The sequence below is a fragment of the Urtica dioica genome, chromosome 2 (genome assembly GCF_054948205.1).
Source record: "Urtica dioica subsp. dioica isolate 48M chromosome 2, U.dioica_male_clone48M_v1_H2, whole genome shotgun sequence".
Classification (NCBI taxonomy): Eukaryota; Viridiplantae; Streptophyta; class Magnoliopsida; order Rosales; family Urticaceae; genus Urtica; species Urtica dioica.
Genome location: NC_142757.1, coordinates 29,978,871 through 30,084,321, shown reverse-complemented (window position 1 = coordinate 30,084,321; position 105,451 = coordinate 29,978,871). Strand labels below are relative to the sequence as shown.

Genomic DNA, 105,451 nt, shown 5'->3' with positions numbered 1-105,451 from the left:
TGTCTGTATCGAGACAGTCTGACCAATGCCTGTTCTCGCTTCTCGTCGATGAGATCGAGTGAGTCACATAGCGATTAGTCGTTCTCGCTTTCGTTCTGGTGAGCTCGCATCGTCCTTAGCATTTGGACTTCGTGCTTGATTGGTATTACGGACTCGACACCATGAACAAGAGAGAATGAAGTCTCTCCAGTAGGTCGTCACGGGCTTGTTCGATATATCCAGAGTACTCCGGGCAATTCTTTAACCCAACGTCCTTTTTTTATCGTAAGTCTTTTCTTAATAGAGTTAACTATAGTCTTGTTAGCTGCTTCAGCATGTCCGTTCCCTAAATGGTATCTGGGAGTTGACATCCCTAGTTCGACATTGTTGTTGAAACAGAATTGTATGAATTTTTTCAAGATAAACTGCGCCCCGTTGTCCACTACAATTTCTCGTGGTGCACTGTGATGACAGATTATGTTCGGCCAGATAAAAGCCGTGACGTCAGTATCTTTTAATAGAATAAAGGCACCTGCCTCGACCCATTTAGAGAAATGGTATGTCAGGATCAGAAGGAACCACAGTCCGCTGAGGTCCTACAATGTCCATAGACCACTTCATAAACGGGTATGGAACCGTTATAGAAGAGAGTTCTTTAGCAGGCTTCTTAATGTTCTGGGAATGTCGCTGGCACCGATCACACTTCCTCGAATGCACTTTGCAATCCGCGAGCAAGGTGGGCCAGAAGTAGCCTTGTCTTTTTTTTTTTATGGAATTGGAGCGTCCTCCTACGTGACTTCCGTACTCCCCTTCATGTACATTGGCGATGATCCTTTCGGACTCTGCCACTCCGACGCAACGAAGGTAAGGGCCAGCGAAGGTTCTCTTGAACAGGACTCCGTCTATTATACAAAACCTCGTGCTTTTTCAGAATGAGCTTCCGCCTTGCCTGCTTGTCGCTTGGGACTTCGACGGTAGAAATGTAAAAATTGAAGATCTCATCTCTCCAATCCCCCTTTTATATTCATTAATGCGTTCACAGTAATAGCTATAGAAGGTTGTTTTATTGTTTCTACTGGGATTATTCGCTTAAGGTCCGGGTCCGAAGTGGATCCTAAGGCTGCTAGTGCGTCTGCAGAGGTATTTTGACCTCGTGGAATGCGTGTGAGTTCAAAGAGTCAAACTGAGTAGTTAAGCTCTTAACGAGTTTCAAGTATCCATTTGGTCATTTCTTGATTCATATTCGCCGGAGAATTGGTTTGCGACGAGCTGGGAGTCGCAAAACGCGTTGATGCGCTTTGCTCCGACTGCCTTAACCAATTGTAATCCGCCTGTCAATGCTTCGTACTCGGCTTCGTTGTTCTAGGCAGCAAAGTTGAGCCTGAAGGATTGTTCAATTATTTTTCCATGGGGAAAGTCAAGTGAATTCTCACCCCAGCACCTTGTTTAGATGAAGCACCGTCCACTTTTAAATTCCAAATCGCGTCGACCTCCGTCGTGGTGGGATATTCCTTAAGGAGTTTGACCAGGAAGTCTGCTAAGACTTGCGATTTGGCATACATCCTAGTCTGATATTCGATATCATACTCACTAAGTTCGACTGCCCACTTTGTTAGTCTCTCGGACTGGTTAGAGATGTGAAGAAAACTTTGGACTGGTTGGGTCTTCACGACTACTATGGCATGAGATTGGAAGTAGGGTCTCAACTTGTTAGATGCCGAGACCACCGCCAATGCCAACTTCTCCATAGCAGGAACCTTGTTTCGGCGTCTACCAGTGATCTGCTCACGTAGAACACATGTCGTTGTTCTCCGCAATCTTCTCTGACTAAGACTCAGCTTACCGCCATGTGAGACACGACCACGTAGACGTAGAGTTGTATACCCTCCACGGGCTTTGTGAGGATAGGCGGGGTGGCCAGATAATTTTTAAGTTCTTTAATTCTTCATTCTATTCCGACTTCTTGTTCGCCTTAAGAAGTTTGTAGAACGGAAGGCATTTATCTGTCGACCTAGAGATGAAGCGATTGAGTGCGCTATACGACCAATTAGCCTTTGGACCTCGTGTCTATTTTTAGGAGATGGCATGTCTCGTAAGGCGTGTAATTGGTCTGGATTAGCTTCGATTCCTATTTTCGTGACTAAGTAACCGAGAAATTTACCGAACAACACCCCGAACGAGCACTTCGCTGGGTTTAATTTCATTTGATACTCATTGAGTATATTGAAACATTCCTCCATGTGCCCTACGTGGTCATTTAACCTCAGAGATTTCACCAATATATCGTCGATATAAACCTCCATGGTTTTTCCTATCTTTTATGAGAACATCTCGTACACCAGTCTTTGATAGGTTGCTTCGGTGTTTTTCAGACCAAAGGGCATTACCTTGTAACAGTAAGTCCCTCGGTCAGTTATGAATGTGGTCTTTTCTTGGTCATCGGGATGCATTAGGATTTGGTTATATCTTGAAAATGCATCCATGAATGATAGCATTTTATGTCCCGCGGTTGCCTTGACGAGCTGGTCGATGTCAGGCAAATGGAAGTTGTCATTCGGACATTCTTTGTCAAGGTCGGTGAAGTCAATGCAAACTCTCCACTTTCCATTCTTTTTCTTGACGATGACGGTGTTGGCCAACCAATCCGGGTACCGAACTACGCGAATTGAGACTGCACCTAACAGCCTTTCGACTTTGTCGTTTATGACTTTAGCTCGATCATGGCCGAGCTTTCGTCTTTTTTGTTTTACGAGTTTAAAACTAGGATCGACATTCAGTTGGTGAGACGCGATGTCAATACTAATCCCATGCATATCTTCGGTTGTCCATGTGAAAGTTGACTTGTTTATTTTCATAAAACAGATTAACTATCTTTGAAGTTTCCCTTGAGCTCGGCTCCTATCCCGACGCGCTTATCGACATCGGAGCCATCGAGCCAAACTTGAACCATCATCTCGATTCCGAGAGAGTCCTACTCATCGAGGTTTTCGACTTTGTTGGACTCCGCGAAATCAGCTTCATTTATTGGTTCGACGTTCAATAATTGCTATTGTTCGTCCTCCGGTTCTCTCTTTTTCAGCTTGTGACTCGTTAGGCAGCAACTTCTTGCTGCCTTTTCATTTTCTCGGACTTCTCCGATCCCATTCGCAGTAGGAAAACAAATACACTGATGAAGGGATAAAGGTACGGACCTCATCACATGTATCCAAGACCTACCAAGAGGATATTGTAACGAGAAAAGCGGTCTAGGATTGTGAACTTTACGAGCTTATTTATGCTTGAGGTTTTTACCCACAATGGAATTATCCCCATGGACAGGGTGGTCACTCCGTTGAATCCAGTCAGCTTGATCATGCCTCGTTCAATTGCTGACTCGTCGATATTCATCCGCTTAAGGGTATCTCTGAAGATGAGGTTGGCCGAGCTTCCTTGGTCAATAAGGATTCTGGCAACCTCGCAGTTTGATACGTCGAGGGTTGCTACGAGTGTGTCGTCATGCGGTCCCACGACGTCGACCATCTCGCTTTCCGAGAAAGTGATCGGTGTTGGTGATTATTGCACCTTGATAACCATATTAAGTGCGGAAGAGATTAATTACACTAACAAGAGCTAATTAATATTATGATTATCTAACAAGATCTAGATTTACTTATTATTTATTCATGAAAGTAATGTCAAGAAACCAATAAGAGCAAGGTTCAAAGATTCAGTAATACTTACATGATTCAGATCAGCTTCTGAATCTTCGAGCTTTGACTCCTCCATCTTAAGTCTTAAAAGACTATCTTCAAGTTTTAGCTCCTCGACGCTCTGAACTCGTCAGTGATGAAATTATAATCTTCCGAGACGTAATCTTCGAGACGAATAAGAAAGATGAGTGAGCATAATCATTATCTCACTACGATCTACAACGAGGTGTTTAGATCGCACCGTGTTTATGTGTTTAGAATCACGGAGTTCCAAGAGAGAGAGAGAGAGAGAGAGAGAGAGAGAGAGAGAGAGAGAGAGAGAGAGACTCTTGATTGAATTTTCTGAATCACAAAAGTGTGTTTGTTTCCTTCTCATGAACCCCTATTTATAATAGTGGAAAAGATATATTATTGGTAGTTTCCAAAATATATTATTTCCTTTTATTGTGTTCACACTAGCGAATCAAAGCTTGACCCTTGGATCTCATCTCAAGAGTCCTACTTTCTCTTTAGCCATCAGATCAATATCTATGAGATATTATTTCATGTTTAAATAGAGAATATTTATTAATGAGAGAATAAATGAAATAAATTATTTCCTTTTAAATATTATTCTCTCCTAATATTCATGAGAGAGAATAAAGGACAATATCTTATTTCCTTTTAAATATTATTCTCTATAAATATTCATGAGAGAAAATAAAGGATTCTCTATAAATCTTCATGAGAGAAAATAAAGGACAATATCTTATTTCCTTTTAAATATTATTCCCTCTTAATATTCATGAGAGAATAAAAGACAATATCTTATTTCCTTTTAAATATTATTCTGTCCTAATATTCATGAGAGAGTATGAAGCATAATATCTTATTTCCTTTTAAATATTATTTTTTCTAAATATTCATGGGAGAGGATAAAGGACAATATCTTATGTCATTTTAAATATTTTTCTCTCTCCTTTATTCAAACAACTAAAGAGAGAATATTGGTAAGTACCAATAATAGCATGGACGAATTTTTGGTACACGGTCCAATTGCTTAAAACCCAATTAATTATTTATTTACTTGGTCCAAAAATAAACAAATAAGTAATTGATTAATTATTTATTTGATCAAAAAGTAAAAAATTAATACTACCATAAATAATTATTTAATTTTGCAAATACCCATATTTCAGAATTGATGCTGTCAATCACAATTACACTTAGTGAGATTATAATAATGAAAACATTATTATTCGAAAGTTCTTATCCGCATTTATCAGAGCCGAATCGGGGACTATGGACCTAGAATTAGAAGCTTAACAAATCCGATGAAAAGACGAAAAAATCATTTATCTTTTCTATATCGATGTGTCTAATATTGGTCGGACGCAACCTTGAAAGAAAAGATGGAATCCTCATTGGTACTAGAATTGTATTTACTCATCGTGATGATTGTCCAGTGATATAGTTAGTTCGTGATCAAGATCCTCCAGGTTCAACCCGTGTTGAGAAAAACCAATTATTCCGTTATACTTTTCTTGACACATATAAGCCATAAGCATTGTTGCTTCCCGAGCGAAAGATTCTTCCGAACGTAAAAACTTCGGAAGTGCGCGCAAGCTATCGGTTCTGAATCAACTCTTAGATGAGAGAATATTATCTTCTTTTAGGAAGGCTGGATTCAATATCTGTAAATCACTTCCCACTCGAACCATGTTCCGCAATGCTTCCAAGACATAAGCTGTGATTAGCATGGTAGTTGCCCTTTAGTGAATGAGTCAAAGAGTGTGGTAACATAATCCGTTGTCCATGATCACTTCAGGATTTAGATCAAGTTTCACTGTGACCATCATTTGTGATCTCCGTTAGTGTGTCGTAACAATCCTTAAACGACACATCTACAAGCAAGATCTGTCCGGGTCGTATACTTACCACAAGTGTAGAATGCTCATACTAAGTGATCAACCTTCACTTGTGTTCCATATATATGATTTCGGATTCAGCTACCCAGGCATGAACCAATCGTCGAGAATTTTTAGTTCACCGCCCAAGCTCAGATGCCGTGCATGTGCCTCAGTTTGATACGAAGACTACGGGTTGATGATTTTTTTTTATAAATCTTAATATATAAGACATAACGCTTTCGATTCGAATAACTTATAAATGTTAAAACTTTATTTTATTAATATTTCAGCGAGAATTTACAAAAGCATATTCTCATGGGCTTGAATTCCTAACAATTGGAATATCATTTCTTGGGTCGATGTCGCTTTTCCTAGTGTCGACACTTCATTGATAGGTTTTGATGGATTTGACAGAGTCATTGCAGAAAATTGATCCTCCAATGACGCAGTCCACTCGATGCTTGGTCTGGGCTCGAGGAGAGCTCCGCTCCCCGCCTTCATCCAGCCTAGACCGTTTCTGCGAAGGGTTACTTCTCCCTTGGGAGTTGAAAACTTTCTTCTTGGGAGGAGGTCCCAAATCGACGTCGTCCAGTTTGCCGCTTGTATATTTTTCGACCAGAATCTTCTGCATGGTCTCGCAATTGATCGTCGCGTGACCATTTGCTTTATGGAAGTCACGGTACGCATCGGGATCTCGGGTCCATTTCTTTCCCCGGGATCCACCCTCCCTTTGTTCGTGGCTAACTGATAGCGTGAACCCCGGAGGCGTGTTCTGCTTTTTGGTTTGGGCTTGCGTGGTATCTTGGGAATTTTCCTTCTTAGGGTTATCCCCCTTGTTTCCTTGTCGGGTCTAGGTGATAGCCTGGTTCGCTTGGGGCTTCTTAGCAGGAGAGTGCTTTTTTAGCCAGCGAGCTAATTTCTTCCTCTGCCTTAGCGAAGTTAGAAGCTCGGTGGATTGCATCTTTGATGGCCAGGGGACGATTGACGGTCATTTCCAAACGAAATTTGGAATCATGCCAGAATCTGTTCTTCAGCGCGGTCAATGCCAAATTACTATCGATGTTCGGTATTCTGGCTACTACTTCTTTAAAGCGGACCATGAAGTCCTTTAGGTACTCGGAATCCGTCTGCTGGACTTTTCATAGGTCAGCCATGGTGGACTCATCCTCGACAAACATTGAATAATGTTTAAGAAAGGCTGTCGATAACTGCGTGAAGTTATCGATGGAATCAGCCTCCAAACTCGACAACCACTCGAAGGTGGAGCCATAGACACTCTCAACGAACAATTGGAAGTAACCCGCCTCTCGTTCGAAGTTTCTCAGCTGAGCTCACCCCATTGCGATTCTGAAGGACATCATGTAAGCCTTTGGATTCGAAGTTCCATTGTAGCGAGGTAAATGAACTTTCCCCGCATCCCCAATGAAGACTTCGGTGATTTCTGTGTGAACGGAGTTCGCCCTATTTCCTCAACGAGGCGATCTATTTCTTGTGCCAAGCTGGTCGCGCTATGAAATTTCAAGCGGAGTGCTCGAAACTCCGTAGCAATCGACTGCTTGTACCTCTCAAACTCATTCATTTTGGGTTCAGTCTGGAAAACTGAGATCCTCCACAAAACTGAGTCATCGTGGTTTGCTCAAAAGGCCCGGCATTCGTCAGGGGCGGTCCTCCTGGTTGGCAAACTGGGAAATCCGATTGGTTTGTGGCAGCGCTTCCACCCGCGTCACATAGCACGGGCTCGAATGGGGGTCCGCCGAGAGGAGGATGAGGCAAGACATCCGAACCTATCTAGGTGGTGGAAGTGGAAGCGACATTCCTTTAAGAAGATCTTCTCGATCCAAAGATCGGGTAATTGTCCCTCGAAGTAATTTGGATTCCATCGAAATTCAGGCGAGTGCCTGGAGGCAGAGCCGGGTTAGCTTGGGTGGTCGAAACCATATTTTGGACTGATACCTGCTCTGTGATTCTCCCCGTCCCAACTCATAAGCTTGGAAGGGACGGAGGTGGGGTCACAATGTTGTCAATACAGGAGCAGAGGGTTTCATACCTCCGATCCTCCGTACTTCGCATGTTTCCATCATGTCTAGGATCGCTTGAGATTGCACCAAAGCCTCAATCTCAGCAGGAGTGCGATCCTCAAAAGTAGATATATTGCTGATGATTTTTTTATATCAAGTTTAACTCGTTTCCTCTCGAGGTTGGTCTTTTGAGTTTTCCCACAGACGGCGCCAAAATGTTGATGTCGTAATCAGCTCTCAACAATCACGAAATAAATTTTGATAACAAATATATTTATTTATATTATTATAGAAAGGGGTTTCAAAAGACTTCGTAATACACATACAAGTTTTGTTAGAGTCACATTTCAAGTTAAATACACATACAATCTACATATATTCATCGTTCCTCTTTTTCTTTTAGAAAATGGACAAAAATCAAAGCATTATAGTCACACTAAACCTGGTAATTGTTGATGTCGGAATCCGAGCTCTCAACAATCACAAAGAAAATTATGATAAAAAAGTAAAGAATGAACGTAAATCAAAACAGGAAATAAATGCTTTATTGACTTCAAGGCTTTGATTACAGAGCGAGGTCGACCGATTCGAAGTTACAAGAGTTATCAATAGAAATGGAGAATTAATAGTCTAGATCCGTAAAAAGTAACGTGAAAATTCTCTGTTAAGAAGGGAATTTATAGTATGTCAAGGTGCGGAATTGTCGGGGACACGTATGTGACGACTTTGCTCCCTGTCTGACACGTCGCTTGGTTATTTGAATGAGTGCTGGTTGAAGTCGTTTTAGATCCGGTATTGTCGGCGAGATTCGTATGTTGACTGCGACTTCGTCAGGAGTTGGTTAGAAATTTGGAAGGAGCTCGTCGAGGTGAACAAATTTTACTTGGGCCGAATCCAAATATTATTTGGGTCGAAGAATTAAGAGCGGCTTTTTATTGGACCTCTCAAGCCCCAATAAGTGTTTTTTTTCGTAAAAGAATAATTTTAACCCCACAGTAATCGACAGCGGAAGCCACAGAAGGAAGTACTTCCGAATATGTTTTCTGCCTCACGGAAATCATATGTTCTGTGTGACACGAAAGTGGGAAAAAGATTCCCGACAAGGTACAGAGATGGTAGGCCAAAATTGTACCGTTGGGCCGAGTGAGGTTAAACCAGTGAATGTTGGAGAAATTAAATTTTAACCCATTTATTTATTTCTCATATAGATACATCACATTTCTTACCATTTTATTTACAAATCAAACTTTCTTCTATCTCAAACTCTCAAATCCTCTCAAATTCTCTACAAATATTTCTCTACAACAATGTCTTCATATATATATATATATATATATATATATATATATATATATATATATATAGTTAAGTTTATAATTTTTTTAATATATAATTAAGTTTATATCATAATTTTTGTTATGTAGTTTAGTTTATGTTATTTGTATTAATATACATAAATTAATATTACAAAATATAGTTTATAAATACATATAATATTTTACTCATAATATTGTTGTTTTTTTAAAAAAGTTATTAATAAAGATGAAATTCATTTTCATATTAGTAATTCTTTTAAAATTGTAACAATTTAATCCTTTTTATTTATCAATTAAATTTGGTTTTTTAATTTTTTCTGATTAATTAATAAAAAATAACAGGAATCCATATTTTCATTAAGTCTAACAGAAATTCCACTTTCTTTAAGCAATAAAAGGCAATCGCGTAACGGAAGTGATACTTCTAATTACAAATAGAAGATACGTTATTAAAAATCTATAATTGCCGATTACCAAGATGAAGTCACATTGGTCACTAGTCGATACTAATTCTATTAGTTCATAAATAGTAAAATAACAAACCGCAATATACGAAAAAAAAAAAAAACAAAAAACAAAAAACAAAACAAAAAAACAAAACAAAAAACTAGGTATATTTTGTCTATATATTATGTTGAAGTTGAATTGGTTTTTAGTCTTTTTGCTTACATGTATAAGCCAGATCTTTTTAAAGATGTTATAATTTAGCATTCATGTTCTATTTAGGCATCTATACGTATTGAATTTATATATTTAAATTAATCATACATTGAACGTCCTTGTTATTCATTTAATTATATAATAAACTTATATGTATAATAATTATTTGTATACATTGAAAAATATATCTTTGGCAATTTTGAAAATGAGGTTATTATACAACAATTTTAAGTCGTTGAGACCATTATCAGTTCTATTTATTTTCTTTGAATCGTTAATTTAATTATGACAAATAAAAGTCTATATATTTATATTTACTCTCTCCTGAAGAAATTTTCTGGCTTCCTTCCTAGTAGGGATGTGGCGAATTTTTTCTTCAGCACAAGGCCCGGCCCAAAAATCCAAAATTATTTATTTATTTGATCCAATAATAAATAAATAACTTATTAATTGATTAATTACTTGATCCAACGATAAATAAACCATTCTACGATAAATAGTCATTTAATTCCGCAAATACCCATTTTCAAAATTAATACTGTCAATCACAATTACAGCAAGTGAGACTATAACAATGAAACCATTATTATATGAATATTTTTATCCGCTTTTATAGAAGCCGAATCGGGGACTATGGACTTAGTATTTGAAGCTTAACAAACTCGATCAAAAGATGAAACAATCATTTCTCTTTTACGTATCGTTTTGTCTAATCTTGGTCAGTACTCCACCGTGTAAGCCAAGACTGAACTCTCCCATAATACTAGAACTATATTTACTCATCACTGATTTAGTCAATACGTGATCATGATCCTCCAGGTTCAACCCGTATCGAGATAGGTCAATTTGTTCCGTCATACTTTTCTCGTTACATATATACCCTCAGCACAGTTGCTTCTCCAGCGAAAGATTCTTCCGAACATTAGCCAACTTCGGAAGTGCTAGCAATCTATCGGTTCTAGAATCAACCCTTAGGTGAGAGAACATTTACCTTCTTTCAAGAAGGCTGAATTTCGTATATGTAAATCACTCTCTTTTACGATCATGTCCCCTCCCAAAACACCTATTTAGTCAGTGTTTCATTAGCTTTTAATGTGCTGAATCAAAGAACCCGGTAACATGACCTAGAAGTTCATGATTACTTCAGGATTTAGATCAAGCGTCATTGTGACCATCATAAACGACCTCGTCTAGTACGTCGTAACGGTCCTTAAACGACTCATCTATCCAAACCAAAGTCTATCTGGATCGTACACTTACCAAAAGTGTAGAATGCTCCCACTGAGTGATCAACTTTCACTCATGTTCTACATATATGACTATAGATAAGGCTTTCTAGGCACATATTAGTCATCGACCTTGTTTTAGTTCATCGCCTGAACTTGGATGCCCATCATGTGACTAAGTTTGATACAGAGACTACGGATGATAGTTGTTATTGATTATGAATTTTATCAGACCTCAACCCACCAATCATATTATACTAATAAAGTAGCTTCTTATCTTCTTTATAAATCATCAACTTCTAGTGTGAAATATTCCTAACAATCTCCCACTTTGGCTAGAGAGCCATTTAACTCTTAGCCATCGTAGAGATAGTTGTAGAAGTTTGACCCAGGATTGGATTCCCATCATATGCATTCTCAATTTTATCATACTCCACAAATTATGTTGATTTGACTTACATCCCTTGTATTCCACATTCCATACATTCATGCAAGTGTTCTCTGACTTACCTTGCCAGGTCAAGTCAACTTGTTCATAGTAAATCAATTTACTTTAGAACATGTTAACACTTTGCATGTTTCAAACTATACACCAGACTTTATATCTAAAGATATGAAGTCACCCTATTTGTTGGTGTACATCTCTTGGTGCCATTTCAGTTTGCACCTGTGCATGCTAAGGTCTCATCACCACTAACCATGGTGTGATTAAATATGTTTCAATAAGAACTTTATTGACTTTCTTCCATTACTTTGTTATTTATTGTGTATCCTTGTTAGTCAAGGCATATTCAATATACATGACTTTAAGGATTTACAATTAACTAAAATAACTAAGTATCTCACTATTTCCAGAAATTTACAGTTTTCACGACAGTCGTTAGTATACTCGGAAATTTGTCATTGTCAAAAGTCTAATATTTAGACCTTTTAATGACAATGTCTTTTAGCCTCAACATTCAGCTCATACCTTATCAGAATAAGTATGTTTGAGACTTCGTGGAACGAGCTTCTCGTTTCTAAACCTCAAGTTTCAGAATTTGTTTAGCTCGGTCAATTTACTTGTGTCATTATTAGGTCTATCACTCAATGGTAATAACTATCTTAATGACACGTGTATAAGAATAACACTTATCAGTCATTAAAAGAATATCGATCACAACAAAATCCATGAACCATCATGATTAGTTGTTCGTTTTTAAAGATCTACCTTTTGTTGTTTCAAAAAGGTTTAGTAGTTATAACTACTTTGATCCAATGTCAACAAGTCAACGGAACATGCTCCTCAAAGGACAGTTCATCTTATTTTATATAAGATCCCAAATGAACTGGTTCGTGATATCGGAGAGAAGAGCAACATCGTTGCCAATGTCTCTTCTCAGGGGTTCAATCCCGTAGTACCAAACAACTTCTACAAACCTTGAACACATTCATTGTTCAATTTATAGATCTCTCTATTGCTTCAAGCTAATTTCTTGACAAGCTGATCTACTAAAACTGGGTTTTATGACTTAAGACAAGTTAGTTTGATTTTTATTACTAAAGAGCAAATCTTTCATTTAATGAAAGACATCGTTGATGATCACGACAATGATCCATTAATGGATGCTTTCATCTTAATGGCAAGTCAACCATACTTCCATTTATTGTTCGATTTAAGAGCTTATTAGATTCAATTAAGAATCAAATGACGTATTTAATCCTATAAAGGATTAAGCTATGTTTAATTTCCTACAATTGCGGCAAGATTCTAATTAAAGATACTCCCATTTATTAACTGATTATTTATGGAAAGTCAATAATTAATTACACTTCCATTCATATTATTGTCATGATAGTAATACTAATCCATTTTAAAGGATTCCATCATAAATGATGGTGACAGTCCTGTGAAGGACATTGCTATCATTGCATTATTTAATAATTGCGAGATTCTTATAAAGATGCACCCATTTAATGCCTTGAACAATCGTAGCTAGAATCCTTTAAAGGATGCTCCAACTAGTGACTAGGATCCAATCAAGGATGCTCCCACTCAATTGAATCTTGTGACCAGGTTCCATTCAAGGAAGCTCCCACTAAGTTATGGAACCTGAGTGTCTAGGTTCTCTTAAAAGATCCCCCCACTCAGTCAATGTATCATCAACACTAACTATAAAGTTGTGTTACCTTATTATCTCTTAATCACACAAATCATTTATCGATATGAGATAATTATTTAGACACTACCAGAGTTCTAAATAGTTCTTATTATATCGAAACACATTTATTAAAGCAATTTTAATAAAGCAATAAAGGTTAATTAAAATTCTAACAGAGATTATTAACTCGGATAATATATTGTGTGCAACTATATAGTTAATGAACGTAAACACGTGTCCTTCATTTTTTATATTCAAATTTAAGGCTTAAGCATTAATGCATATATCAATATCATAAAATCAGTTTAAGACATTCATATAACGAGTAGAGAAATATTTAATGACACAATATTTGTTCATAAATAATGTAAAAAAACATAAAGAAAGAAAAGATTCATCTTATCTGCAATAGTCTCAAAAGAGTACAGTCCAGAAAACCTCAGGTTATAAGTGACACATCCCATGTTCAAAAATAAATCCAAAAATTAAAGTAATAAAACTAGCGAGAAATTTTTAGATCTTCAATTGGAGCATGAGCTTCTGTATAATTCGGGCTTGAATCCGACATTGTTCAGCAAGCTATCCAACACCAATGTGTTCCTCCAGATCTACTCTGCAGCAAGAAAAGAAGTATGCTCATGAATAATTATCCTAAAAAACAATTATAGGATATCATGAATTTTAAGGTACTATACCATCATTCTTCTTGTTCTTTTCAAGCTTGGCCAAATACAAAAGGCAATGCCTTCTCCGATGCTTTCAGTTTCACAGTGGTGATATTTGCCCACCATTTCACGCTTCTTTCTTTTCCTTTTCTATTTTTCTTGAAGTTTCTCCTTTCCTTGTTAGCGGGACCTTTCCCCTTCGAAGTACTAGGAAGTGCCTTTGATTGCCCATCACCAGAAGTCAAATTCTTCTTGGCTTTCGGCAAAGAACTTTTATCAGCATACAGAGCCGACCCTTTGTTCTTTCCTTCTCGAGTGATAGACTTGAAAGTCTGTAACTCATTCAACAGTTGAGGTAGTCCATACGTCAACTTATTCATAATATAGTTTGACGTGAACTGTATGAAGTCATTCGAAATGGAATTCAAGATAATTCCCACCTGAATGACCTCATCCATCATAGCCCCATGAAGTTCAGCTTCTGTGAAGTAGTTAGTCATCTTTATGACATGATCCTTCACAAGAGTCCCCACAATCATCCTTGTACTAGTGCACTTACGGGTGAGTTCAATGCGGGCTTGCTCGCTCTGCATCCCAAACATTTCCTGCAGCGAGTCAAGGATCTTCACATCAGTCTCCTTTCCTTTCAACTTTGTTCGAAACGCATCTGATATACTCGCCAGCATGTAGGCCATGACTTTGTTGTTAGCCATGTTTCACCTATGATACTCTTCCCTTTGAACTCGGGAAGCAGTAGAATTAGGAAAGACGAGTTTCTCTTCAATGAGGATAAAGCGAATGCTTTCACTCACTAGCACAATATTCAGGTTAGACTTCCATTTCGGGAAGTTTTCACCAGTCAGGACGTCTTTCGACAACAGAGCCATAATAGGGTTCGACATGATTACTTAAACATAAAAGTACATATATATCAACAATATGAAAAGAAACAAGCTATCAATAATATTTAGAAAAATAAAAACATAAACCAAGCACGAGATATAGTACTAAATAAAAGAACCCAGTTTTTTATATTCCGCGGTAATCCACCAATAGCCATAGTCCGTCCCACTATGGTGGCGTAACAGAATGCACCTATTGAAAATGAGAACTATCTCAAATTAGTGAACAATCATGGTTCATGTACACTTCATAACTATGCTCACTAACTACCAATAATTAGGAATCTTTGACCACATGAGCAACCATCGATTGGATTCATGCATGAGTCGACCCAACATTTTGACGGAAAAAGTCTAGCCCAAACGCACTGACTTAGCCAATACATGCTGGATTCAACCCTCCCGCCTATCGTCAGAGACACAACCTTGGTATTGGAATCGGAAAAAGCATGTCCTTAGGAACAGATCACCATGTTTTAAACAAACCCCCGATCAAGGAGGGATCTTTCATCCTCACAGTGTTGTGGCAATGTTGGAGGCCTATGACTCAATTTACTTTCAGTATTTTAATTTTCTCCTAGCATTAATATTAATCTAGGTGATCCACTCGAATTAACTAAATCATATTAAAAACTCGAGTGTTACTAAGCTACCCTTAAAAACAGTTAAGTTTCGATATAGCTTAGTGATTAGGAATTCGTGACATTCTAGTCTTGATTATCCTAATAGTATTCCTTCATGGAAAAGCTTCCAGCGATGAGGGAAGACATCGTCTTTTAATAACCCCCAAGCTTAGCCTCTTATAGGCTTGGTGACAAAGCTCTCCGATCTATTAAACTCATTTATTAAAACTATCCTAATTCAATTAGATAATTTAATTTAATAAATGAAAGCCCATGATAAGTATAACCCACGAAAAACAATTTCTAAGTTATAGCTAACAAGCATGACATAAGCAATTAAATTAACAAGCATGAGCAAGCAAGTATGGTTTGATTCGGTTTGATCATTTCCTATTTGATTCTTTAATAAATACTAACTAGATGAACCTAATCACATTAGTTCATGGATTCATATTGAGCACATTCCTATGTCTCATTTGAAAAATAAATAAATCTAACTTTTTTTTTTTCTTAGTTTTTCCCAAAAATAATTTATTGGATAAGGCCCATTCAAATGTCCTTTAGAAAATAAATCGATATAAAAAAAACTTATTTGCAATGTTTTAAATAAAACTTATTAGGACCCAGCCCATATAATTATTTTTAAATAAAACTTCAAAAAACTAATTTTTCGGTAATTTTTTTTATTTTGTTTTTTTTTTTAATTTCGGTTGGGCCCTGGGCCCACCGGGCTAACGGGTTGTGACCCGGTCGAGTCCTTGAGCCCACTTACCAAGGTAGGGCTCAACAAGTTAGCTCGGACCATGACCCATGATGGCATCATGGACGAGAGGTCATAATGGTATGGGGCGGCCTTTTTTACAAGATTGTCAAAAAATTGCGTCTCGTCGTCAAAGCGTCATAATCCTTCCATCGTGGTGGCTCTCCTTCGGACCATCATGTCTTCTCGTAGTGGGTAAGCGTCTCGCCAAATTCCATGACCATCGGATTACAACAAGTATAATAATGAAAATTACAAAAACCTATACCCTTTGAATTTCGGGTTTAACAAAAAAAATATAGAAAAGCGAGAATAAAAAAATCTACGATCAACCCACGAATCACATTTCACATAATCATATATTGAATTGTATGAATTTCATATCACAATATAAATCCATTCCGAACATATAAAAATTTAATAACTCAAACGAATCAACTAAATAACGCAAATCAATTAGCTTTGATACCACTTGCTGGTGATTATTGCACCTCAAACAACCATTTAAATGCGAAAAATATTAATTACAAAAGATCTAGATTATATGGGAGCAAACGCAATATGTCAAGCAATCGATAAATTTAGTGACAGGTTCAAAAGACTTAGAAGTTTGGGCTCACGAACCGAACCTTCAAGCTTTCACAATCCGTCTTCAGTCTATAAAAGACTCCTCACGATCAGACCTTCGGAATGACTCTGAACTCCCGGATTCTTTCTCGTCGTGTTGATGACACCGTAGTCTTCCAAAACGTAATCTTCGAGGAAGATAAGACTAATGAGTAGGAAACGATTCTTGATCTCACTTAGATTTGGAACGAGGTGTTTTAGATCTTTCTCTCTTATTTCTTAGAATGAAACTAAAGCAATTCCAAGGGGAAAATGAAGGAATAGGATCATCCACACCAAGAGAGGAGTGTTGGCCAATTCTTTCTGTAGCAAAATTAGGTAAAAAACTCATTCTTTTTTTGCTTCTCATGAACCCACTATTTATGGCACTTAAAAGGAGATATTCTAGAATATATTATTTCATTTTATGGTGTTCACACTATTGGATTTAATCTCAGCCCTTGGATCTCATCACATGACTCCTACTTTTTCTCTCATCCATCAAATCAGTATCTAGGATTTTATTTTATATGATAATATAAAATATTTTATTTGTTGAGAGAATATAGGAAAATATTTCTCCTAAGTATAAGGAGAGAATATAGGACAATAGCTAATTTTCTATATTTTCTCTCCTTTATTTTAGGAACAAATAAAGAGAATAAACTGGCCAATATCAAAAAATCGCCCACATCCTGGTAGGGAGGTGGTGAATTTTTTCTTCAGCACAAGACCCGGCCCAAAAATCCAAAATTATTTATTTACTTGATCTAAGAATAAATAAATAACTTATTAATTGATTATTTACTTGATCCAACAATATATAAACCATTCTACGATAAATAGTTATTTAATTCCGTAAATACTCGTTTTTCATAATTAATGTCATCAATCACAATTACAGCAAGTGCGACTATAACAATGAAACCATTATTATATGAATGTTCTTATCTGCCTTGATCAAAACCGAATCAGGACTATGGACCTAGTATTTGAAGCTTAACAAATTCGATCAAAAGACGGAACAGTCCATTTTCTTTTACGTATCATTTTGTCTAATCTTGGTCAGTACTCCACCGTGTAAGCCAAGACTGAACTCTCCCATAATACTAAAATTATATTTAGTCGTTGTAGCGAGTGTCCACTGATTTAGTCAGTACGTAATCATGATCCTCCAGGTTCAATCCATATCGAGATAGGTCAATTTGTTCCGTTATACATTTCTCGTTACATATATCCCTAAGCACAGTTGCTTCCCCAGCGAAAGATTCTTCCGAACGTAAGCCAACTTCGGAAGTGCTAGCAATCTATCGGTTTCGGAATCAACCCTTAGGTGAGAGAACATTTACCTTCTTTCATGAAGGCTGCATTCCGTATCTGTAAATCACTTTCTTCTACGATCATGTCCCGACTTCCCAAAACACCTATTTAGTCAACGTTTCATTAGCCTTTAACGTGGGGAATCAAAGAGCCCGGTAACATGACCTAGAAGTCCATGATTACTTCAGGAGTTAGATGAAACGTCACTGTGACCATCATAAATGACCTCGTCTAGTGCATCGTAACGGTCCTTAAACGAGACATCTAACCAAACCAAAGTATATCCGGGTCGTACACTTACCAAAAGTGTAGAAGGCTCCCACTGAGTGATCAACCTTCACTCATGTTCTGCATATATGACTTTAGATAAAGCTTTCCAAGCGCATATCAGTCATCGACCTTGTTTTAGTTCACTGCCCGAACTCGGATGTCCAACATGCGACTCAGTTTGATACGGAGACTACAAATGATAGTTGTTATTGATTCTGAAATATATCAAGCTTCAACCCACTAATCATATCATACTAATAAAGTAACTTATTATCTTATTTAGTAATCATCATCTTCTAGTGGGCAATATTTCTAATAGAATAAATTTAATGCGACTTCGAAGGATATAAATATAGAACCCCTCAACACTGCAAATGAATATTTTAGTATATGCAAACCTCAAAATCACAAATAATTTTAATAAAAGACTACTTATTTGTAATTCACAAAGAGAATATGGACTACAACTTTGTTACCAAATACATTATATTTAGATTTGGGAGATTGTGAATACATTTGTTAATATTGCACCGCAACGTTTTGGTTATTAATGAGCGATCTAAAAGATATAACCCGGTAAAAAATTATAGTTTCAAAGATATTTGACGATCAACCTATGCAAAATGGTTTCATTGTGGCATGCACAAACTACAACTTTGGATCCAAAATCTCCGAATTCAAAAAAATCCGCATCACGGTAATCGGTAATTACATGAACAATTGAACATAGATATTTTTGTATACCATGTCACTATATAACTTGATTTTTTGTATATTAGTTATGAAAAAAGAAATGCACAAATGTTGTCGAAACGCAAATTGTTGAGGTAAATTTTTTAAACATTTTTTATTAACTAAATACTTATATGTTTCTAAGCTCAAAATGTTACAAGGCTAATGGATGCTGATTTCTTTTACTTGGTTTGTTGATCCTGACCGCCCAGAGGAAGAGTAAGAGAAAAAGAGAAGATAAAAGTCTTTTTGATACATAGGTACATGATATCGACTCTTTTTTATGTGTAAATAGTTGCGTACATATTTGAACTTTTTTTTTTGAAGTTGTATTTGAACTATTTGGATATATGTATGCTAACTCTTTTTTTATGTGTAATTTGTTATAACTAATCATTCTCTTAACTCATTTTTTCCTTTATTTGGCACGTTGCGCCCGGCCAAAAACAAGCGTGCGCGACTGATAGATACTCCGAGCGCGCGAGGCTCTTCACGCGCGCTTTGCCTCTCCCAATAAATCCATATTTTAAGGCTCTTTTCAGCTTCTTTACATCTATAAATAGACCTCTAATCAAAAGGAAAAAAATGTAATTAATTTTAAATAGAAATCACTCGTTTCCAGAGTTCTGAAACTCAGTCGAGGACCCTGCACATACGGTTTCCTCTGATCGAGCACAAATCACCTAAAATATTCTCGAAAAATATCGGTGTCCCTACTTCACTCATAATGTTTAGACTAATGTTGAGCGTCAGGTGTGCATCAGAGGCACCGCCTCTGCGTACTTCTAGCTTATTTTCTTCTTCTACTTATTCTCAAATCTCCACAACGAACGAAGAACGTTTTTGAGCTAGAGGAGCGACACTCGTGACTTTCGAGTTCTGCAAAATAACGCGCAAAAAGCGCCAGCTATAATATGCATCGATTGGAGCGGAGGAATCAAACTTGCCTCTGAATGAGACAGCATGCCCTATCTCAGAGCAAGACCCGCCGGACTTCTGCATCATTGAGCTCGAGGAAAACATTCGTCGACAAAACCTTCTCGGTTCGACGGGGCAGGCTGGGAGTTTCACTCGCTCGGGGGGGCTCCGAGGAAAAACAGAACTACGCTCGCACGAATAAGCCCAAGCGTGATGCAGGCCATTCATGGCATCTTGGGTCCCGAGGCGCAATGCTCTTGTGGTGCAACTATGTGTTCCGATGCTTGACATTGGGAGATCATGTTCTAGCTTAGGTGGGCTATAGTTGGCTATTGGACCGGCACGTTTTGTTTTGTTTGTTTGTTTGTTTTTTTTTTTTTTTTTTTTTGTAGGCTTGGATTTCTTTTCTCCAACCGTTGATCGATTATTATTATTTTTTTTTATTAAACTATGCCTGATAACAATTTTTGTTCGGTGTGTGATTTGGGATAGAAATATATATAAATATTTTTTTTAAATTTTGTTGTTGAATAAAAAATAATATTGTTTGTTAAACTAATATTTCAAGAACTATTTGTTGATGGCTAGTTTGCTACACTATCCAATAATTTTTTTTTTTGATAAAAATGCGAACTAAACAAAGACTCGTACTAGAATGTAATGAAAACCAGTCAAGAAATCATCGAGAAGTTGTTATACCTTTTCTCTCACTTGTCATCTCTCCCAAATTGTGGATCCCTCTAAATCTAATTTCTACATGGGTGACACTCGCTCGAAGTACAATCTCTGGTGAGTGTAATATCGCTTGGCGACATTGGTTAGTGACAGTTAGTCTTGTCTACAACTATTATGAATGACAAACTACGAGAAAAGACTCGTCTGGCGGCTGACTTTGCGGGGTAGGCCAAAGTTCTGGTAAGCACGGATGTGGCCGCCGAGGCCAGCGGTGACTACAACGAGGCCCCACGCGGCGGCGGAAGAGGAGTGGGTGGAGCCGCGGGCGGTCCATGGGACGGCAATGGACACGTCGGAGCATTGGAAATGCTCAAATGAGGTCGTGTTGATGACACATCTCTTGGAGTTCGAGTTGGAGGAATTGTGTCTCTGGCTCTGCTCTTCACGCCTCCACACGTACACCTGAGAGTCCTCGCTCGCCGATATCACGTACTTCCCATCCTCACTAAACGACGCTGCTATTTGGCTGCTTGTGTTCCTAAACCCTGTCAAACGTGTTTAAATTCCATTAGTTACCACCAAAATCCTTCTATTAAAACAACTTTGATTCATTTATTTCAGACTACCTTTGAATTTGTGAACCACGGTTTGGCCATCCAGAATCCGAACCCGGGAATCCGCGGAGGTTACCACTACTTCGTTTGGGTTTGTGGGAGAAAACTGCTCAGTAAATAATTATAGCGATTCATATAGTAATATTATAAGATAGGTTTTATCATTAGCTATTCATAATGTTTATTATTACCTGAAAACCAGTTATCTTTTTTGCTTGAGATTTCTTCTTGTTCCGGAGCTCGATCTGGGCGGTTTGATTCAGTTTGCAATCTACAATATAATGGATTAATTAGATGAATAAACTTGTGAAATTAGTTAACCAATTGTATATACGTGTGATAATAAGTTTAAAGTGTAAGATGAATATACCTTGTGTACTGTAGATGCGAATGTTGCCCTTATGTGACCCAATGAAAGCACCCTATATATACATATCCACATCACATGTTTGTATCATAAATCTATATATGATACATATGTTGGAAAAATTTAACAAATAATTTATTATTAATTAAGTGACTGATTTGTAAAAGTTATTAGAGTGTATGAATTATCGGAGAAGATTATTGGCCTTCGTTTCATAGTGAAGTATAAGATCGATTATTAATTTACCAAGTGAAATTGATAAAAACATAAAAAGTTATGAAAGAAAGGTACAAGTATGGTAAATGTATAAATATACAAAATAGTCCCACATGGGAAAGTATGTATGCAAATTTTTGCAATGCCTATATATATATATATAGTATAGGCTTTAAGTTCGAAAGGCCGGTCCCATTTATTTTTTGTAGACGGTCTTGGTTATAATGCCCATCTTCACCATATGTGCGCGCTCGGTCGAACTAGTTTGTCTAATTAGTGTCTAATTTTTTTTTTTTTTTTGTTTCCTTCGAATATTTGAATATCATTTAGATAATTTAGCATTGGATAGTGGTTTGCTCCTTATAATCATGCATTGTATGGGGCTAGGTTAAATGTTCGAAACAATTTCAAACATTAAGAAGGATATTTCAAATGTCAAGTAACATCAAAGTATTTAGAACAATTTCAAACATTAAGAAGGATATTTCAAATGTCACTAACTTGCAAGTAACATCTGAGTATTTAGTAGTCATCAAGGCAATAAATGTTGAGCTTAAACGTTTATAACCGTGTGTTTGGCCTACCTATATAAGAAAGATTTATATTCTCATTAGAACAATCTCTCTTCCTCTCCAGTTTGTTTCTTCCTTTTCGTTCTAATTCGTCGGAGACGTTGTGGTGACGCTCATCTAGTCGTTACTTGTAAAATCCAACACAAGTGGAAGGGTGATAAAAACTTCATAAAAATCGTCAAAACGAGCTTCGAGATCTCTTTCTTCCATTCCATGATTTCTTCAAATTGATTAAGGTTTATCCGAGTTTATTTTATTTTATATCTTGTAATTATTCTTTCATATTTTAAATTTATCTCCATTCTATTGATTTTCCATTGTGTGTGTATATATATATATATATATATATATATATATATTTTAATTTGGAAATTGTCTATACCGCAAATATTATATATAATATTTTTAAGAATATATACCTGGCCATCAGGGGTGTAAGAAGCGGCGGTGACCATCTCATGAAAATCGGTCCAGTCCACAACTTGCCTGTCTGGTATACTCCAAATCCTGACCTTGCCATCCAGTGATCCGCTGATGAAGTAATCGTCGTCCATTGGGTTAAAGTGTATGCACGTCACTGAATCCAGGCACGCTCATTTAGTATATACGAAATTATATATGATATATACATCATATCATATGTAAGTATACCGTAATCGTTGTGGGAAAACAGCTTAAGACAGCTCTTGGATTCCATGTCCCACAGCCTCACAGTCTTGTCCATTGAAGACGACAGCAGAAGCTGCAAACGACGATGTGTATTATTAACAGTTAGAACTGCGAATATATAAAATGGATCGATCTAGTTCGTTTTGACTGGTGTATTCTATTAACATAAAATAGAACAGACAGGTGGCACATGCCAACAAATAAAATAATGATTGACTAGTAGAGAGAGGGATACACAAAAAGAGAAGGTTATGGTACCTGGGAGGTAGACCAAGAAAGATCAAGGACATCGTGTGAATGACCGGTAAAAGTGCAAACTGGGTGTTGGGAGAGCCCAAAGACGGTGCCTGGGACGTGAACATAGTCTGGAGTGGAAGTGGATTTCTTGATAATATTATTGACTGGGGAGTGGGAGTGGTGATGGTCGACCACGTCATCCTCTGTCACGTGGCACTCCTCGACCTCCCACACGTGCACCGCTCGATCCTCTCCGGCGCTCGCCAGAAATCGCCCGTCCACACTAAACCTGATGGTCCATACGGAGCCGCGATGGGCTTGGATCTCTTGGCACAAGTGCACCGCCGTGAGCTCCTTCTCGCACTTCCCGCTCTGCCGCGCTTTGATCCACTCCGTCGACACCACGCCATGGTCCTGATATTATATTATTCTTTTGTTTACTTTTTGAAATATTGTCGACTATTTTTGTTTTTTGAAGGGTATTCTAACCTTTACTTTGGAGCTTATGTAAAATTACTAATAAAATTATAGCTTATAATTTCTTTTTATATTCGTTAAATAATATATTTCCTTCATAAAAAAAAAATTATGTCAAATTTCCGTTGGAACGGTTGACCTGCTTCAAATATTTGGTCAACAAATTTTTCTAGTTTTTTTTTTCGATATAATAAATTTTTTTCCCTAAAATCAAATATTTATTTTCGACATTAAAATCTTGAACTTTGAAATTTATCACAATTATCTCATTCATCAATAATATTTATTCAACAAGCCCATCAAAGGAAAATATTTATAAAAAATGTCGTTTCCACGTGGTGTATTTTTTTTTTCTTTTCAGAAAAGCATTATGCTATTAATGAGTAAATGGACACTCAAATAATTAACATACATCAAAATTAAAATTAATGGACTAGTAAGCAAACTTAATTGCTACTTTATTTTCCTCGCGAGGACATAGCACCGCGAGCTCAACCATCAACTTATGAATGTTGACCGTCTTTGATTATAGATAATTAAATTATATATTACTAGTTTGTTGTATATACTATTCAGTAATTCTATGGATATGCATAGCCCCGCACTTTACATTTTGCGTACCTGCTGGTAGATGAGACCGCTGACGGAGTGTGCGACGCCTTTAATCCCGCTCTTGATAAGAGCCACGCCCCTTCGCTTGCTCCGCCTGAGGCTCTTGTACAGGATCGAGTTGGCATTGACGGCATAAGATTTCTTTCTGCGGCCGGAGATGGAGGCGGCCCCGGCGCCACTGCCACCCATTTGGTGGCGGCGCATGAGCTCCTTCACGACCGGAGAGTGACCCACACACTTCTCGAACTCCTCCATCGTCAACTGCTTCCCTGTCTGCAGATCGCTCAGGCGGTTCCACGCTCCGTCTTCACCGCACTCCTTCACCACGAACTCGTTCCCCGTGTCCAAGTTCTTTATCAAGAACAGCGAACTCACCGCCGCCTCCGACGACGAGCCCGACTGATCCTTTGCCGTCGCCGCCGAGTCTGAGCATGTCCGTGTGACGCGCTGCTTCGAGCCACGCGGCCCCACCATTTCGACCACTAGCTGGCTCTCTGCGCCGAGGCTGATCTCGATGTCTCCATCCGAGCGCGACCGCCGCACTGGCGCCACCGTCGGCGTCTCCGGGATGACGGCGTCGATGTTATTTGAAGGCTCCGCATCCGTGACTTTGGAGAGGCGGCTCTCCGTGGCCAGCCCCATCCCCTTCATATGATAATAGCCAGATTAAAATGAATAAAATTTACACGACAGAAATACAATCAAGTTTACAGTTTTTTTTGTTGCTATGATTTTTAAGTATAAGAAATTATGACTAGGTAATTTGAAAATGTATTACATAATATTTAAAGAAAAATAATTGGGGGCAGGAACCCCAAACAAGCTATTCGTGGATGAGAGGGAGAGAGAGAGAGAGATACCTGAAGCAGGCGCTTGCGGCGTTCAGAGATGGAGGTGGGGGTGGCGATCCAGACGTCATATAAGTCGGTGGAGGAGAAGCTGTGGGAGGAGGAGACGGCAGAGGCGAAGGAGAGGCGGCAGTCGTCGAAGGCGTCGTCATCATCGGATGAGGATGAGCACGACGCAAAGAAGCGGTCGTGTTCCTCGTCATCCACGTCATCGCCGCTGTTCCATCTGGCGATGGTCATTGTCCGCACGCGCTCCATTAAAATGGCTTGTTGGTTATTTGATAACGCCTATGGCCAAAACAATGATGTTCGTCTTAATTCATTGATATATGATTGTGAGGATGAGAGAGATTTTTGGGGATTTCTTTCTTTCTATATTGCGTTGCATTCTTTATCACCCAGCGAGCGGTTACCCCTCCATCATAGTATTTGGATTTTCAGGGAATTTCTATTACGTACCAAATGTCGTTATTATTATTAGTTTTATTAAATGTTTTTTTTTTCTTCCTTAACACCTCTTCACGTCTGTTGCAATCATAATTCGATGTGCGGTCACGATGTTTGGTCTCCACTCCTAATGGTTATAACGTGCACATTTATAGTTTTCTCTTTGTCCTGTATTATCTTCTTCATATTTAATATTTAATAATACCAAAAATATATGAAAACAAAGCTTATTTCTTAGCTAATAAAGAAATCATATCTAACGCTAGTCATCATGATTAATATCAGTGTCTCAAAAATTCCCTTGCCCCAGACTCTTAACCTTCACGTCCTACTTAGTTTAGTAGTCTAAATTGCTACTTTCTATCAGGCCACGAGCCTCACCTTCTACCTAGGCTTGTCACCATGATTTACACCGTCCTTGATTTTATAGAGCCATCTACATGACACCGACCTCAGATTCTTAGGTCGAGGAACAATTATCCATGTCAAGTTTCTATAGAGCGACTCCATCTCTTCTTATTGTATATCGTGCTTTTTAAATCATAAATGTAATTTTGTGTGAGGATGAAGTTTTATATTAAAAGTTAGTCCCCTAAGTTATCGAGTACGTTGTAATGGATAAACTGGAAAAAAAAAAGTCTTTCAAATCGTGATGCTAGCTCTCTCGTGCTAAACGTCAAATCAAGTCGAATATGTGAGCTCAAGCTACTTTAGCTTGAAGGTGACACGAGTGACATGTTTTTTGAAATTGGAATTATAAATTTGAATCATGGGATGATATTAAGTAACTATTCTAGACAATATTTGTTGGAAAAATCAGTTGGAATCAAACACAAACAACTAATACCAATAGTACGAAAAACCAGTTGGTATGAAACACGAACAATCGCTTTGATACTAATTGTTTGGAAATAAGGGTGTGGTATTGGACACGAACGATCGCTCCGATACCCAATTGATGAGTAAATTACTTCCCTACAGGTTAATTACAGTTCTCATGTATTGAACACGAACAATCGTTTCAATACTTCTTATTGGACAAACAACCACTACTACAAATCACGCTATTTGCGTCGCTCAAAAAGTGATGCAATAGGTCATTTGCGTCACTTTATGGGCGACGCAAAAGCCACTGCCGCAATAGGTCTAGGGCGTCGCTTATAAACAAGTGACGTTCCACGTGACGCCACGTCGGATCTGGCGCCCAAATTGATAAGGGCGTCGCTTGGTAAAAAGTGATGCAATAGGCGTTGCGTCGCTCAATTTTAGCGTGACGCAATATCTATAAAAGCGACGCAATAGGTGTTGCGTCGCTCAATTTATAAGTGACGCAACAGGTATAAAAGCGACGCAATAGGACTCCGCGTCACTCGTTTTTAAAGCGACGCAACATGATTAAATTTTTTTTTTTGCGACGTTTGGTAACCGAGCGACGCAAATAAATATATTTTTTTAATTACGAAAATATACAGATTATCCATTAATTCCTGCAGGTTCAAAACAGCTTCTAAATCATATTTGAGACAGAATAAACAGCAGTATAAATTAACTTAGTATACCACATTCACCAAAAATCATAGTTCACAACTAAAATAGACATAGTCTATAATCTATATAGTATATGGTAAACATTTGTACCATCTAAAGTAGTTTGCAATTATCTCAACATAGTTTCACAATTATACTACTTCTAGAAATCAAATGTGACTAGTCATGCACTAGTAGTTTTAGTCATACCATCGATGACAATCCTATAATATTCTTCTTGAAGCGGGTCTATATCCTTTGAAGTATATTCCGACATGGATAACTGAAATCACAATATAAACACGTTATTAGAAATATAAAATAGGTATAATAAAATTAAAATTCACAAATTAACAACCAATTAATATACTTACAACGTTAATCATGTGAAAATGATTTAGCTCGAAAAAATGCATTTAGCATTAGTAACACATAATATCCACATTCCCAATACGAAGGTTGAAATGGTACCTAAAATAAAATAATTAATACATATATAATTCATAAACATTATATATTGAGATTTTATAACACGTAGAGGGAGCTAGAATGGAATATAATTCATAAACATTATATGGGCGTAGAGGTTAAAAGTTGTCTTAACTTACCTTTGGAGCATGCCACATAACTTCTACTCCGGCTTCATAATCGTTATATGCCCTACAAATATATATGTATATATATATATATATATATATATATATATATATATATATATATTTAAGTTTATAAGTACAAAACTTAAATATGAATTACCGAGAGAATCTACTTATTCTAGAGTATAGAATTTACTTACTTTGACAAAACTTTTTTCAAATCCGGTGACGGGGATGTTTTACCGAGAGAATCTAGATAGTATGAATTACCATCACGATCCATCGCGATAAGTGTCCAATGACGCCTAAAAAATTAAATTCTTAGAGTCAATTACTTATAAGTCCTAAAAAAAAATTAAACATTTGGCAACAAACTTACGTAAAATTCCAAGGCATAAGTAGAACACGCCTATCTCTCAATTGACATAATCGTGACGTAATGTGAGATGCTCGCTCCTCGATGCTACCCTTACGATCGTATGCGACCTCATGCGGACAAACGAAATCATAATTGTACGGTAGATCTTGTTGTAACAAGTGCCTAATATAAAAAAATAGAGTTATTAACAACATAATTTTTTATATATTCGAATTACGCTATTTAAGCATACCTTATATAAAACATAATCGGATAGTCCCCGATATCTTCTCGTTGCATAAAATGTTGGATATCTTCTTTTAACATGTGGAGCGTCGTAGGAATGCCAAAAAGAGATGGTTCTCCTTCTACGGTGTACAAGCAATGATTTGGATAGTTCACCATGATTTCCAATATTTGATCAAACACGTTACGATTTTCACTGTCCTCAAGCGTGTAATTCTCACCGTGATGTGTCCATACTTTGTAACTTTGATCAATGACATTCATAATCAAATGATCATATAGAGTGGGTATGTTAACAAAGCTATAATTCCCACATTTGACACACGGACACGGTATTCTTTCTATGTTTTCGCAAACATTTCGACAATGATTTAAGAAACATTTCACCCCGTTCACATACTGCATCGTATCTCTACGAGCCGACATCCATAATTTATCCATAATAGATCTGTGATGAAAATGAATATATACTTCAATAAAAACGACAATGTAATCGAAAAAAATTCACAAAAGCATTTTAAGGTGTTTTCTCGAACCTAAAATTATCATACCATCATACGATTATCTAAAATCTAAATCTAATTCACAAAACACCGGTTACAAAGAAAGGACATCAAAACAACAAAAGTAATCACAATAATTTATCACAACTACCGGCATAGATCACCACAAACGACTTCCAATTTCATTTTCATATTAAACTATTGTCATACATATTCTACCCCACTTCCAATTTCAACATAAAGTTACCACTAAGCAACAAAACAACAATATTTAAATCAATAGCATCACTCAAAAATCAAAGGATGCTCAAAATCACAACACAACAAAAAAAATATTTTCTACACCCTAGTAGAGAGTCACTCGGCCACCACAAAAAAAAAAAAACCCAAACACACTATCATCACACCACCACCAAAAATAAAAAATCAAAGTTAAATAATATATATGATATAAACGCTCAAATCACAACACAACAACAACAAAAAGTATTTTCTACACCCTATAGCAGTCACTCGGCCACCAGAAAAAAAAAAAAAAACAAAAACCCAAACACACTATCATCACACCACCACAAAAAAAAAATCGCTGTTACATAACATATATGATATAATCACTCAAGGAAATCAAAGGCTTAGAGGGAACCGTTTTACATTAAATTTAAAAAAAAAACTAACCTGAATGAGGGGCTCGGAGTCATGGTCGGAGCAGCGACGCGGTCGAGGAAACACAGTCGGAGTGGAGTCCAGGTCTATACCTTTTCGCGATCGAAACTTAACACTAACCTCGGAGACACGTCCAGGTCCTATACCTTTTCATGATGAGTTAAGGAAAACAATGAGCGACGGAGTGAAAATATGAAAAAGGAAAACAATGAAAAAAGAACACAAACCTCGAGTTGTTGGAGTGAATATGAGCGACGGAAACGAAGAATATGAGCGGCGGTGATGGAAACTATGAATATGGAAATAAATCCCCAAAACAATCAGATTTCTCAATAAAAAAAAACCCTAAAATTAATTTTAAAAGAGACGAAATTACCTTTGAAAGTTGAAGCTTTGGACGAAATGACGAAGACGATCGACTGGAAGCTTCAACGGCCGGTGAGGATGCGGTGGAAGCTTCAATCGCCGTCGTGGGCACGAGAGCGGGTTTTATTTTGCTTCTCTGCAAAAAAAAATCGCTGATGAAGAAGACAGCTTGCACCCACGATATTATTGACCGGTTTTATTTTTTAACTTTGGGCGTCGCTTGGTAATTGAGCGTCGCCGTGCCACATGACAGATTTTCATTCGACAGAGGAGAGCTGAGGCATCACTTTTTTATTAAGCGTTGCCCAATGGGAACCCGCCCAATATTGCGTCGCCAAAGTTATTTTTTTTTAATTGGCCGATTTTAATTTTTTTACTTTGGGCGACGCTTAGTTTAAAAGTGACGGCCCATATTTGTTGCGTTGCTTTTTAATTGAGCGTCGCTGTGCCACGTGTAATATTTTCATTCGTCAGAGGGAGAGCTGGGGTATCACTTTTACATCAAGCATCGCCCAATGCAAACCCGCCATTCCAGCGTCGTTTTTTCACAAACTGACGCCCAATTTATTACACGTGGCTCATTCTGATCACGCCACTTCATGTTTTGACGAGAAAAATGGTATTTGCGTCGCTTAAAAAGTGTAGTGATGCAATAGGGGCGACACAAATAGCCATTTTTCTAGTAGTGAACTCTTAACCCTACAATATGTTCACAAATACGGAATAGATGAATACACGAGCAATAGCTAATCTTTAACGCAAACAATAATTGTTAGGATAATCAAGATTATTCAATAACAACAGATCTAATATCGTGCAAACAATACTAACATAATACCATAAGAGGACTTCAGATTACGTACCTTTTGGCTCAGCTACAGATCCTCCACGCTCCAAGCTTTTTAATCTCCTAGCTTCTTATGTCATGCTTTCACTACTGGTCTTCAGATCTGCTGCTCCTTGCTCCTTTGATCTTTGGATCTTCAAGCTCTCAGATTCCTCGGTTGCTCGTTGAATGAGCAATTTTTGCACTACCCCATGCCCCCTATTTATAGCTTTTAAGCTTACTCATAAGAGAATATGCACTTTCCCGGTTTCCTTTGATCTTATTCTAATTAATATGAGATATTTATTCTATGAATAAAACAAATCAAATATCTTCTAGATACTTTAATATATAGAATATATAGATCATAACTAATATTTATTTACTTCTCACATTAGAATGTATTAGTCAGGTAATTGATTAATATAGAATAGCTCCATGAGATTCTCAATAAATAACATAATTAATTCATTAGAAGGACTAAAGGGTTTGTGTAGTTGTTTGAGTTCTCGTAGCGAATAAAATTATTTTTTTTAAAAGGTTCCAAGCTAATAGGTGTAAATTGATAAAATAGTTAGGCCCGTTTCTACTTGAAACTGATTAATGGGTATTAATGTTGACAAATAGATCGACACTTTGAACTGGCCACGGTTTGATATCGGGCCGAAACCCCTATGATCGTGTGGTGGTCAAATGGTGAAGAAACTCCTAAGCTCAACGCCTTTGCCTCACTGGAAAGAGATTTTCGATTATTCGTTACCTAAAAAAAAGAGAAAAGTGAGCTATAGGGGCGAGGAAGAGTTTCCTCCGACGCGCGCTCCGACGCTCAACATTAGTCCAAGTGCTATGTAAGGTGTCATAGAAGAGAGAGAAGGTGTGAGGTGAGAGAGAGGTATAGTTTTATTAAGTTGAGAGAAACTTAACTCCTAATGACGAGATTAGAAATATTTATAGTGATGTGAAAGTCGTGGTAATTCCATCATTTGGTCGTTGGGACCTCCCACTTGGGGGGACCACGTCATCAGACACTTTTGTGAAGAAATGCATCGTGAGTGGTTTTTTTGAAGGAACACGCCCAATATATTTCTGTGAAGGAATATGTCCCATGACCCTTCTTGAGGATTCCACATCATTAGACACTTTTGTGAATAAACACGTCTTGGGGGATTTTTTTTTGAAGGAACACGTCTTGGGATTTTTTTTTTTTTTTGGTAAAGGAACATGTCCCATGACCCTTTTTAAGGATGCCATGTCATCTGGAACATTTTTGAAGAAACACATCCCGGGAGAGGTTTTTGTGAATGAACACGTCCCATGAGGTTTTTGTGAAGGAACATATCCCATGACCCTTCTCGAGGATGCCACTCCATGCGATACTTTTGTTAAGAAACACGTCCCGGAAGGTTTCTGTGTAGGAACCCATCCCATGAGGTTTTTGTGAGTGAACATGTATTGGGCGGTTTCTATGAAGGAACATGTCCCTTGACCTGTTTGAGGAGGTTATGCCTTATGACCGTTGTTATCGGTCCATCTCGGACCGACGATGACGAGAGCCTCGGTCGGCCGAAGGCTGGCCAAAAACTCGCCCGGCCATTGGCTGGCCCAAACCTCGCCCGACCAATGGCCGACCCACCTTCCATCAGCCGTTGGCTGGTGCAAGCCTTGCCCGGCCAATGGCCGGCCAACCTTCCCTCGGCCATTGACTGGCCCAAGCCTCGTCCGGCCAATGGCCGGCCCAGTCTTCCCTCGGCCATTGGCCGGCCCAAGCCTCACCTAGCCAATGGCCGGCCCACCTTCCCTTGGCCATTGGCCGGCCCAAGCTCACTCGGCCAATGACCGAGCGAAGGCGTCACCCGGTCATCGGCCGACCCAAGCTTCGCTCAGCCATCGGCTGGCCCGAGCTCACTCGGCCATCGGCCGGCCAAGCTCACTCGGCCAAGGAACCTTCAAAACATTCCTTGTTCGCCAACAAATAGAGAGGCCCACCCTCTCTAGTCACTCGTTACACTCACTCTCGGCCTCTAAACACTCTAAACTCCTCTTACCCACCTCACTTATACTAATATTGCGCGTCTGAGAGGTAAACAGGGGCAACCCCTCTGTTTGCCCTTTGTAGCTCCTTGTTTACTCCCCCACTTTGAAGGTACAACGACGAACACACCTGTTGCCGGTCATTTTCGGAAAACCCGAGACGCCAAGAAGGCACGTCGCTCAAAGGGCCGATGGTCAGGCCAGAGGTCCTGAAGAGCGGCAAGTCTTGAAGCCCTCGCCCAAACTCTTGACTCCTTGAGTCGAGCCTAGCCCCTCGAGTTGAGACTTGAGTCGGCTCCCCGAGTTGAGCCTCGCTCCTCGAGTTGAGACTTCATACAGTCTCCTCGAGTCGAGCTTCGCTCCTCGAGTTGAGCCTTGAGTCAGTCTCCTCGAGTCGAGCTTCGCTCCTCGAGTCGAGCCTTGAGTCAGTCTCCTCGAATCGAGCTTCGCTCCTCGAGTCAAGCCACTAGTCACTCTCGTCGAGTTGAGCCTTGCTCCTCGAGTCGAGTCACTCTCGTCAAGTGGAAACCTTCATATTTCACATGGGAAGAATGGTATTCGAAGACCCCTAAAGGCTCGCAAGAGCCCGGCAAGACGAGCCATTCACCGCGCGCACAGCGAGCTGCGCCGGCCAGCCGTGCAGCAAGCAGCGCACCGCGCCAGCAAGGCAGCGCGCCGCGCAAGGCAGGCGCGCGCCGCGCCAAGACGCGCCCACGCCGCGCGCTCCATGCGCCGCGCATCCTACGCCGCGCGTCCTGCGCCGTGCGTTCTGCACCGCGCATCGCGCACCGCGCCCCCTGCGCCGCGCGCCGTGCGCCGCACTTTGTGCGCCGCGCGCTCCGTGCGCCTCCAATTGATGCCGCGCGCATTCCTAGTCCCACATGGATGCCAAAGGACCCTTCTAAGGCCCCCAAACACCTATAAATACCCCTCTCATTGAGGGGAAAGCCATCCCATTCATTCTCAAGGAACTTGAGACTTCTCTCTGCTTCTCTGGATGCCATCCTTGGCCTGAAGCAGATTCTCCTCGATTTCTCGTTCTCAGAGATTCTGAAGCGCTTTCCGGGGACTCCCGGGCGCCGCCTCTCTAGATCGAACGATTAATCTTGAGCCCACGAGTGCTCTAACGGTTTTCGACTGAAAATCGCCTACGCGTCTAGCACCCTAGACGCGTCCACCATTTCTGACAAGAAACCGCCTACGCGTCCGGCATTTCCAACTAGGAATCACCTACGCGTCCGGAATCTCCGCCACAACAAGGAACTCTTGACTTAGAGTCTTCCACGTATCCAAAAGAGAGAAAACACACATTCTCTCTCGCGCCCGCGATCTCCGAGGTTCTGAGACGTCGCCGAGGACTCTTCCGCGCCTCGTCTCCTTCGTTGAGCACGCCTCTCCACCAAGGCTCCGCGCCTCATACTGCGTCACACACGCTTGAACTACGTTCTGACCTGATCCCACGCATGGGTACGTAGGCAGCCGACAACCAAGGCACGGTCACTCCTCCTCCACACCCCCTACCTCTCCCGAGAGGCGGGTTGATCGGAGAAAACCCTAGCTCGAGACTATCGAGTTCACTCTCTTGGCCCGGGTGCGATCACTTGGTCCGGCCTTGGATCGAACCGCCCGAGGTTTTCAATAGTTGTTCATTTTCGTGCGACAACATTTTGGCGCTAGAAGGAGGGGTTCCCGACCTATTCAGCCCGAAATCCCTTCTGTTCATCTTCTTCTTTTCTTCTACAAACTCAACTTTCTCGAACTTGAGAAACGATGAGTATGTTGTCAATGGTGCCCACAAGAAGAGTTATAGTCTTTATTTTGTACATTTGATGTAATAAAGTCTCATGAAGACTCTTGCTTGTAATTGCCTATCTATTCATTAATAAAGTTGAAACGTTCATTCTTTCTTTCTTTGTTTGAAGCTTTATGATAAAACCTTAGTCTTTTAGTCCATAAACAAACTTAACAACTTACGAAGAGACAAATGTAGATTTGCATGAACAAACTCTTCGTAGTTTGCTTAAAACGATATATTCGCAATCTTAGGGTCAAAGGACTATTGACCTCAGTATGATTGTTAGAAGAATCTATGATGTCTGGTTATGAGGCATTGAGAGTTTGGGACTCTATAGTTCTTCTAGGTATCTTCCGAAGATACTGAATTGACCAGTGCACTTCTAGAGACAATATAAGAACAAACCATTTAACCTCTTATGTCTCGAAGTCACTATGTATGAATTGCATCATGCTTACCTTAATCCTGAAATGAGACATGCCATTTCACACCTTAGTATTCTCATTTGAGAAAGTCAAAGTTCGGACTCACTATGTGATTCCGAACAAGGCCTATTGGTGAAGTACTAAGTTGTGAGTCTGTCATGAGTAACTTTGTGAAGTTCTCATAGATATGGAATTCATGTACAAGATTGCTGAAATGCAATGTATGTCACCTCATGCTTTGTTCCTTGGAGTGTGAATAAATGAACTGGCCAGTGTCCAAATTGAGTCCTGACTCTTTTGGATGAAACAATGTGACTTGTTAGCTCCTCGTCAATACATTGTTTCTAACTTATTCACAAGCGACAAAGGAGTTGAGGAAATAACAGCTAGAAGGGTAAAATGGTAATTTAGTAAATCCCGACTAGCTGATGACATTCATGAAGGGTAAACATAGATAATATTCAGTGGATCCGCTCATTACAATTAGGTGAATTCTTGAGTAGAAAATAAATTCATTTGAACCGAGAGATTTTCAGTGTCAGCTCTTTAGTGGAGTCAGTTGGCATTAAGTTAAACTTGGAAAAGGTTTGTGAACTTTTGAGTCCAAGTGTTTAGCTAAAGTTTTGTTCATTTGGGTCCATGAGGTCACTGTCACGAATCACATCGATAGGAATAGTTAAACTGGAAGCTAAGTCAAAACAAGAACGAAAATAGTTGAAAGGGTATTTTTGTCTTTTGAGACAAAGGATGAAATGAATGTCAATAAATTTTTGACAAGGTCATTTTATGACATGTTTCACTCGGCCATGACTTGATCATTGGGCCTTGTGAATTAATTTCATTTCATAAGAATTTTATTGAAAATTCTTATTGGGCCTTTTTCATGTTGTCATGAACAAATGGAAAAGCTTCTAGAAGCCCATTCTAGAAGGACATAGGCGCCCAACATACCCGACCAAGAGAGAATATTTTGTGCATAAATGTATCAAGATACTTGCCAAAAGAAAAAAGAGGAAACAAATTTGCATGAGGATGCTTTAGGGTAATCGGCCAAGAGAGAACAAGGCAAGGCAAGGAACAAAAATGGAAACAAATCCAAGCCTTCTAGAAGGCATCCTTGGCCGAGCATCTCAAGTGGGAAAAGAGGTAATTGGCTCATGAATATGTGATATTCTATAGAAGAGGAAACTACCTTATAGAATGTGAGACCTCTCCTATAAATAGGAGCCCCTTTTTCTCACAATTGATTCATCAAAAGTTTTAGAGATTGAGAGCTTCTCTCTCTAGACTTGGCCGCCCCTTCCTCTCTCTCTCTCTAGTTTATATTTTCGATTTTTCTTGTCTTGGCACCTAGGTCCTCACTCGACCTAGTGTTTAGCTCTGCGACTTCGAGACTCGTTCTTAAGTCGTAGTGTTTAAAAGTGCCCACTCACTGATTCCTTCTTTTCGAGTGATTTAGTGATAGAAACTTTCGTGGTTGCTCGAGGTGCCGAGGAAAGAAAGAGAGACGTGCTGCGAGGGGAGACGAGCATTGCAAACTTTCCACAAGCTTCTTCAAAGTTCAAGCTTCAAGAAAGGTTAGTAAACTTCTAGCTCATATTGGTTTTTAATTACATGTACTTGCACTTGTCTAGGTTAGTAAAAACTGTTTTACTTGTAAAAGAAAATTTTTAAAATTCCGCCGCTTACCGAAGCGTTAATTATTTTCTCAAACCCTAGATCGATTCCAACAAATGGTATCAGAGCTATGGTCAAAGAGATGCATGTACATGTTTTTAAAATTATGAGCTTGAAAATCGTTTTCGAAAGTTTACTAATTTTGTGACAAGTTAGAATTGTAATCTTAGTTTTTTTTTAATTTAATGCTCTTGTCTTTAAATTAAAAAGCATGTTGATTTTCTATGAGTTTGGGATGTTTTTAAAACACATTAGAATCAGTTCTAAAAGTTTTTAATTTTTTATATTGAAAAACGTGTTTTAAAGGTTTGAGAAATTTCGGTAAATTTTGTGACTAGTTACTTTGTCTTTCTAGTTTCTTTTATTTACCGTATTCGCTTTATGCTTGTTGTTATTTCTTTTATTCTATGTTATTACCCTGCTAATAAAACACAAATAAAAGCTTTAAACAACATCTTAAAACGTTCCGTTACACTTGATTCTTTTTCGCACCTAAGTAGGACCAAGCTTTAATTTATTTCTTTTTCGTCGAGCTGGAGTAAACCCGCATTAAAAGTGGCATAAATCTCTGCTCAGAAATCGAAATTTAATGATTCTTAAATCAAATTAAAGCTCTGTCTGTCCTCTGTCCAATGCCACCGGTTTCGGCTGAAAAGGACATCGGAGCCGCCAGATATGACGATTTTACTCCGAGGTGCGCGGCTGTCTGAAACTCTAGTTTTTTTAGAAATCCGGATTTTCAAACCCCACTACCATGAGTTATAGAACTCTAATGAGAAAATTTTCTTGAGCAAAAATGTTTTTCATATGATTATAAACATGATGTGTAAGATTAAAATGTTTTGATTTTTGAAAGTTTAATTGAAATTGAATTTTTACAAAAACTAGTTTGAATTTTGAAAAACCGTTTTCACTTTCAAACTTGAAAAATATTTTGTCATCCAAATCAAATAAATTTTCAAAATGTTTTCAAAACTATATCTATATCACATATGTTCAAAATCTATATGCTCTTGAAAATTTGAGTGGGAGGTCTCCTTGTAGACAAGCCGAAAAATAAAAAGATGTGTAATCTCAAACTTTCAAGTGTTCGAGTGAGTTGAAGTTCACACTTCCCTCACGCACTTTCCCGAAATAGAAAATAGGAAAAGATCGAGTATGTACCTTGTGCCTTTATGCACTAATACTGCTCTGAACATGTCGATCTAGGATTCTCTTCTAGTTGTCCGCTCTGTCGCTCTCTAAGTAGGAAATTTGTTTCCGAACTTATAAGAGTCGATGAACCAACTCCAAAAACTAAGTGGGAGGGTTATATTCGTTGTTTGTAACCCACGATCCCCAACACTAATGAAAGATGCAATAACGTGGGACTAAGAGCCGCTCTTGCGACCCTCACTTAAATGTGAGTACTCCAAGGCGTTATTGCTTCGATCATTGCTCAATGAGCTACGTCCGAGAGTGATGCAATGATGGCAAGGCCTCCCCTTGGGGGATTGTTTTTCAAAGCTAATCTTTTGGACTAAGTGGTTGGTTGCACGCTTAGGCTCAATCCCTAGTATCCTCCCTTGAGGCTCTGCGAAAGGATGTGAGTGATCAAACCAATTTACAAGGTGGCTAGTCAAAATAGATGTATTGACATCTTGGCTTAGCATTAATGATGTGTCATTTACTTATAAATGGAGATTTTTTGCGGCCTTCTCTTGAGGGAGTAAATTATCGTTTGGTTTATAACATCTTTGGATTTTACAAAAGTCTTAATAAAACTTAAATCCTAAACCAAAGACTAATCATAAACTTGTTTCAACTTTTATAGGCAATATGTCTCTCAACCCTCTCTCTACAATTCTTTCCTCGAATAAATTCGAAGGCGACAATTACGTCGACTGGAAACGTAACCTCGACATAGTCCTTACTGTCGACAAGCACAAATGGGTTCTCACCACCCCCTGTCCTCAAACGAATGATGATTCGACGCAAGAGGAGAAAGACGTCCTGGCGGCCTGGCTTCGATCCGATGAGATTGCGAGATGCTATATTTTGGCATCGATGAACAATGTGTTGCAACAACAACATCGCGATTATGAAACTGCCACCGATATGCTCTACAATCTCCATGAGATGTTTGGAGGGCAAGGACATCAAGCTAGGCAACAAGCGGTCCGACAATTCATGAACTGTCATATGAAGGCTGGAACTCCCGTTAGAGATCATATGATGCTGATCATTAGCTATCTCAACGAGATGGAGATTCTTGGATCTGAGATTGATGGGGAGACTAAAATAGATATGATCTTGGAAACTCTCCCCGAAACCTTTGATACCTTCAAGTTGAATTATTCCATGAACAAGCTAGAGTACACTGTTACCGAGCTCATGAAGGAACTTCAAACCGCTGAGGCACTCACTAAGAAAAAGAGGGCTCAAGGAGAAGTACATGCTACTGCCTCCACCTCTGGATCTAAGAAGAGACCTCGCAACGCCGAGAAGAAGAACCAACCTAAGGTTCACACGAAGAAGAAGGCGCCAAAGGCTCCGAAGGTGGACAAGTCTAACGACAAGTGCCACCACTGCAACGAGCCTGGTCACTGGCGTAGGAACTGTCCTGCCTACCTCAAAACCAAAGCAAAAGGTATTGTTCTTGTTACTGAAGCCTGTTTAGTAGCTGATAATGTATCATCGTGGATTATTGACTCCGCTGCTACTAACCATATTTGCTGCTCCTTGACTGGTTTTAGGAAAAGCAAAAGCTTAAAGGATGGCGACTTCTGCTTCAAGTGGGATGATGAGAGCGTGGTGTCTGCGAAGGCTGTGGGATCCGTGACGCTATCTTTTGAAGATCGAACTTTAAATTTGAATAATGTTTATTATGTTCCTTCCTTTGGGAAAAACCTAGTATCTGTTGCTCAACTTTTCGAGCAAGATTATTATTTAAAGTTTATAAAGAATGGAATTCGTATTTCTTTTTCTAATTCTTTCGTCACTGATGCATGTATGAAGAATGGTCTTTTTTACATCTATCCCACTCAACCTTCTCTTTTAGACACCGAAATAGATAACGATCTAATTAGGGAGCCAAAGAGGATCAAACTTTCTGAATCCTCCGATCTAACAAAATCAACATACCTCTGGCACTTAAGACTTGGTCATATCAGTCTAGATAGGATTAAGAGACTTGTGAGGGATGGTCCACTCCAAGCCTCTGGAATAGGTTCACTACCTACTTGTGAATCCTGCATAGAAGGAAAAATGACTAAGCGACCTTTCTCCGATAAGGGTCGAAGAGCCACTGAGTTGCTGGAACTAATACATTCTGATGTATGTGGTCCGCTCAACCAACAGGCACGTGGAGGATACGAATACTTCGTTACCTTCACTGATGATTACTCAAGATATGGGTTTGTCTATTTGCTTAAACACATATCCGAGACCTTTAACGTATTTAAGGTCTTTAGGGCTTTAGTGGAAAAGCAAACTGGCAAAGTGATCAAAACCCTTCGATCTGATCGAGGTGGTGAGTATATGTCTGGAGAGTTCGATGACTTTCTTAAAGAAGAAGGTATCGCTTCTCAGCTTACCGCACCTGGCACACCTCAACAAAACGGAGTGTCAGAGAGAAGAAACCGAACTCTTATGGAGATGGTTAGATCGATGATGAGTTACTCATCACTCCCGCTTTCCTTTTGGGGATATGCCCTCGAAACAGCCGCCTACATTCTGAACCAAGTTCCGTCTAAAACGGTTCCTGGTACTCCTTATGAGAGATGGACTGGCCGTAAAGTGAATCTTGGCCGCATCCGAATTTGGGGTTGCCCTGCACACGTGCTGAGGCAAAAGACTAGCAAGTTGGCTAGTAGGTCAGAATTGTGCCTGTTTGTAGGATATCCGAAGGAAACCAAAGGTTTTACTTTCTATAGTCCCGAGGACGATAAGACTTTCGTTAGCACGAATGCTCGTTTCCTCGAGGAGGACTTTATGAAAGATGCGAAACCTAGAAGCAAAATTGTGCTTGAAGAAAAGTTGGGTGAGGAAGCTTCTACCTCATCTGTAAGAACTGTTCTTACCCCAACTGAAACACAACCTAACTCATCAAAATCTCGTCAAGTAGTACTTAGACGTAGTGGGAGGGCTACTCAAAAGCCTGACAGGTACATGTCTTATGGAGACTCTCTTGTAGCCGTCTCCGACATGGATGACCCTGTTTCCTATAGCCAAGCGATTGCTTGTTCTGAATCAAACCTTTGGCTTGACGCCATGAAAGTTGAAATGCACTCGATGTATGTCAACAAAGTCTGGAAACTTGTAGACCTTCCTGAAGGGATTAAACCCGTAGGGTGTAAGTGGATATACAAGAAGAAAAGGGGTCCTGATGGGAACGTCGAGACGTTCAAAGCACGACTTGTGGCGAAGGGTTATACCCAACAAAAAGGGATTGACTATGAAGAAACCTTCTCGCCAGTCGCAATGCTTAAATCCATCCGCATACTCCTATCCATAGCTGCAGCTCTCGACTATGAGATCTGGCAAATGGATGTCAAGACAGCCTTTCTGAATGGCAATCTTGACGAGCGCATTTACATGGCTCAACCAGACGGTTTCGTGGATAAAGGTCAAGAGACCAAGGTTTGTGAGTTGCTTAAATCCATTTATGGACTAAAGCAAGCATCTAGGTCATGGAATATTAGATTCGATGAAACTGTAAAGAGCTTCGGCTTTGAACAGTCAATAGATGAGCCTTGTGTTTACAAGTTAATACACAAAGGCAAAGTTGTGTTTCTGGTACTATATGTCGATGATATACTACTCATTGGTAATGACGTGGGTAAGTTATCTGAGGTTAAGGTCTGGCTAGCAAAGCAATTCGATATGAAGGATCTAGGAGAAGCCGCATACATTCTGGGAATCCAAATCTTTCGAGATAGGAAAAACCGGACCCTGTCGCTCTCTCAAGCATCTTATATTGATAAGGTGATGGATCGCTTCTCGATGCAAGACTGCAAGAGGGGTCAAACACCCTTTAGGCATGGAGTTTCACTCTCTAAAGACCAGTCTCCCAAGACTGCACAAGAGATTGAAGACATGAGGAAGATTCCTTACGCCTCTGCCGTAGGAAGCCTCATGTATGCTATGCTTTGCACTAGACCTGATATATGTTTCGCCGTTGGCGTAGTTAGTCGTTTCCAATCCAACCCTGGACCCGAGCACTGGATTGCTGTTAAGCATGTTCTTAAGTATCTTCGAAGAACTAGGAACTTGATGCTTACATACTCAGGTACTGACCTGACTATGACGGGATATACCGACTCCGATTTTCAAGCGGATAAGGATTCCAGGAAATCCACTTCGGGATCTGTGTTCATCCTTAATGGTGGAGCTGTTGTGTGGAGAAGTATTAAGCAATCTTGCATTGCTGACTCCACAATGGAAGCAGAATATGTGGCTGCTTGTGAAGCATCCAAAGAGGCTGTATGGCTTAGAAAGTTCCTTAAGTATTTGGAAGTTGTTCCAAACGTCGACGAGCCCATGACCCTTTATTGTGATAATAGTGGGGCTGTCGCTAACTCAAAGGAACCTAGAAGCCATAAGCGCTCTAAGCATATTGAGAGGAAATACCATTTGATTCGAGAGATTGCAGCGCAGAGACGTGGAAGTGAAGAAGATCTCAACGGTGGACAACCTCGCAGATCCATTCACCAAGGCCCTAGCGAACAAGGTCTTCGACCAACATCGTGAGGGATTAGGCATGAAGGACTACACACATCTTCTTTGAGTTAAGTGGGAGTTTGTTGTCAATGGTGCCCACAAGAAGAGTTGTAGTCTTTATTTTGTACATTTGATGTAATAAAGTCTCATGAAGACTCTTGCTTGTAATTGCCTATCTATTCATTAATAAAGTTGAAACGTTCATTCATTCTTTCTTTGTTTGAAGCTTTATGATAAAACCTTAGTCTTTTAGTCCATAAACAAACTTAACAACTTACGAAGAGACAAATGTAGATTTGCATGAACAAACTCTTCGTAGTTTGCTTAAAACGATATATTCGCAATCTTAGGGTCAAAGGACTATTGACCTCAGTATGATTGTTAGAAGAATCTATGATGTCTGGTTATGAGGCATTGAGAGTTTGGGACTCTATAGTTCTTCTAGGTATCTTCCGAAGATACTGAATTGACCAGTGCACTTCTAGAGACAATATAAGAACAAACCATTTAACCTCTTATGTCTCGAAGTCACTATGTATGAATTGCATCATGCTTACCTTAATCCTGAAATGAGACATGCCATTTCACACCTTAGTATTCTCATTTGAGAAAGTCAAAATTCGGACTCACTATGTGATTCCGAACAAGGCCTATTGGTGAAGTACTAAGTTGTGAGTCTGTCATGAGTAACTTTGTGAAGTTCTCATAGATATGGAATTCATGTACAAGATTGCTGAAATGCAATGTATGTCGCCTCATGCTTTGTTCCTTGGAGTGTGAATAAATGAACTGGCCAGTGTCCAAATTGAGTCCTGACTCTTTTGGATGAAACAATGTGACTTGTTAGCTCCTCGTCAATACATTGTTTCTAACTTATTCACAAGCGACAAAGGAGTTGAGGAAATAACAGCTAGAAGGGTAAAATGGTAATTTAGTAAATCCCGACTAGCTGATGACATTCATGAAGGGTAAACATAGATAATATTCAGTGGATCCGCTCATTACAATTAGGTGAATTCTTGAGTAGAAAATAAATTCATTTGAACCGAGAGATTTTCAGTGTCAGCTCTTTAGTGGAGTCAGTTGGCATTAAGCTAAACTTGGAAAAGGTTTGTGAACTTTTGAGTCCAAGTGTTTAGCTAAAGCTTTGTTCATTTGGGTCCATGAGGTCACTGTCACGAATCACATCGATAGGAATAGTTAAACTGGAAGCTAAGTCAAAACAAGAACGAAAATAGTTGAAAGGGTATTTTTGTCTTTTGAGACAAAGGATGAAATGAATGTCAATAAATTTTTGACAAGGTCATTTTATGACATGTTTCACTCGGCCATGACTTGATCATTGGGCCTTGTGAATTAATTTCATTTCATAAGAATTTTATTGAAAATTCTTATTGGGCCTTTTTCATGTTGTCATGAACAAATGGAAAAGCTTCTAGAAGCCCATTCTAGAAGGACATAGGCGCCCAACATACCCAACCAAGAGAGAATATTTTGTGCATAAATGTATCAAGATACTTGCCAAAAGAAAAAGAGGAAACAAATTTGCATGAGGATGCTTTAGGGTAATCGGCCAAGAGAGAACAAGGCAAGGCAAGGAACAAAAATGGAAACAAATCCAAACCTTCTAGAAGGCATCCTTGGCCGAGCATCTCAAGTGGGAAAAGAGGTAATTGGCTCATGAATATGTGATATTCTATAGAAGAGGAAACTACCTTATAGAAGGTGAGACCTCTCCTATAAATAGGAGCCCCTTTTTCTCACAATTGATTCATCAAAAGTTTTAGAGATTGAGAGCTTCTCTCTCTAGACTTGGCCCGCCCCTTCCTCTCTCTCTCTCTAGTTTATATTTTCGATTTTTCTTGTCTTGGCACCTAGGTCCTCACTCGACCTAGTGTTTAGTTCTGCGACTTCGAGACTCGTTCTTAAGTTGTAGTGTTTAAAAGTGCCCACTCACTGATTCCTTCTTTTCGAGTGATTTAGTGATAGAAACTTTCGTGGTTGCTCGAGGTGCCGAGGAAAGAAAGAGAGACGTGCTGCGAGGGGAGACGAGCGTTGCAAACTTTCCACAAGCTTCTTCAAAGTTCAAGCTTCAAGAAAGGTTAGTAAACTTCTAGCTCATATTGGTTTTTAATTACATGTACTTGCACTTGTCTAGGTTAGTAAAAACTGTTTTACTTGTAAAAGAAAATTTTTAAAATTCCGCCGCTTACCGAAGCGTTAATTATTTTCTCAAACCCTAGATCGATTCCAACAGAGTAGCCAACCACCCATACGTTCTGAGGGCGTTAACAACCCCGATAACGTCACTGGGACCAAAAAATATTTCTTGCGCTCTCACGCGCATGGTGACGAAGAGTCGCTCCACGAAGAGAGCTCGACCCGCTCACCATCTCCATCTCCAGACAGCAGGGACGACCGCATCATGGAGTTGGAGGAGAATATCCGCCAACTAAAGGCGAAGAACGCGAGGTACCACAGCCGACTGGCTGCGAAGCAACCCGCGCATGACACAATGATCCCCAATGGGGGTCCTGAAAACCTCAACGAGGAAAGCCGCGACCGCGACCTTGATTACGAGGGTACTGGTGATTCAAAGGATATCGAGACTTCTCTCACGAAGGACGGGGAACACCCCGCCGTGTTTGAAGCCGGTCCTTCGAATCCCCTACCTCGGACAGGCAGCGCGCCGGCTGCTTCTCAAGAGGGAAATTCCCGACGTTCGGCCCTCGACCGACTAGGTCACAGGGAGAATGTTGCGGAAAGTCAGGGCACGCGGAGAGCGCGCCGTCGCAGACGAAGCCTGCGCCTACGTACGACCAGCCCTGATCTTAGGGACCACCTCACCGCCCAACGCATTGAGCGTGGCGATGACATAAGAGAGCGACTGAGCTCTCGGCCAAACATCCCCGTAGCAGCCCCAACTAACGGGAACCGCCGCACGGGTCAAAGGTCAAATGAAAGACGACAGGTGACTCCTCCCGAACAGGGAGTTACTCCGACTACCGGTCTCGATGTGATCACTATGATCCATAATCTTCGAAATGAAGTACGAGATCTCCGAGAACACGGAATAGGCGGAAGTGCCTATGGGGTCGTCGAGGAGAATTCATCGCCTTTCACGGCTCAGATATTGGCCGAGGTATGCACGGGAAATTTCAAACTCCCGAACCTCTCTCCCTATGATGGAAAAGCAGATCCTGCTTACCATATCCAGCACTATGAAACCTGGATGACAATGCAGGGTGTCACTCCCGGCGCTATGTGCCAAGCTTTTAGTCTTACCCTCGCCGGACCCGGCTTCGAGTGGTTCAAGAACTTAAGGCCGGGAAGCATCCGCTCGTTCAAAGACCTGAAGGACATGTTCCTAGCACGGTTCGCTACGTCTATGGTCCAAAAGAAGACTAAGATGTACCTGTGGTCAATCAGGCAAGAGGATGGCAAGTCTCTTAGACGATATCTCGCCCGATTCACTGAAGAATCGAATAAGGTCGACCGCTTTGACGACAAAGACGCAATCACTGCCATCATTGAAGGCTTGCGCACAAGTGACTTCCTTAAGTCCATCGTCGGCCGTGTCCCTTCTACCATGGCCGAGTTAATGACTCGAGCTAAGACCTTCATGGGAGTCGAAGATTACCTCGATGGTCGCAAGGGCAATGATCAAAGCCCTCACCACCGAGACGAGCCTAGCAACGAGCAAGGCAGCTCCCGTAAAAGGCGAAACAGAGGAGGTCAGACTTTTAATAGCCGACCTCCGATGCCCCAGAAGCCGTGACTTGCGGAAGACTTTAAGGGCTACTCGTCGTTCACACCGTTGAACACGACGCCGGATCAAATCCTGGCTTTGGCGCGTGACAAGTTCACTCCCCCGGCTCCAATGAGCAAAGACCCCGCGACTCGCGACCGGTCTAGATATTGCGAGTTCCATCAGGAATACGATCACCTGACCTCCGAGTGCCACAGTCTTAAAAGGCAAATCGAGGCTCTGATCCAACGGGGTGAGCTGAAGGAGTTCGTGTTACGCATGATTAGCGCTGCGGGCCCCACCACAAACAGACCACAGTCTGGCAAGGGAGGAGGAACAACCGCTTCTGCCGACCGAACCACGGCTACCGCCGACGCCAATCCACAACTCCACGTTGTGACCACTATACTGGGCGGTCCACAAGATGGAGACTCAGCCCAACAGCGGAAGAAATTCTTGAGGGCCGCGTCTCAAGAAGACGCTGCTATGCACGTCAACCTTACGTATGAAGAACCTCCGTCCGTGCCTCACGAGACGATGCATTTCACCAACAAAGAGGCCAAGCGAGTTGTGCATCCGCACAATGACGCGATTGTGCTCAAAGCCCAAGTGGCTAATAACTTGGTGAAAAGAGTTCTCATCGACAACGGCAGCGCTGCCGACATAATTTTCAAGTCCACCCTAGAGCGCATGAAGCTCGGGGGGCTACGCCCAACTCCGACCCAAACGCCTCTATTCGGGTTCACTGGGGAGAGAGTCATGACCGAAGGCATCATCGATTTTCCGGTCACCTTCGGAACTCCCGGAGGCATTGAAGTCGTTCACATGGTCCCATTCCTAGTGGTCGATCAAGAGTCGCCCTACAACGTAATCGTTGGGCGACCCACGTTGAACCGGCTAAGGGCAATCACTTCAACATACCACCTACTGGTGAAGTTCCCTACCAAGGATGGAATCGGCATCATGGCTGGAGATCAATCCCAAGCCAGAATATGCTACATCCAGGGAATCGATGGAAAAACTGTTAGAAAGACGGTTAACACAATCTCCCAGCTCAGAGATAGCGTCGAGTCGACCAAGGTCCTCCGCGAAGTCCATGAAGACACCTGCATGACAACCAAGTGCAAGGTAACGGCGTCCTCATCAGGGACCCCACAGAGTCTACCAGGTCATACATGGACGAGACACCGATCTATCGCCTGTGGAATGCGGAACACTTGAAGAGAGTACTACCACTAGCCAGCGCTCCCCCCATTTTATTTCTTTGCTTTCTAAACATTCAATAAGGCCTACGAGCCAACGTTTTAGGATTTCATATTTTTTGCAATATTAATAAAGTTCGATGTTTTTCTTTCAAAATCCACTTTATCAAATATTTTCAATCATCAAAGATTACACTTGTAAACCCAAAACTCGGGGGGCTAGTGACATAGGCAATGGTAAGTACGCTCAAAATCCTCAAGAAAGTACGCTCCACAAAAAGAAAACACGCTCCATCAAAACAAAACACCCGAACATAAAACGGGAACAAGCGTGCACGTAAGACGCCTCTGTGGCGCGCCGTAAGACATCCCCGAGATGCAGGCCAAAGACGCCTCCGCGGCGCGCCGTAAGACATCCCAGGGATGCAGGCAAAGACGCCTCTGCGGCGCACCATAAGCCATCCCCGAGATGCAGGCTAAAGACGCCTCCGCGGCACGCCGTAAGACATCACAGGGATGCAGGCAAAGATGCCTCTGCGGCGCGCCATAAGCCATCCGCGAGGTGCAGGCTAAAGACGCCTCCGCGGCGCGCCGTAAGCCATCCCCGAGATGCAGGCTAAGACGCCTCCGCGGCGCGCCATAAGCCATCCCAGAGATGCAGGCTAAGACGCCTCTGCGGCGCGCCATAAGCCATCCCAGAGATGCCGGCTAAGACGCCTCCACGGTGCGCCACAAGCCATCCCAGAGATGCAGGCTAAGACGCCTCCGCGGCGCGCCATAAGCCATCCCAGAGATGCAGGCTAAGACGCCTCCGCGGCGCGCCACAAGCCATCCCAGAGATGCAGGCTAAGACGCCTCCGCGGCGAGCCATAAGCCATCCCAGAGATGCAGGCTAAGACACCTACATGGCGTACCTAAGACGCCTACATGGCGCACCTAAGATGCCTACATGGCGCACTTAAGACGCCTACATGGCGCAACCAAGCCGTCACTAGTGACGCACCTAAGATGCCTACATGGCGCACCTAAGACGCCTACATTGCGCACATAAGACGCCTACATGGCACAACCAAGTCGTCCCTCGCGATGCACCTAAGACGCCTACATGGCGCACTTAAGACGCCTACATGGCGCACGTAAGACGCCTACATGGCGCAACCAAGTCGTCCCTCGCGACGCACCTAAGACGCCTACATGGCGCACTTAAGACGCCCACATGGCGCAACCAAGTCGTCCCTCGCGACGCACCTAAGACGCCTACATGGTGCACCTAAGACGCCTACATGGCGCAACCAAGCCGTCACTCGCGACGCACCTAAGACGCCTACATGGCGCACCTAAGGCACCTACATGGCGCACTTAAGACGCCCACATGGCGCAACCAAGTCATCCCTCGTGACGCACCTAAGTAACCTATATGCCGCATCTAGGCCATCCCTCACGACGTGCCTACAATGCCTAAAACAACGTACAGAGCCGTCTCTAACGACGCGCTCTAAGTCACCACAAGGCATTGCATATGATGACCAATCACAACGCACCTAAACCGCCATACTAGGCACAGTTCATGCTATCTCCGCCACCGCCGATTGAGCACGATCACACCGGCCTTGGGAGACTCTCCATTCCGTGCGAGCTAATCAAAGCTTCTCATAAAAACTCGCAAACTCCGCCTCTGAGCGAGAACCTCGCTCAGCCTAAGCTAGCTGAGACTACACTCGAGCAAGCTCCTCCTGGAAGAGCCCCAAGCAACAAATGAGGTCGTGTAGAACCTCCTCGAGTCGAGTCTCGCTCCTTGAAACGAGTCAATTTCCTCGAGTCGAGACACGCTCCTCGAGTCGAGTCAGTCTCCTCAAGTCGAGCATCGCCCCTTAAGTCGAGTTGCCCTCCTTGGGTCGAGCGTTGCCCCTCGAGTCGAGTCATTCTCCTCAAGTCGAGCATCGCTCCTCAAAGTTGAGTCGCTCTCCTTGAGTCGAGTCTTGCTCCTTGAGTCAAATCATTCTCCCCAAGTCGAGCATCGCTCCTTAAGTCGAGTTGCTCTCCTTGAGTTGAGCCTTGCTCCTTGAGTCAAATCGTTCTCCCGGAGTCGAGCATCGCTCCTTAAGTCGAGTAGCCCTCCTTGAATCGAGTCTTGCCCCTCGAGTCGAGTCATTCTCCTTGAGTCGAGCATCGCTCCTTAAAGTCGAGTCGCTCTCCTTGAGTCGAGTCGTGCTCCTCGAGTCAAGACATCCTCCCCAAATCAAGCCATGCTCCCCGAGTCGAGTCACTCTCCTCGAGTCATCCCCCTCGAGTCGAGCATCACTCATCAAGTCATTCTCCTCGAGTTGAGTCTTGCTCCTCGAATCGAGTCATACTCCTCGAGTCGAGCATCGCCCCTCGACTAGAGTCATATTCCTTAAAGTCCAGCCAATCTCCTTGAGTCGAGCCTAGCCCCTCGAGTTGAAACTTGAGTCGGCTCCCCGAGTCGAACCTAGCCCCTCGAGTTGAGACTTGAGTCGGCTCCCCGAGTCGAGCCTAGCCCCTCGAGTTGAGACTTGAGTTGGCTCCCCGAGTTGAGCTTCGCTCCTCGAGTTGAGACTTGATTCAGTCTCCTCGAGTTGAGCTTTGCTCCTCGAGTCGAGCCTTGAGTCAGTCTCCTCGAGTTGAGCTTCGCTCCTCGAATTGAGCCTTGAGTCAGTCTCCTCGAGTCGAGTCCCGCTCCTCGAGCAAGCACCTGGAGCGACGTGAAGAACAGGTTAGCCAAAGCAGAGACCCGCGCTCGCGCCTGGGGAATAAGAGCCGATCTTCCGAACGCAGACGAAGAAGCGTCACCAAGGCGGGAATGGCGGATGCCCCGTGAGACCGACTTATGCTTGATGCGTGGTCAAAATTTTAGCGTTTATCCCCGAGCAGTCGAAGCCCTCCGGTGCGGCAGAGCCTTCCGCCAGGTGCCACTCCGTCTTCTCGAAGCATCAGCCCGCAGCATCAACCTCCGTCTTCGAGACCTCGGAATGAGCACGCCTTTGCAAAATGCAAAAGTGCAGTCGCCTTCCAAGCTGGCCGAGACGGAAGCCATGATCTTCCCCTAATAAGTCACGATTACACAATAGTCGCCCTGCTAGTCACCGTCGAGTCCCATGGACTCCGGATTGATGATATTATCAAGCAAAATGCCATCGAAGAAAGACTTGGGCATGACTTCGTCACAAGATCAACGAGCTGCGACACGCCGGTACGCCTCTACACAAATGCGTGTCCCGCTTGCCCACGCATGTCCCCTTTGCTCCGGGGCTAGAGCGACGGACGCGAACGCGTCTGCCTCGCCCATGTCAAGCTACGTCTCCTATTCGCTTGGATCCTCCTCCACGTGTCGATCACACACGCGTGTCGAGAGAGACGGAAAAGCGAGAGAGAGCACTATCAATTGTGAGAATATCCTTCATAACCACAAAAGCTTCGTGACAGTGAAGCTCTAGGAAGTCTATTTTCCTCAAACACCCGGCGGAAACAACTAAAAGTTCACCACCCAGGGCCTCCCGAGCAATGAACTTGGAGGGCTAATGTTGCCGGTCATTTTCGGAAAACCCGAGACGCCAAGAAGGCACGTTGCTCAAAGGGCCGATGGTCAGGCCGGAGGTCCTGAAGAGCGGCAAGTCTTCAAGCCCTCGCCCAAACTCTTGACTCCTTGAGTCGAGCCTAGCCCCTCGAGTTGAGACTTGAGTCGGCTCCCCGAGTTGAGCCTCGTTCCTCGAGTTGAGACTTCATACAGTCTCCTCGAGTCGAGCTTCGCTCCTCGAGTTGAGCCTTGAGTCAGTCTCCTTGAGTCGAGCTTCGCTCCTCGAGTCGAGCCTTGAGTCAGTCTCCTCGAGTCGAGCTTCGCTCCTCGAGTCAAGCCACTAGTCACTCTCATCGAGTTAAGCCTTGCTCCTCGAGTCGAATCACTCTCGTCAAGTGGAAACCTTCATATTTCACATGGGAAGAATGGTATTCGAAGACCCCTAAAGGCTCGCAAGAGCCCGGAAAGATGAGCCATTCACCGCACGCACAGCGAGCTGCGCCGGCCAGCTGTGCAGCAAGCAGCGCGTCGCGCCAGCAAGGCAGCGCGCCGCGCAAGGCAGGCGCGCGCCGCGCCAAGACGCGCCCGCGCCAAGACGCGCCCGCGCCGCGCGCTCCATGCGCCGCGCATCCTACGCCGTGCGTTCTGCGCCGCGCATCGCGCGCTGCGCCCCCTGCGCCGCGCGTTGTGCGCCGCGCGCTCTGTGCGCCTCCAATTGATGCCGCGCGCATTCCTAGTCCCACATGGACGCCAAAGGACCCTTCTAAGGCCCCCAAACACCTATAAATACCCCTCTCATTGAGGGGAAAGCCATCCCATTCATTCTCAAGGAACTTGAGACTTCTCTCTGCTTCTCTGGATGCCATCCTTGGCCTGAAGCAGATTCTCCTCGATTTCTCGTTCTCAGAGATTCTTAAGTGCTTTCCGGGGACTCCCGGGCGCCGCCTCTCTTGATCGAACGATTAATCTTGAGCCCACGAGTGCTCTAACGGTTTTCGACTGAAAATCGCCTACGCGTCTAGCACCCTAGACGCGTCCACCATTTCTGACAAGAAATCGCCTACGCGTCCGGCATTTCCAACTAGGAATCGCCTACGCGTCCGGAATCTCCGCCACAACAAGGAACTCTTGACTTAGAGTCTTCCACGTCTCCAAAAGAGAGAAAACACACATCCTCTCTCGCGCCCGCGATCTCCGAGGTTCTGAGACGTCGCCGAGGACTCCTCCGCGCCTCGTCTCCTTCGTTGAGCACGCCTCTCCACCAAGGCTCCGCGCCTCATACTGCATCACACACGCTTGAACTACGTTCTGACCTGATCCCACGCACGGGTACGTAGGCAGCCGACAACCAAGGCACGGTCACTCCTCCTCCACACCCCCTACCTCTCCCGAGAGGCGGGTTGATCGGAGAAAACCCTAGCTCGAGACTATCGAGTTCACACTCTTGGCCCGGGTGCGATCACTTGGTCCGGCCTTGGATCGAACCGCCCGAGGTTTTCAATAGTTGTTCATTTTCGTGCGACAACAACACCCACCAATGATAGCTAAAGTAGACTTGGGATACTTAGTCTAAGACGTTCGAGTTCGAACGCGACCACTTGGTCCAGCTTTGGGTCGAACCGTTGCGAGTTCCTAAATAGTTGTCCGAAAACATCAACAATATTTTGGCTCTAGAAGGTGGGGATCTCCCTACTTGGCAACACATTCCCTCTACGTACCACTCATATTTCTAGTTCAACAAACAAGACTCTCGACAGCTGAGTCACTTGCCGACCACCTATGCGGGAACCCGAGCGACTAGCTCGAGGTGCGGCCTAAGGAACTTGGCGCACCGCGTAGGAGAGCAGCCTCGTGATAACGAGAGCCAGCCTCAGGCCCCGACCGCCGACGTCAAGGCCGCCTTCCGAGAGGACACGACCCGGAGACTTGCCGAGCTCCTTGACCGATCGAGCGTCGATGACACACTCATTGCCAACCTCATTGGCTATGACGTTGAGGATGGTTCCAACCACGATGACACCGACCCTGACTACGAAGGAGAGTTTGAGAGGCTGAGGGACGGCCCGGCCGGTCTTGCCCCATCGGCGCAACAAGGCTCGCGCTCCCAATCCTGAGGGCCTACCCCCTCGGTGTCAAGAGAAGGCCGGACACGGCCCCTCACAGGGGAGAGAGCCGCTCTCGACGATGACGGAGCTGACAACCGAGAGGCCCACCGGAGAGCCCGACCAAGGGCCACCTCCCCCCACCAAACACGAAGTTGAGACCTCAGAGAGCATCTAATGGCTCAGAGGAACTCCCGAGGCGAGGACCTCAGGCAAAGGCTGAACTCCCAAAGGGACGCACTGCCCGCTGCCACGTTAGGCGGACCTCCGGTCAATGTTGTGGACCAAACGTCTAATGAGCGCTGACACGTGACTCCCATGGCCCCAGCCGTCAGCTCGGCTAACGACTCGACATGGTAACGATGACTCAAAGCCTCCAAAACCAAATCATCGAGATGAGGGAATCAGGGGGCCAAAGACCTTATGGCGGCATCTAGGAGTCTTACTCACCATTCTTCGAATCCTGGCGTGGCCATGCGTCGGGAACTTTAGGCTACCCTCAATTCCTCTGTAAGATGGGCGTACGGACACAAACTTTCACATCCAACACTACGATACATGGATGGCCATGCAAGGGCAGTCGGACGCCACCACTCACTGGGATCGGGTTCGAATGGTTCAGGAGTTTGAGGCCATGGAGCATCTAGTCCTTCCGAGCCCTCCGAGAGGCATTTCTCTCTCGATTCGTCACGCTAGTGGCACAAAAGAAGTAAAAAACGTACCTCTTGTCCATCCGACAAGAAAGTGACGAGACCACGAGGCAATACCTCGCTCGCTTCACCAAGGAATCCCATAAAGTTGAGGGGTTCGATGATAAGGACGCCATCATGGCCATCACCAAGGGAGCTTGCACGAGCGATTTCCTCAAGTCTATTATCGGCAAGGTCCCGAGAGACATGACGGAGCTCATGGCAAGAGCCCGTACCTACATGTGGATCAAGGACTACCTCGACGGCCGAGATGGCTGGAAAGCTGGTGGACAAGGTAGTCGTCGTCGAGACGAACGAGGCGGAGATCGCCCTGACCCTCGAAAGAGGAGGAATAAAGAAGGCCAGACCCCTAACGGTTGCTCCATTCTCAGGCCAAGGCTGTCACAAGCCGACATCTTCTGAAAATTCTCGACGTTCACCCCACTTAATACCCCGCCGGAGCGGATCCTAGCTTTGCACTGCGACAAGCTAGGAAGCCCTGCTCCTCTAACGAAGGATCTCGCAAAGCGGGATCGTGGAAAATTATGTGAGTACCACTAGGATCACGGGCATCTGACGTCCGAATGTTATCAACTCAAACGTCAGATTGAGGCCCTCATCCAGGATGAGAAGTTGAAAGAGTACGTCCTCTGAACGATCGGGACGAGCGCGGCAGGTGAAGAACGCCCGCGGCATGAAAAGAAGGGTCAGGTAACGATCACCGTTACCGACCGCACAAGGAATAATGAATCGGAGAGCTCACAAATGCACATTGTGGTCTCAATCATGGGAGGACCCGAACTCATGAACTCCAGCACGCAGAGAAAGAAATACGTACGAGAGGTATCTCAGGGGAAGATAGCCCACCATATCAACCACACCTATGAGGTGCCACCCCCGCCCCCCTTCGAGTCTATGTTCTTCACCAACTACGAAGCGGTGCGCGTGCTGCACTAGCACAACGACGGTAGCTCGGCCAAAATCATTTTCAAATCAGCCTAGGACAGGATGAAGCTGGCCGGGCCCGACCTCGATCTCGACCCCGCTCTTCGACTTCTTCGGGGAGAGGGTGATGACGGAGGGTACCATCGACCTTCCGGTGACCTTCGGGAGTCCAGGAGGGATCAAGGTCATCCACATTGTGTCATTCCTAGTGGTGGATCAACTGTCCACCTATAACATCATCGTGGGCCGCCGCACTCTGAACCGATTAAATGCCATAACATCTACCTACCACTTGATGATAAAATTCTCGACCGAGAATGGAATCGCCATAATGTTAGGAGACCAATCAATGGCAAGGATGTGCTATGTGCAAGGGGTCGATGGGACAATGAAGGGAAAGATGGTCAGTACCATCTATCAACTCGAGGAAAAATTCCCGTGTAAGCTTGAGGAATGAGGCACCTTTGGGGAGCTAGACCAAAGGGACGAAGTCGAGCGTTGAAAGGTGGAGACACCGGATGATCTCATCGATGCCAAACTTGACCAGGTAGTCAAGATCGGCGCCCAACTCTGGACCGAGGTCTAGCCCCAACTCGCGGCTTTCCTCTGTGAGTTCAAGGATGTCTTCGCGTGGATACACGCCAATATGCCGGGATTGACCTCGAGACAATGGTCCACCGCCTCAACAATGACAAGAAGATAACTGAACGCATCCAACCAAGGCGAATGTTTAGCGGAGAAAAGAGCCAGGCCATTGGAGAGGAAGTTGGTACACTTCTCACCGCCAACTTCATCAGGAGGCGGAGCATCCCAAGTGGGTATCCAATGTGGTAATGGTGAAAAAGCCCAACGGGAAGTGGCGGATCTGCATTGACTATAAATATCTCAACAAAGCCTGCCTGAAGGATAGCTTCCCTCTCCCGAGAATCGAGCAGCTCATCGACGCCACGGCGGGTCATGAGCTGCTAAGCTTCATGGACACCTATTCAGGGCATAATCAGATCCGCATGCACAAGCCGGACTAAATCAAGACTACCTTCGTTATGAACCGCAGACTTTACTGCTACAAGGTCATGCGGTTTGGCCTAAAAAACGCGTGAGCAACATATCAAAGGTTGGTTAACTGAATGTTTGCCGACCAGATTGGCAAAATAATGGAGGTCTACGTGGATGACATGTTGGTTAAAAGTCTCAAAGCCCGAGACCACGTCCAAGACCTCAGGGAGATGATCACAATCTTGCGGTGGTACAAGATGAAGCTTAACCCCCAAAAAGTGCCCCTTCGGGGTTGAGTCCAGGAAATTCGTGGGTTACATGGTAAGCCGCCGTGGGATCGAGCCAATCCCGAGAAAATCAGGGCGATCTTAGAGATGAGATCACCACAAAGAGTCAAAGAAGTATAGAGCTTGACAGGTAGGATTGCTGCCCTGACGCGATTCGTGTCTAAAGCAATCGACAATGCCAACCGTTCTACAAGGCATTGAAGAAGACTGTTGGGTTCGTGTGGATGGATGAATGCGAGAAGGTGTTTTGCGAGATGAAGGCCTGCTTCAGCTCCCCCATATTCTTTTCAAAGCCTAAGGACGGTGATACCTTTTACATTTATCTCATGGTTTCTGACAGGGCCGCGAGCGCAGTCCTAATACGCGAAAAGGACAAGGTCAAATGGCTGGTGTACGATGTGAGCAAAGCGCTCCTCGATGTTGGGCCTCGATACCCAGAAATTGAGAGATTATCCCTCGCTCTTGTCATGAGTGCGAGAAAGTTTCATCCTTATTTTCAAGCACACCCTATCATGGTGCGCACGGGACATTCGTTCGAGAAAGCTCTGCAAAAGGGGACATCTTCGCGAATGGCCATCTGGTCACAAGAGCTGGGCGAGTACGGCATCGAGTTTCAACCGAGAACTGCCATCAAAGGTCAGGCTCTCGCTGACTTCATGATGGAGTTTTCATGAAAACCTCAGCCAGATGAGGACAAGGAAGACAAGGAGGACGACCATAATGGGTTGTCGAAGAAGATAACTACTGTCCCGACAAGGCCGGTTTGGGACCTACATGTGGACGGTGTGTCAAACGCCCGGGGAGCTGGCGCCGGCGTCATACTCACAAAGCTCAATAGGGAAAAACTAAGATACGCCCTGCGATTGGAATTCAAAGCTTCCAACAACGAGGCAGAGTACAAGGCTTTGATCGTTGGTCTAGAGTTGGCTAACAAGCTAGAACTTTGAAACATATGCATCTATTGCGATTCACAGCTCATTGTGAACCAGGTGAAGGGCGACTATGCATCCAAGGAACTGACATGATCTTATACCTGTCCAAGACACAGAAGAACCTCGAAGCTCTCTCGTGGTTTGAGATAGTCCAATCCCTTGGCACGCCTCCGTCAGGGATAGATGAAAAAGGAGAAGGCAACATCCCGATAGAGGTGCTAACTCAACCCTACGTCTCGGGAGACGACGTAAGGGTGATCGACGATGTGCCACCCCCATCATGGATGACACCGCTAGTGGAATACCTCAAGCGATGGGTCGTTCCCGACGACAAAGATGAGGTAAGAAAGCTAAGAAGCTTGGCGCCGAAATACACCATGAAAGGAGCACCATATTCAAGAGGGGGTACTCGATGCCGCTCCTTCGGTGCTTGAATGATATCGAGGCAAAAAAGTGCGCTCCGCGAGGTGCACGAAGGTGTGTGCGGGAACCACGCCGCCGGACAATCCATGACCCTGAAACTCCTGAGACTCGGATCCTTTTGGCCAATCTTGAAAAAAGACCCCCACGAGTGGGCAAAAATGTGCGACAAATGTCAGAGGTTTACTCATGTCCCGCCCCAAGCACCTGCACCGCTGTCTCCGATTATCGTACCTCGACCATTCGCGAAGTGGGGGATCGATCTCAACGGCGAATAGCCTACAGCCCCGCGATAGTAAAAGCACACGATCGTGACAATCGATTACTTCACCAAGTCGGTGGTTGCAGAGCCCTCGGCAAAGATCACGGAGGCAAATACGACTAACTTCATCTGGAAGAACATCATTTGCCACTTCGGGATACCCGCGTCAATCGTGACCGACAACAGCAAACGATTCAACAACGCGCGCGTCCGCGATATATGCAAACAATTGTGGATCAGCAAGACATTCTCCTCTCCTCGACATCCGCAGGTGAACGGCCAAGTCGAGGCGGTCAACAAGACGATCAAGGAGAACCTGAAGAAGAAATTGGAGGAGAGAAATGGGGCGTGGGCCGACGAGCTTCCTATGGTTCTGTGGGCGTACCAAATGACCACATGAAACGCGACCGATGAAACCCCGTTCGCCTTTGTATACGACGTCGAAACCAAACTCCCAACTCTCCGCATCGATGAATCCTAGGAAGCCGCCAACGATGAGGCAATGAGGCTCGAGCTTGACCTCATAGACGAAAGAATGGCGAACACGCTGTCCCGGCTTGCCGCATAAAAGAGAAAGGTCGAGAAGTACTACAATTTCAAAGTCAACCTTTTGACGTTTGCTGACAGAAGCCTCGTCCTTAGAAGGGTGTTCCAAAACACCAAGGTGCAAGGAGTAGGAGTCTTGGGTCCCACCTTGGAGGGCCCATATTGTGTACGCCGAGCCATACACGGTGGCACCTACGAGCTTGAGAACTTGGAAGGACTCGTGTTCACGCATCCATGGAATGCCGAGCACTCGAGGCAATATTACCAATAAAGCTTGCCATTGACTCTACTCTTTCCCTTATTTTAAGTTTGTTAATGACAATTTTACGTTTAAACAAGGCAACGGCCGTGGGATGTACTTTTGTTTCAAGCAATACAAAACTTTGGGTTGCATTTCATTTTGTTCTGTTTCTAATGGTTACAATTTCTAGGCTCCTCTACGAGTACCCAAGAAACTCGGGGGGCTAACGGGGATAAGATATCCACAAACCATTCATGCGATGCACTCGCGTGGAACAAAGGCAGTCCAAACGACTCGAAAACAAAGTGACTCACGAGCCGAAAGGCATTACATTTGCGCACCGAAAGCGAGTCCCAAACCAACAAGACACGTCCCGACACGAGACATGCGCACCGACAGGTGCCACACTCACCGGACTAAGTCTACGTCAAGCCCATCCCGACACATAACGTGCATGCCGACAGGCAGCGAACATACCGTGAAAGTGGCTCGCTCACCGCCCAGCTCGTGCATCGACATGCAACGAGTCACATTTTGGTTCAATGGCTTGCTCCCGCCGGATGAGTAACTTGTTTGGCCAGCGTCCACGGAAAACCCGACCACGCAATGTGGTGCCAAGGCCCCCCGAGGCCCGAATCGCACAAATCGATTACACCCTCGTCGTTAAATCGAGAAAATAAGACACACATCAACAAAGTCATGCTAATCGATTACGCTAAACGCGGATGAATCGAGAAAATAAGACGCGTATTAAACTTGAGAAGGTTAAATGAAAATCGATCAAGTTAAAAAATAATCCAACGGGAACAAAAAATGTCAAAGATCCAGATCAGACTAGAAAGCGAACGCTAAACAAGTGCGCGAAAAACCAAAATAAAACCAACTACTCGGAGCCGAAGTCGACCTGCTCCTCGTCAATCTCAGGCGGGGGAACACCCGAACCCTCGGTGGCATCTCCATCGAGGGGACAGTTCGTCGACTATGCGGCCTCGACAGGGATATGGGCGCGATGGCTGCCTATTTGTGGCACGTCGTCCAATGGAGGAAACATGCCGTCGAAGAAGGCGAAGGTGGTCCCATGAGACGCATTCTCCTTCGTGGTCCCATCACGAACTCGAATTGCGGTCGCATGCTGAGCCTCCTCTAGAGCAACATCCCAATCGTCCTCCAACTCTGTCTTGGCCTGCACGGCATCGTCCCTATACTCAATGATGGCCTGCGTCTCCACCACCAGCGAATCGCATTCTCTCTCTACCTGGAAGCGAGAAATCTCAGTCGTCGACAGTCGCGCGTGGACGATCTTCATCTCCTTGTCCCGACCTGAGAGCACTGCCTTGAGCTTCTTCGCCTCCCCCAAGAAAGTGTCAACCGACTGCTCCGCTTTCTACCGAGATGCTTGCCCGACCATTCACAACGCTCTTTCAGCGGCAAGCTCTGCACTCAAACGAGCCACCTCCTCGCGAGGCCGCTTCAACTCCTCCTCGAGTGCTTCAAACTCCTGGGCAGGTCAAACTCCCGCTAGCATAGCAGCATGCTAAATCGTGACATTCTCCATGTCGGTCTTCATGTTTCGCATCTGCCGCAGCAAGTATCGGAGAATGCAATCGCCTCGCTCCTGGCTTGCGAGCATCAATGATAGTAGACAACATAAGTACAGCTACAATAAGCACGATAGTGGCAAACAATATTGATTGAAAAGCGTCACTAATCCCATTCTGAAAGTAGTCCATGTCGCTCTTCGTCAAGAGACCCTTGAAGTCCTTCAAGGAGGAGTCCGAAATCCCTTGGGAGCACTGGTCCCTCAACTCCGCCGTCTCGGCCAGAAGCATCGAGTCATGTCATCCCTTACCGCTGGCACGTGAGCACGCTTTGAACGGGAAGGCGAGCTGAGCGTGATCAACGAAGAAGGTTGCTTACTTGAAGAGTTCACCTCATTTCGTGCCCGCATGGGCGACCTCTCACGACGGGCTGCGATCCAAGAGCGGGCGGCGGCAATGGCGTCAGTAGAGGGTTATGCCCTAGGCAATCTCGCACGAGAAGACTCCCAAGCCATGGTACCTATCCCGAGAAACGTCAAACGGTCAGGACAAAAAGACACGCAAAGTACAAACAATAAGGAATGCAATAGCATGAAATGTCAAATAACCCCCCACGTCGTGGGAAGGGGCGGAAGAACCCCCTCCCTTAGACTCGGGGCCCGATGGGATCTCGTGACAAAAAGAAGAACATTGAGGTGCCTCGTCATTAGCCACGAACCACCCGGTAGTCGACATCAGGTCTGGGACTCAAAGAGCGATCCTTACCGCCTCGAGTTTTGAATCGTTCCAATTAGGAGTGCGAGCTCGGTGTTCTCAATGTCACCGTCAGTTGGGAAGTCGGCTACGGGCCCGAAAACAAGAGACGTCGCATGAAAGCGGACTCAGATACCCACACCCAAGGGTACCGATGCTTCGAGGACACTTCGGTAAGAATGGCAAAGCGCTTGCGATGTTGGACCTTGTAGAAACCTGGTTTCCCGGAGATACCATGGACAGACACAAGGTTTCAGATATCATCGACAGTTACGGTCCTCTTCTTCGCTCGATTGAGCATCATGTGGTACGCGAAAACCACGAGGTAGAAGGATTGAGACATCTAGGAGGCGTGAACGTTCAGTCAAACAAATCGATCTTGGATTACAGACTGAAAGGGTAGTGGTAGACCTCTGCGAAGGCTCGCCTCATGAACAACGATGTACCCCTTCCGCATGCGTGTCGGAAGATCATCAGGTAACCATCACAATAACGATACGGACTCCAGGATGTCGAATCGCTTCCTTAGACTCCCGAAGCTGGGAAGAGAAAGGGAGCTCGGGATATCAACACTTGAGTAGTCAGCGCCACCGCGGATCGCCGATTCCCCGACCGGGAAGGCCAAAGCTCGGTCCTCATCTCGGGCAGTCAAAGTGCGTACCTCGATCGTCAAAGGACGAATATGGAGGAACTCACATGAACCCTCGACGTGCGGGACTTCCTCCGGGCCAACCAGGTTGTCCACCGAGAGGTCACCGCCGCGCGCGCCTGGGTCAGGTGAGCGATCTCCCTCGTGCGCAACGACGCCCACCAAGAGGTCTCCCCCCGCGTGCCCAAGCTGGCCAAACAATCTCCATCGCAGGCGCCCAGATTGTCCAAGAGGTCTCCACCGTACGCTCTCGGACCGCCCGGGCAGTCTTTCTCGCGTGCACCCGGGCCGGCCGAGTGGTCCTCCCCGCACGCGACCGGGCTGGCCGAGCAGATTTCCTCGCACGCGTCTAGGCCGATCGGCCAGCCTTCCCCACGCACGCCCAGACCGGCTAGGTCTCCCTAGCGCATGCCCGTCCCGGTCGAGCCTCGTTCTCTCACGCCAAGATCTGGGCTGGTCGGGTCATCTCCATGCGCGCTTGGCTTTGGGCCAGCCAGGATTTGTTTATGCTTGCCCGGCCCAAGGTCGCTGCCCAACCCTTAGCCGGTTGGGCCTCCCACACGTTGGCTCGGCCCATAGGCGCCTAGGGTTTGCGTGTGAGCAAGAGCGGTGCCACATCATAGCCAGCAGTGCCACCCAGCCGGCTGGCTTCCCCACTGGCGCCAACACCGACCTAGACAGGACCACCCAGCACCGTGGCATCGTTCGGACTATTGATCTCAGTATGATTGTTTGGAGAATCTATGATGTGTGGTTATGGGACATTGAGAGTTGGAGACTCTATATGTAAGGACAAGTTTCTGCATCACTCGTATTTGGAGATTTGGAAGTAAATAACGAGTTTCCGTTGTTACAACTAAATTCTCGAGTGAATTATACTTCAATGGATTTATCGAATTAATTTTAAATATGTTAAGGTAATGATAAATCTCGGAATAAATAAAGGAATTATCGAGTTTAACTCGATTAATAAATTATATCCGATGAGACATTCGGAAATTAATTTAAGAAATAAATTCTCAAGAACGAGAATTAATTCCGAGAATCCTTAAATATATTTTAATTAATCGAGAACGAACGAGAAAATTCTCGGGTCAAATCATATAATTATAATCCATTCGGTGATGGATTTAATTAAATAATTATATGAAAAGGACGTGGTTGTAACAATTTTAAGGGACCCATTTGAAAGAAAACAAAGAAAATAGGTTGGTTTGTAATTAATAGGATAAGGTTGAGCATTGCCACGTCATTAGTGTGTGGAATCTTCTTCAAAGTGATGTTTATCACTTAGCCAAATAAGGGAATCGACAACCAAGAAAAAAAAACATACCAGCCCAAGAAAGAGAAAAGACACGGGAAAAAAAAAAGAAAGAAGAAGGAGAAGAGAACCCGAGCGAGAGAGAGAGCCGAGGGAAGGGAGAGCAAGAGAGAGAGAGTGGCTGAGAAATAGAGAACGAGAGAGCGAGGGGGTGAGCTCGCGAAGGGGACGCTCGGCCGACGAGCCACCAGGACCGAGACCCAAAGTCGCTGGACGTGCGCGCGGACCGAGAAGAGACGAACCACCGCCGTGAGCCGCCGAGGACACCGGCTGAGAGGAGATCGCCGGGAAAGAAGGGAGAAAGGGCCGGAGAAGACTCGAACCCACCAATTTCACCTGAGGTAAGAGAGATTTTTATCTCTAGGGTTCGAAGTTTTAGGGTTGGAATTTGGGGGTTTTTGATGTTAAGCGAAATTAATGGTTCAAGAGTTGATTTCGGTGATGATTCCTCTGATTATGGTGGTGTTCTTGGTTTTGGACGGGTTTGGGTGTGGTTTTGGTCTTGGCCGTGTAGAATGGTTCTAGCCGTGTGTTTGATCTTGATTTTTTGGGATGTGATTCTGAGCTTTACGTTGCTTTTCTAGTTTGAGAATAGGAGTTAACGGTTGTTTCGTTGTTGTGCGTGTGAGTTATATCTGTTGAGAGTCTAGGCTCGTTTTAGGTGGGCTGAACAGGTCTCGGGGCAGCGGCTCGGGATGGCGAAGAGGCTGTCCGAAGGTTGGCGGAGCTGTTGCGCGAGTGACGACGGAGCGGGGCTGGTCAGCGAGGTTCATCGGCTCGGTTGGGACGAGCTGTTGGGCCGGGGACGGCAACGACGCTGTGGCGGCTCTCAGGGGGCTGTTTATGGCAGTCTCTGCCCGGTGTTAGCGAGTCGAAATTTCCCGAGTCTCGACTCGTGCTAGTGCGAACCTATAATTATTTTTGTTGGGTCGTTCTAGATTATGAGAGTTGCGATATAATATCAATATGTATGTTTTGTAATTAAGCTCGTTTAATATAAGTTAGTAAGAAAAATAAATTAATATGTATCATTATTAAACTCGTTGATTATTCACGTAATTATTTAGTATATTTATCTTAATTATGTATTAAAAATCGAGTTCGACTATAAGCTCGACTCTTTTAATTTGGAAAAAGAATATCAACGAGAAATTTTTTATTTACGTTCTCAAACGTTATAACTTGTCAATAAAAAGAGACAAGTCAAAAATATTTTCTAGAACATATTTGAGAAGTGTCGGTTTGAGTTATTTTCAAATAACTTACGTATTCTATAGATTGTTAGTAAGAGTTTCTTTATACGTTCTTTTCTTTTAGTTTCGACCTTCGGGAACCTATCCTAAGCAATGGGCTTTGTCCCGTCAAAAGAATAGGTGGTCGAATAGCGGGGCGTTTCTTAGCCTAGATCAGGGAGGTTGTTAAGGCCTTGTTCTTAGGCGTCGATTCTTTCCCGTCTCTGTTCTGTCATGTATTCCCTGATGTTTGTTTTTTTAGACGCTCTGAGTAGCGTGACTAGGAGGACGTTTTGAATACGTTCCTTATGAGCTTTTTTTTAGTAGAAGTGTGTACGTTAGTAGATCAATGGACGAGATACTGAGTATGCTCGATGTTCGATCTTTCTCTTCCATAGATAAGTCCAGAGTGCTATCAGGATTAGCAGGAGAAGCTTACGAGGACTGGGTTATACGTGAAGTTAAGAAGAACCCTTTCATCTGGAAGAGAAGAATTCAGGATTCGAAAGAATCGTTATCCGGGTAAGTGGATTACAGGCACGTACAATATCAAGAAATATTATATATATCTTTATATATGTACATGTATTGTACGTGCATTTTCTATATGCTTTCTAGTAAGCAAGAGTAAGATAAACCAAAAGACAATTCACTATCAAGATTAAGGGCTTTAAGCCGCTAACGAATTGGGAAACGGAATTAGTCCGGCTAACAAAAATGGCTAGAGGTAACTAGGAACCCGAGCCTTTGCTATGTGTTTAGTTAGCCACTTTCCAGAGATCCAGTCCTAGTGAACTGGATTATGAGAGATTGAAGCTAAGACTCGTATTCAAAAGCGAGAATATTATGATAGGATCTTTGGGAGTCGCATCTCAAGATCTTATAATTCACGAGTTAATAAGCGAAAAGAATATATGTTAAGATCGGGATTAAACCCGAATTAAGCAGTCTCTCATGTTAAGTTAATTAAAGAGAAAACATAGAATGGTACCGCCTCCGACATATACCCCTTGTTAGCAGGTACCTATTATGCTTCGTGCTGGTACCACATGGGGATTAGGCAGGAGACTGTGCACCCTCCTGTCTGGCGCCAATAAGACATGTGCGTGCGGATATCATTAAGGGATCCCGAGCAGGAAATGTATTGTATGATGGGAATTGCCGGGACCTAAGCTGGCATATTCTCAAGTAAGAGGAGTTACCGGGACCTAAGCTGGTAATTCCATGGATTATGATAAAAGAATGTTATGATGTGAATCACCGGGACCTAAGCTGGTGAATTCTTAAGTCAGAGGAATCTCTCGGGACCTAAGCTGAGTGATTCCTAAGCAGGATGAATCTATCGGGACCTAAGCCGATTGATTCTCAAGTAAGGTGGATTTATCGGGACCTAAGCCGATATTTCCGCAAGTTATGAAAAGATATGAACTCTATGTTATGTATTGTTTATGTGTTATGTGCATTGTGCATTAGATATGTAGATATCCGCTTACTGAGTCTTTCGACTCACAGTTATTATCTTGATATTGTAGATAAAGGAAAGGCCAAAGAAGACTGAGCAGAGCATCAGCGAAACCGGTAAGTAAGTAGGCGTGTGTATGTACGGCTGCCGACCTGTGGCTAAGTCAAGGGCGAATGAGTCTATTTTGTTTTTAAAAGACGAGTCTTTTGTTTGTAAAGTTTTAAATAGTATGTTTTAAGAAAAACGAAAAATTTGCCCATATTTTTGAGACGTTTATGTAAATATTTTAAAAGTTTTTCTAGAAAATGTTTTCTGGAAGCGCTTCCACCAAAGTTTTTATGAATTTTATTTATGTCAAGTAAGATACGAAGATCTCTGCCGCGGCTCGTGGGCGAGCTAAGGCTCGCGGGTCGTGACAGAATTTTTGGTATCAGAGCCCAGGTTGAGTCGTTTCTGTAGACTTGTGGTCGTACATACACTAACGTACTTACTTATAAGTCAGCTGATGTTTAAGATAGCCTTATCTATAATATCTTGTTGAGTCTTTGTGAAAGATAGCGGTTATATTAGGATAACCGTGTGCTTACCCATTCTTACTTATAGGTGAAGTAGAGATTAAGAATGGGACCTAAGAAGCAAACGCAGACGGATCTTTCACATGAGATGATTGAGATTAGCAGGGCTTTAGAGCGCCAAGCAGAAGATGCTCGTCGAAGGGATGCTCAAATAGAAGAGCAGAACAGGTTGATCACGCAACTTATTGCGCGAATGAACGAGCAGCAACCTCCACAGGGTCAACAAGACCCTGAACCCCAGGCGCATCGACCAGAACAACCTGGAGGACAAGGTGAGCACGTGCCAAATATGAATAGGAATCCAGATGGTCAGAATGTACAAGCGCCACCATAAGCTCAAGCTATGGCGCCAGATGAGGTTCCGCTGTTCCAGATTCCGATAATGGCACCGATTGTCGGGGAGCCTGTATATGAGCGTTTTCGTAAGCAGAAACCACCGACTTTCGATGGAGATGCTGATCCTTCCCTTGCGGAAAATTGGATTAAAAGGATCCAACAGATCTTCACGTACATGCAACTTACAGATGGTGAGAGGGTTGCTTGTGCTGTGAACCAGCTGGAACTTGAAGCTCGAAGTTGGTGGGAAGTAATCGCACTCTATGATGATGTTTCTCATATTACATGGAATCGTTTTATCAACCTATTTTATGAGAAGTACCTGGGTGAAGCTAATCTCTCGGGTAAGGTACGAGAGTTTATGGATCTTAAGCAAGGGAAGCTCTCTGTAGCTGAGTATATAGCCAAGTTTGATGAGCTTGCAAAGTTTTCGCCCTCTATGGTACCGACGGATCAGTCGCGCAAGATGAATTTTATGCATGGACTCAATGTGGAAATTGTGCGTCAGGTTGATAATGGCGACGTTGGGCCACGAACTTATGCGAATGCCGTTCAAAGGGCGTTAAGGATTGATGGTTGGCGTATAGCACAAGCCAATCCAGCTGGCGAGTCGGTGACCATCCCACAGGAGTCGGTAGCGGAAGTCGAGAAGAAGAACTTCACCGACAAGAAGAAAAAGAGTTGGGATAGAGACTCCAGGTCCAGGGCGCCAAGAAATGAAGGAAGTTACAGAGGAAATCAAAGCGAGAACAAGTACAAGAGGCCAAGGGTTAATGATTTCTCCACGTGCAACAAGTGCGGCAGGAAGCACTCAGGCGAGTGTCGCATGGGAACCTCAAGCTGCTACCGGTGTGGCTTAGAAGGTCATTTTGCACGGGATTGCCACGTTTCAGAAGAGAAGATCGCTTATCTGAAGAATCAACCTAAGGCCAAAGCTCGCGTCTTTAGCATCTATGGAGATGAAGTAAAGGAGTCATCGTCTGGAAGAACCGGTTAGATTCCTATCCTTTACTCTTCAGTTATGCATTCCTGTATGTGGAAACTATGCATGTTCGTCTGTTGTATCCTAGTCAAGTTCTTGATCTTGATAGATGATGAAGTGGATTCCTTGTTAGTTATATCTAACCGTTAGGAAGTGACTATTTCAAGTCACCAATGTAGTTTTGATACGTTACGTCTATGTATACTTTATGACCAGAATCAGTCTGCTGTTCATCAAGTGATGACATGTTAGAAAAATGTATCTCTTCTCTTGTTTTCTTAAGATGGAAAATTATCTGGAAACTCAATAGTGTCATGCAGAAAGAGTACCCTGCTTTGCTTTAAGTTTCGAGGACGAAACTAACTTAAGGGGGTAGGGATTGTAAGGACAAGTTTCTGCATCACTCGTATTTGGAGATTTGGAAGTAAATAACGAGTTTCCGTTGTTACAACTAAATTCTCGAGTGAATTATACTTCAATGGATTTATCGAATTAATTTTAAATATGTTAAGGTAATGATAAATCTCGGAATAAATAAAGGAATTATCGAGTTTAACTCGATTAATAAATTATATCCGATGAGACATTCGGAAATTAATTTAAGAAATAAATTCTCAAGAACGAGAATTAATTCCGAGAATCCTTAAATATAATTTAATTAATCGAGAACGAACGAGAAAATTCTCGGGTCAAATCATATAATTATAATCCATTCGGTGATGGATTTAATTAAATAATTATATGAAAAGGACGTGGTTGTAACAATTTTAAGGGACCCATTTGAAAGAAAACAAAGAAAATAGGTTGGTTTGTAATTAATAGGATAAGGTTGAGCATTGCCACGTCATTAGTGTGTGGAATCTTCTTCAAAGTGATGTTTATCACTTAGCCAAATAAGGGAATCGACAACCAAGAAAAAAAAAACATACCAGCCCAAGAAAGAGAAAAGACACGGGAAAAAAAAAAGAAAGAAGAAGGAGAAGAGAACCCGAGCGAGAGAGAGAGCCGAGGGAAGGGACAGCAAGAGAGAGAGAGCGGCTGAGAAATACAGAACGAGAGAGCGAGGGGGTGAGCTCGCGAAGGGGACGCTCGGCCGACGAGCCACCAGGACCGAGACCCAAAGTCGCTGGACGTGCGCGCGGACCGAGAAGAGACGAACCACCGCCGTGAGCCGCCGAGGACACCGGCTGAGAGGAGATCGCCGGGAAAGAAGGGAGAAAGGGCCGGAGAAGACTCGAACCCACCAATTTCACCTGAGGTAAGAGAGATTTTTATCTCTAGGGTTCGAAGTTTTAGGGTTGGAATTTGGGGGTTTTTGATGTTAAGCGAAATTAATGGTTCAAGAGTTGATTTCGGTGATGATTCCTCTGATTATGGTGGTGTTCTTGGTTTTGGACGGGTTTGGGTGTGGTTTTGGTCTTGGCCGTGTAGAATGGTTCTAGCCGTGTGTTTGATCTTGATTTTTTGGGATGTGATTCTGAGCTTTACGTTGCTTTTCTAGTTTGAGAATAGGAGTTAACGGTTGTTTCGTTGTTGTGCGTGTGAGTTATATCTGTTGAGAGTCTAGGCTCGTTTTAGGTGGGCTGAATAGGTCTCGGGGCAGCGGCTCGGGATGGCGAAGAGGCTGTCCGAAGGTTGGCGGAGCTGTTGCGCGAGTGACGACGGAGCGGGGCTGGTCAGCGAGGTTCATCGGCTCGGTTGGGACGAGCTGTTGGGCCGGGGACGGCAACGACGCTGTGGCGGCTCTCAGGGGGCTGTTTATGGCAGTCTCTGCCCGGTGTTAGCGAGTCGAAATTTCCCGAGTCTCGACTCGTGCTAGTGCGAACCTATAATTATTTTTGTTGGGTCGTTCTAGATTATGAGAGTTGCGATATAATATCAATATGTATGTTTTGTAATTAAGCTCGTTTAATATAAGTTAGTAAGAAAAATAAATTAATATGTATCATTATTAAACTCGTTGATTATTCACGTAATTATTTAGTATATTTATCTTAATTATGTATTAAAAATCGAGTTCGACTATAAGCTCGACTCTTTTAATTTGGAAAAAGAATATCAACGAGAAATTTTTTATTTACGTTCTCAAACGTTATAACTTGTCAATAAAAAGAGACAAGTCAAAAATATTTTCTAGAACATATTTGAGAAGTGTCGGTTTGAGTTATTTTCAAATAACTTACGTATTCTATAGATTGTTAGTAAGAGTTTCTTTATACGTTCTTTTCTTTTAGTTTCGACCTTCGGGAACCTATCCTAAGCAATGGGCTTTGTCCCGTCAAAAGAATAGGTGGTCGAATAGCGGGGCGTTTCTTAGCCTAGATCAGGGAGGTTGTTAAGGCCTTGTTCTTAGGCGTCGATTCTTTCCCGTCTCTGTTCTGTCATGTATTCCCTGATGTTTGTTTTTTTAGACGCTCTGAGTAGCGTGACTAGGAGGACGTTTTGAATACGTTCCTTATGAGCTTTTTTTTAGTAGAAGTGTGTACGTTAGTAGATCAATGGACGAGATACTGAGTATGCTCGATGTTCGATCTTTCTCTTCCATAGATAAGTCCAGAGTGCTATCAGGATTAGCAGGAGAAGCTTACGAGGACTGGGTTATACGTGAAGTTAAGAAGAACCCTTTCATCTGGAAGAGAAGAATTCAGGATTCGAAAGAATCGTTATCCGGGTAAGTGGATTACAGGCACGTACAATATCAAGAAATATTATATATATCTTTATATATGTACATGTATTGTACGTGCATTTTCTATATGCTTTCTAGTAAGCAAGAGTAAGATAAACCAAAAGACAATTCACTATCAAGATTAAGGGCTTTAAGCCGCTAACGAATTGGGAAACGGAATTAGTCCGGCTAACAAAAATGGCTAGAGGTAACTAGGAACCCGAGCCTTTGCTATGTGTTTAGTTAGCCACTTTCCAGAGATCCAGTCCTAGTGAACTGGATTATGAGAGATTGAAGCTAAGACTCGTATTCAAAAGCGAGAATATTATGATAGGATCTTTGGGAGTCGCATCTCAAGATCTTATAATTCACGAGTTAATAAGCGAAAAGAATATATGTTAAGATCGGGATTAAACCCGAATTAAGCAGTCTCTCATGTTAAGTTAATTAAAGAGAAAACATAGAATGGTACCGCCTCCGACATATACCCCTTGTTAGCAGGTACCTATTATGCTTCGTGCTGGTACCACATGGGGATTAGGCAGGAGACTGTGCACCCTCCTGTCTGGCGCCAATAAGACATGTGCGTGCGGATATCATTAAGGGATCCCGAGCAGGAAATGTATTGTATGATGGGAATTGCCGGGACCTAAGCTGGCATATTCTCAAGTAAGAGGAGTTACCGGGACCTAAGCTGGTAATTCCATGGATTATGATAAAAGAATGTTATGATGTGAATCACCGGGACCTAAGCTGGTGAATTCTTAAGTCAGAGGAATCTCTCGGGACCTAAGCTGAGTGATTCCTAAGCAGGATGAATCTATCGGGACCTAAGCCGATTGATTCTCAAGTAAGGTGGATTTATCGGGACCTAAGCCGATATTTCCGCAAGTTATGAAAAGATATGAACTCTATGTTATGTATTGTTTATGTGTTATGTGCATTGTGCATTAGATATGTAGATATCCGCTTACTGAGTCTTTCGACTCACAGTTATTATCTTGATATTGTAGATAAAGGAAAGGCCAAAGAAGACTGAGCAGAGCATCAGCGAAACCGGTAAGTAAGTAGGCGTGTGTATGTACGGCTGCCGACCTGTGGCTAAGTCAAGGGCGAATGAGTCTATTTTGTTTTTAAAAGACGAGTCTTTTGTTTGTAAAGTTTTAAATAGTATGTTTTAAGAAAAACGAAAAATTTGCCCATATTTTTGAGACGTTTATGTAAATATTTTAAAAGTTTTTCTAGAAAATGTTTTCTGGAAGCGCTTCCACCAAAGTTTTTATGAATTTTATTTATGTCAAGTAAGATACGAAGATCTCTGCCGCGGCTCGTGGGCGAGCTAAGGCTCGCGGGTCGTGACACTATAGTTCTCCTAGGTATCTTCTGAAGGCACTGAATTGACTAGTGCACTTCTAGAGACAAAACAAGAACAAAACATTTAACCTCTTATGTCTCAAAGTCACTACGTATGAATTGCATCATGCTTACCTTAATTCTGAAATGAAACATGTCATTTCATAGCTTACGTATTCTCATTTGAGAAAGTTAGAGTTCGGATTCACTATGTGATTTTGAACATGACCTATTGGTGAAGTATTAAGTTATGAAGATGTCATGAGTAACTTTGTGAAGATCTCATAGATATAGACTTCATGTACAAGATTGCTGAAATGCAATGTATATCACCTCATGCTTTGTTCCTTGGAATGTGAATAAATGAACTGGCCGGTGTCCAAATTGAGTCATGACTCTTTTGGATGAATCAATGTGAATTGTTAACTCATCGTCAATACGTTCTTTCTAACTTATTCACAAGCGACAAATGAGTTGGGGAAATAACAGCTAGAAGGGTAAAATGGTAATTTTGTAAATCCCGACTAGGTGGTGATATTCATGAAGGGTAAACATAGATAATATTTAGTGGATCCACTCATCACAATTAAGTTGAATTCTTGAGTAGAAATTAAATTCATTTGAACCGAGAGATTTTCAGTGTCAACTCTTTAGTGGAGTTAGTTGACATTAAGCTAAACTTGGAAAAAGGTTTGTGAACTTTTGAGTCCAAGTATGTTAGCTCAAGCTTTGTTCATTTGGATCCATGATGTCACTGTCACAAGTCATACTGAGTAAGATCGGTTAAACTAGAAGCTAAGTCAAAATAAAAACGAGACAAGTTTTACGAAAATTGTCTAAAGGGTATTTTTGTCTTTTTGGACATAGGATGAAATGAATGTCAATAAATTTTTTGACATTGTCATATGATGACAAATGAAATGTATCACTCCGCCATGATGAGATTTTTATGCCTTGAGGATTAATTTCATTTCATGGAATTTTAGTTGAAAATTCTTAATGGGCTTTTCTTATGTTGTCATGAACAAATGAAAAAAAATCTAGAAACACCTTCTAGAAGACCCTTGGCCGTCCAAACAAGAGAGAAAAAGGGAGATTATTTTGTGCATTAATGTATGAAGATACTTGCCAAACAAAAAAGAGGAAACAAATTTCCTCTATGAGGAAAGGATATTGGCGGCGTACACAACGCAAGAGAGAAGCAAAACAAAAGAGGAAACAAATCCAAGATGTCATGAAGACTACCTTGGCTGTGTGACTTAAGGGGAAGAAGGGCAATATTTGCTCATGAATATGTGATATTCTATAGAAGAGGAAACTACCTTGTTGAATGTAATTCCTCTCCTATAAATAGGGCCATCATTCTCATTATTTCTCATCCCACAATTTTAGAGATTGAGAGCTTCTCTCTCTACAATAGTGGCCACCCCCTATCTCTCTCTAGCTCCTTTTGTTTTTGTTTTGGCACCTAGGTCCACATTTGACTTCGTGTTTGTTTTAGCTCTTCGACTCTAAGACTTGTTCTTGAGTCGTCGTGTTTAAAAGTGCCCACACACAAATTCCTTCTTACCTCGAGTGATTTATGTGATAGAAACTTTCGTGGTTACTCGAGTTCCTAAAGAACGAAGAAAGATGAGCTGCGTGGGGAGATGAGTGATTCAACCTCCACAAGCTTCTCAACGATTAAGCTTCATAAAAGTTAGTAAACCTGTAATCGCTTTTAGATAGTTTTAATAATAACATGTGCTTGCTCTTTTTCTAGGTTAGTAAAATCGTTTTACTAGTTTAAAGGAAAAATTTTATTTTCTGCCGCTTGCTCGAAGCATTAAATCTTTTCATAACCCAAGATCAATTCCAACACTCCACTGCAGCCGCCTCGCTGGTCGCCGGAGAGTCCCCCTCTTTGGCCAGCCACGCGTCCACCGTGGAAAAATCTCGGCCAACCTTACTCGCACCCTTGTGTCCTGAGAAATCTAAGCCTAAGGTGGGGATGGATGAGGGGACTACTGGTGGAAGGGAGAAATGGTCCCAAAACTCATCCGTACCCACGTGGGAAGCATCAAAAAGGAAAAAGTCATCGTCGGGGACCCACTCACCGACAAGTGGTTTGGGGACCCGATGGAAACGTGGAACAAAGGGAAACGTGTCGAGGAACATTATTAAATAATATTAAAGAGAGAGACCCTACCATTTCAGCGACATGACGTTCCAGTGAGTCAAAAGATGGCGGAGAGACGCTTGAGTTTACCACACGGACTGCGCCCGGTGGCAAACTCGGGGGACTAATGTTATCGGCCCATCCCGGACCGACGACGATGAGAGCCTCGCTCGGTCGAAGGCCGGCCAAAAACTCGCCCGGCCATTGGCCGGCCCAAGCCTCGCTCGGCCAATGGTCGGCTCACCTTCCCTCGGACATTGGCTAGCCCAAGCCTTGCCAGGCCAATGGCCGGTCGAACCTTCCCTCGGCCATTGGCCGGCCCAAGCCTCACTCGGCCAATGGCTGGCCCAGTCTTCCCTTAGCCATTGGCCAGCCCAAGCCTCGCCCGCCCAATGACCGGCCAACCTTCCATCGGCCATTGGCTAGCCCAAGCCTTGCTTGGCCAATGGCCGGCCCACCTTCCCTCGGCCATTGGCCACCCCAAGCTTACTCGGCCAATGACCGAACGAAGGCTTCACCCAGCCATCGGCCAGCCCAAGCTTCCTCAGCCGTTGGCCGGCCCCAGCTCACTCAGCCATCAGCTGGCCAAGCTCACTTAGCCAAGGAACCTTCAAAATGTTCCATGGTTGCCTATAAATAGAGAGGCCTACTCTCGCCCAAAGGTAATCCAATTTTGAGCATTGAAACGGTGTCGACCTCTCTCATCACTCATTTAATTCACTCTCGGACTCTTAACACTCTAAACTCCTTTTACCCACCTCACTTATACTAATGTTGAGCATCGGAGAGGTAAACAGAGGCAACCCCTCTGTTTCCACTTTGTAGCTTCTTCTTTACTCCCCCTTTGCAGGTACAATGACGAACACACCCACCATCGATAACTAAAGTAGAATTGAAATACTAAGTCTAAGACGCTCAAGCCCAAAAGCAACCACTTGGTCCGGTCTTGGGTCAAACCGTTGCGGGTTCCTAAATAGTTATCTAAAAACAGCGACAACATTCGTCTTTGAGAATGCCATATTATCGGACACTACTGTGAAGAGTCACTTCCCAGGAGGTTTTTGTGAAGGAACATATCTCGAATGGTTTTTTCGAAGGAACATGTCCCGTGACAATTTTTGAGGAGGTTATGCCTTATGTACATTTTTGAGAATGCCACATCATCGGACACTTTTGTAAAGAAACATATTCCGTGGCGTTTTTGTTAAGGAACACGTCTCGGGCAATTTTTATGAAGGAACATGTTCCGTGACTATTTTTGAGGAGGTTACACCTTATGATCATCTTTGAGATGTCACGTCATCGGGCACATTTTGGAACAAACACGTCCCAGGAAGTTTTATGGAGGAACGCGTCCCAATCGGTTTTTATGAAGGAACATGTCATGTGACAATCCGACTTGTCCTAACGTCTTTTGGGCCGAGCCGTGTGTCTCTTTTACTCGTTTTTCGGTTAGGCTTCCACAAATCTTGTAAAAGGAAAACAACCTATAACATTAACCCCTCTAGTTTCTTGGAGAACTTTGTTGTTCTAGAAACTCTTGGATTTTTTGGTGGATCGTGGCCTTCTTGCTGGACGATTGAGTGTCCCTTGAAGCTGTTCATTTTACCTTTTGGTAGCTTGAGCTTCACCTCATTGTGGTTATCGTCTGTGTGCTCGTCTAGCCCATGAGATATTTGACTTTGAGCATTAATGGGATGTGCTCGTCCAAACCAATGAGTAGTCTAACTTTAAGCATCAAAGGGTCGTGCTCGTTCCGATCGCGAGGGGTACGATATTGTTGTAACGATGATGTTAGGCTCGTTTGAATCATGGATCTTTTTGAGACATTATCATGCCACATAATTTTTGTTTGTCGTGGATCCTTCTGGGACATTGTCGTCTGGTGTAAGCTTTGCCATAATATCATTGGTGTTGTCAATGGTGCCCACAAGAAGAGTTGTAGTCTCTATTTATGTACATTTGATGTAATATAGTCTTATGAAGACTCTTGCTCGTAACTGCTTATTTATTAATAAAAGTTGAAACGTTCATTCATTCTTCCTTGTCTGTTTGAAGCTTTATGATAATCTGTAGTCTATAGTCCTTAAGCAAACCTAACAACACGTGAAGAGACAAATGTAGATTTGCATGAACAAACTCTTAATGGTTTGCTTAAAACTGCACATTCACAATATAAGGATCAAAGGACTATTGATCTCAGTACGATTGTTAGAAGAATCTATGATGTCTTGTTATGGGACATTGAGAGTTGGAGACTCTATAGTTCTGCTAGGTATCTTCGGAAGGTACTAAATTGACCAGTGCACTTCTAGAGACAGAATAAGAACAAACCATTTAACCTCTTATGTCTCGAAGTCACTACGTATGAATTGCATCATGATTACCTTAATTCTGAAATGAGATATGTCATTTCATAGCTTACGTATTCTCATTTAAGAATGCCATAGTTCGGATTCACTATGTGATTCTGAACAAGACCTATTGGTGAAGTACTAACTTATGAAGATGTCATGAGTAACTTTGTGAAGATCTCATAGATATGGAATTCTTGTACAAGATTGCTAAAATGCAAAGTATATCACATCATGCCTTGTTCCTTGGAATGTGAATAAATGAACTAGCCAGTGTCCAAATTGAGTCATGACTCTTTTGGATGAATCAATGTGACTTTTTAGCTCCTCGTCAAAACATTGTTTCTAACTTATTCACAAGCGACAAAGGATTTGAGGAAATAACAGCTAGAAGGGTAAAATGGTAATTTTGTAAATCCCGACTATCTGATGATATTCATGAAGGCTAAACATAGATAATATTCATTGGGTCCATTCATTTGAACCGAGAGATTCTCAGTGTCAACTCTTTAGTGGAGTCGGTTGACATTAAGCTAAACTTGGAAAAAGTTTGTGAACTTTTAAGTCCAAATATGTTAGCTCAAGCTTTGTTCATTTGGATCCATGAGGTCATTGTCACAAATCATATCGAATAGGATTAGTTAAACTAGAAGCTGAGTCAAAACAAAAACGAGACAAGTTTTACGAAAATTGTCTAAAGGGTATTTTGTTTTTCTTTTTGGACATAGGATGAAATGAATGTCAATAAATTTTTTGATATTGTCATATGATAACATATAAACGCTCGGCCATGATGAGATTTTGGACCTTAAAGATTAATTTCATTTCATGCAATTTTACTTGAAAATTCTTAATGGGTCTTTCTTATGTTGTCATGAACAAATGAAGGAAATCTAGAAGCCCCTTCTAGATGCATGTTGGCCGTCCAAATAAGAGAAAAAAGGGAGACTATTTTGGGCATTGATGTATGAAGATACTTGCCAAAAGGAAATGAGGAAACAAATTTCCTCTATGAGGAAAGTGGGGGGCGGTATACACAAGTCAAGGAGAAACAAAATAAAAGAGGAAACAAATCCAATGTGTCATGAAGACTCTCTTGGCCGTGTGACTCTTGGCCACCCAATTCCCTCTCTCCCTCTAAGTTTTTTTCGTTTTTTTTGGCACCTAGGTCCATATTTGACCTAGTGTTTTAGCTCTTCGACTCTTAGACTTGTTCTTGAGTCGTCGTGTTTAAAAGTGCCCACACACTAATTCCTTTCTTTCTCGAGTGATTCTTGTGATAGAAACTTTCGTGGTTACTCGAGTTTCCCGATGAACGAAGAAAGACGAGCTACGTGGGGAGACGAACGTTTCAACCTTCCTAAGGCTTCTCAACATCCAAGCTTCACAAAGGTTAGTAAACGAGTACTGCTCTTTAATAGTTTTAATTTAAATATAAACATGTGCTTGCTCTTTGTCTAGGTTAGTAAAATCGTTTTATGTGTTTAAAAGAAATTTTTTAAATTCCACCGCTTGCTCGAAGCGTTAAATCTTTTCTTAACCCTAGATCAATTCCAATAGTTGGAGATGCCAATTTTTCGCGAAACACTGGAGAGGATGCAACGCTGCGCGGGGTCTATGTCTGGCCGATGAGGTCCGTTGGGGATGTCGTCGTGTCGCAGAATTTTCCACCTTGTCATGGGTTCAGCTAGGACTTTGCTATATCGTGAGAGCATTGTCATCCCGTCGTGGGTCCGTATGGGATGCCCTCTTTTCGTGGGATGTTGGAGATGATTTTATGTCGCATAGACTCATTGTCATGCTGAGGTGACCCATCGAGGTCTTTAGAGTTCTTGATCGCACGGATCTTGGTATGGCGGCAGGTGAGTCCCCTTCAATCACCCTCGATGTAGGTTGAGGATGACATTACTTTAAGAATCACCATTGATTTCAGAATTCTACAGCTTTTCATCTCTTACAAGCACATGACCCGGGTATATCGCACCGCCATCCCCGATGCAAGGAAAATAGGGAGAGCAGTCGAGAGAAGTTCATCCTTTCATCTCTTACACGTACATGACTCTCGAAGCGGATTGCGTGAGTCTTATCCTCCTTGATTCTGAAAAGCTACTAGAGTCCCTCCAAGCTGAGGCGAAGCAGAATGCTGTGAATCTAGACATCATGTGCGCCTAGTTTGAGGAAGAAGAATCGACTATCGTGTCATTTCGTGACAGCCAGGCGACCACTACCGAGACTATTGTCCGCCTCAACAGGTAGGCCGAGGAGGACATGACGGCAACTGAAAGGGACTTGCAGGAGGCCTAGAGTCATATATACTGGAAGGGAGCCCTCAAATGCCACTACAGATACCATGGTGGGAACCCGGGCCTTCCTCTCACTTATGCGTTCCATGACGTCGATGGGACATCGACGGATGTTCCGCAGTTTAGCCGATCACGACCGCGGTCAAGCTTGGTGTCATGGTCGTTCCATCCGCTTCTCCCCAGGGGATCTCCTGGTATCTAGCGCGACCATCTGCGATGGCTATTCAGGGACTCGTGAGGACATAGTTTCTTAGGGAGAGGCGCGACTGGATTGGGGAAATGACCATGACAAGGATGATGAGTGCAGAGATCTTGACAACCAGGATTGACATTGTCTCCATCTTTGGGGCATGGTGACTCTTGCTAGTCTAGCCCTAACTTAACCCGTCAATTCCTTTTTGCCAGCCTTAGCTCAGCCCGTCAATTCCTTTTTGGTCATTGTTCGGATCCTTAACATCGGGAAAGTCTTCGAGTCTTCGTCGAAACCTCGGGCTTCAGTGTAAAGATGTCCTGGCACAAAATCTTGCAGAGAATGAATTCGAACATTAACCCTCTAGAAATCTATATAATGCACTGCGCACCAAATCCATCAAAGTCGGACACACTGCGCAATGCACCTTGGCCTATCGCATTGCGCCTATTCTTACCACACAAGTTGTGCGGCGCGCGCTCAACTCATGTGCCGCGCATTCTACTCTGGCGTGTCGTCCCCATCCGCGTCACCCGTCGAGAACGGTACGCTCTCGCTCTACGCGCTGCACCTAATGCAAATTATGGGAGAGACCGTAAAGAGAAGAAGAAGAAGCACGTGCAAATTGTGGGAATAAACTAAATCTAGTCCCAAAACGCGAAGGTCCAGCCATGCGCTCGCACATAGTTCCGCGCGACGCGCTTGTGAAATTTAAAAAAAAAAACCTTCGTGACTACGAAGACTGAGAGGAATCTATTTTTTCTCGAACGTCCTCCAAAACTGTTCCACACCAAGCCCAGGCTCGTACGTGTCGTAGCCGCGCGGACTAATGCGCACAATGAGTGGCGCACCGCACAGCATTGGCGTGATGAGCCTTGCCTCTCGCACTCGCCTCAAAGGACCTCTGCGTGCGCCTCAAAACAAGAGGCGCTTGACGCGCGATCTACTTGGAACGCCGCACCCATCGCATGGCACGCGGCACCCATCACATGGCACGACGCGCATGCTCTTGTAAGGCACGCGTCGAGGCTCGCCGTGCACGCGCCTTGCCCCCGCTCAAGAGTCCTTTTTCAGCCTTGCTTGTCATTATAAATACCCCTCTCCAAAGAGGGATCTACGTAATTTTTAATAGACATTCTCTACTCGATTTCAAAATTCTAAAATGCCGCCGAGTACTCTCCATGCACAGTTTCTTCTGATCGAGCCATAAATCTCATAAATATTTTCCACGAATATTTGTGCCTCCACCTCAAACATAGCAATCATACTAATGTTGAGTGTCGGAGTGTGCACCAAAAGCACCGTCTCTACGCCATTCTAACTTACTTTATCTTCTTCTTATTCTCAAATATCTCTGACGAACGAAGAACGTTTTTGAGTTAGAGAGGAGCGACAGTCGTGAGTTACGAGTTTCTCACACTTAGCTCGGGTACAACCATTTAGTCAGATCTTGAGTCGAACCGTCCAAATGTTAAATTGTTGTCCGACAGCAATAACAATTGTGGTATTATGGTCGAACATTTATACTACCGCAAATAAGTTAACATCATGTGAATAATGAGACAAGTTGTCGTATGGAGTTTCAGTAGAAAGATATGAATAATCAATGTACATGTGTACGTTTCTTTAACGTACTAGATCATAGATCGTACTGTACATTTATTATTATAGACTGGCTGTTTAATTAATTTAGGCAGGTTATTAAGAGTTACTACGACTCACTATAATAATGTTCCGCCTACGAGTATAACGTTCGGCAACCAAAAAATTAAAGTAAAATTTATTTATTGGAGTTATGTTACCTCCCAATTCCATTACTACAACTTTTTTCCTAGACCAGGAAACACCTAAACTTATACCGTAGCTAAAGCTTAGGCCATTATCTTTAATTTACGTTTATCGTTTTTTCTAAACGAGTAACTTTCGTATGGTATAAATTAACGTAATATGAAAATGGTGTATTATATTGGTTAAATGTTAGAAGATAATACTCGTGAGACTAATACATTTGAACATTTGACAAAATTAATAAGAGAATATTATAGAGAATGGAATATTGCATAAAATTGGAATGGAATATTGGAAGTATATACGAGCTACAGATTATATTTCTCATTTTCAATTAGTTTTGAGATGGAACATGTTGACCCGAAAAATTAGTATAACAATAACTCATGAAAGACACAATATATCGAGAATGTAGTCCCGAGGATTCCGAGTGTTTAGGCAAGATTTTTTCTAACTACAGACTAATCTCGTAGGAGAAAGAGAATAAATGAGGGTGTTGAACGATAGGTTAAGATTATGGTTAGAGCATGTGTGTATGCATCTGCCCCATTCTATTGGATCATCCTCCTATTTATAGGTGTCTCGTGCCATGTCTGTGGTCGTGGCATCGAGGATCGTGGGGTGATCAATCCTACGATCTGGACAATTTCTTAATAACTAATGCCGCTACTCTTAGTAGTGGTTGGTTATTCCTTGGATGCTCAGCTTTAACCGTCAAGGTGTGCGTTTTGGTTCGATTTTACACATGTTTATTTTGTTGTGACTAGTATTTGACCTATCATCTTCTCTTCTCATCGAAGTTCTGCTTGATAGAGTTCATTTTTGACTTATGAACGGATCATTTCTTAACTTTCAGGAGTTATCGGGCCTATTTGACTTGAACTCGGTGCTGGATATTTCTGTTCTCGGGACTCCGAGTAGCCTTCTCAGCCAGTTCAAATTACGTGAATAACAGTAGCCATCCAGTTTATTAGTATTTAGTAAAAAATGGCTGAGAATGAGTATCTTCTATTCAATTAAACCTCGAACACTTTTAGTATTCAGTCTCCTCGGTATTGGCCGAGAATGAGTATTTTCGGGCCCTTTTTAGGCTGATATTCCTCTTATAGCATCATTTTGTGTTTTTATTTATTTGAAACGTAGCGACTGTCCGTGTCTGCCGTTAGATCTATGAAGCTTCCTTAGTATGCTTCATCTTGACCATCTGTTGTGCAGGTATATAAGGCCTTTGCCCAGATTTTGGTTTTCATTTCAAAACCTTTTCGAGTTTTGTTGCCTTTTTTCCTCTTTGACTTTCACGAGGCTTTTTCGTCTTTTCCAGCACTTTCCAGGAGAAAGCTTTGATTTTCCAAATTTTCAATCCTCAAATCTTCTGGGTAAGTTGTTTATGCTTTCTTTCTGTGATTTTGTTTGTAATGTATACGTTTCTAGCGCATTTCTCGTAGTAAATGACGAGAGTTTTTCGTGAAACTTCTCGGCCTTGATTTTAGTTTTGTGTTATAGGAATTTTAGGTTATTACCTGAAATTATAGGAGATGGGAGGTCGGTTGCGACCGGATATGAGAATTGATCCTAGACTGGTTCGGAGAGCAGAACCTGATCCCGAGGAGATCACTCTCCCTTCTGGGCATAATGTCCTTTTTTTCCAAGATATCGATTGGTATCATGTTTCGGAAGTCGGCTGGGACCGACCCCTCTTTGCAGTTGCACTATCTGAAGTTTATCATCATCCTCACAGGCATCCTAAGCTTATGAATAAGGAGCTTGTGGATAAGGTGTTTGATTCTCCCGAGTTTTATTGCAAGGAAGGAATGTCTTCCGAGTCACGCGCTTCAGTGTCCGCGGAACGGATCAACGCCCCTCCAAGTCTGAGCTCGAAACCCGCGGCCTCGTCGTCTATGGGGGTAGAGAGTGATGCTAATGAGTCCGACTCGCCTGGTCCTAGTGCTCGGAACTTTGGAGTGGATATTCCCAAATATGACATCGAGGAAGAGGTCTTGGAACGCAAAGAGGGTCAGTTTTTGGCTTAACAATGGACTTCTCGAATCTCATCCTCAAGGAGTTCCAGCTTCCTCATGGGATTCTCTTGTCGGTCCCCGAAGAGCATGAGCGGGCGTGCCCTCCACCAGGGAAGGTTGCCTTCGATAGTGCTATCTTTGTGAAATCCCAACTTTTAAGCTTAATTAAAAGGCTAAAACATTTATCTTTGAGTGACGTTAGTATAGTATAGTGAATGATTTATTTACGTGGTACTTTTTGAAGTTTTTGTTTTTATGTGTGCGTTGGTGTGTTTTTGAATTTTAATATACTCTTTAAAATACAAATTATGGATATATATATATATATATATATATATATATATATATATATTTTGTATATAAGTTATATATTAGGGGTAAAAACCAATCTTTTTATTTAAAACAAATATCTTAGGTGGGCTTCAGATCAGCCAAAGCCCATTGTCTATTTTGCAGGTCGGCCCGCAGAGTCAATCTTGGGCCTAATTCGATCTCGACAGATCAACCCGAGTCCAATCACATCTTCCCGCTCGACCACATCCTCATGGTCAGAAGAATCGGTCAGTCAAAGAAAAGACCACGCCGTGAAGACCGGATCTAAGACGACTTCAGCCCTGACGAGGAGTACGGATCGAAGAACACGTGTCTTCGGCAAGGAAGCTCTATCTCGCCTATAAATAGAAGAGGAGACTACAATTTTCGCACATGCAAGCTTACAATTCCAGCTCTCAACCAACCATTCTTTATATTCGTATATTTACAGTCTTGAGCTCGTCATATTGAGTTCGCCACTTCGTCCTCCTTTGTAATTCAGTTTCAACAATAATAAAGTTTATTATTGTTTTCCTTTCGTTAAAGCTTTCTATTTCTTTATTGTTTCTTATACGACGTCTTCTGAGACCCTTATAAAATAAATATCAAATATTAGCATATATTATTATTTGTGATTCTTGAACGATCAAAAAATCGGCATCAACAATTTGGCGCCGTCTGTGGGAAAATTCAGAAAGACCAACCTCGAAAGAAACAGTTCTTAAAAAAAACTTTATATCATGTCTTCCACTCCGACTCATTATGAATCTGGAGAGGAGATCCCTCCGGGGATCAGGGCAATCCTGGATATGTTGACCAAAAAAATAGACGCACAAGCAGAGACCAACCGTGCTCTTAACGATCGGTTGAATACTCTCTCAACTCCTCAAAACACTCTGGACCCTCAGGCGGGATCCAGAGATACGACCGCCTCGGAATCTGCTCGTCAAGCAGCCTCGGCTGTGCAGACGAGCCGGGCTCTCCCTCCCGGAGTCCGTCTTGACTTCTCTGGTATCCAGGTCACCCAAGGAACAGACCAGTTTCCTGGCACAAGCTTCCACCTTGGGGGGACTGCTGGCGAAGTCGCGACAGAAGTCACGATCGACCATTCCGGTCTCCCTCCGCCCCCCTTAGGGGGAGCGCCATCCGGGTCTTTTTCGACTAATGCGGGACCTCGCCCTTCGGCGACCTATCGAATGTTCACCCCCCAACATTTTGGTGGGATGAATCAGACTCGTCATAGCCCGGTCGAGGCAACCGCAGTCACACCTACCCGTACGGGACCTCGCCTCTTTCACGGGGGCGAACCCAGCATGACCGAACTAGACCGATTTAAGCAGTCAATAACGGTCGAACTGAGAGCTGTTCACTCAGAATTTCATTCCGCAACCAGTTCGGCCCCCGAAATAGATCGCCTCGTTGAAGAAACGAGGAGAACTCCTTTTTCCAGAAACATTACCGAAGTGCAGCTAGGAGATACCGGAAAGGTCTGCCTGCCGTGGTATAATGGTACTTCGAGTCCGAAAGCTTTTATCTTGTCCTTCAGAGTCGCAATGGGACGGGTTATGCTCGCAAAGAGAGAATTGGAGGTGGGTTACTGCCAACTGTTCGCAGAAAGCTTATCTGAGTCCGCTTTAGAGTGGTTCTCCAAACTCGAGCCGAACTCTATCTATAGTTTTGACAAACTATCGGCTGCATTCCTGAAACACTATTCGATGTTCGTGGAGGACGATCTGATCATAGCAGATTTATGGGGAATTCAACAGAAAGAGAACGAATCCTTGAAGGATTTCATGATCCGTTACAAGGATGTGCTCTCAAAAATCTCTAACATATGTCACGAATTTGCCATAACGTCTCTAAGGAATGAGTTAAGGCACGACTCAAAGCTGAAACTAGAGATGACTGTTAACCGTCCCCTCACGTTGGAAGATGCGATTCACAAAGCCACAAATTACGCAAAAGCCGAAGAGGAATTCTCTTCCTACGACGCTAAGGAATGAGTTAAGGCGCGGCTAAAAAGAAACCGCCCTCCAATACTTGGATAAGGCCTGTAAATGCTAGGGGCAACCCTCGCAAGGTTAACCCCCACGACGCTACGCCTCACACCAGAAAGCAACACACCCCTCCTAATTACACCTACAACGTCAATGAAGCTATTAAGGAGGGAAGTCCCCAGGCAAATAAATGGACACGGGACCCCGAATGCGTATTGCAGTTTCCATAAAGCTAACGGCCACGACACGGTTAATTGTGAAATCATGCGCAAGGCTCTAGCAGAAAAATATGCAAAAGGGGAACTAAAAGACGTTGATCTAGGACCCCCGCCAAAGAAGAAGGTCTTTAACAACAACAACAGAGGAAGGGGCAACCCCTCCCCCAAGAGAGCAAGACCCGATGAGGAAGGGGAACCAAATTCCCCACCGACCGTCGCAAAACACAGGGTTGACTTCATAATGGGCGGTTCGAAGTTCTGCAACGGATCGGTCAACTCAATCAAAGCATATCAACGTCAGTTGAGCAATCAGACCACTCGAATATGACAAGAACAAGACGTTCAAATCTCGTTCTCCGAAAAAGAAGCCATAGTGACAACCGATCCACACGACAACGCACTCGTAATCAGGATTGACATGTCGAACTGTGAGGTCGCAAGAGTCCTAATCGATGGAGGCAGCTCCGTAGATCTTATCTTCAAGGATACCCTGGCCAGGATGGGAATCAGCGAGGACGAGATTGAAAGAGAACAAACCCAATTGATAGGTTTCAATGGGTCAACTACTCCATCCTTAGGAACGATCAGGTTGCCCGTAAAAACAAATGGAATGAATAAAATAGTAGAGTTCCAAGTACTAGACTGTCTCTCCCCCTACAATATTATCTTAGGAAGACCATGGATACATAGGATGAGGGTTGTGCCCTCAATCTTTCATCAATGTATTCGCTTCCCTACGCCTGAGGGGATAAAAGAGATCTAAGGCAATCAGGCAACCTCCCGCAGCTGTTATCTCACTAGTCACAGACATTGCGTTAAAGCAATTAATGAACGTGGAGTCGGCCAAGAGCGTTTTGCTGTCAATGATGCCCAGAAGAAGAGTTGTAGTTTAATTTTGTACATTTGATGTAATATAGTCTCACGAAGACTTTTGCTTGTAATTGCTTATTCATTAATAAAAACTTGAAACGTTCATTCATTCTTCCTTGTCTGTTTCAAGCTTTATGATAAAACATTAGTCTTTAGTCCATAAAAAAACATAACAACTTACGAAGAGACAAATGTAGATTTGCATGAACAAACTCTTCGTAGTTTTCTTAAAACGATATATTCCCAATCTAAGGGTCAAAGGACTATTGACCTCAGTACGATTGATAGGAGAATCTATGATGTCTGGTTATGGGGCATTGAGAGTTGGAGACTCTATAGTTTTTCTAGGTATCTGTTGTCGGTCGTTTTCGGAAAACCCGGATCGCCGAGAAGACACGCCGCTCAAAAGGCCGATGGTCAGGCCGGAGGTGTCGAAGAGTGGCAAGCCTTCCGTCACGAGTCGACTGGCAGGCCCTCGTGCCAAACTCTCAGCTCCTCAAGTCGAGCCTCGCTCCTTGAGTTGAGTAATTCTCCTCGAGTTGAGCCTCGCTCCTCGAGTCAAGCCTTGAGTCATTCTCCTCGAGTCGAGCCTCGAGGCACTCTCCTCGAGTTGAGCCACGCTCCTCGAGTTGAGTCACGCTCATCGGGTAGAGACCTTCATATTTCGCATGACAAGCGTGATATCCGAAGACCGCTAAGGCCCACAAGAGTCCGACGAGACGGGCCGTGCACCACGCACCCCTCAAGTAAACCGCGCGCGCAGCACGCCGCGCCGGCCAGCCACGCACAGCAAGCCACGCGCCGCGCCAGGCAGACCGCGCGCCGCGCCAAGACACGTCTTTGTCGCGCGCCCTATGCACCGCGCATCCCGCGCCGCGCCCGGTGACCTGCGCGCCGCGCGTTGTGCGCCGCGCTTTGTGCTCTGCGCGCGCCGTGCGCCTCCACTCAAAGGGTGAACGCCCCTTAGTCCCACATGGACGAAAAAGAAGCCTCTTAAGGCCATCAAACACCTATAAATACACCCCCTCATTGAGGGGAAAGCCATCCTATTCATTCTCAAGGAACTTGAGACTTCTCTCTGCTTCTCTGGATGCCATCCTTGGCCTGAAACGGATTCTCCTCGATTTCTCGTTCTAAGAGATTCCAAAGCACTTCCGGGGATTTCCGAGTGCCGCCTCTCTCGATCGAACGATTAATCTCGAGCCCACGAGTTCTCTAATGGTTTTCGAGTGAAACTAGCCTACGCGTCTAGCACACTAGACGCATCCACCATTTCTGACAAGAAATCGCCTACGCGTCCTGCATTTCCGACTGGAAATCGCCTACGCGTCCGGAATCTCTGCCACAACAAGGAACTCTTGACTTAGAGTCTCTCACGTCTCCAAAAGAGAGGAAACACACAATCTCTCTCGGGTCACTCGATCCCAGAGTTCTGAGACGACGCCGAGGACTCTTCCGCGCTCCATCTCCTCTGTCGAGCACACCTTCTAGGCTCCGCGCCTCACACTACGATACATACGCCTTGAACTACGTTCTGACCTGATCCCACACACGGGTACGTAGGCAGCCGACACATAAGGCACGGTCACTCCTCCTCCTCACGTCTTCCCTCTCTCGAGAGGTGGGTTGATCGGAGAAAGCCTAGCTCGAGACTTTCGAGTTCACACTTTTGGCCCGGGTGCGATCACTTGGTCCGGCCTTGGATCGAACCGCCCGAGGAAGATAATAGTTGTTCATTTTCGTGCGACAACATTTTGGCGCTAGAAGGAGGGGACTTCCCGACCTGTTCAGCACGAAATCCCTTCTATCCATCTTCTTCTTTTCTTCTGAAAACTCTACTTTTTCGGACTTGAGAAAACATGAGTAGTCAGCCACCCGTACGTTCTGAGGGCGTCAACAACCCCGATAACGTTACTGGGACTAAAAAGTACTTCTTGCGCTCCCAAGCGCATGGTGACGAAGAGTGGCTCCATGAAGAGAGCTCGACCCGCTCACCATCTCCATCTCCAGATAGCAGGAACGACCACATCATGGAGTTGGAGGAGAATATCCGCCAACTGAAGGCGAAGAACGCGAGGTACCACAGCCGACTGGCTGCAAAGCGACCTACGCATGATACGGTGACCCCCAACGGGGATCCTGAGAACCTCAACGAGGAAAGTCGCGAATGCGACTGCGACCCAGATTACGAGGGTGCTGATGATCCGGAGGATATCGAGACTTCTCTCACGAAGGACGGGGAACTCCCCGCTGTGAATGAAGCCGGTCCTTCAGATCCTTCACCCAAGACGGGGAATGTACCTGTGGCCTCCCAAGCAGGGAGCTCCCGACGTTCGGCCCATGACCGACTTGGTCAAAGGGAGAATGTTGCGGAAAGTCAGGGCACGCGAAGAGCGCGCCATCTTAGACGAAGCCTGCGCCTCCGTGTAGCAAGCCCGGATCTTAGTGATCATCTTACTGCCCAACGCAACAAGCGTGGTGATGACCTAAGAGAGTGACTAAGCTCTCGGCCAAACATCCCCGTAACAACCCCAATTAACGGGAACCGCCACACGGGTCAAGGGTCAAATGAAAGGCGACAGGTGACTCCTCCCGAACAGGGAGTTACTCCGACTACCGATCTCGATAAGATCACTATGATCCACAATCTTCGAAATGAAGTACTAGATCTCCAAGAACACGGAATAGGCGGAAGTGGCTATGGGGTCGTCGAGGAGAATCCATCGCCTTTCATGGCTCAGATATTGGCCGAGGTATGCACGGGAAATTTCAAACTCCCGAACCTTGCTCCATATAATGGGAAAACGAATCCCGCTTACCATATCCAGCACTATGAAACCTAGATGACGATGCAGGGTGTCGCTCCCGGCGCCATGTGCCAAGCTTTTAGTCTTACCCTCGCCGGACTCGGCTTCGAGTGGTTCAAGAACTTAAGGCCGGAAAGCATCCGATCGTTCAAAGAGCTGAAGGACATGTTCCTAGCACGCTTCGCTACATCTATGGTCCAAAAGAAGACCAAGATGTACCTGTGGTCAATCAGGCAAGAGAATGGCGAGTCTCTTAGACGATACCTCGCCCGATTCACTGAAGAATCAAATAAGGTCGACCGCTTTGACGACATAGACGCAATCACTACCATCATTGAAGGCTTGCGCACAAGTGACTTCCTTAAGTCCATCGTCGGCCGTGTCCCTTCTACCATGGCCGAGTTAATGACTCGAGCCAAGACCTTCATGGGAGTCAAAGATTACCTCGATGGCCGCAAGGGCAATAATCAAAGCCCTCACCGCCGAGACGAGCCTAGCAACGAGCAAGGCAACTCCCGTAAAAGACGAAACAGAGGGGGTCAGACTTCTAATAGCCGACCTTCGATGCCCCAAAAGCCGCGACTTGTGAAAGACTTTAAGGGCTACTCGTCGTTCACGCCATTGAACACGACGCCGGATAATCCTAGCTTTGGCACGTGACAAATTCACTCTCGCGGCTCCAATGAGCAAAGATCCCGCGACTTGCGATCGATCTAAATATTGCGAGTTCCATCAGGAATACGGTCACTTGACCTCCGAATGCTATAGTCTTAAAAGGAGATCGAGGCATTGATCCAACGGGGTGAGTTGAAAGAGTTCGTGTTGCGCATGATCAGCGCTGTGGGCCCCACCACAAACAGACAACAGTCTGGCAAGGGAGGAGGAACAGTCGCTTCTACCGACCGAACCACGGCTACTTCTGATGCCAATCCACATCTCCACGTTGTAACCACCATACTGGGTGGCCCACAAGATGGAGATTCAGCCCGACAATGGAAAAAAATCCTAAGGGCCGTAGCTCAAGAAGACGCTGCTATGCACGTCAACCTTACATATGAAGTGTTGTCAATGGTGCCCATAAGAAGAGTTGTAGTCTTTATATTGTACATTTGATGTAATAAAGTCTCATGAAGACTCTTGCTTGTAATTGCTTATTCATTAATAAAAAGTTGAAACGTTCATTCATTCCTCCTTGTCTGTTTAAAGCTTTATGATAAAACATTAGTCTTTAGTCCATAAACAAACTAAACAACTTACGTAGAGACAAATGTAGATTTGCATGAACAAACTCTTCGGTGTTTGCTTAAAACGATATATTCGCAATCTAAAGGTCAAAGGACTATTGACCTAAGTATGATTGTTAGAAGAATCTATGATGTCTGGTTATGAGGCATTGAGAGTTGGAGACTCTATAGTTCTTCTAGGTGTCTTCCGAAGGTACTGAATTGACCAGTGCACTTCTAGAGACAAGATAAGAACAAACCATTTAACCTCTTATGTCTCGAAGTCATTACGTATGAATTGCATCGTGCTTACCTTAATCCTGAAATGAGACATGCCATTTCACACCTTATGTATTCTCATTTGAGAAAGTCAGAGTTCGGACTCACTATGTGATTCCGAACAAGGCCTATTGTTGAAATACTAAGTTGTGAGAATGTCATGAGTAACTTTGTGAAGTTCTCATAGATATGGAATTCATGTACAAGATTGCTGAAATGCAATGTATATCACCTCATGCTTTGTTCCTTGGAATGTGAATAAATGAACTGGCCAGTGTCCAAATTGAGTCCTGACTCTTTTGGATGAAACAATGTGACTTGTTAGCTTCTCGTCAATACATTATTTCTAACTTATTCACAAGCGACAAAGGAGTTAAGGAAATAACAGCTAGAAGGGTAAAATGGTAATTTTGTAAATCCGACTAGCTGATGATATTCATGAAGGGTAAACATAGATAATATTCAGTGGATCCGCTCATCATAATTTGGTTGAATTCTTGAGTAGAAAATAAATTCATTTGAAGCGAGAGATTTTCAGTGTCAACTCTTTAGTGGAGTCAGTTGACATTCAGCTAAACTTGGAAAAGGTTTGTGAACTTTTGAGTCCAAGTGTTTAGCTCACGCTTTGTTCATTTGGATACATGTGGTCACTGTCACGAATCACATCGAGTAAGAATAGTTAAACTAGAAGCTAAGTCAAAACAAAAACGAGACAAGTTTTACGAAAATTGTCAAAAGGGTATTTTTGTCTTTTGAGACATAGGAAAAAATGAGTGTCAATAAATTTTTTGACAAGGTCATTTGATGACTCAATAACACTTGGCCATGACTTGATCATTGGGCCTTGTGGATTAATTTCATTTCATAAGAATTTTATTGAAAATTCTTAATGGGTCTTTTTCATGTTGTCATGAATAAATGGAAAAGCTTCTAGAAGGCCTTTCTAGAACATGTTGGGCGCCTACTACCCAAGAGAAAGAGAGAATATTTTGTGCATGAATGTATCAAGATACTTGCCAAAAGAAAAAGAGGAAACAAATTTCCTATGCATGGCAATAGGAATTTCAGCCAAGAGGAGTCAAGGGAGAAGCAAATAAAAGAGAAAACAAATCCAAGGCCGTGTGCCTCATGAAAGAAAAGGGGAAATTGGCTCATGAATATGTGATATTCTATAGAAGAGGCAAATACCTTAGTGAAGGTGAGACCTCTCCTATAAATAGGAGCCTCATTCCACATATTTCATCCATCCAAGTTTCAGAGATTTGAGAGCTTCTCTCTCTAGCTTGGCCGACTCCTCTCTCTCTCTCTCTCTATTCAATTTCGTTTTTGGTTTTGGCACCTAGGTCCTCATTTGACCTAGTGTTTTAGCTCTTCGACTTCAAGACTTGTTCTTAAGTCGTAGTGTTTAAAAGTTCCCACACACTAATTCCTTTTTCTCTCGAGTGATTTAGTGATAGAAACTTTCGTGGTTGCTCGAGTTCCCGAGGAAAGAAGAGAGACGTGCTGCGAGGGGAGACGAACGTTTTCAACCTTCCGAAAGATCATCAACGTTCAAGCTTCTAAAAAGGTTAGTAAATTTTTAATGCTCACAATAGTTTTTATTTACATGTACTTGCTCTTTGTCTAGGTTAGTAAAATCGTTTTACTGGTTTGAAAGAAAATTTTTAAATTCCGCCGCTTGCCCGAAGCGTTAAACTTTTTCTTAAACCCTAGATCAATTCCAACATGAAGAACCTCCGTCCGTGCCTCACGAGACGATGTACTTCACCAACAAAGAGGCCAAGCGAGTTGTGCATCCGCACAATGACGCGATTGTGCTCAAAGCCCAAGTGGCTAATAACTTGGTGAAAAGAGTTCTCATCGACAACGGCAGTGCTGCCGACATAATTTTCAAGTCCACCTTAGAGCGCATGAAGCTCGGGGGGCTACGTCCAACTCTGACCCAAACGCCTTTATTCGGGTTCACTGGGGAGAGAGTCATGACCGAAGGCATCATCGATCTACCGGTCACCTTCGGAACTCCCGGAGACATTGAAGTCGTTCACATGGTCCCATTCCTAGTGGTTGATCAGGAGTCGCCATATAATGTCATCATTGGGCGACCCACCTGAACCGACTAAGGGCTATTACTTCTACATACCACCTACTGGTGAAGTTCCCTACCAAGGATGTAATCGGCATCATTGCTGGAGATCAATCCCAAGCCAGAATATGCTACATCCAAGGAATTGAGGGAAAAACCGCTAGAAAGACGGTTAACACGATCTCCAAAATAAGAGATAGCGTCGAGTCGACCAAGGTCCACCGAGAAGTCCACGAAGGCATCTGCATGACACCCAAGTCCAAGGTGCCGACGTCCTTATCCCAAACAGGGAGGGACCCCACAAAGTTTGCCAAGTCATACATGACGAGACATACTACATCAAATACACGGACGAGACACCAATCTGTCACCAGTGGAACGCGTAACACTTGGGACAGTACTACCAGTAGCCAGCGCTTCCCCCATTTTATTTCTTTGCTTTCCAACATTCAATAAGGCCTACAAGCCAATGTTTTAGGATTTGAAATTTTTTTGCAATATTAATAAAGTTCGAGGTTTTTCTTTCAAAATCCACTTTTTCAAAGATTTTTGGTCATCAAAATACGATTGTAAATCCAAAAACTCGGGGGGGCTAGTGACATAGGCAACGGTAAGTACACTCAAAATCCTCAAGAAAGTACGCTCCACCCAAAGAAAGTACGCTCCACCAAAACAAAACACCCGAACATAAACGGGAACGAGTGTTCAACCAAGACGCCTTTGCGGCGCGCCGTAAGACATCCCAGAGATGCGAGCTAAAGACGCCTCCGCGGCGCGCCATAAGACATCCCAGAGATGCGGGCTGAAGATGCCTCCGCGGCGCGCCATAAGACATCCCAGAGATGCAGGCTGAAGATGCCTCCGCGGCGCACCATAAGACATCCCAGAGATGCAGGCTGAAGACGCCGTCATGGCGCGCCATAAGACATCCCAGAGATGCGGGCTGAAGATGCCTCAGCGGCGCGCCATAAGACATCCCAGAGATGCGGGCTGAAGACGCCTCCGCGGCGCGCAATAAGACATCCCAGAGATGCTGGCTGAAGACGCCTCCGCGCGCGCCATAAGACATCCCAGAGATGCAGGCTTAAGACGCCTCTGTGGCGCGCCCTAAGACATCCCAGAGATGCAGGCAGAAGACGCCTCCGCGGCGCGCCATAAGACATCCCAGAGATGCAGGCTGAAGACGCCTCTGTGGCGCGCCATAAGACATCCCAGAGATGCAGGCTGAAGACTGTTGTCAATGGTGCCCACAAGAAGAGTTGTAGTCTTTATTTCGTACATTTGATGTAATAAAGTCTCATGAAGACTCTTGCTTGTAATTGCCTATTCATTCATTAATAAAGTTGAAACGTTCATTCATTCTTTCTTTGTTTGAAGCTTTATGATAAAACCTTAGTCTTTTAGTCCATAAACAAACTTAACAACTTACGAAGAGACAAATGTAGATTTGCATGAACAAACTCTTCGTAGTGTGCTTAAAACGATATATTCGCAATCTTAGGGTCAAAGGACTATTGACCTCAGTATGTTTGTTAGAAGAATCTATGATGTCTGGTTATGAGGCATTGAGAGTTGGGGACTCTATAGTTCTTCTAGGTATCTTCCGAAGGTACTGAATTGACCAGTGCACTTCTAGAGACAATATAAGAACAAACCATTTAACCTCTTATGTCTCGAAGTCACTATGTATGAATTGCATCATGCTTACCTTAATCCTGAAATGAGACATGCCATTTCACACCTTAGTATTCTCATTTGAGAAAGTCAAAGTTCGGACTCACTATGTGATTCCGAACAAGGCCTATTGGTGAAGTACTAAGTTGTGAGTCTGTCATGAGTAACTTTGTGAAGTTCTCATAGATATGGAATTCATGTACAAGATTGGTGAAATGCAATGTATGTCACCTCATGCTTTGTTCCTTGGAGTGTGAATAAATGAACTGGCCAGTGTCCAAATTGAGTCCTGACTCTTTTGGATGAAACAATGTGACTTGTTAGCTCCTCGTCAATACATTGTTTCTAACTTATTCACAAGCGACAAAGGAGTTGAGGAAATAACAGCTAGAAGGGTAAAATGGTAATTTAGTAAATCCCGACTAGCTGATGACATTCATGAAGGGTAAACATAGATAATATTCAGTGGATCCGCTCATCATAATTAGGTCGAATTCTTGAGTAGAAACAAATTCATTTGAACCGAGAGATTTTCAGTGTCAGCTCTTTAGTGGAGTCAGTTGGCATTAAGCTAAACTTGGAAAAGGTTTGTGAACTTTTGAGTCCAAGTGTTTAGCTCAAGCTTTGTTCATTTGGGTCCATGAGGTCACTGTCACGAATCACATCGATAGGAATAGTTAAACTGGAAGCTAAGTCAAAACAAGAACGAAAATAGTCAAAAGGGTATTTTTGTCTTTTGAGACATATGATGAAATGAATGTCAATAAATTTTTTGACAAGTTCATTTGATGACTTAATGTCACTCGGCCATAACTTGATTATTGGGCCTTGTGAATTAATTTCATTTCATAAGAATTTTATTGAAAATTCTTAATGGGCTTTTCTCATGTTGTCATGAACAAATGAAGAAGCTTCTAGAAGCTCCTTCTAGATGAGAATAGGCGCCCATAATACCCAAGGAAAGAGAGTTTATTTTGTGCATAAATGTATCAAGATACTTGCCAAAAGAAAAAGAGGAAACAAATTTCCTCTAGAAGGAAAGCATAACTTCAGCCAAGAGAGAGACAAAGCAAGGCTTGGAACAAAATAAGAAACAAATCCAAGGCTTATTGAAGCCTATGTTGGCCGAGCATCTCAAGTGGGAAAAGAGGAAATTGGCTCATGAATATGTGATATTCTATAGAAGAGGAAACTACCTTATTGAAGGTGAGACCTCTCCTATAAATAGGAGCCTCATTTCCTCACATTTTTTTTTCATCCAAGTTTAAGAGATTTGAGAGACTCTCTCTCTAGAACTTGTGGCCGAAAATCCTCTCTCTCTCTCTCTCTCTAGTTTATTTTCGATTTTTTCTTGTCGTGGCACCTAGGTCCTCACTCGACCTAGTGTTTAGCTCTGCGACTTCGAGACTCGTTCTTAAGTCATAGTGTTTAAAAGTGCCCACTCACTGATTCCTTCTTTTCGAGTGATTTAGTGATAGAAACTTTCGTGGTTGCTCGAGGTGCCGAGGAAAGAAAGAGAGACGTGCTGCGAGGGGAGACGAGCGTTGCAAACTTTCCAAAAGCTTTTTCAAAGTTCAAGCTTCAAGAAAGGTTAGTAAACTTCTAGCTCATATTAGTTTTTAATTACATGTACTTGCTTCTTTGTCTAGGTTAGTAAAAAATTGTTTTTACTTGAAAAGAAATTTTTTAAAATTCCGCCGCTTCCCGAAGCGTTTAATCTTTTTCTTAAACCCTAGATCAATTCCAACAAATGGTATCAGAGCTATAGTCAAAGATATGCATGTACATGTTTTTAAAATTATGAGCTTGAAAATCGTTTTCGAAAGTTTACTAATTTTGTGACAAGTTAGAATTGTAATCTTAGATTTTTTTTAATTTAATGCTCTTGTCTTTAAATTAAAAAGCATGTTGATTTTCTATGAGTTTGGGATGTTTTTAAAACACATTAGAATCAGTTCTAAAAGTTTTTAATTTTTTATATTGAAAAACGTGTTTTAAAGGTTTGAGAATTTTCGGTATATTTTGTGACTAGTTTTGATATCTTGCTAGTTTCTTATTTTTACTTGAATCGTTTTATGCTTGTTGTTATTTCTTTTATTCTATGTTATTACCCTGCTAATAAAACACAAATAAAAGCTTTAAACAACATCTTAAAACGTTCCGTTACACTTGATTCTTTTTCGCACCTAAAAAAGACCAAGCTTTAATTTATTTCTTTTTCTTCGAGCTGGAGTAAACCCGTATTAAAAGTGGCATAACTCTCTGCTCAGAAATCTAAATTTAATGATTCTTGAACCAAATTAAAGCTCTTTCTGTCCTCTGTCCAATGCCACCGGTTTCGGCTCAAAAGGACATCGGAACCGCCAGATATGGCGATTTTACTCCGAGGTGCGCAGCTGTCTGAAACTCCAGTTTTTTAGAAATCCGGATTTTCAAACCCCACTACCATGAGTTATAGAACTCTAATGAGAAAATTTTCTTGAGCAAAAATGTTTTTCATATGATTATAAACATGATGTGTAAGATTAAAATGTTTTGATTTTTGAAAGTTTGATTGAAATTGAATTTTTACAAAACTAGTTTGAATTTTGAAAAACCGTTTTCACTTTCAAACTTGAAAAATATTTTGTCATCCAAATCAAATAAATTTTCAAAATGTTTTCAAAACTATATCTATATCACATATGTTCAAAATCTATATGCTCTTGAAAATTTGAGTGGGAGGTCTCCTTGTAGACAAGCCGAAAAATAAAAAGATGTGTAATCTCAAACTTTCAAGTGTTCGAGTGAGTTGAAGTTCACACTTCCCTCACGCACTTTCCCGAAATAGAAAATAGGAAAAGATCGAGTATGTACCTTGTGCCTTTATGCACTAATACTGCTCTGAACATGTCGATCTAGGATTCTCTTCTAGTTGTCCGCTCTGTCGCTCTCTAACTAGGAAATCTGTTTCCGTACTTATAAGAGTCGATGAACCAACTCCAAAAACTAAGTGGGAGGGTTATATTCGTTGTTTGTAACCCACGATCCCCAACACTAATGAAAGATGCAATAACGTGGGACTAAGAGCCGCTCTTGCAACCCTCACTTAAATGTGAGTACTCCAAGGCGTTATTGCTTCGATCATTGCTCAATGAGCTACGTCCGAGAGTGATGCAATGATGACAAGGCCTCCCCTTGGGGTATTGTTTTTCAAAGCTGATCTTTTGGACTAAGTGGTTGGTTACACACTTAGGCTCAATCCCTAGTAATCCTCCCTTGAGGCTCTGCGAAAGGATGTGAGTGATCAAACCAATTTAAAAGGTGGCTAGTCAAAATAGATGTATTGACATCTTGGCGTAGCATTAATGATGTGTCATTTACTTATAAAAGGAGATTTTTTGCGGCCTTCTCTTGAGGGAGTAAATTATCGTTTGGTTTATAACACCTTTGGATTTTATAAAAGTCTTAATAAAACTTAAATCCTAAACCAAAGACTAATCATAAACTTGTTTCAACTTTTATAGGCAATATGTCTCTCAACCATCTCTCTACAATTCTTTCCTCGAATAAACTCGAAGGCGACAATTACGTCGACTGGAAACGTAACCTCGACATAGTCCTTACTGTCGACAAGCATAAATGGGTTCTCACCATCCCCTGTCCTCAAACGAATGAAGATTCGACGCAAGAGGAGAAAGACGCCCTGGCGGCCTGGCTTCGATCCGATGAGATTGCGAGGTGCTATATTTTGGCATCGATGAACAATGTGTTGCAACAACAACATCGTGATTACGAAACTGCCACCGATATGCTCTACAATCTCCATGAGATGTTTGGAGGGCAAGGACGTCAAGCTAGGAAACAAGCGGTCCGACAATTCATGAACTGTCGTATGAAGGCTGGAACTCCCGTTAGAGATCATATGATGCTGATCATTAGCTATCTAAACGAAATGGAGATTCTTGGATCTGAGATTGATGGGGAGACTAAAATAGATATGATCTTGGAAACTCTCCCCGAAACCTTTGATACCTTCAAGTTGAATTATTCCATGAACAAGCTAGAGTACACTGTTACCGAGCACATGAAGGAACTTCCAACCGCTGAGGCACTCACTAAGAAAAAGAGGGCTGAAGGAGAAGTACATGTTACTGCCTCCACCTCTGGATCTAAGAAGAGACCTCGCAATGCCAAAAAGAAGAACCAACCTAAGGTTCAAACGAAGAAGAAGGCGCCAAAGGCTCCGAAGGTGGACAAGTCTAAAGACAAGTGCCACCACTGCAACGAGCCTGGTCACTGGCATAGGAACTGTCCCCCCTACCTCAAAACCAAAGCAAAAGGTATTGTACTTGTTACTGAAGCCTGTTTAGTAGCTGATAATGTATCATCGTGGATTATTGACTCCGCTGCTACTAACCATATTTGCTGCTCCTTGACTGGTTTTAGGAAAAGCAAAAGCTTAGAGGATGGCGACTTCTGCTTCAAGTGGGGTGATGAGAGCGTGGTGTCTGCGAAGGCTGTGGGATCCGTGACGCTATCTTTTGAAGATCGAACTTTAAATTTGAATAATGTTTATTATGTTCCTTCCTTTGGAAAAAACCTAGTATCTGTTGCTCAACTTTTCGAGCAAGATTATTATTTAAAGTTTATAAAGAATGGAATTCGTATTTCTTTTTCTAATTCTTTTGTCACTGATGCATGTATGAAGAATGGTCTTTTTTACATCTATCCCACTCAACCTTCTCTTTTAGACACCGAAATAGATAACGATCTAATTAGGGAGCCAAAGGGGATCAAACTTTCTGAATCCTCCGATCTAACAAAATCAACATACCTCTGGCACTTAAGACTTGGTCATATCAGTCTAGATAGGATTAAGAGACTTGTGAGGGATGGTCCACTCCAAGCCTCTGCAATAGGTTCACTACCTACTTGTGAATCCTGCATAGAAGGAAAAATGACTAAGCGACCTTTCTCCGATAAGGGTCGAAGAGCCACTGAGTTGCTGGAACTAATACATTCTGATGTATGTTGTCCGCTCAACCAACAGGCACGTGGAGGATACGAATACTTCGTTACCTTCACTGATGATTACTCAAGATATGGGTTTGTCTATTTGCTTAAACACAAATCCGAGACCTTTAACGTATTTAAGGTCTTTAGGGCTTTAGTGGAAAAGCAAACTGGCAAAGTGATCAAAACCCTTCGATCTGATCGAGGTGGTGAGTATATGTCTGGAGAGTTCGATGACTTTCTTAAAGAAGAAGGTATCGCTTCTTAGCTTACCGCACCTGGCACACCTCAACAAAACGGAGTGTCAGAGAGAAGAAACCGAACTCTTATGGAGATGGTTAGATCAATGATGAGTTACTCATCACTCCCGCTTTCCTTTTGGGGATATGCCCTCGAAACAGCCGCTTACATTCTGAACCAAGTTCCGTCTAAAACGGTTCCTGGTACTCCTTATGAACGATGGACTGGCCGTAAAGTGAATCTTGGCCGCATCCGAATTTGGGGTTGCCCTGCACACGTGCTGAGGCAAAAGACTAGCAAGTTGGCTAGTAGGTCAGAATTGTGCCTGTTTGTAGGATATCCGAAGGAAACCAAAGGTTTTACTTTCTATAGTCCCGAGGACGATAAGACTTTCGTTAGCACGAATGCTCGTTTCCTTGAGGAGGACTTTAGGAAGGATGCGAAACCTAGAAGCAAAATTGTGCTTGAAGAAAAGTTGGGTGAGGAAGCTTCTACCTCATTTGTAAGAACTGTTCTTACCCCAACTGAAACACAACCTAACTCATCAGAATCTCGTCAAGTAGTACTTCGACGTAGTGGGAGAGCTGTTCAACAGCCTGACAGGTACATGTCTTATGGAGACTCTCTCGTAGCCGTCTCCGACATGGATGACCCTGTTTCCTATAGCCAAGCGATGGCTTGTTCTAAATCAAACCTTTGGCTTGACGCCATGAAAGTTGAAATGCACTCGATGTATGTCAACAAAGTCTGGAAACTTGTAGACCTTCCTGAAGGGATTAAACCCGTAGGGTGTAAGTGGATATACAAGAAGAAAAGGGGTCCTGATGGGAACGTCGAGACGTTCAAAGCACGACTTGTGGCAAAGGGTTATACCCAACAAGAAGGGATTGACTATGACGAAACCTTCTCGCCAGTCGCGATACTTAAATCCATCCGCATACTCCTATCCATAGCTGCAGCTCTCGACTATGAGATCTGGCAAATGGATGTCAAGACAGCCTTTCTGAATGGCAATCTTGACGAGCGCATTTACATGGCTCAACCAGACGGTTTCGTGGAAGAAGGTCAAGAGACCAAGGTTTGTGAGTTGCTTAAGTCCATTTATGGATTAAAGCAAGCATCTAGGTCATGGAATATTAGATTCGATGAAACTATAAAGAGCTTTGGCTTTGAACAGTCAATAGATGAGCCTTGTGTTTACAAGTTAATACACGAAGGCAAAGTTGTGTTTCTGGTACTATATGTCGATGATATACTACTCATTGGTAATGACGTGGGTAAGTTATCTGAGGTTAAGGTCTGGCTGGCAAAGCAATTCGATATGAAGGATCTAGGAGAAGCCGCGTACATTCTGGGAATCCAAATCTTTCGAGATAGGAAAAATCGGAACCTGTCGCTCTCTCAAGCATCTTATATTGATAAGGTAATGGATCGCTTCTCGATGCAAGACTCCAAGAAGGGCCAAACACCCTTTAGGCATGGAGCTTCACTCTCTAAGGACCAGTCTCCCAAGACTGCACAAGAGATTGAAGACATGAGGAAAATTCCTTACGCCTCTGCCGTAGGAAGCCTTATGTATGCTATGCTTTGCACTAGACCTGACATCTGTTTCGCCGTTGGCGTAGTTAGCCGTTTCCAATCCAACCCTGGACCCGAGCACTAGATTGCTGTTAAGCATGTTCTTAAGTATCTTCGAAGAACTAGGAACTTGATGCTTACATACTCGGGTACTGACCTGACTATGACGGGATATACTGACTCCGATTTTCAAGCGGATAAGGATTCCAGGAAATCCACTTCGGGATCTGTGTTCATCCTTAATGGTGGAGCTGTTTTGTGGAGAAGTATTAAGCAATCTTGCATTGCTGACTCCACAATGGAAGCAGAATATGTGGCTGCTTGTGAAGCATCCAAAGAGGCTGTATGGCTTAGAAAGTTCCTTAAGTATTTGGAAGTTGTTCCAAACGTCGACGAGCCCATGACCCTTTATTGTGATAATAGTGGGGCTGTCGCTAACTCAAAGGAACCTAGAAGCCATAAGCGCTCTAAGCATATTGAGAGGAAATACCATTTGATTGGAGAGATCGTGCAGTGCGGAGACGTGGAAGTGAAGAAGATCTCAACGGTGGACAACCTCACAGATCCATTCACCAAGGCCCTAGCGAACAAGGTCTTCGACCAACATCGTGAGGGATTAGGCATGAAGGACTACACACACCTTCTTTGAGTCAAGTGGGAGTTTGTTGTCAATGGTGCCCACAAGAAGAGTTGTAGTCTTTATTTCGTACATTTGATGTAATAAAGTCTCATGAAGACTCTTGCTTGTAATTGCCTATTCATTCATTAATAAAGTTGAAACGTTCATTCATTCTTTCTTTGTTTGAAGCTTTATGATAAAACCTTAGTCTTTTAGTCCATAAACAAACTTAACAACTTACGAAGAGACAAATGTAGATTTGCATGAACAAACTCTTCGTAGTTTGCTTAAAACGATATATTCGCAATCTTAGGGTCAAAGGACTATTGACCTCAGTATGATTGTTAGAAGAATCTATGATGTTTGGTTATGAGGCATTGAGAGTTGGGGACTCTATAGTTCTTCTAGGTATCTTCCGAAGGTACTGAATTGACCAGTGCACTTCTAGAGACAATATAAGAACAAACCATTTAACCTCTTATGTCTCGAAGTCACTATGTATGAATTGCATCATGCTTACCTTAATCCTGAAATGAGACATGCCATTTCACACCTTAGTATTCTCATTTGAGAAAGTCAAAGTTCGGACTCACTATGTGATTCCGAACATGGCCTATTGGTGAAGTACTAAGTTGTGAGTCTGTCATGAGTAACTTTGTGAAGTTCTCATAGATATGGAATTCATGTACAAGATTGCTGAAATGCAATGTATGTCACCTCATGCTTTGTTCCTTGGAGTGTGAATAAATGAACTGGCCAGTGTCCAAATTGAGTCCTGACTCTTTTGGATGAAACAATGTGACTTGTTAGCTCCTCGTCAATACATTGTTTCTAACTTATTCACAAGCGAACAAAGGAGGTGAGGAAATAACAGCTAGAAGGGTAAAATGGTAATTTAGTAAATCCCGACTAGCTGATGACATTTACGAAGGGTAAACATAGATAATATTCAGTGGATCCGCTCATCATAATTAGGTCGAATTCTTGAGTAGAAAACAAATTCATTTGAACCGAGAGATTTTCAGTGTCAGCTCTTTAGTGGAGTCAGTTGGCATTAAGCTAAACTTGGAAAAGGTTTGTGAACTTTTGAGTCCAAGTGTTTAGCTCAAGCTTTGTTCATTTGGGTCCATGAGGTCACTGTCACGAATCACATCGATAGGAATAGATAAACTGGAAGCTAAGTCAAAACAAGAACGAAAATAGTCAAAAGGGTATTTTTGTCTTTTGAGACATATGATAAAATGAATGTCAATAAATTTTTTGACAAGTTCATTTGATGACTTAATGTCACTCGGCCATAACTTGATTATTGGGCCTTGTGAATTAATTTCATTTCATAAGAATTTTATTGAAAATTCTTAATGGGCTTTTCTCATGTTGTCATGAACAAATGAAGAAGCTTCTAGAAGCTCCTTCTAGATGAGAATAGGCGCCCATAATACCCAAGGAAAGAGAGTTTATTTTGTGCATAAATGTATCAAGATACTTGCCAAAAGAAAAAGAGGAAACAAATTTCCTCTAGAAGGAAAGCATAACTTCGGCCAAGAGAGAGACAAAGCAAGGCTTGGAACAAAATAGGAAACAAATCCAAGGCTTATTGAAGCCTATGTTGGCCGAGCATCTCAAGTGGGAAAAGAGGAAATTGGCTCATGAATATGTGATATTCTATAGAAGAGGAAACTACCTTATTGAAGGTGAGACCTCTCCTATAAATAGGAGCCTCATTTCCTCACAATTTTTTTTCATCCAAGTTTAAGAGATTTGAGAGACTCTCTCTCTAGAACTTGTGGCCGAAAATCCTCTCTCTCTCTCTAGTTTATTTTCGATTTTTTCTTGTCTTGGCACCTAGGTCCTCACTCGACCTAGTGTTTAGCTCTGCGACTTCGAGACTCGTTCTTAAGTCATAGTGTTTAAAAGTGCCCACTCACTGATTCCTTCTTTTCGAGTGATTTAGTGATAGAAACTTTCGTGGTTGCTCGAGGTGCCGAGGAAAGAAAGAGAGACGTGCTGCGAGGGGAGACGAGCGTTGCAAACTTTCCAAAAGCTTTTTCAAAGTTCAAGCTTCAAGAAAGGTTAGTAAACTTCTAGCTCATATTAGTTTTTAATTACATGTACTTGCTTCTTTGTCTAGGTTAGTAAAAAACTGTTTTTACTTGAAAAGAAATTTTTTAAAATTCCGCCGCTTCCCGAAGCGTTTAATCTTTTTCTTAAACCCTAGATCAATTCCAACAAAGACGCCTCCGCGGTGCGCCAGAAGACATCCCAGAGATACAGGCTGAAGATGCCTCCGCGGCGCGCCATAAGACATCCCAGAGATGCAGGCTAAGACGCCTACATGGCGCACCTAAGACGCCTACATGGCGCACGTAAGACGCCTACATGGTGCAACCATGGCGTCCCTCGCGACGCACCTAAGACGCCTACATGGCGCATGTAAGACGCTTACGTGGCGCACCAAAGCCGTCCCTCGTGACGATACAAAGACGCCTGGCGCACGTAAGATGCCTACATGGCGTAACCAAGTCATCCCTCATGACGCACCTAAGACGCCTACATGGTGCACGTAAGACGCCTACATGGCGCAACCAAGTCATCCCTCGCGACGCACCTAAGACGCCTACATGGCGCACTTAAGATGCCTACATGGCACATCTAAAATTCCTATACGGCACACCTAAGAAGCATACATGGCACATCTAGGCCATCCCTCGCGACGTGCCTAAGGCGCCTAAACAACGCACAAAACTGTCTCTCACGACGCGCTCTGAGTCGCCACAAGGCGTTGCATGTGATGACTAATCGCATTGCACTTGAAGCCACCACAAGGCCCACCTGAACCGCCATACGAGGCGTATGACCTGTCGTCTTCGCCACCGCCAACTGAGTACGATCACATTCGTCTTGGGAGACTCCCCATTCCACGCGAGCTAATTGAAGCTGCTCGCAAAGACTCGCGAACTCCGCCTCTGAGCAAGAACTTCGCTCAGCCTAAGCTAGCTGAGACTTCGCTCGAGCAAGCTCCTCCTAGAAGAGTCCCAGGCGATGAGTGAGGTCATGTAGAATCTTCTCGAGCCCAGCCTTGCTCCTCGAGTCAAGTACCTCTCCTCGAGTCGAGCCTTGCTCCTCGAGTCGAGTCACCCTCCTCGAGTCGAGCCTCGCTCCTCGGGCTGAATCACTCTCCTTGAGTCGAGTCTTGCTCCTCGAGTCAAGTCACTCCCCCCGAGTCGAGCCTCGCTCCTCGAGTCGAGTCATTCTCCTCGAATCGAGCCTCGCCCCTCGAGTCGAGTCACTCACCTCGAGTCGAGCCTTGCTCCTCGAGTCGAGTCATTCTCCTCGAGTCGAGCCTCGCTCCTCGAGTCGAGTCACTCTCCTCGAGTTAAGTCTTGCTCCTCGGGTCGAGTCACTCTCCTCGGGTTGAGTCTTGCTCCTCGAGTCGAGTCACTATCCTCGGGTTGAGTCTTGCTCCTCGAGTCGAGTCACGGTCCTCGAGTCGAGCCTTGCTCCTCGAGTCGAGTCACTCTCCTCGGGTTAAGTCTTGCTCCTCGAGTCGAGTCACTATCCTCGGGTTGAGCCTTGCACCTCGAGTCGAGTCATTCTCCTCGAGTCGAGTTAATCACCTCAAATCAAGCCTTGCTCCATGAGTCGAGTCATCCTCCTCGAGTCGAGTCCCACTCCTCGAGCAAACACCTGTAACGATTCGAAGAACAGGCTAGCCAAAGCAAGACTATTGCAAAACAAAACAAACAAACAAACAAACATAGGGAAATTTACCCTCTGGGCGTCAAAAATGCCGTGACAGAAGAAGTCTACATCGCTACGATGTCCCTTCATGTCTTCAGCGGAGATTATCTGCCCAGGCATTGACAGAAAAGTCAGCCCGAATCGGAGTGACACTGATCCAAAGGCCTCAACAGAGACTCGTACTCACGTCTGGGGAATAAGGGCCGATCTTTCGAATGCAGACGGAGAAGCATCACCAAATTTGGAATGGCAGATGCCCCGTGAGACCGACTTATGCTTGATACGTGATCAAACTTTGAACACTGATCCCCGAGCAGTCAAAGCCCTCCGGTGCGGCAGAGCCTTCCACCAGGTACCACTCCGCCTTCTCGAAGCATCGGCCTGCAGCATCAACCTCCGTCTTCGAGACCTCGGAATGAGCACGCCTTTGCGAAAGGCAAAAGTGCACTCGCCTTCCAAGCTGGCCAAGATGGACGCCATGATCTTCCCCTAATAGGTCACGATTACATAATCGTCGCCCTGCTAGTCACCATCGAGTCCCACGAACTCCGCTTGAAAATATCATCAAACAAAACGCCATCGAAAAAAGACGGGCATGACTTCGCCAAAAGATCAACAAGCAGCGACACGCCAGAACGCCGCTGCACACACGCATGCCCCACTTGCGCGCGCATGTCCCCGTTGCTCCGGGGCTAGAGCGACGGACGCAAATGCGTCCGCCTCGCCCACGTTGAGCTACGCCTCCTATCCGCTTGGATCTTCCTCCACGTGTTGATCACACAATCATGTTGAGAGAGATGGAAAAGCGAGAGAAAGCACATACAATTGTGAGAATATTCTTTATAATCAGAAAGGCTTCACAACGGCGAGGCTTTGGGAAATAAATTTTCCTCAAACACCCTGCGGAAACAACTAAAAGTTCACCGCCCGGGGCCACACGAGCGATGAACTTGGGGGGCTAATGTTGTCGGTCGTTTTCGGAAAACCCGGATCGCCGAGAAGACACGCCGCTCAAAAGGCCGATGGTCAGGCCGGAGGTCTTTAAGAGTGGCAAGCCTTCCGTCACGAG

General features: G+C 43.3%; 1 protein-coding gene, 1 long non-coding RNA gene and 1 pseudogene across 3 annotated transcripts; 2 read left to right on the top strand and 1 right to left on the bottom strand.

The window, feature by feature from the left end:
* Positions 1-20,440: 20,440 nt before the first annotated feature.
* Positions 20,441-25,259, bottom strand: LOC149404295 (uncharacterized; annotated as a pseudogene). The gene is made up of 9 exons (XR_016295415.1): positions 25,014-25,259; positions 24,152-24,798; positions 23,086-23,548; positions 22,810-22,900; positions 22,578-22,735; positions 21,374-21,425; positions 21,195-21,274; positions 21,016-21,109; positions 20,441-20,934 (listed from the first exon to the last, which is right to left on the bottom strand). The product of XR_016295415.1 is annotated as an uncharacterized LOC149404295 (transcript).
* A 30,277-nt stretch (positions 25,260-55,536) lies between these two features.
* On the top strand, positions 55,537-57,031 carry LOC149404294 (uncharacterized). Its single transcript, XM_089607480.1, has 4 exons — positions 55,537-55,656; positions 55,860-56,301; positions 56,353-56,580; positions 56,655-57,031. The coding sequence occupies exons 1-4, from the start codon at positions 55,537-55,539 to the stop codon at positions 57,029-57,031; spliced, it is 1,167 nt and encodes a 388-aa protein (XP_089463606.1).
* Positions 57,032-62,323: 5,292 nt separating this feature from the next.
* On the top strand, positions 62,324-63,341 carry LOC149404293 (uncharacterized). Its single transcript, XR_016294497.1, has 2 exons — positions 62,324-62,668; positions 62,989-63,341. It is a non-coding gene; the product is annotated as an uncharacterized LOC149404293 (long non-coding RNA).
* Positions 63,342-105,451: the final 42,110 nt, after the last annotated feature.

What these genes read in the sequence shown, in the direction of transcription:
- LOC149404294 (XM_089607480.1), top strand. Translation starts at nt 55,537, where the DNA reads ATGGAGGTCTACGTGGATGACATGTTGGTTAAAAGTCTCAAAGCCCGA. An exon ending in TGAAGCTTAACCCCCAAAAA is followed by an intron (nt 55,657 to 55,859) that starts GTGCCCCTTCGG and finishes CCGTTCTACAAG; the next exon opens with GCATTGAAGAAGACTGTTGG. An exon ending in ACCGAGAACTGCCATCAAAG is followed by an intron (nt 56,302 to 56,352) that starts GTCAGGCTCTCG and finishes AACCTCAGCCAG; the next exon opens with ATGAGGACAAGGAAGACAAG.